Here is a 144179-nt window from a genome sequence, read left to right as displayed (position 1 = left end):
AGCTTACCCCGTGTGTGATGAGTTTGAACGTGCAAATTTTGGTCTAAATTTCCCTGGTTACAGTGGTCATCCACATCATTGCATAATTTGGGTAAACAAAAGAGACTACAATACACCCACACTTCTTAATCGAGCAAATTCAGCAATTAAACAAAGCTAGCTGACCTAAAAACTACTCTAACAAATTAATGACCAGCGCTCTAAATTAAACAAAGAGTACTACTCCGACTGGAGCTCATTGATCTCCAACGCCTCCTCCATCTCCAGCTAGGGCTCGACGATCTCCTAGGGAAGGGGCTCCATGGCATATGATAACCCACAAGTATATGGGATTGCAATAGTTTTTTAGGGTAGAGTATTCAACACAAATTTATAGATTCGACACAAGGGGAGACAAAGAATATTTGCACGTATTAGCAGCTCAGTTGTCAATTCAAACACACTTAGGGATTTAGTATGTGCAGCACAGTAATCAGTAGCAGAGTAATATGATCGTTTTGATAGCAGTGGTAACAGTAGCAGCAGTAATGGTAACAGTGATAGAAGTTTTGTAGTAGTTGTAACATCAGTAGCAACAGTAGAAACTTAGCAAGAACAATATGTGGAAAACTCGTAGGCACTCGATCGGTCATATTGCTGGATGATATTCATCATGTATCAGTCATAACATAGGGCAACACAGAACTAGCTCTCGTTCGTCATTATACTGTAGGCATGTATTCCGTAAGTAGTCATACGAGCTTATGGAAAAGAACTTGCATGACATCTTTTGTCCTACCCTCCCATGGTAACGGGGTCCATAAGGAAACTAAGGGATATTAAGGCCTCAATTTAATAGAGAACCGTAATAAAGCATTAACACATAGAGAATGCATGAACTCCTCATACTACGGTAATCACCGGAAAGAATCCCAATTATTGTCACTTTGGGGTATGCGGATCCTAACAGGTAGTACGTGCACATGACTTGCAAGATCAGATCAAGAACATAGATATGATGGTGAAAACATAAATGGTTCAAATCTGAAATCATGGCACTCGAGCCCTAGTGATAAGCATTAAGCATGGAAAAGTCATAACAACATCAATCTCCGAACATAGTGGATACTAGGGATCAAGCCCTAACAAAACTAACTCGATTACAAAATGAATATCATCCAGCTCCTCACCGGCTAGCAAGCCTGTGAAGTGATTACTCACTACCGGTCGAGAGCACATGGAATTGTGATGAAGGAGGGTTAGTGATGATCAAGACCGAAGATTCCCCTCCCCAGAGCACGAAACGGATTCCATATTTGGCCTCCCAATGAAGAACACGAGGTGGCAGCGGCTCTGTATTATGAAACGCGATGAAACTTCCTCCCGTGTTTTTCCTCCGAAAATAGGATTTTATAGTGCTGGAATTACGGTGAGTGGAGCCCCGAGGGCCCCATTACCCACCAGGCCGCACCAGGGGGTGGTGCACCCTGGCGCCTAGTGAACGCCTCGGGCCCCCTCTCTAGTGCGTCTTGGTTCCGGTATTTTTCTTTTATTCCACAAAATATCTTGAGAGAGTTTTGTCGAATTCCATGGTAGTTCTGCTGAAAATAGCGTCAGTTCAGGTTAGTTTCATTTAATCATGCAAATTAGAGTCCAAAACAAGAGCAAAAGCACTAGGAAAAGTAGATACGATGGAGACGTATCAACTCCCCCAAGCTTAACCCATTGCTTGTCCTTAAGCAATCCAGCTGACAAAGTGAAAGAGAAAAAGAAAAACTTGTACGAACTCTTTTGTTCTTTTTTACATATACATGCTTAGAGAGCACCCAGGTTTTCAGCATAAATCATGACTAATCATATCGCCAATAAACCTTAGAAACTATGTTAGCTCATATCAATGGCATAATCAACTAGCAAGCAATAATAAGTTAACTCAAATGCCAACATTTTGTCAAAACAATCATGATATAATATGACAATACTGGTATCTCGCTAGCCCTTTCTGAGAACTTAAAACATAAATGCAGGGCACCTCCAAAGTTCAAGCAATGACTAGACATTGTAATTCATGGTAGAGGAGACCCAGTCATGCTACAAACAATGTTTAACTAGACACAAAACATGAGGATGACAATAGTGCTCTCAGGTTTTGTACTTATCTTAGAAGGTGATGACTTGAAGTAACAAATAAAATAACATGAAAGTAAATAGGAAGTCCCTTCGCAGAGGGGATCGGGGATTTGAAGTGGTGCCGGAGCTCATAGCCAAAATCAGAGATAAATTATTTTTGGAGGTAAACCCTTCCTGCCAATGTTACGACAAAGAGTTATTGGTATCTTCCATGATTAATAAATTAGTTGTGGTTCCCAAGTGGTAAAAGTAAAGGTTTACTCCACCAACAAACACACTCCTTCGCTAGCCGAATCCATGGGTGTTGTCCATAACAACAACAATCGAGGGGGAGGTTTGTTTAATTATTTCTGATTTATGATTTCAAGATTGGGAGTCCCTTTTTACCAGCCCCTGTCATGCAAGGATGAATGAATAAACACTCATCATGAGAATAACCCGCTTAGCATGGAAGGTACTGACCTCCCCTTGTCGCTCCATGAGCGGTCGAGGCACACAAAACAGAAGTTCATTCGAAGTTTTAGAGGTGGCACTTACAAATTTACATGGAACGGCGGAGTAATACTTCATATAGGTAGATATAGTGGACTCATATGGAATAACTTTGTTTCAAGGAATTTTATGCACAAGCAGTACTCCCGCTTAGTACAGGCGAAAGCTAACAAGTAGTGTGGGAAGTAACCAACTAGAGAGTGAAGACGGCCATGAACATGCTTATGAACAATTGTCGTTGCATACTAGCATGAATAGGATATAAACACCATGAACATAAATATCGTCGAGGCTATGTTGGTTTTGATTGAACTACATGCATGAACATGTGCCAAGTCAAGCCACTCGAACATTAAAAGGAGGATACTATATCATCATACTACATCACAACCATTTTAATGCATGTTGACATCCAAGATAAATCATTACCACTCCTAGCTACTTTAGCATGGCATGAACAACTATAATCTCTAATTTTGATTGCAAACATGTTTGGTCATAATATGCTAAATCATGGATACTGGTCTAAACATATTTACAAAAAAAACAAGTTGAGTTCATACCCGCTTCTCTCTGCCACAGTCACTTCATCCAATATCGTCATTATTGCCTTTCACTTGCATGACCGAATGATACGAAAATAATAATAGTGCAAGAGTGTCGTGGACTAAGTTCGAATCTGCACCATTTTATTCAAGAGGATAATACAAAGTAATATGGTCTCTTTATTAGATCAATAAAATGCATATGAGAGCCAATCAACATTTTCATCGTAGTCGTCCCCTTGGGTACAAGTCAATAAAGGGAAAAGAAATTCATAGAAACACACTAAAATATTTTTGAAGTTTTTAGTTTTTCTAGAAGAAAGCTAATTAAAGAATGGAAAATTGAAATGAGTAAAAGTATTTACACGGGAAATCTCCCAACGAGCAAAAGAAGAAAAGAGAAACCTTTTTGGGTTTTCTTTTAATACCTCAACAAAATTACGCTGGAAACAAAAACTAAAAAGAAGTGAGAAATAATTTTGGAGTTTATCTAAGTTTTTCAAACACACAAGAAGAAGGTAAGAAAAATATATTTAACATGGATAATTCAATGCAAGAGTGTGAACACCAACAACTAGAATATGCGACCATGAATGTAAAGTCGGTGGAAACACATACTCCCCCAAGCTTAGGTTTTTGGTCTAGCTTGGTAATCACCACCCGTAGTAGTCGTCCGGCCTCATGTCGAAGTGTTTGGGTGGAGGCACTAGAGAGTCACACTCTTGGGGATCCTGCTCAACATTGTCTCGTGTTTCGATAAGCAATAATGTCCAAGGCATGATCCTGTATCCATTCCTGGCAGTAAAATCAAACAAGGCAGGTCATGCAATGGAATAATATCATGGGTAACCTCACTAATAACCAAGTTATAACCCATGTTATCCGAGGAATCAACACTGTCAATAAAGTGGTGATCCACCATAGACTTATGGTCTAGATAAACTCACGGTAAAAGATAATCATGATGATGAAATGGGATGTTAAAGCGTTTCGCTAAGCGAGTGGCATAAATACCACCGTGGATTTACCCTTAGATATGTTAGTGTGTAAACGGCAAGCAATGATAGCTCCCAAATTAAAGGTGTGATCATTATGGCATGATCCGCGTACAATGGCAAGGTCAGGTGCGCTGACTATACTACCCTGCTCCCTAGCAGTTAAACACTTCATGACAAATAAAGCAAAGTAATGCACCGAAAGAAACTGTAGGCCAGTGGCAGTGGCTTTTGACATGACTCTACCCTCGTCTACTGTTAAAGTGAGCAGGAAATCCTCAAACTCTACGGGCTTGGCTTCCCTTAACTCCCCGTTAGAGGGAATTAAACATATCTCACAGAATTAAGTAAGAGGCATTTTATGTGTTTCAACATATAAATTAAACCGTACTCAAGGTGGATCATGCCTATTCACAAAATAAAAATTTTGCATGAAAGAATTAGTGAGGGTATGGTATTGGTCACACTCATCTGCGATGACGTTGGTTAGCCCAGCATTCGCCACAAATTGTGCGAACTCGTGGTAAAATCTGGCTTGTTCCACAAAGGGAATGTGTGTCCATTCGCATGGGCGGACCTCCATCAATCACGGGGTGACGAGTCCAGCAGCAGATGATTTACCAACAACCCCCTTGGCATTCTTATTGGATGAATTCCTCCTGAAGAGGTTCATTTTTCAAAGAAAAAATTTCTAAAACAAATTTTAGTCACAACATAAAGTTAACAAAACTTCACAAGAATGATAGAAACAACTCATAAGGATGCCTAGAGCCTAAAACAAGCATTCAAACTACTTGGAATGTCAAGAATTCAACATGCGATCTCATCTATAGCAGCACCTAGAGTAGATTATTGCTTATAAGATAAACCACTAAATAAAAAACTAATTGGAGGAGTGAGGGTGTTACATACCAAGGAGCAATCCCCCAAATCAGTTTCGAAAACGGAGTTTCGAGCAAAGATATCGAAATCTACGGGTTTGAGAGCAAGAACACGAGAGAGAAGACAATGGTGAATTTTTTCAGGAGGTAGGCGGTGACATGGGCTAAAGAGATAAGTGCGGGGACCCCCTAGGGGGCCACTATCCACCAGGGCACGCCTGGTGGTGATATTTTCAATGCCACATATTCTCAACTATTCAAAAAAATGTGTGAAAATTTCAGGTCATTTGAAGAACTTTTATTTTTGGGCACTTTTTATTGCACGGAGAATTCAAAAAACAGGATAATCATTGCATTTATTGTATTTATCTAAAGATAACAGGAAAAATAAAGTGGGTAGAGATGGTTGTGCCTACTGAATTCATCGACCTCATGCCTCTTGAAAATGATTAATTAAAAAGGTTGATCAAGTATTATTAAGAACCACTTCTAATTAGCACAATCCCGAAGAATTTTCGTAAAACACTATGTAACCTCAACGGGGATGTGCACATGCCAAACAGTAAATATTTCTCATTTATTTTTGGCAGTACGTAGAGGTAGTTGAAAACTTCCATTGGTGATAGTCGGAGATTTTTCAATAACATTAACACCATTCACTTGTAGTTGTTTCCTCGGAAAATGCACCGTATGTTCTTTACCATTGACATGAAAAGTGACTTTGCTTTTATTGCAATGAATAACAGCCCTTGTTGTATTTAAGAAAGTACTACCAAGGATTATCCAAATGTTGTCATCCTCGGGCATATCAACTATAACAAAGTCTGTCAAAATAGTAACATTTTCACCAACAATGAGTACATCCTCATAAATACTGATAGGTATGGCAGTTGATTTCCCAGCCATTTGCAATGAAATTTCAGGCAAGTCTTTTGTATAAAGGTAAAGGCATAACACTAACACCAGCTCCTAGATCACTTAAAGCAGTGTTCACATAGTTTCTTTTGATGCAACATGGTATAGCTGGTATTCCTGGATCTCCTAATTGTTTAGGTACCCCATCCTTAAAAGAATAATTAGCAAGCACGGTGGATATTTCATCTTCGGGTACTTTTCTTTTATTAGTGATGATATCTTTCATATACTTAGCATAAGGGACCATCTTTAAAAGATCACTTAAACGAGTATGTGAAAAGACTGGCCTAAGCATTTCAACAAAGCATTCAAATTCCTCATCATATTTTTTCTTAGTTTATTTGGGTGGATAAGGCATGGGTTTTTGAACCCATAGTTTCCTTTCTTTGCCATGCTTTCTAGCAACAAAATATTTTTTATCATAGTGTTTATTCTTAGGTTGTGGGATATCAAGATCAACAACACGTTCTATCTCAACATCATTATCTGGTTCTGTATCATTATCAGGTTGAGCATCTACATCAGCATCATCATTATCATTTTGATTATCAATAGGTGGACTCACACTACCAGACTGAGTTTTAGCATCAGAGATAGAGATATCATTAGAATTAGCAAAATCTTTTTCTACTTCGGGTTCACAAGAGGTATGCAAGTTCCTATCATTTTTATTTTTATTTTTCTTCTTAGAAGGACTAAGTGCATCAACATTAATTGTTTGTGAATCTTGTTCAGTTCTTTTAGGATGACCTTCTGGATATAGTGGATCTTGACCATTGTTCCTCCTATATTTATTACTCTAACAGCATGATCATTCATATTATTATTCATTTCATAAAGTAACTCACTTTGAGTTATAGTAACTTCTTCTAGTTTGGTATGCACCATATAAGCATGTTTTCCTACACCTCTTACATCATAGGTGATTCGAAATAACAAGTCACTTAAGCGAGCAATCATAACAGAGTTTTGTTTCAATTTTTTCATAACATAGGAGTTGAAATGATCTTGCTTTATAATGTAATTATCAAACTCATATAAGCATTGACTAGGATTTTTATTCTAATGGATGTCACCTTCATCAAACTTTAAAAGATAATTTACCTCCACCACGTGTGATGGTGTGTGGAAACCATGTATTTCTTTGATAGGTGGTAAATTCTTAACATCTTCAGCTTTAATGCATTTTTCTTTCATACATTTCGTTGCCTCTTGCATAGTTTCAGGACCAAGGAATAATATACCCCTCTTCTTTGCCATGGGCTTAGGCGGTGGTTCTCGAAGTGTCGATTCATCATGATTCTTCAATATATTATTCAATAACTCCTGAGCTTGTTTGACAGCTCGTTCCCTAAAAACACAACCAACACAACTATCTAGGTGGTCCCTAGAAGCATCGGTTAGTCCATTATAAAATATATCAAGTATTTCATTCTTCTTTATAGCATGATTAAGCAAAGCATTAAGTAATTGGAGAAGCCTCCCCCAAGCTTGTGGGAGACTCTCTTATTCAATTTGCACAAAGTTAAATATTTCCTGTAAGGCATCTTGTTTCTTATGAGGAGGAAAATATTTTTGAAAGAAGTGAGAAATCATATCCTGGGGACTATGCAGACAACCTTGAGTAAGAGTATTGTATGAAATCTTGGCATCATCCTTTAATCAGAATGGAAATAATTTGAGAATATAGTAGTAGCGAATTTTCTCATCATGAGTGAATAGGGTGTCTATATCGTTTAACTTAGTGAGATGCGCCACAATATTTTCATTTTCATAGCCATGAAAAGGATCAGAATCAACCAAAGTAATTATCTCTGGGTCGACAAAGGATTCATAATCCTTATCGGTAACATAGATAGGTGACGTAGGAAACTTAGGATCATATTTCATTCTAGCATTCAAAGATTTTTTTTTCAACTTGCATAATAGTTTCTTATGATCTTCTCTATCCGCACAAGAAATAAAGTCTCTACCTATTTCTTCATCGATAACGTAACCCTCAGGTATTTCGAGCATTTCAATTCTAGAATAGTCATGTATAAAAGGTGTTTCAATATTTTCAGTTTCATAGATTTCATCAGTTTCAGCATGCTCAATTTCTTTAGCTCTAGCAAGTTGTTCGTCGAGAAATTCATCTAGTGGCACATTATCATCAAGCAAGGTACTAGCATCATCATTAGCATCCCTCATAGCATAGGTAGCATCATCAATAACTTGTGACATATCAGAATTGATAGCATGTGGTGGTGGTGTTGCAAGCCTATTCAAAACAGAGGGATGGATCAAGTGCAGAGCTAGATGGTAGTTCCTTACCTACCCTCGTCTTAGAGGGAACGATCTTGGCTCTTGTATCTTTCATATTATTCATAGTGATCAATAAATAGATATCCCAAGTGACTCATCAAATATAGCTATGGTCCCCGGCAACGGTGCCAGAAAACGTTTTTGATAACCCACAAATATATGGGATCACAATAGTTTTTGTGGGTAGAGTATTCAACCCAAATTTACAGATTCGACACAAGGGGAGCCAAAGAATATTTGCAAGGTATTAGCAAATGAGTTGTTAATTCAACCACACTTGGGGATTTAGTATCTACATCACGGTGATCAGTAGCATGGTAATATGATAGTTTTAATAGCAGTGGTAACAGTAGCATCAATAACAGTAACAACGATAGTAGCTTTGTAGGAGTTGTAAGAGCAGTAGCAATAGTAGTAACTTAGAAAGAACAATATGTGGAAAACTTGTAGGCACTGGATCGATGATATTGCTGGATGGTATTCATTCTGTATCAGTTATAACATAGGGCGACACATATTTAGCTAATGTTCATCGATATATTGTAGGCATGTACTCCATAAATAGTCATACGCGCTTATAGAAAAGAACTTGCATGACATCTTTTGTCCTACCCACCTGTGGCAGCAGGGTCCATAAGGAAACTAAGAGAAATTAAGGCCTCCTTTTAATAGAGAACCGGAGCAAAGCATTAACACATAGTGAATACATGAACTCCTCATTCTACGGTAATCACCGGAAAGAACCTCAATTATTGTCACTTTGGGGTATGCAGATCCTAACACGTAATAGGTGCATATGACTTGCAAGATCAGATCAAGAACATAGATATAATGGTGAAAACATAAACGGTTCAGATCTGAAATCATGGCACTTGCGCCCTAGTGACAAGCATTAAGCATGGCAAAGTGAGAGCAACATCAATCTCCCAACATAGTAGATACTAGGGATCAAGCCCTAACAAAACTAACTCGATTACATGATGAATGTCATCCAGCTCCTCACCAACCAGCAAGCCTACAAAGGGATTACTCACTCCCGGTGGAGAACATCATGGAATTGGCAATGCACGAAGGTAGGTGATGACGAAGACCGTAGATTCCCCTCTCCGGAGCCCAAAACGGACTCTAGATTTGACCTCCTGATGATGAACATGAGGCGACGACAACTCTGTATCATGAAACGCGATGAAATTTCCTCCCCTATTTTTTCTCGAAAAATAGGATTTTATAGTGCTGGAGTTAGGGTCGGTGGAGCCCCGAGGGCCCCACTACCCTCCAGGCTGTGCCAGCGGGGGTGGCGTGCCCTGGTGCCTAGTGGGCGCCTGGAGGCCCCTCATGAGTGGGTCTTGGTTTGAGTATTTTTATTTTATTCCACAAAAGTTGTCCACAAAGTTTCGTCCAATTCCGAGAACTTTTATTTCTGCACAAAAACAACACCATGGTAGTTCTGCTGAATAGAGCGTCAGTCCGGGTTAGTTTCATTCAGATCATGCAAATTAGAGTCCAAAACAAGAGCAACAGCGTTAGGAAAAGTAGATACGATGGAGATGTATCAGCATCCACTGCACCATACTAGGCAAGCATCTCGCCATCCATGTGTGTTGTCTCTTTGGAAAAGGCCGCCATGAGCTAGGCGTGAGCGGTCGCAATCTGGGCTTGGACGGGCTTCGTCGTGGCAAGGTATGCCGCGAAGGAACGGACGGCTGCTCGAACACTCTCGGTGATTGCCAACTCTTCGGCCATGGGTAGTTGACCATTTTCGGAGAAGCTTCGTTCGATTTGTGCGGTGACCGCCAAGAGCTGGGTGTTGGCGGCCTCGACATGGTCGTGGGCGGTCTCTATCAGGGCTAAGGCCACCGCTGCGGAACGGACAGCTGTTGTGCCACTCTCGCGAGTTGTTATCTCGGTCGGAGATGTTGCTGCCACCACCTGAGCAGCAACATCGGCCATTTGGGATGCCTCTGCCACCCGGTCACAGATTGCGGCCTGCTCACGTAGCTTGTTAGCACGCGCATGGCGGCTGCGGGCACGCTCTCGCCAGAGTGGGTCGCCGAAGTTGCCCTAATTACACAGGTCCACGTCCGCATCTTTCACCAGCGACGACTGAACAATGAAATGATATTTGGGGAGTGAGCTAATGTGCTTGGCGCACCGACTGTGGGTTGTAGCCAGCGCATCCTCTCGCATAAGCCATATACGTACTACTCCGACGGTATGGTGCTCCAAGATATTATGTACTGGATCTCACACGGTTGGTGATAATACACTGTGTCTGATCTACTTCATTTTTCATCTTGATTTGGAATACATAACGGGGTCACAGCGGGAAAGGATGGTGTTTGAATTACTAGAACTTTTATCTGCAGTGAACATGCAACTATAGGTGTGTCATAAAAATTGGAATTGTTCAGGGTTCGTTTGGACATTTTAATACATTAGCTTGGCATTCTAGGCATTTCAGGTGCACAATTCAAAATTAAACTGCATGCACATGCTCCGGTGCACCAAAATGTGTTCTAAAATCGTGTATATGTCCGTGGGTTAATGCTTATTTCCTATGCAAGAAATGGGGATGAATTTCCAACACCTCGGCATCGTGGCTTGCCAGCAAACGTTGAGATACTTGGCTTTGAAATTCTAGTAAATCGAAAACTTGTCTGAAATTCATGAACCTTGGCATGCTATAATGGAATGGCATCAACATGTTGTAGTAGAAAAGTTTTCCCATTTGGGGTAGGTTTTGGTATAAGCTTCTCACAAATCACACCTTCTCACAAGAAGCTTCATGGTTCCGGTAGGGAACATGTCACCTCTATGGACGAAATGATATTTGTTGCCTCTTCTTGCTTTCAAATTATTCTTGTGTCAACATAGAACTACATGATTGTCATGTTAAATTTTGGAATTTTTGGGTTCATTTCGACATTTTTATACATTAACTAAGTTTCTAGTCATTTATGTGCATAATTCAAATTTGAACTATAGTCACATGCTCATGTGCATAAAAATGGGTCAAAAAATCAAACACCTCGACAATGTCACTTGGCTGCAAACATTGAGATACACGGTTTTAAAATTCAAGTAAACCGAAAACTCGTGTGAAATTCATGAAACTTGGCATGCTATCATGGAATAGCATCAACATCCTATGGTAAAGAAATTGTCCCATTTGGGCAGATTTGGGTATAAGCTTCCCACAAACCAAAGTTGCTCACAATAAGCCTCGTGGTTCTCATAGGGAACGTGTCAGCTTTGTGGACGAAATGATATTCTTTGCCTCTTCTTGATTTCAATTTTTTTCTAGTGTCAACATAAAACAACAGGAGTGTTGTGACAAATTTTGGAATTTTGGGGGTTCATTTGGACATTTTTTATACATTAACTAATTTTTCTATGCATTTATGTGCCTAATTCGAATATGTACTACATGCACATGCTCTAGTGCATATAAATGGGTTGAAAAATAAAATGTGTGTCCTTGGTTGGATGCTTATTAGGTCCCATGCAAGAAATGGGAATGAATGTCTGATGTCTACGCACGCTTCTATTCTTGTAGACTATGTTGGGCCTCCAAGCGCAGAGGTTTGTAGGACACCAGCAATTTCCCTCAAGTGGATGACCTAAGGTTTATCGAACTCAGGGAAGTAGAGGTTGAAGATGGTATCTCTCAAGCAACCCTGCAATTAAGATACAAGAAGTCTCTTGTGTCCCCAACACACCTAATAAAATTGTTAGTTGTCTAGGTGCACTAGTTCGGCGAAGAGATGTTAAAAGACAAGTGATATGGATGGTAAAACAAGGTACCCTTCTCTCGCGGCTGGTTATGGCCTGCATGGGGGGTTCCACGTTGGATCTGGATTTCTCGCATGGATTGGCTTTCTCTCATGAGGTTTATCGCCACTCGGGTTTTACGGTGCATCCTATGAAGCATCGTCGCCCCTTCATTATGGTGATCTCTTTTGGTCGTCACGTGTTCCGGCTATCGCCTCACACAGTGGCTGCAGCTCTGGAATCGGTGTTTGGTGGTTCGGCTATCGAGTTTCGGGTTTCTCAAATCAAAGATTCGGTTTTCTCTTTCAAGGTCTCATGCATGCAAGTTGGTTTCCATATTCTGGAATTGAGTTCTTTCAAGTGCTCAAATTTTAAGTGCTTCTTCCATCTTTGGGGACATGGAGGTCCTAATTGGCGTCGGGAATTTGCTCTCTGGAAGAAGCAATGTGATGCCGAGTGGATTATTGTGAGCCCCTCCAAGCGGAGGGCTTCTCTAGGTCTGATGGCCATGCATTCCAGACCACTTAAGTCTTCTCTCAAATCTATATCTTCTGTTCGTAAGAAGCTATCTTTTGCATCCCTTCAACAATATGAGGTTTGCAAGGGCTATAGGTACCCTGTTTCCCATGATGAGCTAGTCACTCTTGAGCAAGCAGGTTATTCGGTGCCTACCCCTGAACGTGTCATCATCTCTGCACCACCGCCGGCGGAACTCCGGTGGACGGTAGCCACGCCGCACATCACGTTTGGCACAGTTCCTTGCCAAGTTTCACCCCCCGGTTCTCCCGGAAAAAAAATTCAAACTTCCAAAATTTTCGGAACTTCCCACGTGCAGCAAAAGGATACAGCTAATCCAGCCGAGATTCAGGGCTCTTTCAATAGTGGGAATCAATCGTCGGGGGCAAGCCTGGATTCTGGACAAATCTCCTCTCTTATTAATGAGCCTGCTAAGGATTTTTCATACTCTGGGCCTGATACTCACTCCATGATGGATATTCCTTCTTCTCAGGAGGCCCATACGGCCTTTGACAAGCTTATTAATAGTATGGTCGAGGTTAACTTTTCTTGCTCTATTTGCAACGCTCGGGGCCATCTAGCCGCAAACTGTACGGCTTCGCCTACCTACTCTGACAGCATGGTGGGCCACGCACGATCTAGAGGAGCCTCTTTTATGCGTAATAATTGTCTTACTTGGAACTGTAAGAGACCCATCACCTCCCCTGTCGCTAATATCTCGAGAACTGCTGATACCCTTGGCGAAACAGCAACCCCTGCGAAGCAGTTCCATCCTGTCTCATCGCCGTCGCCTCCTCGAACTCCCTCGGCGACACCACCGGTCACTCCGCCACCGCCACCAGCAATGGCAAACTTCGAGCTTGATCCAGAGTTCTTCCTCCCGTCTGGTCACAACATCATTGATGGAGGGGTTGACCGGCTGCCGCGGACTTTCACCATGCCGGCACTACCCATCACCAGGCGCCACGAGCGCTTCGTCATTGCCATAGTTCATCCAGCGCCGCCTGCTGACGAGGTGATTCAGGTACGACAAGAAGTCGCTGCCCTTCTCCTGCATCAAGGATTCCATGTCCGGTCTGCTCAGCCCTGGATTGAGGGAGTGGGTTTGTTTGAGCTCCGGGATGCGGCGGAGAGTTATGCTACAGTCCACATGGTACCGCAGCCTCTAGCAAACTCGGTGGTGCGCTTCATACCTCATGATCATGGTCTCGGCTTCCGCGGCCAAGAGGGTTTTCGTCAGGGCTGCCTCATGCTTTTGGGGGTGCCATTGGATTTCCGCAACACCGAAGATCTCAGGGCGGCTGTTAACACCTTTGGGGAGTTTCATCATTGGGTCCATGACGACCCATATTTGGTTCGTTCTATTGTTTTTGCTGCCTTCCCGGAAGACCGGCTAGTACCTCGCAGTATTAGTTTCTCAGAATATTCTGCCTGGGGTGGCGCAAAGGTGTCCTGGTCTGCTCCTGTTTACATTTTGGGTACGGCGGCTGCAGAGATTCTCCCCAATGATGAGGATCCGATGCCTCTCAATGGCAACCCTCATCCACTCCCCGGGCAGCTTGTTCATGACAATCTGCAATTTGCTTTGCCCCCATATCCTGCACTAGGATGGAATGCGGTGCCACTCGCTCCTGGAGATCCTGGGCCTGCCGCTGCGGATGCTGAAGACGGTGGCTGGGGCCCGCCGCCTGTCGATCTTGAGGCAGGAGGCTGGGGTCAACCGCCTGCTGATGGAGGAGGCTGGGAACAGGCTGCGGCACCTGTTGCGCCCGCCGATGCACCTGTTGTTGATCCAGTTCAAGACCAGGAATCAATGGTGATTCATCAGTCGAGTCCCTCCTCCTCGGACTCGGTGCACGAATTGGTGGACCTTGATCCACAGCAGGGTCAGAGGGCGGAGGAACCGGTCGTTCCTGAGGCCGCCAATGTTGCTATTGATGATGCTGATGCTGCTGCTCTCGCTAATGCCCCGGACAATGCTGCTGTGCCGGAGCCTGGTGCTGCTGGTCCTGATGCTGGTCGGGACAATGGGGCTGAGCTGGAGGAAGAAGAGCCTGGGCTGGAGGAGGTGCACGATACAAACCCTCTGGCGATGGTTCTCTACAATGCCCCTCCACCCGATCAGTCCAACCTCCTTGTCGGGGTGCCTAGGGTTTTATATGGGCCACCCTTGCCCCCAGTGATGTCCTGGGCACGCACTTTTGATAATCTGATGGGCCCTGCTGCTGCTATGCATATACCTCATCAGTTCCAGCTGCCAATCCTTGAGCCCATCCTGATCCCCAAGCGATCCTGGGACGTGGCTTTTGATGCTGATACTCCAGGACCTTCACTGTCGGAACCTGCTTCTGCCTTGCTCTCACTACAGGAGGTAACCCCTATCAGCCCAGCTTCTTCTTCAGAGGACTTATCCTTCCGCTCTCCTGCTCCATCCAAGAAGGGGTCTCGCAAGAAGGCCACCCCGGTGGTGGAATCCTCGGTCAGGCGGTGTACTCGCGGCTCAATCAAGCGCGACGGCTTCAAGCCAACTCTGCAAGAGCTACCTGCACACATCCCCAAGAAGAGGAAGCCGAAAGCCAAGCCTAGGCCCTCAAAGTCACAGGAGTCTGAAGATGTACCTCCGGCCACTCCTATCCCAGTGCTCCAAGAGGTAGGGCAGTCATTGGGCATAGCCCCGGAGAAGCTCACGGTGGATCGACTTATGGAAGATCCTGCTGACTCTGCGCCCACATCTTCTGATGTTTAATTCGCCCATGTTAAGCTGTTACTGTACTGGTTTTAAGTATTGTCGAACTTCTGCTGTCATTTGGTGCTTGAAACTTCGGTTGCAGTGGCTATTACATAGCCTTTCTTTTGCTATATCTCTAATTTGCAATGGATAGTCGTTCCACGAGGAGTTGGCGTGTGTTGTGCTGGAATGTGCGTGGCCTCAATTCGGATCATAGACAACGGGCAGTCCGTAACAAAATCGATGAGAGCCTTGCTGCGGTGGTCTGCTTGCAGGAAACAAAGATGCAGTCTATCGAGTTTCGAGCAGTTAAAGGTTTCTGCCCCAAACGTTTTGATCAATTTGCTTACTCCCCTAGCAGGGGTGCATCAGGAGGGCTCATCACCCTTTACAACTCCTCCATTCTCACTGGTCACTTGGTACAGTGCACCCCATATGGCTTGATCACCTCCTTTACCTCAAATCACACTGGTGAATCATGGACTTTGGTTAATGTCTACGGACCATGTCAAGGGGAGGCCCGTGATCTTTTTGTGAGCTGGCTTTACAATCTTCATATCCCCACTGGGGCTAACTGGCTACTCCTTGGGGACTTTAATTTCATTAGATCTCCTGACAACAGAAACCCTCCTGGGGCTGATGTAAATGACATGTTCATCTTCAATGAAATTATTGGGCATTTGGGATTATTGGAGCTTCCCATCAAAGGTAGATCCTACACTTGGTCCAATATGCAGGACACTCCTCTTCTGGAGCAGCTGGATTGGTTCTTTACATCCACCAACTGGATCTCTTCTTACCCTCTCACCCAAGTGCTCCCTCTGGCAAAGACTGCATCTGATCATGTGCCTTGTGTGGTCACTGTTAACACCTCCATCCCCAAATGCAACTTATTTCGTTTTGAGAACTACTGGGTTGAAATGGAGGGCTTCATCGAATGTGTGCAGCAATCATGGCTCATTCCTTCACGAAAGACTCACATATCTGCTATTATCATGGATAAGATGAAGCATCTTAGGCAGGCTCTGAAGAAATGGCAGACGTCTCTGTCTCAGTTAAAACACCTTATTTCCAGATGCAATCAAGTGGTGCTATGATTGGATGAGCTTGAAGAGCTGAGGTACTTATTCAGGCCGGAAGCTAATTTCAGGAAACTTGTCAAATTGCATTTGGAACATCTGCTACACCTTCAGTGTTTATACTGGAAGAAGAGGGCCACTATTCGATTTGTTAAAGTTGGTGAGGAAAATACTAAGTTCTTTCATGCTATGGCCACTGAAAGGTATAGGAAGAATTCCATTGCCTCTCTCAAGTTAAATGATGGGTCTATTATCTCTGATCATGATCAAATTGCTGCATGCTTCTGGGCATCCTTCAAAGATCGAATGGGAACTTCTCTTGGCATTAATATGGCATTTGACTTAGACTCCCTACTGGATGAAGTTCAGGGACTCGACATTCTCACAGAACCTTTTTCCAAGTCTGAGATGGATAAAACTGTGCATGATATGCCTACTGACAAAGCTCCAGGGCCTGATGGTTTCAATGGGCTTTTTTTCAAGAAATGCTGGCACATTATCTCCCCTGAGTTTTATTAGCTTGCTGCTGAATTTCATGCTGGCCATGCCCAGCTGGTAAACATGAATTCTTCCTATATTACACTCATTCTCAAAAATAGGTCACCTGAACATGTGGGAGATTACAGACCAATATCTCTTACTGGAATGGGACTTAAATTTTTGTCAAAAATGCTTGCCAATCGGCTACAATTGCAGATTGTTAAATGTCTTCACAAGAATCAGTACGGTTTTATCAAATCTAGGACTATTCAGGATTGTGTGGGCTGGACTCTTGAGTATCTACACCAATGTCATCAATCCAAGAAGCCTATAGTTATCCTTAAGTTGGATTTTGAAAAGGCATTTGATTCTGTGGAGCATGAATTCATCTTCCAGATTCTTAAAGCCAAGGGCTTCAATGATCGATGGATCCTTTGGGTTAGGCAGCTTCTAGCCTGTGGATCTTCTTCAGTACTAATCAATGGTGTGCCTGGGAAGAAGTTCATGTGTAAAAAAGGTGTCAGACAGGGAGACCCTTTGCCCCCATTGCTGTTTGCCATTGCTGCTGACTTTCTACAAACTCTGGTGAATCAACTGCTAGTGGATGGACTGATCCAGTTGCCTATACCTACCCATGATAAAGATTACCCTATAGTGCAATATGCCGATGATACTCTAATCATCCTACCAGCTGAAAAATCACAGTTGTTGCAGCTTAAGAAAATGCTTTTGCTTTTCTCTCAGTCCAGTGGATTACAGGTGAATTATCACAAATCTGCACTCCTACCTCTCAACACTCCTTCTCAGCATCTGCAGGACCTGGCACACTCCATTGGTTGTAAAGTGGGATCTCTACCCTTCACATAACTGGGACTGCCTATTGGAACAACTAAACCTCGAATCATTGATCTCATGCCTCTGGTGGATAAAATGGAAAGAAGGCTCAGTGCTAGTTCCTCATTTCTTGCTCAGGGGGGCAGACTGCAATATGTAAACTCAGCACTGTCTGCTGTTCCCCTTTTCTTCCTATGCAGCCTGGATCTACCACCAGGTATACTGAAGCAATTGGAGCGGATTCAACGGCAATGTCTATGGAGAAGAAATGGGAATGATCATGCACCCTCTCTTGCTACTTGACCCCTAGTGTGCAGGCCTAAAAATAAAGGGGGGTTAGGGATTGTGAATTTAGCCGTTCAGAATGAAGCTCTCATGCTCAAACATGCTGATAAATTCCTTAATCATGCTGATATCCCTTGGGTTCATCTGATTTGGAACACTTACTATCATCACACTGTACCGCAGGGTACTGCACTTTGTGGCTCCTTTTGGTGGAAAGACATATGCAAACGTCTTGACCAATTCAGATCTGTTACCTATGTTTTTCCTAAAAAGGGTGATTCCTTCTTGTTTTGGTCTGATTCCTGGTTACTTGGCAAATCCACTATGCCATTGGCAGCTAGATTCCAACGATTGTTCTCCTTTGTGGCTGACCCTATCTGCACAGCTCAAGAAGTCTTTGCTGCTTTTTCTGAGGACCGTCTGCTATCTATGTTTCACCTCCCACTGTCTGCTCAAGCTTATCAGGAACTGACTGCTGTCCAATCTTTACTTCTGGACCTGGACCTTGATCATCAGGCCTTTGACATATGGGTATGGCGTAAGGATGCTAAGGCCTACACACCTAAGGCCTACTATGCTCATGTTCATAGCAGTATTGTACCTAACCCTCTGCTTAACTGGATCTGGAAAAGCTGTTGTACCATGAAAGTTAAGATGTTTGCCTGGATGCTCATCATGGATAGGCTGAACACACAGGACATGCTGGAAAGGCGTCACTGGAAGGTTTCTGATTCTAATCTCTGTGTGTTGTGCCATGCCCGAGTCAAGGAAGACAGAGACCATTTATTCTTCACATGTCTGTTCAGGACCAGGGTTTGGAACTACCTACAGATCACTTGGCAGGGGTCATCTATGTGGACTATTACTGCTGCAGCTAGAAAGAACTTCCCTCATCCATTCTTTGCTGAGGTGGTTTTCACTGCCTGTTGGAACATCTGGACCACCAGAAATGCAAAAGTCTTCAACCAGGAACAGCCAAAGTTCAGGAAATGGAGAGTTGTATCCCTCTGCTCCTCCCCCCTCTGTACATTCTACAACCTCTCTTGTACATACAGTTTTCATAGTTGCAATACAGAAAATGGCTGTGGGGGGTTTTCCCTACAGTAGCCGGTCAAAAAAAGGTATTGTAAATCTGAAATAAAAATGGCAGCAAGGTAGCAAGTGACAAAAGTGAGCATAAACGGTGTAACAATGGTGAGAACAAGGCCGAGGCTTCATACTTTCACTAGTGGCAACTCCTAACAACATTAACATAGTCTAATCACATGATATTTCCACTAAAACATGCAATGGAGACGTACTCGGAGGTCATTCCTTTGTGATCAAGAGAGGACGAGAATTATGTAGGGCTACAAAAGCACACCTCAGAGTTCATAGTTTTCTTCTATGGATTTCCCAATGTCACCGCGGCCATCCAAAGAGAGTACGACAATCACCACAACATATCTCAAGGATAGTCAAATACAAGCACCAAGAGACTCTCAATCTTCAATCAATTCACAAAAGAGGAAATCACTCATGAAAGTATTCTTCTAATCCATGTCCTATAGACCGCTGTCACCATGGTCTCGGGGATAATACTAGATAAGATCAAGTGAGTACATAAATCCAATACCTAGAAGAAGGGGAACATCATGAGATCACCCTAGATTAACATAGTCTATGATCACAATCAAGATCACATCATGGGAGAGAGAATTAACCACATAGGTAGTGTAGAAGACGTCAGCCCGAGGAGGAACTACTCTCGCTTCATGGAGGGAGGAAGCAACGTCGATGGAGATGAATCTCGGGGCACTTCCCTGTCCCGGCAGGATGCCAACATAGGAACTCTAGTCCCCCGAAACTTGTTGGCGATGGCGGCGGAGATCGGAATTGTTTCTCGAGAAAAGAATTCCCGAATCAGCATTTCCTCCACGGGGGTAAAAATAGGAGCCAAGGTAGGGGATCAGAGGAGGTGGGCCCCACCCAGGTGACCTGTGGGCGCGGCCAGGGGCCAGGTCGTGTAGGGAGGCCGCATGGGCGACGCCTAGCTCCCGTCTGGCCCACCTTGGGTGCTCTGGAAGCTTCCTTCACACAGATTTTTATATATTTTTCTCGGGATTTTTGAGGCTGTGAAAATTTGGGTAGAAGTCCATGCAAAAAAGACATCAGCACACAGAAACTGGCACTGGGTGCACTGAGTTTCTCAGTTAGTCCAAATATGTGTAAAAAGATATAAAAGTGTAGCAAAACATATAACAATCTCACCCAACAGATCATGGAACAAGCATAAATTATAGATACGTTTGGGACGTATCAACATCCCCAAGCTTAATTCCCGCTCGTCCTCGAGTAGGTAAATGATAACACAATTAATTTATGTGGTGACATGCTAACACACATATAAGAACTCCAAAGTAAAGCAAGTAAGATATGCAATTCAAGTCAAGACAATAACAAGGAAGAGTCCATATTTAGTATTGAAAATAGCAAAGTAAGAACATAAAGGTGCAAGAGCTCTCACTGTCCGTGACTCGAATGTCTCCAAATGGTGTTTGCGTGCAAGAAGTGGGAGATGGGTTGAGATCATAAAAATAATTTAATTGAGAACTCAATCTACTAAAATTTCACACTTGGTCTCCTTCGGAATCTTATTTTGATTCATCCCCACACCAATAGTCATGCACAATCCAAATGATCATCTCCCTTTCGACTTTGACCACTCATGCCATGGATGAGCGCAAGCAAGATCTGTTGGCACTTAGGATGGCAAAGAGAATAATGATGGGGAAGGAAGACAAAAAAGTGTCAAAGGCTCACATCAATGAGGACAATCATAGGCGAGAGAAAGCCAAATGATAGATATGATGTGAGGAGTAGGGATTGCCATGCAACGGATGCACATATGAGCTAAGGTAAGCTCTCCAATAGAACTAGTGGGGGTGCATCCAACTTTCTTGCTCATGAAGACCTGGCGCTCATTTGAGGAGGCTCATCAGTGGAATATATAAGCCAAATTCTATAGTGTAAGGGTCCCCACATAGTTATGCATGAATGATAATCTCTATGGAGTACAAATATAATGATGGAGTACGAGTGTCGATCTTTCAAAAGCAATAGTAGTGTTGCCCCCTTCTCTCTTTTTATTTCTCTTTCTTTCTTTTTCTTTTTTTATTTTTGTGTGGCCTCTTTGGCTCTTTCTATTTATCTCTCATTTGTCCTCTTTGGGATATTTTAATTTGTCCTCTTTGGGATCTTTTAATTTGTCCTCTTTGGGATCTTTTCCTCACTTGGGGGCAACACTATATGTTTTACAAGAGTAAAAAGAAGATCTTCACTCTATATAAGAAGTACTCACATAAACATAAATGAAAACTATCATGATGTATGCAAATGTATGCCTCTGCCAGTGTACAGGATATGCAATGAAACTAGCGCGTCATGTAGGGCAAAGGACAACTAGCATGCGGCTCCTCGATCAATCAAAAGCATGTACGACATGAAGATCAAGTCATGAAATGGTGGATGTAGCATGGCAATGTATCTCGTAAAGGCTTTGGAAATGCCTTAATAGGTAGGTATGGTGGTTGTTTTGAGAAAGATATAATGAAGCTTATGATGACACAGCGTATCATGCCAAGGGTTTGGATGCACCAGCGAAGTTTGTACCAACTCTCAAGATGAGAAAGGGCAATGCACGGTACCGAAGAGGCTAGCAAAATATGGATGGTGTAAGTGCCAACAATAGAATATTCGCATTAGTCCGAATAGCTCGTGCATTTATTATCGATAACTCTCTATCTAGTCAGGAGATTCACATAGAGACAAGTACCCCAAGGAGGAGTGTTTGGGGGTTTGGTTATCCTTGCGCATCCTCGACCCATGGTAACGTGAGGGTACTCTATATATTCCAACCCCTCGAGAGGTTAGCGATCAATTTAGTAGCTAGAGTTTTCAATTATTATTTTTAGTTTTTGAAGAACACACGGATTTCCCAAAATACGACACCTATCACTAATAGGCTCAAGCTCTTGGCACCAATAGTCCAAACATTACTCAAATCGATACCTCAAAACTATTGCAAATTACTACTATACTTATATAACAACCTCAATTACCTACTCATGCAAGACACACAACTCAGTGCAACAAGACAACTCTCTAAACAAGATAAGCATGATTACTCAAGAGAGTTCCAAAGGCAACCTAAATAAAAGCTCTTAAAAATATAAAGCATGAAAACTAAGAGCTTAGCATGACAGCAGCTCTGAAAAGATAGAGAACACACAAAAAACATAAGCATGAAAACCTATGTTGTGTTCTAGGGTGGAGTGGAGCGTGTTTATCTCCCAAACAAAGAAGTCTAGGTTCCGACTTGTTGTGAACATCAAGCAAAAATAAAACAAACTAAAAAGTAAAGGGCGGGACGCTCCATTCATAGCACATAACATATGAAGTGATAAAAATGTAGCATGGAGATGGACGAATTGAGGATTGTTGATAGAGAAGGGGATGCATGGGGGCATACCCAAGCTTAGAACCTTGAGTCTCCTTGAATATTTCTTGGGGGTGCATGGGGGCATTCCCAAGCTTGAGCGCTTGACACGCTTGGATCTTGTTTCATCATCTTCCATCGCATACTTGACAACTCCCTTCATACGAAACTCATCATAAGCTGATTAGTGTTGTTAGTACCCATAATAAAATATATTTTTCTCCACTAGAAATGAAGATTTTCATGAAGAGCTACTATTTCTAAATATTGCCAAAAAAATTGCAAAGAAAAAGAAAGCTTAAGATTTGCAAAACAATGAAAACGCATAACATGGCAGAATCTATGAAAAACAGACCAGCAGGTAGTAAATAAATTTTTCAGGGCACTTCTGCAACTCAAATCAAAAAACTCATAACAAAAGCAAGAAAGCCAATTGTATAGAGCATACTGTCAAAACAATTCAGATAAAAAAGATGATCTGGTGATTTTTTTTTCAATTTTTTCGTCAAGTAGACAGAATCTGTTTCTAGACAACAAGTCACAACTTTTGAACTTTCTTGTAATCGGAGGTTAAAACTTGACCCAAAGCTTTAAAAAAGATATAATGAGGTTGCTACACTAGTAACACACATCAAGACCACTAAAAACTGAAAGTAAAAACTCAAAGTAAAGATAACAAGGGTTGTCTCCCTAGAGCTCTTTCTTTATAGCCATGAAGATAGGCTTAAGATTTTAATGATGCTCTTGTAGGAATAAAAGTTGTAGAACAAAACAGAGCATCAAGAAGCAAATACCAAACACATTTAATTCTAACATGCTTCCTATGCATAGGAATATTGCAATAGAATAATTCATTGAAGCACAAAGCAATAAGAATAGGAAGGCAAAACAAGTATAGCTTCAAAACCTTCAACATAAAGAGAGGGAACTTGATATTACTGAAATATCTATAAGCATATGTTCCCTTCTCATAATAATTTTCAGTGGGATCATGAATAAACTCAACAGTATAAGTATCACATAACGCATTGTTACCATGATCCACATGCAAAACGGTACTCTTACTCTCCACATAAGCATAATCTTTGGGGAGCCCATGGTTAGGACATTTGAGCATTAGGGACTTCAATCTCCCCCAAGCTTGAGCGATGCTTTCTCCATCATGAGACCAAAAGTTATAAATATAGTTCCTGTCTTGATGTATTTCATGAAGAGGATAAAATTTTGCATAAAAGAGAGGTATAAGATATTGCAAATTTAGCAAATGAGAGTTATCAAGAAGCCTATACCAATCCAAATCCTTATCTTTTAATGATAGAGAGAATGGCTTTCTCATAACAAAATCCATCGATATACCTGCAAGCTCAAATAAGGAACATAGTTGTGAAAGATATAGCAAGTGTTCGCCTGGATGTCTATCTCCTGCATATCGATTAACCAAGACACAATCAATAATACCAGTTGGTATTTTAAAGGGCACAATTTCTGTAGGTGGGGGAGGCTTCTCCACAACAATAGCGGTGGAGCGGTTCCCCACAAGCAACAAACCAAGAGGAGAGTTGTCCATAAGCCTAACTAGTGAAAATAAAAACAAGAAACGAAAAGATTTAAGTTCAAGATCTAAAGATATACCTTCAAGCACTCACTTCCCTGGCAACGGCGCCAGAAATAGCTTGATGTATGCGCACGGTTCTATTCTTGTAGACTATGTTGGGCCTCCAGAAGCAGAGGTTTGTAGGACATCAGCAATTTCCCTCAAGTGGATGACCTAAGGTTTATCGAACTCAGGGAAGTAGAGGTTGAAGATGGTCTCTCTCAAGAAACCCTGCAATTAAGATACAATAAGTCTCTTGTGTCCCCAACACACCTAATACAATTGTCAGATGTATAGGTGCACTAGTTCAGTGAAGAGATGTTAAAAGACAAGTGATATGGATGGTAAAACAAGGTATTGTAAATCTGAAATAAAAATGGCAGCAAGGTAGCAAGTGACAAAAGTGAGCATAAACGGTGTAACAATGGTGAGAAACAAGGCCGAGGCTTCATACTTTCACTAGTGGCAACTCCTAACAACATTAACATAGTCTAATCACATGATATTTCCACTAAAACATGCAATGGAGACGTACTCGGAGGTCATTCCATTGTGATCAAGAGGGGACGAGAATTATGTAGGGCTACAAAAGCACACCTCAGAGTTCGTAGTTCTCTTCTATGGATTTCCCAATGTCACCGCGGCCATCCAAAGAGAGTACCACAATCACCACAACATATCTCAAGGATAGTCAAAGACAGGCACCAAGAGACTCTCAATCTTCAATCAATTCACAAAATAAGATAAGATCAAGTGAGTACATCAATCCAATACATAGAAGAAGGAGAAACATCATGGGATCACCCTAGATTAACATAGCCTATGATCACAATCAAGATCACATCATGGGAGAGACAATTAACCACATAGGTACTGTAGAAGACCTCGACAAGAGGAGGAACTACTCTCGCTTCATGGAGGGAGGAAGCAACGTCGATGGAGATGAATTTGGGAGCACTTCCCCGTCCCGGCAGGGTGCCGGCACAGGAATTCTGGTCCCCTGAAACTTGTTGGCGATGGCGGCGGAGATCGGAATTGCTTCTCGAGAAAAGGGTTCCACAATCAGCGTTTCCTCGATGGGGGTAAAAATAGGAGCCAAGGTAGAGGAGGTGGGCCCCACCCAGGCGACCTGTGGGTACGGCCAGGGGCCAGGCCGCGTAGGGAGGCCGCCTGGGCGACGCCTGGCTCCCCTCTGGCCAACCTTGGGTGCTCTGGAAGCTTCCGTGACGCTGATTTTTATATATTTTTCACAGGATTTTTGGGGCTTTGGAAATTTTGGTAAAAGTCCCTGCAAAAAAGACATCAGTAGACAGAAACTAGCACTGGGTGCACTGAGTTAGTAGGTTAGTCCAAATTTGTGTAAAAATATATAAAAGTGTAGCAAAACATATAACAATGTCACCCAAAAGATAATGGAACAAGCAGAAATTATAGATATGTTTGGGACGTATCGATGTCCAACAGCTCGGCACCGTCACTTGGCCACAAAAATTGAGATACATGGTTTTAAAACTCTAGTAAATCCAAAACTCATCTGAAATTCATGAAACTTGGCATGCTATCATGAAACTTGGCATGCCATCATGCTGTGCTAAAAATTGTGTCTCGTTTGGGGCAGGTTTGGTTATAAGCTCCTCACAAACCAGAGCTTCTCACAGCATGCCTCATGGTTCCGGTAGGGAATGTGTCTCCTTTTTCGATGAAACGATATTCACTGCCTCTTTTTGCTTTCATTTTTTTCTTAGTGGTAACATAGAGCAACTTGAGTGTCTTGTTAAAATTTGGAATTTTGGGGGGGTTGTTTCGACATTTTTATACATTAATTGAATTTTCTAGGCATTTTATGTGCATAATTCAAATTTGAACTATAGGCACATGCTCTAGTGCAGAACAATGGGTGACAAAACAAATGTGTGTCCTTGTGTGCATGCTTAGGTCCCATGCAAGAAATTGGAATGAAGTTCAAAAACCTCAGCATCATGCCATGGCCGCAAACATTGAGATACTTGGTTTTAAATTCTAGTAAATCCAAAACTCGTCCGAAATTCAAGAAACTTGGCATGATATCATTGAACGGTATCAACATGATGTGGTAAAAAGTTTGTCCCATTTGGGGCAGGTTTGGGTATAAGCTTCTCACAGTAAGTCGCATGGTTCCCGTAGGGAATGTGCCCCCTTCGAGTATGAAACTATATTCGTTGCCTCTTCTTGCTTTCAAACTTTTTCCTAGTGGCAACATAGAGCAACATGACTGTCTTGTTAAAATTTGGAATTTTTAGGGTTCGTTTGGACATTTTTTATATATTAACTCAATTTTCTAGCCATTTTATGTGCATAATTCATATTTGAACTACATACACATGCTCTAGTGCATATAAATAGGTTGAAAAATAAAATGTGTGTCCTTCGGTGCATGATACGTCCAAAACGTATCTATAATTTTTGATGGTTTCATGCTACTTTTATGCTTTTGATGATTGTTTTTATATTAAGTTTATGATTTATTTGGACTAACCTATTAATAGTTGCAAAAGTGCTCAATGTTCTTGTTTTACACTTTTTTGTGTAGGAACTATCAAAAATAGAAGAGGAAACCTTTTTTGAGTCGAATTGGGACTTTCCTGAAATCTATCTGAAAACTCTTTTTAACGATTGCCACGATACGGGTCGAAGACTGCCTCAAACGGAAATCTCAAAGAAGAAAAAAGTGTGGGGAATTTTATGCAGATAATTCTAGACATACAATTCGGTCCATTTGGAGTTCGAACACTCCAGGATAGCCCGTTTTACTGGAGAACAAATATATGATTACGGGATTACGTGAATCGTTGACGTGATTGAGTCCAACTCTTACCATATTTGATGGGTTCAGCCAAGCCACGACATTGGGACCTCATTAGGGCTGAGAGGGGTCCCTAGGAAGGTTCTAGAGGTGCCCAAGAACCCTTGTATCAAAGGGGCATCCATCGGAGGGCCAAGGATGATCGTCCGAGCTCATACAAGGAGAGGAAACCCTGATTTCTGGGCAGCCACCAAAAACCATGAATTTTGCCTCCTCCATGGCCTCATCTCCATGGGGGAGGGCTCATATACAGCACCAAGAAGCCATGGAGTAATGGGACTAAGGGGCGGCGCTCCCCCATGATGGTCGGCCGGCGCAGGAGGAGCCCCCTGCGCCGCCCTGCACCTCACGTGCTGCCCCTTCTCCATCCTCTCCACCATGATGCCTCCTTCACCAACACCTCCATCATCATCTCCTCCGTAACTACAACGGTCCACTCTCCAACAAACCTCTGTAATCCGCTATGTAAACATGGTGTTTGATGTTATAAATTATTTGCAAATGATCTATTGCATCTATGTCATGTTTGTGCAGTTCCCTTCTTGTCATATGATTGATTGTTGAATCTTCATGGATGGTTTGAGCTATATATTGAATTTTTTACAGTCCTATGGTGCCCATCATATGTTTATGCGTGCATGGATCACATAATAGGGTTTGTAGTATGTGGAGAAAGCTAAAGGGTGGGCTCCTTGAGTGAAAAAACATGAGCCACAATCTAGTGATCAAAGCATATGGGATAAAGAGGACCTTTTGATCTTAATGCTATGGTTGGGTATTTTGTCCTTAATGTATCTTCTAGTATTTACGGATGTTTGCTAGAGTTCCAGTCATAAGTACTTGCAATCATTGGATGGTGAGAGCTTGTTAGCTTTGCCTCTCCCACATAAAAGAGGAATATCTACCTTGTATTGGACTATTTGATCATGGACAATTCCACCACAATTACCACCACTTTTCCGCACTCATGGTACTATTAGTTTATGGTTACTTAGTATATTTTATCGTTGCAGCACTAACATTTACTTACTTGTATTTATTATCTTGCAAAGCTTTCTCTCATACCCGTATTGTCACTCTAGTTTTATCTCCTAGATATTGCAAAACGTTTAGTGTGCGTAGAGTTGTGTCAATGGTTGGTAGAACTTGACAGAATATTTATCCCAACTTTAGCTCCTCGTTGGGTCTGACACTCTTACTTATCGAAAATGCTACACATGATCCCCTATACTTGTGGGATATCAAGACCTTTTCTGACGCCGTTGCCGGGGAGCAACAGCGTGGGGTGAATGTTCTTGTGTGCACTTGTTTGCTTTGTCTCTAAGTAGTTTTACTTTCAGTTTTAAGTTATTCTCTATCTTTATATGGGTAGGGAATGCGAATTACAAAAAAATAGTTGTACTTGTTATCTAAAACCGTTTTCAAAAAGGAAAGTGATTGGAAAGATGAGTAATGGTTAAGTGGGAGTCGACCTTGAACACTTGTGTTCATGCCTATGAAACCAAAACAATTCTTTCCATGGAAGCTTTTCAGTTAAAAACTTGTATATATTGTGTATATATTGTACATATTCCTATATACCATAAAACCAAAATCTATAGATAACTTCTAGTTTGTTTATGATGCAAGATTGCCACTTTGCTGCCTAGAAACAGATTTTTGTGCTCCACCGTAGAAAATTTTAAAAATCACCAGAACATGATCTTGATCTCAAATTTCTTGCGTGCAAAGTACTGTTTATTACGTAACTTCCATTAGTTTTGACTTTTTTTATTTGAGGTGCCTAGATAGGTCTAATAATTCGATCTTTGCCAACAGTTCTGTTTAAACAGATTTCCTGTGCTTCACTGCAAAAAATCATGATAAATCTTAGAATAGTATTTTGATCTGAATTGTTTTGTGCATAAACCTGATATTATGATCAGTTTTCATTAGTTTTGAGTTTTTCTATTTGAGCTACCTAACTATCTCGTTGAGTGTCATCTTTAGAGACTGTTTAGTTCTAACAGATTTCTTAGTTTATTCAATATTGTACTTGGTGTTATTAGTTTCATTAGTTTTTTTACGGACAACGGAAATCATGAACACCTTAGTATATATTGTTTCTAATGTTGATATTATGAAACTTGTCAATGCTTAAGATGCTTGAATTTCTTCAACCCTGGCATTTTCTTCTCGCAGTTGTGCGGAGGAGCTGGGTTGAGTAATTTGTGGTTGTGTTGGAGCTGCAACCCTGGTGTTGTAATTGGTGATGGCTTTGGTTGCCATGTTGACGACTGTATTCTTCACTGAGGTTTTTGCACATTTCCAGTCCGCATGATATAACCTTTGCACATTTCCAGTCCGCATGATAGCAACTGTATTCTTCACTGAGGTTTTTCATCTCAGTTTGTGCAGAGATGAGCTGCTCAGGAGTCAAGGAGAGGAGGTTGTTCTTCATAAACCTCTCCTTCTGATATTGTTCTTTTCTAGCCCTTTTTGCCTTTTTATCCTTCCATTTTTCTTCAGAAATGAAAGTCATGAGCACATGGCTCGGTCCAGGTGGGAGCTTCAAATCATCAATCGGAGTTTGAGTATTTTGATACCAGGTGTCAATTAAGTCTAGCACCACCTTGGGGTCCAACATGAGGGGAATATTTGTGCCTTTGGCCTGAGCAACCATCTCTTGCTTGTTTCTCATGATTGCGACAAGTTCTTCATCATCAGCCTCATCATCCTTAGATCCATAGGGAACATTGAAGACCACTTTGTGAGGACTTGGTCTTTTGCCTTGTCCAGGAGTCATCTTTTTCTTCATGGTAACACTTCAAGAAGTGAGTGCATAGCTTGATGCAATTGTTCCTGATGGAGTTTTGAACCCCTCAGTGTGTTGACACGTGGCAAGATGCACAGGTGTTGATGATTTCTGTGGAAAATTTAGAAGAAGTGGCCACCACAGTAGGAGATTGTTGAGGAATATGTTGTGAGGATTTTGAAGTTGAAGACTTTGACTTCACAGCAAATTTCTTCATTTGAGCTCACTTTGGAGTTGTTTGTGTGCCAGAAGCTTCAGCGGCAGAGGAGGAGGCAGCAGCAGCTGTAGCAGCAGTTTCCAAGTTGTATCTCCTCATAGCATCTTTTGCAGTCTTCTGCAATTTTTCCTAATGCTTAGCCCATTCGGCAGGAAGGTCCTCACCGGTGACAAGACTAGTGGGATTAGCAACTTTTCCATCAACAAGAGGAAGTCTTGGGCATGGAGGTTTCAGAGCAAATTTGTTCATGTACTTGGGAGCCACATATTTGTACCCCATCCGCTCTTTGTCCCATGTCCTTTTGATTTTCTCTATGCGCGTCTTGCGCTTTTCCTTTGTTTCCTTCCCATGTATTGCTTCATCTAGCATGCAATATTCATCATATAATTATTTAGGGATTTCAAATGAAGTGTTGGTCTATGGCTTGTTTACACACTTCTGTTGTCTCTTCCCTTCAGCCTTTTTCTTCACCTCAGGAATTTTAACTTTTGAGGAATTTGATGAAGTGTGCAAACCTTGGTCTTCAAGAAATGCTTCAAATGAGTTTAATTGATGAGAACCTACAGATCTTTTAGCAGATATTTCGTACCTGTGAACAGAGTATAGGTGCGAAGAATTTGAAGAGGTCATATATGTTCTCAGAAGATTTTCAAAAGTAAATCAAGTTGAGGAATTTGACCAAATGTGTCTTGAGGAATATTGCTAAGTGTTCTTGTCTTAGGTTCCAGAGTTGTGTAGATCCGAAAATTCACACAATTGAGGAACCGTTTGAAGAATAACAAAGTTTGGAGAAATTTATCAAGTGATCTAAGCATAGGAAGTGTTCATATGATGAATTTGTTGAGGAATAAACATTTTTTGAAGATTTTGTGGAAACACAAAGATCTACAAGGGCAGTAAAATCAGATTTCAATTACCCTTGCCGAAGAACTGGACGAACACAAGGAACTGGGGAAGAAGTTCGTCAGGTTGGATCTTCAGCGCCCTAACTCGGCGGCAGAAGATGGCTACGGTGGTGGCGGCGGAGGGAGGATATCCACAGCCGACATGAATACGACGAGGAGGAGATCGAGGCAGCGAAGCTCTTCCTTTGTGACGATGATGATTTTTAGCGGTGGCGCTACATTTGAGATTCATGCGATGAAAATTGAGATCGAGAGGAAGAAAGAGTAACTTAGGTGAGTGAAGGGGTATTTATAGCCGAGGTGAAAATTGGTCTGGTCCGAAGATTTTGGTCCCAACTGCCCCTGACTCTTCCTCCCCGCTCGACACATGTCACCCATGTATTAAGAGGTGGAGTTAGTGGGAGATCATGGTTATCCAGACGTGGGTAGTGGGAGCAGTTTCAACGGCAACGGCCGAAAATTTTGATAAGACTTTTGAAGATTTTGTTCACAAATTCTTCAGCTCACAAGGACTCGATGAAGACTTTGAACGGGTCTGAAATAGAAAGCATGCGAAGAATTTGAGAACAGACTGGGTTGCGCTTAGCATAGAGGGGGAACGGGTCCGATCACATTCACTTAGAAGAAAAACTAACTTGAGGACTTAGAAATAAGTGAATGTTGTTGAGGACTTGGAAAGCTCAAATATAAGTATATGTGTATATAGTCAATGAAGAATACATTTTAAAAAGTGTGAAGAATTCGAACTTTTGAGGAATTTGGAAACTTGAGGAATTTGAAAATTTTCAAGAATTTGAAGATTTGAATAACTTGCAAAAGTCTCAACTTTGAAGAATTTTAACTTGGGTTGGTGGTATAACCCACCGTATAACAATGATGATTTCACACACCGCGTACAATTGTCGTAGGGTCCTCAGAATCAAATTCTTCATTAATTTCTTCACACTTAGCGTGTGATTATTCATTGATTGAAAAAAAGTTACTTCGTGTGTTGCACATCTAAGTCGTCAATTTTTCATAAGTGTTAGGATGTTTGTCCTTTCATAGAACATTCGAAGATTCTAAGATATTTAGCTCACACCACAACTTGCAAAATCTCTTTTCACCCAAGGGCTTTGTGAAGATATCTGCTAGTTGTCCTTAAGTCTTCACGTGGTCGAGGAACATTTTGCCCTTGAGTACATAATCACGAAGAAAATGTTGACTAATCTAGATGTGCTTGGTCTTCGAGTGTTGTAACACCACAAAAAATTTACCATGATTTTATTAATAAAATTATTTTTTTCAGCAATATTAATATTTACTTTTTGGATCTTCTCTTGGTTTGAGAACCAATATTTTCCCTTCATCTTAAAATCTTTCCCCCTCTAATAATTTTTTTGAAAAATATGGTTGGACTTGAATGTTTGACTTAAGATCTTCCTTTTCACTTTTAATATTTGAGTGAGAAATATTTTCATAATTAAACTTGCCTCACTTAATTCCTTTAAATGCATGTTTTATTATTTAAGGACCTCTATTGCACTACAAGTCTTTTAAATATTCTTTTAAAAATTCTGTAAAAATTTGGAGATGTCCTGTGATGCATAGGGATCACTTTTATACAAAAATCCATCTTGGTCTTTTGAAAATTTTAAGCACACCATCCTCATTTCTATTCTAGCCCAGTTTAGCACTTTGAACTACAACCCTATTTTATTTTGCCAGAAAGCCCATGGGATTTTTACTGCTTGAAGTAGAACCTATCAAACCCTTAAGTCCAAGAGTTTAGACCCATTGGAATATTTGTAGCACATGCATTAATGCCCTATAGTTTCTGTCCAAATAAGTTTTTCTCGAAAATTTGTACTAACAAGTTTATGTTTTTTCCAAACTCTTGACCATCACACCCGCACCTAAAGAGACCCCAATCTATAGATTTTGGCCACCAGCAAAACCCTTATATGGCCATAGCATTTTGTCAAGCACATGGTGTGCATGGAAAGAATTGGCATGATGATTGCTTTGTTCTGTGAAGTTGCTTGCAGGGCCAAACCAGCATGTCCACTAGACCTCTCCCAACCACCCAAGTTGTCTTGTTAATTTCGAGCCCCAGCTAAGTCGTGTAGCATGCTCTCGCACTGTGTCCACCACCTGGCGTGCGTGCCCCAGGCGCATCCAGAGCGCGCCTATTGCATGCGTTTGAAACCGAGACGTCGTTCCCACCTACCCCTGCGCCCATGACTTTCCGTGGTGACTAGCTATGCAGCCTTTCCCCTGCTAGCATTGCTACCCCCTCCCCCCACCCCCCACCCCACGTGCCAGAGCCACTGATGTAGCCGCCCTTGGCAGCTAGCCGCTAGCAGTGTCCACCCCTGTCGTAGCAGAGTCGTCCCAGCTCCCGCAGCCCGCCACCTCGCCCCCTAGAGCAGTGATCCCTTCGTCCACGAGCTTCTGCATCGATCACGAGCATCGCCATGTCATCCCTAGCAACAGAACGGCTGTGTCGATGATCTAATCCATGGGAGACCTCAGAACCAACGTCCCCCTCATTCCCTTGAGGCAAGCACCCTTCCTCCATTCCTTTGAGGCAACTAGTGAGACTCGATTTAGCCAGAGGCCCAGAGCCCCTTTCTTCCCCACCTCTGTGAGAACTGCCGCCACAGCCCCTCGGCTAAATTCGCCACAACCACCCAACCACTCCTTGAGCTGTCGGAGCTAGGAACCACCAGAGCCACCTAGATCCCTCCCCGCATCCCAATCCTCCAGAGGGAAGTCACTAGCGATGGTGCCATTTTGGCCGACGTCGGTGTCCGCTGTGGAGCTCATCGTTAGAAGCTTCGACCACTTCAACACGCGTGGCATACCGCCACAGGATCGTCGTAACGCGTGTACCCCGTCCCATGCCCAGAGACCAAGGAGACACCCTCGTTCACCGGTGAGGAATGCCGAAGCTCCGTTGTAGTTCGGCCGTGGGAGAGAGGAGGTGTCTAACTGGTCAAACCTGACCAGTGAGCCCGAGGGTCCGACCATCAGTGACACCTGCCCTCCTGAGGTGTTTAAGTGGAAACGTATTCCTGCGTAATATGCTTTCATCAAGAGAATACGTAAGGTCTACCGAACTATTTTCTTTTATGTAATTTATTTAAAAACCAATCTTTGACCCCAACTTTGATCAGCCCTATCTTTTTAACCAAAGCTCCAAATGAGTTGACTCTTTTCCCGGCTGCTTCAAATTTCCTCTAGTTTATTTTAGAATTTATTTGAAAAAATTCAAAATAACTTTTTGGTACTGTTTTGGAATGGTGTGCTGAACTCAATATTTTCAAAATAGGAAATGGAGGGAAGATTAAACGTTCAAAAGTTTTGGAGTCAGCCCCTACCTTATTAATACTCAAGGCAAGCATCTTGAACACCAATATGATTTGGTTGATCGGTAAATTTTGGTGGTGCTTGAATTCACGGTTGTGGTGATGAAGTGAGAATATTTACAAGGTGATATTTGATGTATTTTGTTTGTGATGAAAACCCCATTTCTGTTCAACATGGTGTGCATGTGACAGTAGTCACTTCTTCATGCCACACATGCCGATGCTAACTGGATGAAATTTGGAGGAAGGTCACATCTCGGGTAGACACGACCGTGGGACGGGTATCCCATTGTGATGGGGATGATCCACAGAGGCGTGGTGGGGCATGATAGGAGCGACTCTATTAGATAAACTGTTAAGAAAATCCTGGTGTGCTAACCTTGGAGGGAATACATAAGCCTCCTGAGCCGACCATGGATTGAGTCTTGTTCTAGTAACCTCCCATACTTGTTTCATCAGATTTTCTACCATGGATTTACTACCACTTGTCCCTACCATTGGTAGGGTACGGTTCAGTAAATCTTCAACCGCTTTCTTGACACACACCATACACAGAGGACACAGTGGAATATACTAGTGATGCATCTCGTAGGCAAGCCCCTTGGTTTGGGGGCATCGGTGTTTCCGGCCTAGGTCCGAGAGGGGGGAACCCCTTAGTAGCGCGGTGAATAAATTTGATCCCATGCTAGTGGATATTGTAATCTACCCCTTAGAGTTTTACTTAACAAGTGTTGTGGGTGATCCTAGGCATCGGGAAGTTATACTGTTATGTGTGGATCAGGTGTGTTTTCAACTCAAAGACCGTAATCGGAATTATTTGACATTTCTGTTTGACTAAAGAAATCCGTTACACATGGGTAAAGGGTATAACCTCTGCAGAGTTTTGTAATTATTAGGATAGCCGTGTCCGCGGTTAAGGACTATAGTGTGGGATAGGTCAAGTGTCGGTCTGAGAGTCGGTCTTCGGAGGAAATTAATTTAACTATGAGGTTAGCTATTACTCATGGTGGATGACCATATCTCTATTATTGTGCACTGATCTCTTTTTGTATATGAATCTGGAATATCCCAGGGATGGTTCTACCTCCTGGATATTCAGAGTTGTGACTATGTTACAATCCCTATATGCGGTGTCGCTCAAACGCCCGACTGTGCAAGCCGTTATTATTTCATACAATCCCTATATGCGGTGTCGCTCCGATGCTGAACTGCGGCACTCATTTTATTATTTCATATAAGCCCTATATGTGGTGTCGCTCAGACGCCCGACTGTGACATGCACTTTATTATTTCATATAAGCCGTGTATGCGGCGTAGCTCAGACGCCCGACTATGGCACGCATTTTATTATTCATATTAGCCATTTATGCGGTGTCGCTGAGAAGCCCAACTAAGGCATGCTTTATATCTTTATCCTTTCGAGGCGTCGCTTCAGACACCTGGTCGGAATATTTTATGTTCTTGGAAATTTTGGGAGGATTACCGCCCGATGTTCCATTTTTATTTTTATTCATTGATTGCTTATTTAATTCTCAGTATAGATAAATTACCTTATTGCTTGCATTTATGAGTTTACCTCATGACTGACTGAATACCGTTCAATAATCTTTCAGTGAATAATAATCAATTGTTATTTTATGACTGTTTTCGTGATATTTGCGAGTACATTCAAAGTACTCACTAGCTTGTCCCTGGATATTGTCTTGGCCATATTGCATATTTGGAGAGGAGCATCCTGACGACAGACCTGAAACCTAGACACCAAGGATAGAAGTTGTGCGAGATAGGAATTAACCAGGTCAGTTGTCCCTATGGGAAATGGAGTCCCATAGACGTTGGTGATCCGCAAACCGCATCCGCCATCAACCACTAGAGACCTTTGTTGTACTCCATAGACCATCATGGTCTTGTACTCCAAAAATATGTATTTGCTTGGATAATTGTATCAAGGAAATGTGTACCATCTAACAACATTCCTAGGGTTGGTATGGACAAGGGTCATTTGATGGTAATTTAATATCCTGGAAAATTACCCCCTTACAACGTTGGTATCAGATCCATGATGGCCATTGGCTAATCCTATCTTATCCAGGTCAATAAAACACTAGGTAACCACCCAAAACCCATTGTCCAACCCACACACAAGCCTGTCCTAACCAATAGCATGAATATTGTCAACCGACACCTTACACTAGTCGGTGCCCAACCTATTAGACCAGCCCTGTGGTCACACGCCCGTGACCGACACCCCGAGTTCTCCTATTCTCAAGCGTGCGAGGGAAGACTCTGTTTCCTTTTCTACAAAGGGAATGATTGCCCTAGCCTAGCACACCACAACCACAATCACCTCCCAAGATGCTAGGCCCCGTTGCTCACAACGAGACCACTATAGTTGAGCAAGGAGGTTTTGTAACCATCCTTGCCAACCTCACCCGTCACGCCTTTGCAAAGAAAGAGCCCCAGAGTATGTTGTGTACCAACATCACACGAGTGATGCCATCTGTCACTTCTGGGCCACAATGCACATCCATGGCAAGGGTATCTCCACAGAGCGCCCCTAACGGTTTAGCAGAAGGTCAACTTCCTACGAGCCACAAGCCATCCAGCTAGCAGCTCGCTATAGTTTAACTTAAGAACAATTCGCCGAGGGTTAACTGTCGCTCGTTCTACTACTACCCTAGCCGTGATGGTTATGGTAGGCCACCCCAAGTCGAGAACGGAGACCATGAGATGGACCTCGGCCTGTTGCATCTTGTGCGCTACATAAGAGCGCAATAGGCACTGTAGGAGCAGGTCACCCTCGACCTGATTACACCTCACGGAGAGCTGGCTCGTCCGACCCCAAGGAGGAGAGAAGCGGAGCCCAATTCCACAAACCCAGTAGTGATGTTTGGAAGACCAATTGAGCCCTTGAGGTCTACCCCTCCTGCTGATCCAAATCATGCACTTGTGTCCCCTGAGGAGCTTTCCCGCATCTTGGGTATTTTCTCCAATGGGATGGTAACCATAGCACCCCGCAATGGACATCACCGCTACCTCAGCCTTGTATCCCCGTCTCCTTCCCCAAGCAACCCCGACGATGCAATACTAGGAGCCTAGACTCTGCAAGACCCGCTCACCTGGACGTCAACGAAGTAGACTAAGCCATAACACAACCTTAGAATTCCTATGCCATGTAATATTATGAGTTGGTATTGTCATGAATAAATGGGCACACTGTTTGTGTGCCATTATTTTAATAGTAACACTCGTGGCCATGTGTATGCCATTTGGCCATATTGTAAAATTTGAGCATAACCACCAGGAGCTAATCCCAACCGACCACCATGCTACCTCTTGAGCTTGGGTTGGTTTTCCCTTGAAGAGGAAAGGGTGATGCAGCGAAGTAGATAAGTATTTCCCTTAGTTTTTTTAGAACCAAGGTATCAATCCAGTATGAGGAACAAGTGAGACTCCAATAGTAGTACCTCCACAAATAATCAAACACTTGCACCCAATGCTATACAGGGGTTGTCAATCCCCTCAAAGTTATTTGCAAGGATGAGATCTGATAGAGATAGATATAAAATATTGATAGATCTGAAAGTAAAACTAAAGTAAATAAATTGCAGCAAAGTATTTTTGGTATTTTTGGTTTATAGATCTGAAAATATGATATGGAAAATAGACCCGGGGGCCATATGCTTCACTAGAGGGTTCTCTCATAAAGGAAAATAATATGATGGGTGAACAGATTACTATCGAGCAATTGATAGAAAAGAAAATAATTATGAAGATATCCAAGGCAATGATTATTCATATAGGCATCACGTCTGTGTCAAGTAGACCAAAACGATTCTTTATCTACTACTATTACTCCACACATCGACCGACTCCTTCCTGCATCTAAAGTATTAAGTTCATGAAGAACAGAGTAACGCATTAATTAAGATGACATGATGTAGAGGGATAAACTCAAGCAATATGGTGAAAACCCCATCTTTTTACCCTTGTTGGCAACAATACAATACGTGTATCGCTACCCCTACTGTCACCGGGAGGACATCGCAAGATGGAACCCAAAACTAAGCACTTCCCCCATTGCAAGAATTACCAATCTAGTTGGCCAAGCCAAACAAATATTTCGAAGAGACTTGCAAAGATAAGAAATCATGCATATAAGAATTTAGAACAGACTCAAATAATATGCATGGATAATTTAAACATAAACTCACAATTCATCGGATCTCGACAAACACACCGCAAAAGAGTATTACATCGGATAGATCTTCATGAAGATCATGAAGAACATGGTATTGAAGATCAAAGAGACAGGAGAAGCCATCTAGCTACTAGCTATGGACTCGTAGGTCTGTGGTGAACTACTCACACATCATCGTAGGGGCTATGGAGTTTATATAGATGCCCTCCGTGATCAATTCCCTCTCCGGTGGATTACCGGAAAAGGCTCCCAGGTTGGGTCTCTCGGGAACAGTGGCTCCCGACAGAGTAAAAGTATTCTCGTGGCTCCTTTTGGCGTTACTGGAATATTTGGGATTTTATAGGCCCAGAATTAGGGTTAGGAGACCTGCAGGGGTGCCACAAGCCAGGGGGCGCGACCCCCCCCCCCCCAGGGCACGCCACGCAGACTTGTGGCCTCCTGGCAACTGCCTTGCCCCCTACTCCAAGTTTGTTGCGTGTCTTCTAGTCCAATAAAAAACTTTCCGAAGATTCTATTTTTTGGACTCCGTTTAATATTCGTTATCTGCAATATTCAAAAACGTGTAAAAAAATAGAAACTGGCACTAGGCTCTAGATTAATAGGTTAGTCCCAAAAATAATATAAAACAACATATAAATGCATATAAAACATCCAAAGCATATACTATAATAGAATGGAACAATCAAAAATTATAGATACGTTGGAGACGTATCAGCATCCCCAAGCTTAATTCTTGCTCGCCTAATAAGGTAATTGCTTCCTTTCGAAATAGCATGGTCTTAGAAAGTTATCCATACAAAATCATTTGGTCTGGCTATGCTCCATTATCACCACACAAAGTATCTAAATCATGCACAACTCCCGTGAAAATCAAGCAATTGCTTCACACTTTTTATGTTCTCAAACCTTTTCAACTCTCATGCAATACATGAGTGTGAGCCATGGATATAGCACTATAGGTGGAATAGAATGTGGTGGAGGTTGCAAAAAGAAAGGAAGAAGATAGTCTCACATCAACTAGGCATATCAACGGGCTATGGAGATGCCCATCAATAGATATTAATGTGAGTGAGTAGGGATTGCCATGCAATAAATGCGCTAGAGCTATAAGTGTACGAAAGCTCAAAAAGAAAACTAAGTGGTTGTGCAAAAGATGTGTACCACTAGTTATATAAAAGTGACAACATACGAGACTCTCTATGAAGAACATGGTGCTACTTTGAATCACAAGTGTGGAAAAAGATAGTAGCATTGTCCCTTCTCTCTTTTTCTCATTTTTTTCTTTTTCCCCTTTTTTCTCTTTTTTTCTTCTTTTTTGGATGGGCTTCTATCGCCTCTTTTATTTTTTTTATGGACTTCGCTAGCCTCTTTTATATTGTTTTTTGTAAAGTCCGGAGACTCATCCCAACTTGTGAGGAATCATAGCTTCCATCATCCTTTTTTATCACACGGGACAATGCTCTAATAATGCAAAATCATCACACTTTTATGTACTTAGAACTCAAAAGATTACAACTCGATAGCTAGAACAAAGTATGACAAGCAATATGGAAGTGATGGTGCGTGTCATAAAAACGGGACGGTAGTGTTGCATGGCAATATATCTTGGGATGGCTATGAAAATGCCATAATAGGTAGATATGGTGGCTGTTTTGAGGGAAATATATGGTGGATGTTTTGTGGAAGGTGGGTTTAATGTACAGGCGGAAGTTGCGCGGTACTAGAGAGGCTAGCAAAGGTGGAAGGGTGAGAGTGCGTATAATCCATGAACTCAACATTAGTCATAAACAACTCACATACTTACTGCAAAAGCCTATTAGTTATTGAAGCAAAGTATTAGACACATGCTCCTAGGAGAAGGGTTGGTAGGAGTTAACCATCGCGCGATCCTGACCTCCACACAAAGGTTGACAATCATTAAACAAGTCATGCTCTGACTTCATCACACAACGGTTCACCATACATGCATGCTGCGGGAATCACAAGCTTCAACACAAGTATTTTTTCTAAGTCACAATTACTTACTAGCATGACTCTCATATCACCATCCTCACATCTCAAAACTATATGCAAGGAATCAAACTTCTCATCATATTCAATGCACTTAATATGAAAGTTTTTATTATATACCTCTTGGATGCCTATTATATTAGGACTAAATTCATTACCTATATCAATTACCATGCTGTTTGAAGAACTCTCAAAATAATTTAAGTGAAGTACGAGAGTTTAATAATTCCACAACACCGCCGAGCTCTAAGAGATATAAGAGAAGTACTAGAGCAACATTGCCTAGCTCAAAAGATATAAGTGAAGCATAAAGAGTATTCTAATACATTCACGATTCAGTGTGTATCTCTCTCTCAAAAGATGTGTACAGCAAGGATGATTGTGGCAAACTAAAAATTAAAGACTCATATCATACAAGACGCTCCAAGCAAAACACATATCATGTGGTGAATAAAAATATAGCCTCATGTAAATTTACCGATGGATTGAAGACGAGAGAGGGGATGACTTTCGGGGCATCCCCAAGCTTAGGCTCTTTAGAATCCTTGAATATGGCTTGCGGTGCCTTGGGAATCCCCAAGCTTAGGCTGTTGCCACTCCTTATTCCATAGTCAATCAAATCTTTACGCAAAACTTGAAAACTTCACAACACAAAACTCAACAGAAAACTAATGAGATCCGTTAGTATAAGAAAGATAAATCACCACTTAGGTACTGTTGTGAACTCATTACTTATTTATATTGATGTAATATTTACTGTATTATAACTTATACATGGTTCATACCCCCCGGTACAACCCATGGATTTATCAAAATAAGCAAACAACACAAAGAAAACAGAATCTGTCAAAAACAGAACTGTGTGTAGCAATCTGTTAACTTCAAATAATTCCGTAACTCCAAAAATTATGAGAACTTAGGAAGATCTGAGAAATTTGAAAACCAATCTTGTGTAAAAAAATCAGATCAAAATCACATTCCAGTTAATTTATAAAATTCCTGGACTTACAGAAAAAGTTTTTGTTTTTCAGCAAAATCAACTTGCAAGCACCATAGACCATCCCAAAGGTCTTACTTCGCTAAAACACTAATTAAAACAAGAAAACATATTTATTACAGGGGTACTAATATGTGCAGCACACAAAAACGGAAACAAAAACAAAAGCAAAACAAATAAAATTGGGTTCCCTTTCAACAAGCGCTTTTGTTTAACGCCCCTAGCTAGGCATAATGCAATAGATCTAGGTATTATCATAATAGTAAGGGATATTATCAATCCTCTTCTCATAATCCCTTCTTTCAGCAGCAAGTTTCCTTTGTGACAATCAAAAGTAATCAAAATGGCTAAATTTAATAGGATAAGGATCATTAAGATCAAGTGCAGGAGGAATAGGTTCCTCCTTCGGCCCTCTATAGTGTATGATCAATTCATCATTGTAGGCTTTCCTTTGGTGAAAGCTCATAAGTTTATCTCTTAGTATGAACTCTAATCCATTATTTTGTATAGCAAAAATCATCATTCAGTTCCGAAATCCTATCAACCAAAACCTCAATGGGAACCCTTTTTCTCAAATTTTCATTATAAGCCACATAATCGGGAGATTGCAATCTCATTATTTCTTCTTGATTAAAAAGGATCTCCTCAATTGGGGGACATCCACCATTAATTTTATAATGAGCAAAAATTTCATTAGCCTTTTCATATTGAATCTAAACTCATGGGCTAGAAATATAGTGGTGGTACGCTTAACGGAAGCAAGCTGAATATTAGAGAACTCAAGGAAAATACTTTGTATGCAAGGATGCATATGAATAAATTGTCTCTCAAGTTCAAGTATTAGAAGTGCTATGGAGTTGACAAGAGTATTAGTTTTATTGAGGATAGACCCTCCTAAAGTAGGTAGCGTACTAGCACAAGTAAAGAAATCCTGAATAAGACCTTTTCCAATGATATTGTCACTACCTACGCGGAGTTTTTTTGTATGGATAATAGTAGGTTCTCTATGGGAATCATTATTCTCTTCAAGATTATTACTATCCTTTTCAATGAAAACCTCCCCATATTCACACATGGCAGTAGCAGATAGATCTAGCACACAAGTAAGCAAACAAAACGACAAACGGAAAAAGGGCGAATAAAAAGGCAAATCTTCATGTATTTTCTGAAAATCTTTTTAGAAGTGGGGGAGAGGAAGATGAGAGGCAAATGGAAAATAAAGTAAATGCAAGAGATGAGTTTGTGATGGGTACTTGGTGATCTTGCTATGTATCCTCCCCGGCAACGGCGCCAAAAATCCTTCTTGCTACCTCTTGAGCCTGCGTTGGTTTTCCCTTGAAGAGGAAAGAGTGATGCAGCGAAGTAGATAAGTATTTCCCTCAGTTTGTTGAGAACCAAGGTATCAATCCAGTAGGAGGAACAAGCGAGACACCAAAAGTAGTAATTACACAAATAATCAAACACTTGCACCCAACGCTGTAAAGGGGTTGTCAATCCCTTCAGAGTTATTCGCAAGGATGAGATCTGAGAGAGAGATATATAAAATATTGATAGATCTGAAAGTAAAACTAAAGTGAATAAATTGCAGCAAAGTATTTTTGGTATTTTTGGTTTATAGATCTGAAAATATGATATGGAAAATAGAGTCGGGGGCATAGGTTTCACTAGAGGCTTGTCTCATAAAGGAAAATAATACGGTGGGTGAGCAAATTACTGTCGAGCAATTGATAGAAAAGCAAATAATTATTAAGATATCCAAGGCAATAATTATGCATATAGGCATCACATCCGTATCAAGTAGACCGAAAGGATTCTGCATCTACTACTATTACTCCACACATCGACCGACTCATGTCTGCATCTAGAGTATTAAGTTCATGAAGAACAGAGTAACGCATTAAGTAAGATGACATGATGTAGAGGGATAAACTCAAGCAATTTGATGAAAACCCCATCTTTTTAGCCTTGATGGCAACAATAAAATACGTGCCTCGCTACCCCTATTGTCACTGGGTGAGGACACCGCAAGAGTAAACTCAAACTAAGCACTTCTCCCAATGCAAGAATTACCAATCTAGTTGGCCAAACCTAACAAATAATTCTAAGAGACTTGCAAAGATATGTAATCAAGCACATAAGAATTCAGAAGAGACTCAAATAATATTCATGGATAATTTGAACATAAACTCGTAATTCATCGGATCTCAACAAACACACCGCAAAAGAGTTTTACATCGGATAGATCTTCATGAATATCATGAAGAAGATGGTATTGAAGATCAAAGAGAGAGAAGAAGACATATAGCTACTAGCTATGGACCTGTAGGTCTGTGTTGAACTACTCACACATCATCGGAGTGGCAATGGAGTTGATGTAGATGCCCTCCATGATCAATTCCCTCTCCGGTGGATTACCGAAAAAGCCTCCGAGATTGGATCTCTTGGGAACAGAGGCTCGAGGTGGCGTAAAAGTATTTTTGTGGCTCCTTTTTGTGTTACTAGAATATTTGGGATTTTATAGCCCAAGAATTAGGGTTAGGAGACCTGTAGGGGGCCCACAAGCCAGGGGGCATGGCCACCCCCCAAGGCGTGCCCTGCAGGCTTGTGGCGTCCCGGCAACTGCCATTGCCCCCTACTCAAAGTCTGTTGCGTGTCTTCTGGTCCAAGAAAAATATTTCCGGAGATTTTATTCTGTTTGGACTCCATTTAATATTCCTTATCTACTATACTCAAAAACATGGAAAAAACAGAAACTGACATTAGGCTTTAGATTAATAGGTTACTCCCAAAAATAATATAAAACAACATATAAATGCATATAAAACATCCAAAACATATAATATAATAGCATGGAACAATCAAAAATTATAGATACGTTGGAGACGTATCACACCACTGTAATATGTCAGATTTTGTGGACTTTGATGTCTGACTTTGATCCGACCACGTAAGAGCAGGACCGACCACAAAGATCCACCCAACCTGGAGCATGTGCCCTAACCCAACCCTATATAAGGAGTCACCAAGTGAGTATCCCCAACATCCCACACCTTGTGCACTGCCTTCACAACCATTTTTACCATGCCACCCCAAGGGAGTTACGTGAGAACCCCGGACGCAACTCCGAGCAATTTTGTTAAGATATTGTGGAATTTTACTCGCATTACCATGGGTTCTCCCCGCCTACCCCAAAACGAGTTATTCAAATAAAGGATCACTCCAACCACCTCGAAATATTAGGCAGTTGTGCACATTCACCCAGTAAACCGCAACCAAGACCCACCCACCCACCCCACCACCCCCCCCCCCGGAAATTTGTTTTAGTGGGAAATCTATGCCTACCCGGGAAAAGGCCATAGATTTTGGTCCCAATGAAGCGATTACCCGCCTTCGATTTGCAATATTGTATGCTAGTGAGCGGGGGTATTGTTATTTTCTGAACCGTGCAGCACCCGAAGAAGCACGTTTTTTCCATGCACCCGCACACAGATAGTCCCCGTGTTAATCAAGCTTGTGCAGTATGTCATCGCTCAAGAGTGTTTGACCTAGAAATTGATGAAATTTCTCGAGACTCTTGCTCTTATGAATCCTCAGATCACCATTGGCGGACCTCTAAGGCCACACCAGGGTAGATGCATTTTGCGAGTCCTCCAACCGCTCTCCCCTAGCAACGATGGATATATTCTGCTGCCGGGAATATTTCCCCAAGACCTTTAGATTTTTGCTTGTTCCATTGATGCCATGATTGTAATCGTTAGCCTAGTGTTTGATTGTCTGATGTAATATATGTGCCTTGTTTTATTATTTATCGTATGCATGTGTTATGTTATGATTGCAGTTGTTTTGTTGTTGTGATTTATAAATGGATTGTTTTCTTTGTAACAAATCCTCCGAGTGAGATTTTCTTAATGTTACACTGCGACAAAAAAATCCAACATAAATAAACTTGCATGCCATCATGCCATCCGGCTCACGACCACAACCACACTGCTACATGCACTAAGTGTAGACCACGCACACATTTTGCACCTAGCTAACCGCCTCGCTGGTACACCAAACGTTTCAGACTTGTGTTTCATTAAGTAAATATACCCATATCTACTTAAGTCATCAGTGAAGGTGAGAAAATAACGATATCCACCGCGCCTCAATGCTCATCGGACCGAACACATTAGTATGTATGATTGCCAATAAGTCACTTGCCAGCTCCATTATTTTGAAAAACGGGGTCTTAGTCATTTTGCCCATGAGGCATGGTTCAGATGTGTCAAGTGATTCAAAATCAAGTGACTCCAAAAGTCCATCGGCATGGAGTTTCTTCATGCGTTTTACACCAATATGACCTAAGCGGCAGTTCCACAAGAACGTGGAACTATCATTATTAACTTTACATCTTTTGGCATCAATGTTATGAACATGTGTGCTATCACTATCGAGATACAATAAGAATAAACCCCTCACATAGGGTGCATGACCATAAACCATATTACTCATATAAATAGAACAACCATTATTATCCGGTTTGAATGAGTAACCGTTTCGCAATAAACAAGATTGAGCTATAATGTTCATACACAACGCACGCACTAAATAACAAGTATTCAGGTTCATCACTAATCCTAATGGTAATCGAAGAGCGGGCGTGCCGACGGTGATCACATCAACCTTGGAACCATTTCCCACGCGCATCGTCACTTTGTCCTTCGCAAACCTCTGTCTATTCCGTAGTTCTTGCTTTGAGTTGCAAATGTGAGCAACTGAACTAGTGTGAAATACCAAGGCACTACAAAGAGAGTTGGTAAGGTAATCATCAATAACATGTATATCATATATATATATATATATACCTTGTTTGGTGTTGGCCGCCTTCTTGTCGGCCAGGTACTTGGGGCAGTTCCGCTTCTAGTGGCTAGTCCCCTTGGAAAGAAAGCACTCAGTTTCTGGCTTGGGTCCAGCCTTGGGTTTATTCGTAGGAGGGGCAACTGCTTTGCCACTCTTCTTGAGTTACCCTTCTTGCCCTTGCCATTTTTATTTAAACTAGTGGTTTTATTGACCATCAACACTTGATGCTCCTTCTGAATTTTGACTCAGCGACTTTCAGCATCACAAACAGCTCGACGACTCATTTTTTTTCATCCCATGCATGTTATAGTTCAACACAAAGCCTTTGTAGCTAGGTCGGAGTGATTGAAGAACTCTACTAGTGATTGCCTCTAGCGGGAGAACAATTCCCAACTCAGCCAGATGGTTGGAATACCCAGACATTTTGAGTATGTGCTCACTAACAAACCAGTTCTCCTCCATATTGCAAGCATAGAACTTATCAGAGGTCTCATAACTCTCGATCCGGGCTTTGTTTTAAAAGATAAACTTCAATTCCTGGAACATCTCATAAGCTCCCTGACAATCAAAACGTCTTTGAAGTCCCGGTTCTAAGCCATACAAGATTGCACAATGAACTATTGAGTAGTACTCAGAACGCGTGTGCCAAATGTTCATAATATCTTTAGTCACCGAGACGGGGTGCATCACCAAGTGGTGCATCAAGGACATAAGCCTTTTGGGAAACCGTGAGGATAATTGTCAAATTACGAGCCCAGTCTACAAAGTCAATTCCATCACCTTTCAACTTGGCTTACTCTAGGAACGCATTAAAATTCAGCGGTGCTACTGCACGAGCCATTGATCTACAACATATATTTGCAAAGATTACTTGGACTATTGTTCAAGGTAATGAGTTTAGTTAATCATATTACTAAAAATCCCACTTTAATTGACATCCCTCTAGTGATTCGAATGATACATGATCCAAAATCACCAACCCAAGTCCGATCATCACGTGAGATGAGGTGGTTTCAATGGTGAACATCTTCATGTTGATCATATGTACAATATGACTCATGTTCGACCTTTCGGTCTCTTGCGTGGTCCAAGGGCATATCTCTACATGCTAGGCTCGTCAAGTTCAACCCGAGTGTTCCGCATGTGCAATACTGTCTTGCACCCGTTGTATGCGAACGTAGAGTATATCACACCCGATAATCACGTGGTGCTTCAAAACGACAAACTTTCACAATGGTGCACACTCAGGGAGAACACAATTTTATCTTGAAAATTTAGTGAGGGATCAACTTATAATGCTACCATCGTCCTAAGCAAAACAAGGTGCATAAAATGATTAGCATCACATGCAAATCATAAGTGACATGATATGGCCATGATCTTGTGCTTTTGATCTCCATCTCCAAAGAACCCACATGATCTCCATCATCACCAGCACAACACCATGAACTCCATCATCGTGTTGCCATGGAGGTTGTCGTGTCAACCATGCTTCTACTACTATTGCTACCATTTAGCGATAAAGTAAAGCATTACATAGCGCTTTATGATTGGCATGCAGGTCATACAATAATTAAAGACAACCATATGGCTCCTTCCAGTTGTAGTAGCATCGACATGCAAGTCGATATTAAATATTACAACATGATCATCTCATACATTAAATATATATTATCATGTCTTTGGCCATATCATATCACAACATACCCTGCAAAAATAAGTTAGACATCCTCTAATTTGTTGTTTTATGTTTTACATGGTTGTTATGGGTATCTAGGAAGAACGCTTCTTACTCACGCGAAACCGCAACGGTGATATGCAAGTTGCTATTTAACCTTCTAAAAGGACTGCCCTTGTCAAATCCGGTTCAACTAAGGTGGGAGAGACACACACCCGCCAGCCATCTTATGCAACAAAGTTACATGTCAGTCCATGGAACAGGTCTATCGTACGAGGACGAGTAAAGTTGGTTCGGTCTACTACTGGAAATATGCCCCAGAGGCAATAATAAATTAGTTATTATTAGATTTCCTTGTTCATGATAATCATTTATTATCCATGCTAGAATTGTATTGATTGGAAACTCAAATACATGTGTGGATACATAGACAACACACTGCCCCTAGTGAGCCTCTAGTTGACTAGCTCGTTGATCAAAGATGGTCAAGGTTCCCTGGCCATAGACATGAGATGTCATTTGATAACGGGATCACATCATTAGGAGAATGATCTGATGTACAAGACCCAAACTATGAACATAGCATATGATCGTGTCAGTTTATTGCTATTTTTTCTGCATATAAATGTATGTGTTCCTATGACCATGAGGTCATGCAACTCCTGGACACCGGAGGAATACCTCATGTGTATCAAACGTCGCAACATAACTGGGTGACTATAAAGGTACTCTACAGGTATCTCCAAAGGTGTGTGTTGGGTTGGCATGGATCAAGACTAGGATTTGTCACTCCGTGTGAGGAGAGGTATCTCGGGGCCCACCCGGTAATAAAACATCAAAATAATCCTTGCAAGCAATGTGACTAAGGATTTAGTCACGGGATCTTGTATTAAGGAACGAGTAAAGAGACTTGCCGGTAACGAGATTGAACTAGGTATAGAGATACCGACGATCAAATCTCAGGAAAGTAACATATCGAAGGACAAAGGGAATAACATACGGGATTAACTGAATCCTTGACATAGAGGTTCAACCGATAAAGATCTTCATAGAATATGTAGGAGTCAATATGGGAATCCAGGTCCCGCTATTGGTTATTGAGCGAAGAGTGTCTCACATCATGTCTACATAATTCTCGAACCCGCGGGGTCTGCACACTTAAGGTTCGATGACGTTTCGGTATTATTGAATTATGTATGCTGGTGACCGAAAGTTGTTCGGAGTCCCGGATGAGATCCGGACGTCACGAGGAGCTCCGGAATGGTCCGGAGGTAAAGATTTATATATAGGAAAGTTGCATTTGGCTTCCAAAAAGTTTTAGGGCATTATCTGTAAAGTATCGGGAGTGACGAATGGGTTCCGGGGTTTTACCAGGAGGGGCCACCCACTCGGGAAAGAACCTAATAAGCCTAAAGGTGGCGCACCAGCTCTTAGTGAGGTGTTGCGTCCTGCCCAAGAGGGCACGTTTCGGCCAAGGAGCAAAAAAGGGGGGAAAGGGAAAAAGGAAGGAGGAGACCAAGTGGAATCCTACTTGGAGTATGGTTGGGGTGGACTCCTCCACCTCCTCTCCACTTCGGCCGAACCTAAGAGGTTTGGGGCGGCATCCTCCCCTCCCTCCATACTATATATAGTAGTAGATTTTGACGGCAGCCCTAACCCTAATTAGCCACGTGCTGCCCTCTCTCTCTAGGTCGTTTTCTCCTCTAGATTAGTTTAGCAGAGCTTGGCGAAGACCTGCTGGATTAGTTCACCACCACCACCACGTCGCTGAGCTAGAGAACTCATTTACCTCTCCGCCCCTCTTGCTGGATCAAGAAGGCGGAGATCGTCATCGAGCTGTACATGTGCTGAATGTGGAGGTGACATCCGTTCTGCACTAGATCGGGAAGGATCGTGATGAGATCGCGGGACCAATCGTGATGACATCGCGGGACGGATCATGATCGGATTTCGGGTTGGATCATGATTGAATCACGAAGCTGTTTTACTACATCAACTGCGTTATATTCGCTTCCACTTAGCAATCTACAAGGGTATGTAGATGCACTCTCCCCTCTCGTAGATGGTCAGCACCATGGATAGGTCTTGCGTGCGCATAGGAAAATTTTTGTTTCGCATGCAACGTTCCCCAACAGTGGCATCATGAGCTAGGTCTATGGGTAGATCAGATCTCAAGTAGAACACAAAGGAGTTTGTGGGCGTTGATATTCAGATTGTTGTTCTCCTTAGTCTTTTCTTGATCCGGCGGTATTGTTGGATGAAGCGGCCCGGACCAACATTACTCGTGCGCTTACGAAAGATCGGTTTCATCGACTAACATGCAACTTGTTGCAGAAAGATGACTGGCGGGTGTCTGTTTCTCCAACTTTAGTTGAATCGGATTTGACCGAGGTGGTCCTCCGAGAAGGTTAAATGGAAACTTGCATATCACCATTGTAGTTTTGCGTAAGTAAGATGTGATCATACTAGATACCCATAGAAGCCACGTAAAACATGCAACAACAAATTAGAGGACGTCTAACTTCTTTTTGGAGGGTATGTTGTGATGTGGTATGGCCAAAGACATGATATGATATATTTGATGTATGAGATGATCATGTTGTAATAGTTAAATATTGACTTGCATGTCAATGCTACGCCAACCGGCACGGGCCATAGGGTTGTCTTTAATTATTTTTGCACCTGGTGATGCTTTACTTTATCGCTAGTTCACTAAGTAGTAACAGTGTAGGTGGCACAGCAACCTCGATGGCAACACAATGATGGAGATCATGATGATGTAGATCATGGTGTGGCGCGGGTGACGATGGAGATCATGCCGGTGCTTTGGTGATGGGGGTCAAGAAGCACAAGTTCATGGCCATATTATGTCACTTATGATTTGCTTGTGACTTTAATCCTTTTTGCACCTTATTTTGCTTAGGACGACGGTAGCATTATAAGGTGAACCCTCACTAAAATTTCAAGATAAAATTGTGTTCTCCCCGAGTGTGCAACGTTGCGATAGTTGTCGTTTTGAGACACCACATGATGATCGGGTGTGATAGACTCTACGTTCACATACAATGAGTGCAAAACAGTTGCACACGCGGAACACTCGGGTTAAACTTGACGAGCCTAGCATGTACAGATATGGCCTCGGAACACAAGAGACCGAAAGGTCAAACATTTATCATATAGTAGATATAATCAACATAGAGATGCTCACCATTGAAGACAACTCAACTCACGTGATGATCGGACTTGAGGTGGTGAATTTGGATCATGTATCACTCGAATGACTAGAGGGGTGTCATTTTGAGTGGGAGTTCTTAAGTAATATGATTAATTGAACTCATTGTCATGAACATAGTCTAAATGTCTTTGCAAATTATGTTGTAGATAATTAGCTTGTGATGTAGCTCTCCTGTTTTTATATGTTCCTAGAGAAAACTAAGTTGAAAGATGATAGTAGAAATTATGCGGACAGGGTCCGTAAACTGAGGATTGTCCTCATTGCTGCACAGAAGGCTTATGTCCTGAATGCACCGCTCGGTGTGCTGAACCCCGAGTGTCATCTGTGGATGTTGTGAACATCTGACATACAAGTTTTTAATGACTACATGATAGTTCAGTGTGTAATGCTTAACGGCTTAGAATTGAGGCGCGAAACACGTTTTGAACATCACGGAACTTGTGAGATGTTCCAAGAGCTGAAATTGGGATTTGAGGCTCGTGCCCAGATTGAGAGGTATAAGACCTCCAACAAGATTCTTGGCCTGCAAAGTAAGGGAGAAAAGCTCAATCGTTGAGCATGTGCTGAGATTGTCTGAGTACTATAATCGCTTGAATCGAGTGCGAGTCGATCTTCGAGATCAGATAGGGATTGGCATAGTTCTCCAAAGTCACTGCCCAAGCTACTGAGCATGATGATGAACTATAACATGTTAGGGATATATATGACGATCATGAGTTATTCGTGATGTTTGACACCTCGAAAGTAGAAATCAAGTAGGAGCATCAATTGTTGATGGTTAGTGAAACCACTAGTTTCAAGAAGGGCAAGGGCAAGAAGGGATACTTCATGAATGGCAAACCAGTTGCTGCTCTAGTAAAGAAACCCAAGGTTGAACCCAAACCCGAGACTAAGTGCTTCTTTTATGAGGGGAATAGTCACCGATGTGGAACTACCCTAGATACTTTGTAACATCCCAAAATTATAAATTTCAGAATGTTAATATAATTATTAGATTGATTGTTTGTTTGTTTGAGTGATTGAAACTTGAGTGGAATTTCAAACTTCTCAAAAAAAATGAGAGGGAATAAAATGACTTTCCCAAAATTTTCTATTTTGAATCCCTTTTCAATTTTGAGCTTGAATATTTTCAAAACCCTTTGATAAAAAAATCAAACGAGAGGAGGAAAATGACCCTCCAAAATCAGAGACTATGTCTTGATTCAAATTTTAAGTATTTGCAATTTATTTGAAATTCAAATTCCTTTTCATTTTAAAGTTATTGCAAAAAAAATATTTTTTTTAAAAAGTATTTTTTTGGTTTTGAAAATATGTTCATGTTTTAGAAAATTTTATTCTAAAATTTTTGATATATAATATGTCTATATAAAATGTTCTCTCAATTTTCGTTTTTTACGTTTTCTTCACTTTTTTTCAAAGAAAAAACATTGTTCAAAAAAAGGCACGGCTCGCATGAATCGCCTCTTGCGGCCGGCCGAACCTTTACTTGGCCCATGAGAGCCTTTGTTTCTTTTATCTCCACGTTACGTATATGTTTAGTCCCACATTGCCTATCTATGGACCATTAGACCTCCCTTCCACCTATAAGTATAGACCCATAGGAGCATCCAAAAATCATCTATTTCGGGTTAAATCAATCTTTTGGTTTAACTAGATTTATTAAATAAAAATATTGTTTTCTTCACTTCGGCGGGATTTCTGGAAGTCGTCTCCTCATTGGAATTAATTCTTACTCGGCATTCTAAAGGTATTTTTCTTCGTATTTTTTTTCTCCAGTAGTTTATTATTTCTAGACTAGTATTCCTACACTAGTATACGGTAGAGTAATTAGATATATTAATTAGTCTTCGTATTTACACATTAGTACTAGAATTCTTTTAGACATAGCACTTTTCTTCCGTAAAACAGCTTGGCCCTGATTTTTCAAATAGCCATAACTTTGTACTCGTTTATCCGAATTAGATGAAACCAACGCCTAGAGTTTTGCCTTGATCCCACCTATCCTGTGAACCTATCATATCAACTTTTTAAAATTTTCAAATTTCGAAATTTGTTCATATTCATATTCAAACTTCTTTTGATCATATCTTTTTATCCGTAGCTTCGTTTTAGATGAATCCAATTGCGTCGGATTCGTATCAAAGTAATCTTCCCGTTTGTATCATTAGTTTTAACTTTTCAACTTATAATTTTGATCAAATCAGATTTATCTATTAGTGCCCAAAAGTGTTCACATCGTTCTAAGCCGATTAAATGTTATATTGAAGTATTTGTATCTCTTGATCCGCTATTTCAAATCTAGTAATTCTTTTTTCTACACGCTCATATTGATCTACTATATCCAATAGCATCATTAGTTTCGACCTTTGAACCTTACAAATTTGAGCGATTCAAATTTGTTTTCGAACATTCATTTGATCTTATCTTGCAAATCGTACCACCTTTTCAATTGATTCATTTCACCCCAAAACACTCATGTCATATATTTTTGTACATAACCATCGTACTTCAGTTCAACTTCTCTTGACCTTTTTAATGCAAATTTAATTCATACTTCAATTCTCTATAACTTGCGTTGTAGTGCTCCATTTTAAGAAATTCTTTCTACTAATAAATTCTTATGCCTTATACTATTTGTCAAACAACATTCATGTTGTTCTCCCAATATTTTTGATCATCTCCCATAGTGTATGCAAGTCGATCTTATATAGCGATAGTTGATCAATCTTTGACTCTTTTGAGTTGACCCCTTTCATCGTACCTTTTACAACACCATAAGGCCCTATTTTTTTTATTAAACCTTAGTACGTTGTTATTTTGTACCAAGACATGCTTTGTTCTTATGTTTTCTTGGTTCTTCCTTTTTGGCATGAATGTTTATTGAATGCTATCTGTTTACGATAGATTGCTCGGAGTGTGGCGAGTAGAATTATCAGGATTTTGAGAGCGACTATCTTCATCAAGTAATATCAGGCAAGTCACTTTGATCATACTATCACCTATGTTTTATGCATCGTAGTTCTACCATCCTATGCCCAATTGCATGCTGCTTAGGTACTTGGACATTGTAGTATAGATTGTAGTATCATGTGGTAGGCACACAACAACCCCGATACTTGGCCCCGGGACGACAAATTTCATATTGCTATGCTTGAGTAGACGGGATTTCGGTTGAGTGCATAACACGAGTGATGCGAGGTTGATTAAATAATCAAGACCGGTTAAGACAAGATTTTCAAGACCTCGGACGCAATGCAACTCTGGGTGAAGGACGGTTGATCGGCTCCCTGGAGAACCCAGTGGATGACCAGGGATGCTGAAGAGGCCATGACATGTTGCGGAAAGCTTCACCCAGGCTCAAAGAGACGGACGGATATTTTCAAGACCCAAGGCTTACCTGCACAACCACAAGTCATTATGGGCTCTGGCTTGGTTGGACAACGCGGCGACTCTGGACAGGCGGTGCTAGCAGATGTAGAAGAACGGTAGGAATGGATGGGCACCGACAGGGATTCAGAGGGACCCGTTGAAAGACCATGTTTTCATCATCCGGTCTTCAAACACCCTGAAGTGCGAGGACATACTCGGAGGCGATCAAATCTTTTGGGGAACGTGTGTAAAACTCTGCAGAGTATTCAAACCTAATCGATTAGCCGTGTCCACGGTCATGGACAACTTGAGCCAAAGGAACTGAAGTTATCTAGATTTCTCAACACCATCAAAATATATTTGATGAGGGTAATTATTGACAACTCGGGTATGAGAACTGGTTGGCGGAACCATCTCATTAACAACCAACTACGTAGTAATATTTTGCTTTTAGCCCCTCTCTTGATGTAGGAGAAAACTTGCTTTTCGCTAAAAACTTATAGCCCCACCCGCCATATATTCATATAGTATAGATGATTACTTTTCACCCCTCTCTTATGTGACTTGCCGGCATATTCAATATGCTGACCTACACGGCTGCAACGTCTTATGTTGCAGATATTTTTCTTCGACGAGTAAGAGTACGATTCAGGGTTACGGTCTACAATCAACTTGCCGTTGGTGTTTATTGGGATTCCACTCCCTTGACTGCTTCCGCTGAAATATTTAAGGTATATATCAGTTTTACGCTATTTACATGTGATTGCACTTTGACATATACATTGATGTACTGTGTGTGCCAGCATACTGATCCAGGGATGTCACAGAAACACAGAGGCTTGACTCGTCTTGAGTCGGGTCGCTACAGAAATGGTATCAGAGCACATGTTGACTGTAGGACGTGACCCTAGAAACTGGAAATTTCTTAGGAAAGGATCTCTCAAAATTTTTATTTTCAACAACTCCTTTTACTTCCCATCTCTTCTAATTTCATCAAATGTTCCCCCTCACCTCAAATGGTTATACAATCCCCTTACCCCTTTGACCTGATGAAGAATCAACGGAGTCCCACTTCAAAGTAAAGAGGATTTCACCACGCGTTTGAAGAATTGAAGCTACACCAACAGTAGACTCCCAAGACCCGAAGAACTCGAAGACCCTGAAGTGTTCGAATATTTATATGACCATTAGAAGTCCAAACCCCTGTTATATACCCACGTTAGTTACGATGATTTGTGAGCCGTCATTGTCGTGTGTTTTTCCGACGGCCACAAATAAAACCTATTCTCAAAAATATTGCTTGTATTGTGTGTATCTCCCTCCCTCTCTTCCCGTCTCATCCCCAAAACCTCAACCCTACCAGATGGAGTATGAAGCTGGACTTGTAGTATCTGAACCAATGACCCACCTGGAAGCTGAGATATGGATTCAGAAACATGGAGAACCACTTCGGGAGCAACTTGATCTCAAGGAAGTATGAAGTGGAACACGCTCTTCAGTACTTTACACAAAGTGCTGCAATCTGGTGGAAAATGCATCATGCCATACAAGGATTTAGTGGAGCAGAAACCTGGGACGAATTCAAGAAGACTCTGTTAAGATCCCGTCTTATTCAGAAGTGCTATGATAATCCGAAGAAGAAGACTTGTGCATCCAAGATCTGTGGAGAAATAGGACACACCCAGGAGGAACACAAGGATGGATGCACTCATTGTGAAGAAAATCACCCAGCTGAGGAATGCCCAACTAGTCAGGTGACTTGTTTCTTGTGTGAAGGAACCACCCACTACCCAGCGGTGTGTCACATTTACCCCAAGTATGCCTGAAACCCACAGACCCCGGGACTAACAAGGATCAAGTACTATCTTTTTGGAGAAGGAAACTTGTATCAGCAAACGTTTTCTTAGGAGCATACGACAACTTGAGAGTGGTGAAGAAACGATAGATGTTTTGTTCAGCTTGCAGAACCAATGATTTATCCGAACTTCGTTCGTGGACAAGAGAAACTCTGCAATGCTTGTGAGGATGTCCAAGTGTTAGAATACGAGATTCACTAAGCCTTATACAAGGTAATGATTTCAGTGCGACATGGCTTGGCCACCATGATGACTTACTGTTGTCATTCTCTTGCTATTTGGAATGGTAAATCTAAGAGACTTACCCATAGTGAGAGACGACGTCCTTTGAAGCTTTTGTTTGAGCCTTAGAATGGTATAATGAAAGCCCATGTACATCGCACTTGTTGTCACGCGTAGGAAATTTTACGGTGAGGATGAAGCCAAGACCCTTCTCTCTGCAGGATAACCACAAATGGTAGACCACCATTAGAATCATCGATAGGTTATTTAGAATGGTCACGAGACTTGTCAGTTAAGAAGACCCAGTGACGGAAGAATCTTATATCAACAGAAGAACCCTCGATTTTGATGGAAACATTATGAATATAATGGAAGAACTTCACCAAAGAAGTTACCATGAAGAATGTGACGAGCGAGATGTCAAGACCCCAGAGGATTGATAAAAATTTGAGCGACGAGTAACTCTCATTTTAAGTGTGGTAGCACCCCACTTTGCAGGAGACTATATTTGTTAGAAGACCCCCCCAAACCATAACCTTTTCTTTCTAGCCTCTTCGAATCTCGAAGACGAGATTCATTTTAAGTGTGGTAGTTTGTAGCATCCCAAAATTATAAATTTTGGAATGTTAATATAATTATTAGATTGATTGTTTGAGTGATTGAAACTTGAGTGGAATTTTAAACTTCTCAAAAAAAATGAGAGGGAATAAAATGACTTTCCCAAAATTTTCTATTTTGAATCCCTTTTCAATTTTGAGTTTGAATATTTTCAAAACACTTTGATAAAAAAAAATCAAACGAGAGGAGGAAAATGACCCTCCAAAATCAGAGACTATGTCTTGATCCAAATTTTAAGTATTTGCAATTTATTTGAAATTCAAATTCCTTTTCATTTTGAAGTTATTGCAAAAAAATAATTTTTTTTAAAAAATTATTTTTTTGGTTTTGAAAATATGTTCATCTTTTAGAAAATTTTATTCTGAAAATTTTGATATATAATACGCCTATATAAAATGTTCTCTCTATTTTCGTTTTTTACGTTTTCTTCACTTTTTTTAAAAAAAGAAAAAAACATTGTTAAAAAAAAAAGGCACGGCTCGCATGAATCGCCTCTTGCGGCCGGCCGAACCTTTACCTGGCCCATGAGAGGCTTTATTTCTTTTCTCTCCACGTTACGTATATGTTTAGTCCCACATTGTCTATCTATGGACCATTAGACCTCCCGTCCACCTATAAGTATAGACCCATAGGAGCATCCAAAAATCATCTATTTCGGGTTAAATCAATCTTTTGGTTTAACTAGATTTATTAAATAAAAATATTTTTTCCTTCTCTTCGGCGGGATTTCTGGAAGTCGTCTCCTCATTGGAATTAATTCTTAGTCTGCATTCTAAAGGTATTTTTCTTCATATTTTTTTCTCCCGTAGTTTATTATTTCTAGACTAGTATTCCTACACTAGTATACGGTAGACTAATTAGATATATTAATTAGTCTTCGTATTTACACATTAGTACTAGAATTCTTTTAGACATAGCACTTTTCTTCCGTAAAACAGCTTGGCCCTGATTTTTCAAATAGCCATAACTTTTTACTCGTTTATCCGAATTAGATGAAACCAACGCCTAGAGTTTCATCTTGATCCCACCTATCCTGTGAACCTATCATATCAACTTTTTGAAATTTTCAAATTTCGAAATTTGTTCATATTCATATTCAAACTTCTTTTGATCATATCTTTTTATCCGTAGCTCCGTTTTAGATGAATCCAATTGCGTTGGATTCGTTTCAAAGTAATCTTCCCGTTTGTATCATTAGTTTTAACTTTTGAACTTATAATTTTGGTCAAATCAGATTTATCTATTAGTGTCCAAAAGTGTTCACATCGTTCTAAGTCCATTAAATGTTATATTGAAGTATTTGTATCTTTTGATCCGCTATTTCAAATCTAGTAATTCTTTTTTCTACACGCTCATATTGATCTACTATATCCAATAGCATCATTAGTTTCCACCTTTGAACCTTACAAATTTGAGCGATTCAAATTTGTATTCGAACATTCATTTGATCTTATCTTGCAAATCGTACCACCTTTTCAATTGATTCATTTCACCCCTAAACACTCATGTCATATATTTCTGTACATAACCATCGTACTTCAGTTCAACTTCTCTTGACCTTTTTAATGCAAATTTAATTCATACTTCAATTCGCTATAACTTGCGTTGTAGTGCTCCATTTCAAGAAATTCTTTCTACAAATAAATTCTTATGCCTTATACTATTTGTCAAACAACATTCATGTTGTTCCCCCAATATTTTTGATCATCTCCCATAGTGTATGCAAGTCGAGCTTATATAGCGATAGTTGATCATCCTTTGACTCTTTTGAGTTGACCCCTTTGATCGTACCTTTTACAACACCATAAGGCCCTTTTTTTATTAAACCTTAGTACGTTGTTATTTTGTACCAAGACATGCTTTGTTCTTATGTTTTCTTGGTTCTTCCTTTTTGGCATGAATTTTTATTGAATGCTATTTGTTTACGATAGATTGCTCGGAGTGTGGCGAGTCGAATTATCAGGATTTTGAGAGCGACTATCTTCATCAAGTAATACCAGGCAAGTCACTTTGATCATACTATCACCTATGTTTTATGCATCGTAGTTCTACCAAACTATGCCCAATTGCATGCTGCTTAGGTACTTGGACATTGTAGTATAGATTGTAGTATCATCTGGTAGGCACACAACAACCCCGATACTTGGCCCCGGGACGACAAATTTCATATTGCTATGCTTGAGTAGACGGGATTTCGGTTGAGTGCATAACACGAGTGATGCGAGGTTGATTAAATAATCAAGACCGGTTAAGACAAGATTTTCAAGACCTCGGACGCAATGCAACTCTGGGTGAAGGACGGTTGATCGGCTCCCTGGAGAATCCAGTGGATGACCCGGGATGCTGGAGAGGCCATGACATCATGCGGAAAGCTTCACCCAGACTCAAAGAGACGGACGGATATTTTCAAGACCCAAGGCTTACCTGCACAGCCACAAGTCATTATGGGCTCTGGCTTGGTTGGACAACGCGGCGACTCTGGACAGGCGGTTCTAGCAGATGTAGAAGAACGGTAGGAATGGATGGGCACCGACAGGGATTCAGAGGGACCCGTTGAAAGACCATGTTTTGATCATCCGGTCTTCAAACACCCTGAAGTGCGAGGACATACTCGGAGGCGATCAAATCTTGTGGGGAACGTGTGCAAAACTCTGTAGAGTATTCAAACCTAATCGATTAGCCGTGTCCACGGTCAGGGACAACTTGAGCCAAAGGAACTGAAGTTATCTGGATTTCTCAACACCATTAAATATATTTGATGAGGGTAATTATTGACAACTCGGGTACACTTTAAGTAGGGCACCCTTTAATTATTCACTTTAAATAGGGCACCACATAATTCCGTTGAGATGACAACGTATCAACTATGGCTTGGAGAAACCTAAGTTGTTGTTTCTCAAAAGTTTGGGGCTGCGACGCTTATGTGAAAAAGTTTCAGCCTGATAAGCTCGAACCCAAAGCGGATAAATGCATCTTCATAGGACACCCAAAACAGTTGGGTATACCTCCTATCTCAGATCCAGAAGCACAGTGTTTTTTTCTAGAAACGGGTCCTTTCTCGAGAAAAGTTTCTCTTGAAAGAATTGAGTGGGAGGATGGTGGAAACTTCATGAGGTTATTGAACCGTCACTTCAACCAATGAGTAGCACGGTGATGACGAGATGATGTATATACTTCTCGCTCCTCGTTGGTTACACCAAATGGAACGTTGAGATGTAGACAGCGGCAAGTTTTCCCTTACACGGAGACTATAAGGTTTATCGAACCAAGAGGACTCCTACGATCAACAAGTAGGTGCCTCCCACCCTGGCGCTAGCAGAAGACGTGGACCTACACACACACAAATAACTTTGCTCCCAACGAGTAGAGAGAGGTTGTCAATCTTTCTGGCCTTGTAGTTTGCAAAGGATCAAAGCACAAGCGGGAATAGTAATAGTGATTGCAACGGAAAAGTAAATGAAATGGGTAAATGATGGAGGTGTAAACAATGGTGGTGATATGGACCGGAGTCACATGATGTTCACTAGTGATGTCTCTCTCCCAAAAGACGATAAACAACTATGCTTGGGGAACAAATTACAGCTGGGCAATTGACAGAATTATAAATGCACCGCAATGCTAATTATGCTACTTGAAAGTTAGATGCTCAGTAGTAATGGGCAGTACGCCAAGACGAGTAGACTGTTTATTCATCAGCATCTACTTACTAATCATCCACCTTGAGATATCTATCCAGAACATCTTGCTGGTATTAAGTTGCGAGCCCCACCCAAAGTGTAAACTCAAAGCAATGGACAACTGCATTAACGAACTATGCGTAAGGTAAACAATCCTTGCAACCGTGGTCACAACCACCATTGTTTTCTCCCTGGTGGCAACATCACATCCCCTAGTCTCATGTTTTTGTCACTCAAGCTAGACATCGATGGGCATGAACCCACAATCATGCATAACGCTCCCTCTTGGAGTTACAATCTACTACTCGGCCAAAGCAATAAATAGCAACAGAGAACATGCATGAATCAGTAAGGAACATAATATAAAAGGATAATCAAATATATAACTCATAACAATCTGAACATAATCTCATAATCCATCGGATCCCAACAAACCGAGCATAGCAATAGCAAGAGAATTACATAGATGTCTTGATCATGTAGGGCAGCTCACAAGGGCTAATCATGGAAGCACAAGATTGGAGAGGAGACATCACATAGCTACTGGTCTTGGACTCATGGTTCTAGGAGGACTACTCACGACACATCCGGGAAGTGTCCATGGCAGTGGAGAAGCTCCTGGAGGTCAATCCTCCCTCCGGCAGTGTAACATCCCAATTTTTGGAATGTTAATATAATTATTAGATAGTTTGTTTGTTTGCTTGAGTGATTGAAACTTGAGTGAAATTAGAAACTTTTCAAAAACTTTCGAATGAGAGGGAATAAAACGACTTTCCCCATCTTCGATAAATTCAAAATCATCCAATTAAAAGCAATGAGAGAAGATGACATGACTTCTTCAACTATAAAGAACTTGAACGGAGTTTTGCATTTGAATTCTTTCAAACTTTTTACCTTGCTTCTTTATTTTTCTTCCCCGAGAAAATACACCGACAAAATTCTTGCACGCAAGAAAGAGCGGAGGAAAATGACCCTCCAAAATGTGAGGCATTTGTAAATTATTTTGAGCCAAGAAGACCCAAGTTTTATGGAGAAAGCATTTTGCCAAAAGAAAATAAAGCCTTAGGGGATTTTCTGAAAAACATTTTTTTAACATTTTTCATTTTGCTCGTGGAAAAAATGCCCATCTTTTTGGATTTGTTTTTCTGAAAATTTTAATATATATTACCCTATATTCCAAGGAATATTCCTTTTCCTTTTAATTGTTTTAATTCCCGTTTTAATAAAAATGGAAAGTGATCTTTTATTTAGGAAGGTCACTGGGCCACTTTAGGAAACGCATCAGGGCCAATCTCACCGTATTCTTCCTCCTCTCGTCACTTGCCTTCTCTAGCCATGGCAGAAGCCTCCTGGAAGTTTCCCCTCCGGGATTCGCGAGCTATACCCCCTCCCGGCGCCTCCCGTCACCACTATAAGAACGCCCCGTCTCTACTCTTTCCATTCCCCTAGAGAAATCCTCGTTTCCCTGCCCGTAGCCATCTCGCCACCATCTCCACCTTCCTTGCCAAATCCGAGCTCTGCACGAGCTACACCCCGTCGCCCCCCCTGCAGGTCCCTGCCCTCCCTGCCGAGCCTTCCCTACCTCGCCGCCACCTCCCGACCACCGCTCCTCCCCAACCCCTCGCCATGCAGCCTCGCCGGAGCTGTGACCTGCTCCGCCGAGCCCCCCTGCCAGGAGAGCCTCGCCCCCCAGGGACTCCTTCGCCCCTCCTAGGAGCGCCCCCCCCTTCCCCAAGCGCACCCCCTCCTCCACCGACCCCTCCCCACGGTGAAGCCGCCCTCCCCACCTCACCGGCGTAGTCCCCCTCGCCGGAGTGCATCCTCCTCGCCACTGCTCCTCGCTGCCATCGTGCACGAGGTAACTCCCTCTCCTTTCTTTTTTTTTTCTTTTTTCTTTTCTTTTGTTTTACTTCCTACGTTAGATCTTTAAGCAACGTGCTAGATTAGATCTAGAATACCCCTTCGGTTCTTTTAAAAGAACCGGCGGTTGTTTTTATTAGTAACTTTAGCCGAAGAGGTTTTAGATAGTTTTCGGCCGTTTGTTAGATTCCCTCGCAGCAAACACCCATCATCCAATCAGAAGCCGCCACGTGGATTCCCTGTTTGTTTTATTTTTCAGTTTTAGTTCAAAAACAGAGACAGATTCAATTTTATTTTGATCATAACTTTTGATCCACAACTCCAATGACGTTGATTCTTTTTCCAGTAGATGACAATTTTTCTGTAATTTTTAAAAACATATAATTTTGTCTATGTTTTAAATTTTCAACTTTCAATTAGATCATATTTAGTTTAAACCTTGTTTTGCTTATTCCAGGAGTTTAAAAACAGCTTTTAATTTGATTCTTTTTGCTACTGATCACTAGTGATCTTAGTTATCAGTGGTAAAAATTTCAGAATTAGTTGAGTAATTTAGCTCAGTGTTTCTTGTGAAACAATTTCTGTTTCACCTCTTTTAGGATTATGGCTATTTTCTTTTCTATAATTGTTTTTAAATTATTTTCTTTTATATTTCAGAAAGATTATGTTTTGTTTCTGTTAGTTAACAGTAGGTTTGCAACAAGTTTTGATTTTATTTTTATATGTTATCATGAAATCAATTCTAGTTCTCTAATAACTTGCAATTGGTTTCTCCACTGTTTCAAATCCCGTTTGGAAATACTTTCAAAAAGTTTTGTGAAAAATACTTCATTTTAACTTAGTTAAATTTATATCTTAGTTCCCTGTTATTATTTTCCGTTGGACAAAAACTATTTAGTGTTTGATGTAGTAGAAGACTCCCTAGTCTTATTTGAAGTTTCCTTCGGATTCCTATTCGCTCTCTCTTTTGTTTTGATTGCTAGGATGATTGCTAGTATGAATGCTTATGTGAATGATATGTTTGTTATATAGATTTCATCGGAGAGTGACGAGTAGTCTATCAAGTTATTTCTCGAGAAATTCTTCTTCGTCAACATCGCCAGGCAAGTAATTTGATCATGTATCACCTATGTTTTATGCATCGTAGTTCTACCATCCTATGTCCAATTGCATGAGCACTAGGTACTTGGAAATTATGGTTACATATTGTAGTATCATGCGGTAGGCACCCAACAACCCCGTTACTTGGCCCGGGACGACAAATTTCATATTGCTATGCTTGAGTAGACGGGATTCTGGTTGAGAGTTTACCATGAGTGATGCGAGAATAATTTAATAACCAAGACCGGTTAAGCCAAGACTTTTCAAGACCTCGTGATGCAATGCAACTCTGGGTGAAGGACGGTTGATCGGCTCCCTGGAGAAACCAGTGGATGACCCGGGATGCTGGAGACGGCCATGACATCCTGCGGAAAGCTTCACCCAGGCTCAAAGAGACAGACGGATATTTTCAAGAACCAAGGCTTACCTGCACAGCCACAAGTCATTATGGGCTCTGGCTTGGTTGGACAACGCGGCGATTCTGGACAGGCGGTGCTAGCAGATGTAGAAGAACGGTGGGATTGGATGGGCACCGACGGGGATTTAGAGGGACCCGTTGAAATACCATGTTTTGATCATCCGGTTTTCAAACACCCTGAAGTGCGAGGACATACTCGGAGGCGATCAAATCTTGTGGGGAACGTGTGCAAAACTCTGCAGAGTACTCAGACCTAATCGATTAGCCGTGTCCACGGTCATGGACAACTTGAACCAAAGGAACTGAACTTATCTGAAATTCTCAACACAAATAATAATATTGATGTGGGGATTATTGACAACTCGGGTACGAGAATTGGTTGGCGGAACCATCTCGTTAACAACAAACAACGTAGTAACATTTTGCTTTTTAATCCTCTCTTGATGTAGGAGAAAACTTGCTTTACGCTAAAAACTTATAGCCCCACCTGCCATATATGCATATAGTATAGATGATTACTTTTCACCCCTCTTTTATGTGACTTGCCGGCATATTCAATATGCTGACCTACACGGCTGCAACGTCTTATGTTGCAGATATTTTCTTCGACGAGTAAGAGTACGATTCATGGTTACGGTCTACACTCAACTTGCCGTTCGTGTTTATTGGGACTCCACTCCCTTGACTTCTTCCGCTGAGATATTTAAGGTATATATATCAGTTTTACGCTATTTACATGTGATTGCACTTTGATATATACATTGATGTACTGTGTGTGCCAGCATACTGATCCAGGGATGGCACAGATACAGAGAGGCTTGACTCGTTTTGAGTCGGGTCGCTACAAAAATGGTATCAGAGCACATGCTGACTGTAGGGCGTGACCCTAGAAACTGGAAATTTCTTAGGAAAGGATCTCTCAAAAAATTTATTTTCAACAACACCTTTTACTTCTCATCTCTTCTGATTTCATCGAATGTTCTCTCTCACCTCAAATAGTTAGACAATACCCTTACCCCTTTGACCTCATGAAGAATCAACGGAGTTCTACTTCAAAGTAATGAGGATTTCATCATGCAATTGAAGCTACACCAATTGAAGACTCTCAAGACCCAAAGAACTCGAAGACACCGAAACGTTCGTATATTTATATGACCATTAGAAGTCCAAACCCGTGTTATATACCCACGTTAGTTACGGTGATTTGTGAGCCGTCATTGGTGTGTGTTTTCCGACGGCCACAAATAAAACCTATTCTCAAAAATATTGTTTGTATTGTGTGTATCTCTCTCCCTCTCTTACCCGTCTCATCCCCAAAACCTCAACCCTACCAGATGGAGTATGAAGCTGGACTTGTAGTCTCTGGACCAATGACCCTGCTGGAGGCCGACATATGGATTCAAAACATGGAGAACCACTTCGGGAGCAACTTGATCTCAAGGAAGTATGAAGTGGAACACACTCTTCTGTACTTTACACAAAGTGCTGCAATCTGGTGGAAAATGCACCATGCCATACAAGGATTTAGTGGAGCAGAAACTTGGGACGAATTCAAGAACACCCTGTTAAGATCCCTTCTTATTCAGAAGTGCTATGATAATCCGAAGGAGAAGACCTGTGCATGCAAGATCTATGGAGAAATAGGACACACCCAGGAAGAACACAAGGATGGATGCACTCATTGTGAAGAAAATCACCCAGCTGAGGAGTGCCCAAGTAGTCAGGTGACTTGTTTCCTTTGTGAAGGAACCACCCACTACCCAGCTCAGTGTCACATTTACCCCAAGGTGCAACAAGTTGTCAAGCAGAAGAAAGATGCAGTGAAGGAAACACTCAAGAAGAAGATTCTAGAAGAACCGGTGATGAACGAAAATATTGAAGACCCTGATGGACTAGGTCTGACCAGATTTTTCTCCAATGCATGCTACTCATGTGGAGAAGAAGGACATTATTCACAGGATTGCACGAAGGGAGGCCAAGAGTATCTGGGAAACATCCCGGCGGAAAAAGTGGAGATTGATCCACTTGAAATAGAAGAACTAGCCAAAATAAAGGAGTCCGGAAAGAAGAAAAAGTACCCTCGGAAGAGCCAAATCTCTGTAGATATAGACCTGAGTCATGTCAGATATTACAAGTGTATGGAATTTGGCCACCACAAATACATGTGCTCAGGAAGGAAGCCGGAAACCCAAGGAGCAAAAGCAAACACTAAGATGCCTCGAGACTTGTCAGAACTCATTTGCTTTCGTTGCAAGGAAGCAGGACATTTTGCTAGCGATTGGCCACAAAGGAAGAAAGCTAAAAAGGAGTAGTTAAGTTTTGACCACGGCAATTAGTGTAATCTGAAGAACTCTTGTTTTTCATGAGATCATGGAGTGAAATTTTTTGTAACAGAAGTCCCTGAGATTGTAATAACATCATGAATAAATGGAATTTATTGTCTCATGATTGCCTATGTTGAAACTGTATGCGTTGTTTCTCTTCGAACAAAGATCTCTGAACAATTATGAGGATATGAGAAAATATGGTCTATGCAGGCATGAGTATATTTCATTTTGTGTGGTAGTAATCGGTAAACTCACATGATCCACTGAGTAGGAATGTACCATGATTACCAAGGAGACACATACATTCCTCTGAGTACCTATTTACTGACACCTGCAGATGACAACTCTCTACGAGTCATTCCTCAAGGGCCCAAAAACGATCATGACCCTGACCAGTGATCATGATTACCCGAAAATCCTGAAGGACATGATGAAGCACATTCACCTTGAAGGAGATGCAGTCTACAAAGGCTACCCATTCATGGAAAATGGAGTGGAACTTTGGTACGTGGAAGTACACCTCCACCATGTGAAAGGAGTTTGTCCAAAGACTATGGGGCAATACTTTTACATTTCACGTGTACCACGAGCAACCTTCTTTGATGCTGTTCGTGAAGCTGCCATGGAAGCCATACGTCAGATTGGAGAAATACTTGAAGCAAGACTCCGTCATACCCAGGAATACCTGAGTGAGGTACGTGCGGAGATGATGGAGATGAAGCTCATGACCACCATGATGAAGCAAAAGATGGATGATTTCAAGGAGCACCTCGGAAAGTTTGAGTGGAACTGAAGTACCTCCAAGAGAGATAGATGAATAAAGTTGGCAGAAATGCTTGACCATACCGAACAATGTGGATGGCAGCATTTGTAATAAATTACTTTTGAGTTAGAATTTTGAAGAAAGCAAGGATGTAATAAAGGATTGATTATGAAATGAATATGATTTATGGAAGAAGCTATGATGGAACAGCAAACGTTTTCTTAGGAACATACGAAAGCCAGAGAGTTGTGAAGATATGATAGATGTTTTGTTCAGCTTGCAGAACCAATGGATTATCCGAACTTCGTTCGTGTACAAGAGAAATTCTGCAACGCTTGTGAGGATGCCCAAGTGTTAGAATACGAGATTCACTAAGCCTTATACAAGGTAATGATTTCAGTGCGACATGGCTTGGCCACCATGACGACTTACTATTATCATTCTCTTGCTATTCAGAATGGTAAATCTGAGAGACTTACCCATAGTGAGAGACGACGTTCTTTGAAGCTTTTGTTTAAGCCTTAGAATGGTACGATGAAAGCCCCATGTACATGGCATTTGTGTCATACGTAAGAAATTTTACGGTGAGGATGAAACCAAGACCCCTCTCTCTGCAGGATAACCACAAATGGCAGACCACCATGAGGACCATCGATATGTTATTTAGAATTGGCCACGAGACTGTTAGTTAAGAAGACCCAGTAACGGAAGAACCTTATATCAACGGAAGAGCACTCGATTTTGATGGAAAACGTTATGAATATAACGGGAGAGCATCACCAAAGGATTTAGTATGAAGACTGTGGGATGTCAGTTGCCAAAACCCCAGAGGATTGTTAAAATCTTAAGGGACCAGTATCTCTCATTTTAAGTGTGGTAGCATCCCACCTTGCCGGTGATTGGATTGTTAGAAGACCCCCAAACCCTAACCTTTTCTCTCTAGCCCTTTCGAATCTCGAGGACGAGATTCATTTTAAGTGTGGTAGGTTTGTAACATCCCAAATTTTGGAATGTTAATATAATTATTAGATTGTTTGTTTGTTTGCTTGAGTGATTGAAACTTGAGTGAAATTAGAAACTTTTCAAAAACTTTCGAATGAGAGGGAATAAAATGACTTTCCCCATCTCCGATCAATTCAAATTCATCCAATTAAAAGCAATGAGAGAAGATGACATGACTTCTTCAACTATAAAGAATTTTAACGGAGTTTTGCATTTGAATTCTTTCAAACTTTTGACCTTGCTTCTTTATTTTTCTTCCCCGAGAAAATGCACCGACAAAATTCTTGCACGCAAGAAAGAGCGGAGGAATATGACCCTCCAAAATGTGAGGCATTTCTGAATTACTTTGAGCCAAGAAGACCCAAGTTTTATGGAGAAAGTATTTTGCCAAAAGAAAATAAAGCCTTAGGGGATTTTCTGAAAAACAATTTTTTTTAAGTTTTTCATTTTGCTCGTGGAAAAATGCCCATCTTTTTGGATTTGTTTTTCTGAAAATTTTAATATATATTACCCTATATTCCGAGGAATATTCCTTTTCCTTTTAATTGTTTTAATTCCCGTTTTAATAAAAATGGAAAGTGATATTTTATTTAGGAAGGTCACTGGGCCATTTTAGGAAACGCATCAGGCCCAATCTCACCGTCTTCTTCCTCCTCTCGTCACTTGCCTTCTCTAGCCTTGGCAGAAGCCTCCTGGAAGTTTCCCCTTCGGGATTCGCGAGCTATACCCCCTCCCGGCGCCTCCCGTCACCACTATAAGAACGCCCCGTCTCTACTATTTCCATTCCCCTAGAGAAATCCTCGTTTCCCTGCCCATAGCCATCTCGCCACCATCTGCACCTTCCCTGCCATAACCGAGCTCTGCAGGAGCTACACCCCGTCGCCCCCCTGCAGGTCCCTCCCCTCCCTGCCGAGCCTTCCCTACCTCGCCGCCTCCTCCCCACCACCGCTCCTCCCCAACCCCTCGCCCTGCAGCCTTGCCGGAGCTGCGGCCTCCTCCGCCGAGCCCCCTGCCAGGAGAGCCTCGCCCCCCAGGGACTCCCTCGCCCCTCCCAGGAGCACCCCCCCTTCCCCAAGCGCCCCCTCCTCCACCGACCCCTCCCCACGCCGAAGCCGCCCTCCCCACCTCGCCGGCGTAGTCCCCCTCGCCGGAGTGCCTCCTCCTCGCCACTGCTCCTCCCTGCCATCGTGCACGAGGTAACTCCCTCTCCTTTCTTTTTTTTCTTTTTTCTTTTCTTTTGTTTTACTTCCTACCGTTAGATCTTTAAGCAACGTGCTAGATTAGATCTGGAATACCCCTTCGGTTCTTTTAAAAGAACCGGTGGTTGTTTTTATTAGTAACTTTAGCCGAAGAGGTTTTAGATAGTTTTCGGCCGTTTGTTAGATTCCCTCGCAGCAAACACCCATCAGCCAATCAGAAGCCGCCACGTGGATTCCCTGTTTGTTTTATTTTTCAGTTTTAGTTCAAAAACATAGACAGATTCAATTTTCTTTTGATCATAACTTTTGATCCACAACTCCAATGAGGTTGATTCTTTTTCCAGTAGATCAAAAAATTTCTGTAGTTTTTAAAAACATATAATTTGTCTATGTTTTAAATTTTCAAATTTGAATTAGATCATATTTAGTTTAAACCTTGTTTTGCTTATTCCAGGAGTTTAAAAATAGCTTTTAATTTGATTCTTTTTGCTACTGATCACTAGTGATCTTAGTTATTAGTGGTAAAAATTACAGAATTATTTGAGTAATTTAGCTCATTGTTTCTTGTGAAACAATTTCTATTTCACCTCTTTTAGGATTATGGCTATTTCCTTTTCTATAATTGTTTTTAAATTATTTTCTTTTTTATTTCAGAAAGATTATGTTTTGTTTATGTTAGTTAACAGTAGGTTTGCAACAAGTTTTGATTTTATTTTTATATGTTATCATGAAATCAATTCTAGTTCTCTAATAACTTGCAATTAGTTTCTCCACTGTTTCAAATCCCCTTTGGAAATACTTTCAAAAAGTTTTGTGAAAAATACTTTATTTTATCTTAGTTAAATTTATATCTTAGTTCCCTGTTATCTTTTTCCGTTGGACAAAAACAATTTAGTGTTTGATGTAGTAGAAGACTCCCTAGTCTTATTTGAAGTTTCCTTCGGATTCCTATTCGCTCTCTCTTTTGTTTTGATTGCTAGGATGATTGTTAGTATGAGTGCTTATGTGAATGATATGTTTGTTATATAGATTTCATCGGAGAGTGACGAGTAGTCTATCAAGTTATTTCTCGAGAAATTCTTCTTCGTCAACATCGCCAGGCAAGTCATTTGATCATGTATCACCTATGTTTTATGCATCGTAGTTCTACCATCCTATGCCCAATTGCATGCTCACTAGGTACTTGGAAATTATGGTTACATATTGTAGTATCATGCGGTAGGCACCCAACAACCCCGTTACTTGGCCCGGGACGACAAATTTCATATTGCTATGCTTGAGTAAACGGGATTCTGGTTGAGAGTTTACCACGAGTGATGCGAGAATAATTTAATAACCAAGACCGGTTAAGCCAATACTTTTCAAGACCTCGTGATGCAATGCAACTCTGGGTGAAGGACGGTTGATCGGCTCCCTGGAGAAACTAGTGGATGACCCAGGATGGTGGACACGGCTATGACATCCTGTGGAAAGCTTCACCCAGGCTCAAAGAGACGGACGGATATTTTCAAGACCCAAGGCTTACCTGCACAGCCACAAGTCATTATGGGCCCTGGCTTGGTTGGACAACGCGGCGACTCTGGACAGGCGGTGCTAGCAGATGCAGAAGAATGGTAGGATTGGATGGGCACCGACAGGGATTCAGAGGGACCCGTTGAAAGACCATGTTTTGATCATCCGGTTTTCAAACACCCTGAAGTGCGAGGACATACTCGGAGGCGATCAAATCTTGTGGGGAACGTGTGCAAAACTCTGCAGAGTACTCAAACCTAATCGATTAGCCGTGTCCACGGTCATGGACAACTTGAGCCAAAGGAACTGAACTTATCTGAAATTCTCAACACAAATAATAATATTGATGTGGGGATTATTGACAACTCGGGTACGAGAATTGGTTGGCGGAACCATCTCGTTAACAACAAACAACGTAGTAACATTTTGCTTTTTAAGCCTCTCTTGATGTAGGAGAAAACTTGCTTTACGTTAAAAACTTATAGCCCCACCTGCCATATATGCATATAGTATAGATGATTACTTTTCACCCCTCTCTTATGTGACTTGCCGGCATATTCAATATGCTGACCTACACGGCTGCAACGTCTTATGTTGCAGATATTTTCTTCGACGAGTAAGAGTACGATTCAGGGTTACGGTCTACACTCAACTTGCCGTTGGTGTTTACTAGGACTCCACTCCCTTGACTACTTCCGCTGAGATATTTAAGGTATATATCAGTTTTACGCTATTTACATGTGATTGCACTTTGATATATACATTGATGTACTGTGCGTGCCAGCATACTGATCCAGGGATGGCACAGATAAACAGAGGCTTGAATCGTTTTGAGTCAGGTCGCTACAGGCAGTGTGCCGGGAAGAGGTCTCCTAACGCTCCCGATCTCGGAAGCACTGCGACGGCGGAAGGATGGAGAAATTCGCGATTCTGGATCCCGTATAGGTTTTTCCTCGTCAAGGGGTAAATATAGTAGAAAGGAGGGCACCGGAGGAAGTGGGACCCACCTAGGCGGCTTCCCGGCACGGACTGGGGTGGGCCGCGTCCACAGGTCGCCTGGGTGGCCCCTGCCCCCTCTCTGGCCCCCTTTCGTGCTTCGTGAAGCTTCTGGTGCGCTGATTTTCTCGAGATTTTTGGGTGCTCCAGAAAATTGGGTAAAAGCCCCTGCAAAAAATACATCAGCAGACAGAAACTGGCACTGGGTGCACTGAGTTAGTATGTTAGTACAAATATGTGTAAAAAGATATAAAAGTGTAGCAAAACATATAACAATGTCACCCAAAAGATCATGGAACACGCAGAAATTATAGATACGTTTGGGACGTATCACATGGCACTGGAAGATGTTCATGTGGCACCTACACTAGTTGAAGTAGAAAGCTGATGATGGTGATCATCAAGCTTCGGTTCAAGTTACTACCGAACCTCGTAGGTCGACGAGGAAACATACTGCTCCAGAGTGATACGGTAATCTTGTCTTGGAGGTCATGTTGCTGGACAACAATGAACCTACGAGCTATGGAGAAGCAATGGTGGGCCTGGATTCCGACGAGTGTGTGGACGCCATGAAATCCGGGGTAGGATCCATGTATGAAAGCAAAGTGTAGACTTTGGAAGAACTACTTGATGGTCGTAAGGCTATTAGCTACAGATGGATCTTTAAAAGGAAGATGGGCGATGATGGTAAATGTCACCATTAAGAAAGCTTGACTTGTCACAAAGTTGTTACTGACAAGTTCAAAGAGTTGACTATGATGAGACTTTCTCACTCGTAGCGATGGTAATAGTCTATTGGAATTATGTTAGCAGTTGCTGCATTATTTATGAAATCTTGCAAATAGGATGTCAAAACATTGTTTCCTCGGTGGTTTCCTTGAGGAAAGGTTGTATGTGATACAACCAGAAGGTTTTGTCTATCCAAAGGATGCTAGCAAGTATGCAAGCTTGAGCGATCCTTCTATGGAATGGAGCAAGCATCTCGGAGTTGGAATATACGCTTTGATGAGATGATCAAAGATTTTGGATTTATACAAAGTTTATGAGAAACTTGTATTTCCAAGAAAGTGAGTGGGAGAACTATAGAATTTCTAATGAGTATATGTGGTTGACATATTGTTGATCAGAAATAATGTAGGATTTCTAGAAAACATAAAGGGTTGTTTGAAATGAGTTTTTCAAAGGAATCCTAGATTGAGCTACTTGAACATTGAGCATCAAGATCTATAGAGATAGATCAAGACTCTTGATAAAACATTCAATGAATACATACCTTGATATGTTTTTGAAGGAGTTCAAAATGGATCAGTCAAAGAAGGAGTTCTTGACTATATTGTAAGGTGTGAATTTGAGTTAGACTCAAAGCCCGACCACGGCCGAAGAAATATATCAGAAGAAGGTCGTCCCCTATGCCTTAGTCGTAGGCTCTATAGTATGCTATGTTCTGTACCGCACCTAACGTGTGCCTTGCCATGAATCTGTCGAGGGGTACAAAAGTGATCTAGGAATGGATTACTGGACAGCGGCCAAAAGTAATCCTTAGTAACTAATGGACTAAGGAAATTTTTCGATTATGGAGGTGACAAAAGAGTTCATCGTAAAGGGTTATGTCGATGCAAGCTTGGACACTGATCCGGATGACTCTGAGTAGTAAACCGGATTCGTATAGTGGGGAAGTCATTTGGAATTGTTCCAAGTGAAGCATTGTAGAAGCATCTAAAGTATGACGTAAAGATTTGTAAAGTACACACGGATCTGAATATTTCAGACCCGTTGACTAAAAACCTCCCTCACAAGCAAGACATGATAAAATCCCAGAACTGTATGGGTGTTAGATTCATTACAATCACATAGTGATGTGAAGTAGATTATTGATTCTAGTGCAAGTGGGAGACTGTTGGAAATATGCCCTAGAGGCGATAATAAATTAGTTATTATTAGATTACCTTGTTCATGATAATCGTTTATTATCCATGCTAGAATTGAATAGATTGGAAACTCAAATACATGTGTGGATACATAGACAACACACTGCCCCTAGTGAGCCTCTAGTTGACTAGCTCGTTGACCAAAGATGGTCAAGGTTTCCTGGCCATAGACATGAGATGTCATTTGATAATGGGATCACATCATTAGGAGAATGATGTGATGGGCAAGGCCTAAACTATGAACATAGCATATGATCGTGTCAGTTTATTGCTATTGTTTTCTTCATGTCAATGTATCTGTTCCTATGACCATGAGATCAGGCAACTCCCAGACACTGGAGGAATACCTTGTGTGTATCAAACGTCGCAACGTAACTGGGTGACTATAAAGGTACTCTACAGGTATCTATGAAGGTGTCTGTTGGGTTGGCATGGATCAAGACTGGGATTTGTCACTCCGTGTGACGGAGAGGTATCTCGGGGCCCACTCGGTAATACAACATCACAATAAGCCTTGCAAGCAATGTGACTAAGGATTTAGTCATGAGATCTTGTATTAAGGAACGAATAAAGAGACTTGCCGGTAACGAGATTGAACTAGGTATAGAGATACTGACGATCGAATCTTGGGCTAGTAAAATACCGAAGGACAAAGGGAACAACATACGGGATTAACTGAATCCTTGACATAGAGGTTAAATCGATAAAGATGTTCGTAGAATATGTAGGAGCCAATATGGGCACCAAGGTCCCGCTATTGGTTATTGACCGAAGAGTGTCTCAGGTCATGTCTACATAGTTCTCGAACCCGCAGGGTCAGCACACTTAAGGTTAGGTGACGTTTCGGTATTATTGAGTTATGTATGTTGGTGACCGAAAGTTTTTCGGAGTCCCGAATGAGATCCCCGGATGTCATGAGGAGCTCTGGAATGGTCCGGAGGTAAAGACTCATATATAGGAAAGTTGCATTTGGTTTCTTGAAAGTTTTCAGGCATTACCCGTAAAGTACCGGGAGTGACGAATGGGTTCCGAGGTTTTACCTCGAGCGGCCACCCACCCGGAAGAGAACCTAATAGGACTAAAGGTGGTGCACCAGCTCTTAGTGAGCAGGTGTGGCCAATCCAAGAGGACCGACAGTGATGGGATCGCAAGACAGATCGTGATTGGATCACTAAGACATTCGACTACATTAATCGCGTTATATACGCTTCCGCTTAGCGATCTACAAGGGTATGTTGATGCACTCTGTTGGGGAACGTTGCATGGGAAACAAAAAATTTCCTACGCACACGAAAACCTATCATGGTGATAATCATCTACGAGAGGGAGATCGGATCTACATACCCTTGTAGATCGCTAAACGGGAAGCGTTAAGAAACGCGGTTAATATAATGGAACATCTTCGTGATTCAAATCACCGCCGTCCCACGATCCATGCCGATCTAGTAACAAACGGACGGCACCTCCGCGTTCAGCACACGTATAGCTTGATGACGATCTCCGCCTTCTTGATCCAGCAAGAGATACGGGGAAGTAGATGAGTTCTCCAGCAGCGTGACGGCGCGCCGGTGGTGGTGGTGATCTATTCCTGCAGGGCTTCGCCTAAGCACCGCAGAAATCCGATCTAGAGGAAGAACTACGAACTAGAGGACAGGGTTGCACGTGGCTGAAATTGTGTCCCAAAAACCCTCAAAGCCTTTAGTATATTTAGGAGGAAGGAGGGTCTAGCTAGCCTTGGGCACCAAGGAGAGCCTCCTTGGCTCAGCTGAACTAGAGGAGGGAAGAGTCCTCCTCCAATCCCACTTGGATTAGGACTCCTTCCTAAATTGTCCACCTCTTTTGGATTTTCCACCTTTTTCCACTTGGGATTTCTTTCGTTGAATAGACAGACCACTAAGAGCTATTGTGCCACCATCAAGTCCATGTGGCCCTCTTGGGGAGTGGTGGGCCTACCTAGTGGGGCCCCGGTACCCATTCGTCACTCCCGATACACTATCGGCAATGCCCGAAATTCTTCCAGAATCCAAATACCAACTTCCTATATATCAGTCTTTGTTTTCGTACCATTCCGGAAACTCTCGTGACGTCCGGGATCTCATCTGGGACTCCGAACAAAACTTTGGTCACCAGGACCTATAACTCAACTATACCGACACGTCACTGAACCTTAAGTGTGCAGACCCTGCGGGTTCGAGAACTATGCAGACATGACCTGAGACACTCCCTGGTTAATATCGGGACCTGGATGTCCATATTGTATCCTACATATTCTACGAATATCTTATCGGTTGAACCTCTATGCCAAGGATTCATATAATCTCGTATACCATTCCCTGTCCTTCGGTATGTAACTTGCCCGAGATTTGATCGTCGGTATCTCTACACCTATTACAATCTCGTTACCGGCATGTCCCTTTACTCGTTCTATAATACAAGATCCCGTGACTAACTCTTTAGTCACATTGCTTGCAAGGCTTATATGTGATGTTGTATTACCGGGTGGTCCCCGAGATACCTTTCCGTCACGCGGAGTGACAAATCTCAATCTTGATCTATGCTCACTCAACGGACACCTTCGGAGATACCTGTAGAGCACCTTTATAGTCACCCAGTAACGTTGTGACGTTTGATACACATAATGCATTCCGCCGATATCAGTGAGTTACATGATCTCATGTTCATAGGAATGAATCCTTGACATGCAGAAAACAATAGCAACAAAATGACACGATCACATGCTACGTTCATAGTTTGGGTCTTGTCCATCACATGATTGTCCTAATGATGTGATCCCGTCATCAAGTGACAACACTTGTCTATGGCTAGGAAACCTTAACCATCCTTGATCAACAGGCCAGTCAACTAGAGACTCACAAGGGACATAGTTTTGTCTATATATCCACACATGCATTTATGTTTCCATTCAATACACTTAAAACATGGATAATAAACGATTATCTTGAAACAGGAAATATAATAATAACTTATTTTATTATTGCCTCTAGGCCATATTTCCAGTAGTCTCCCACTTGCACTAGAGTCAATAATCTATTCTCACATCTTCATGTGATTTACAACGTAATGAATCTAACACCCATACAGTTCTGGTGTTGTTCATGCTTCACTCGTGGTAGAGGTTTAGTCAGCGGATCTACGACATTCAAATCTGTGTGCACGTTGCAAATATTTACGTCCTCTCCTCTGACATAGTCGCAGATGAGGTTGAAGTGTCCTTTGATGCGTCTGGTCCTCTTGTGAAACCTTGGTTCCTTGGCCAGAGCATGGCACCAGTGTTGTCACAGAACAGAGTTATTCGATTTAGTGCGCTCGGCACAACTCCAAGATCTGTCATGAAGTGCTTCATCCAGACACCCTACTTAGCCGCCTCCCAGGCTGCTATGTACTCCGCTTCGCATGTAGAATCATCTACGACGGTTTGCTTGGAACTACACCAGCATACCACACCCCCATTAAGAACATATACGTATCCGGTTTGTGACTTAGAGTCATCCGGATCGGTGTCAAAGCTTGCATCGACGTAACCATTTATGACGAGCTCTTCGTCACCCCCATAAACGAGAAACAGTTCCTTAGTAATTTGTAGGTACTTCAGAATATTCTTGACCGCCGCCCACTGTTCCACTCGTGGATCACTTTGAAACATGTCTGCCATACTTATGGCTAGGCTGACATCCGGTCTTGTGCACAGCCTTGCATGCATGATAGACCCTATGGCTGAAGCACACGCGACGACACCCATATTTTCTCTATCTTCTGCAGTTACTGGACACTGAGTCTTACTCAACTTTATACCTTGTAACACAGGCAAGAACCCCTTCTTGGATTGTTCCATTTTGAACTTCTTCAAAGCTTTATCAAGGTATGTGCTTTGTGAAGGTCCTATTAGGCGCATCGATCTATCTCTATAGATCTTAATGCCTAATATGTAAGCAGCTTCTCCTAGGTCTTTCATTGAAAAACTTTTGTTCAAGTAATTCTTTACGCTCTCCAAAAACTCTACATTGTTTCCAATCAGCAATATGTCATCCACATATAACATTATAAATGCAACAGAGCTCCCACTCACTTTCTTGTAAATACAAGCTTCTCCTACAACTTGTATAAACCCAAACGCCCTGATCACCTCATCAAAACGATTATTCCAACTCCGAGATGCTTGCACCAGTCCATAAATGGACCGTTGGATCTTGCATACTTTATCAGCATTCTCTGGATCGACAAAACCCTCGGGTTGTATCATATACAACTCTTCCTTAAGAAACCTTTTAAGGAACGTCGTTTTGACATCCATGTGCCATATTTCATAATTGAAAAATGCAGCTATTGCTAACATAATTCGGATGGACTTAAGCATCGCTACGGGTGAGAATGTCTCATTGTAGTCAACTCCTTGAACTTTATAAACGGTCACATTACCGTCTGCGTCTGTCTTCATCTTAAAGATCCATTTGTTCTGAATAGCCTTGCGACCTTCAGGTAATACTTCCAAAGTCCACACTTTGTTTTCATACATAGATCCTATCTCGTATTTCATGGCCTCTAACCGTTTGTTGGAATCAGGGCCGACCATTGCTTCTCCATAACTTGCAGGCTCATTGTTGTCTAACAACATGATAGCCAAGACTGGATTCCCGTACCACTCGGGAGCAGTACGCGCTCTTGTCGACCTGCGAGATCCGACAGTAACTTGATCTGAAGCTTCATGATCATTATCATTAGCTTCCTCTTCAACTGGTGCTGCCTTGACAGAAATTTCATTCTGCCATGCGCCACCATCTTGTTGAAGCAGAGGTTCTGTAACCTCATCAAGTTCTATCTTCCTCCCACTCAATTCTTTCGAGAGAAACTCTTTCTCAAGAAAAGCTTCGTTCTTAGTGACAAACACTTTGCCCTCGGATCTGAGATAGAAGGTGTACCCAACTATCTCTTTTGGGTAACCTATGAAGACGCACTTTTCCGCTTTGGGTTCCAGCTTTTCAGGCTGAAGCTTTTTGACATAAGCATCGCATCCCCAAACTTTAAGAAATGACCTGTTGGGGAAAGTTGCATGGGAAACAAAATATTTCCTACGCACACGAAGACCTATCATGGTGATGATCATCTAGGAGAGGGAGATCGGGTCTACATACCCTTGTAGATCGCTAAGCGGGAAGCATTAAGAAACGTTGTTGATGTAGTAGAACGTCTTCGTGATTCAAATCACCGTCGTCCCACGATCCGTACCGATCTAGTACTGAACGGACGGCACCTCCGCGTTCAGCACACGTACAGCTCGATGTCAATCTCTGCCTTCTCGATGATGATCCTAAAAACCTCTAGTATATATATGAGGAAGAAGGGGCTAGCCTTGGGCACCAAGGAGAGCCTCCTTCGCTCGGCCCAACTAGAGGTGGGAGGAGTCCTCCTCCAATCCCACTTGCATTAGGACTCGTTCCTAAATTGTCCACCTCTTTTGGATTTTCCACCTTTTTCCACTTGGGATTTCTTTGGTTGACTAGGCAGCCCACTAAGAGCTATTGCGCCACCATCAAGTCCACGTGGCCCTCTTGGGGAGTGGTGGGCCAACCTGGTGGGCCCTGATACGTCTCCAACGTATCTATAATTTTTTATGGTTCCATGCTATTATCTTGTCAACTTTGGATGTTTTGTATGCATTTTATATCTTTTGGGGGACTAACCTATTAACTCAGTGCCAAGTGTCAGTTCCTGTTTTTTCCGTGTTTTTGACCTTTTTCAGAGGACCATTTTAAACGGAGTCCAAACGAAAAAAAATCTTCGGAATGATTTTTTCTGGAACAGAAGATACGCAGGGAGCTTGGGAACCAAGGCAAAGAGTCCCGGGGGAGGCCACAAGCCCCCTAGCTGCGGCCTGGGGGCCGCGCCTAGCAGGCTTCCACCTATAAATTCCCTAAAAATCTGAAACCACGGGAGAGAGCCACGAAAATACTTTTCTGTCGCCGCAAGCTTCTGTCTCTGCAAGATCCCATCTGGGACCGTTCTGGTGCCCTGCCAGAGGGGAGATTCGGACACGGAGGGCTTCCTCATCAACACCATTGCCTCTCCAATGATGCATGAGTAGTTCACCATAGACCTTCGGGTCCATAGCTAGTAGCTACATGGCTTCTTCTCTCTCTTGGATCTTCAATACAAAGTTCTCCATCATCTTCATGGAGATCTATACGATGTAATCTTCTTTTACGGTGTGTTTGTCGAGATCCAATGAATTGTGGATTTATGATCAGATTATCTATGATTGTTATTTGAGTCTCCTCTGATCTCTTATATGCATTATTTCGTATCCTTGTAATTCTCTTCGAGTTGTGGGTTTCGTGTGGCGAACTTGATCTATAACTCTTGCAATGGGAGAAGTGCTTAGTTTTGGGTTCATACCGTGCGGTGACCTCACCCAGTGATAGAAGGGGTAGAGAGGCACGCATCATGTTGTTGCCATCAAGGGTAAAAAGATGGGGTTCATATCTATTGCATGAATTTATCCCTCTACATCATGTCATCTTGATTAAGGCGTTAGTCCGTTTGTCATGAACTTAATGCACTAGATGCATGCTGGATAGCGGTCGATGTGTGGAGTAATAGTAGTAGATGCGGATAGTATCGGTCTATTTGTCTTGGACGTGATGCATATGTGTATGTTCATTGCCTTAGATATCTTCATGACTTTGCGCGGTTCTATCAATTGCTCAACAGTAATTCGTTCACCCACCGTACTACTTGATATCATGAGAGAAGCCTCTAGTGAACACTATGGCCCCCGGGTCTACTTCACATCATATTTTCATCTCTACACTTTTACTTTGTTGCACTTTCTGCCTTCAGATCTCACTTTGCAATCAATCGTAAAGGGATTGACAACCCCTTTTAGCGTTGGGTGCAAGTTTGTTGTTTTTTCACAGGTACTTTGGAGACTTGCCTTGATACTCCTACTGGATTGATACCTTGGTTCTCAAACTGAGGGAAATACTTACTGCTATTGTGCTCCATCACCCTTCCCTCTTCAAGGGAAAAACCAACGCAAGCTCAACAGGTAGCAAGAAGAATTTATGGCGCCGTTGCCGGGGAGTATCAAGTCAAGAATAGTCTTCCATCAACGTGTCAATTTCTGGCACCGGGGACTATTCTAAGTGAACCTTATCCAAGTAACTGTCGCAAACTCATCTCTTGCATTTACTTTTTTTGCCTCTCGTTTGCTCTCCCCCACTTCTGAAAAACAAAAATTACAAAAAATATTTGCCTTTTTCGTTCGCCCTTTTCTTTCGCTTGCTTTCTGTTCGCTTGTGTGCTTGTCTGCTTGCTGAAGTCACCATGACTGAAAACACCGAACTTTGTGACTTCTCGAATACTAATAATAATGATTTTATTACTACTCCGATTTCTCCCGCCACTAGTGCGGAATCATACGAAATCAATGCTGCTTTGCTGAATCTTGTTATGAAAGAGCAATTCTCCGGCCTTCCTAGTGAAGATGCCGCATCCCATCTTAATACCTTCATTGAGTTATGCAATATGCAAAAGAACAAAGATGTGGGTAATGATGTGATTAAATTGAAGATATTTCCATTCTCATTGCGAGTTCGAGCAAAAACTTGGTTTTCATCTTTGCCCAAAAATAGTATTGATTCTTGGAACAAGTGCAAAGATGCTTATATATCCAATTATTTTCCACCGGCTAAGATTATCTCCCTCCGTAACGATATCATGAATTTTAAGCAACTAGATCATGAACATGTTGCACAATCTTGGGAGAGAATGAAATTGATGATTAGAAATTGTCCCGTTCATGGCTTGAGTCTTTGGATAATTATACAAATCTTCTATGCTGGTTTGAATTTTGCTTCTAGAAATATCTTGGATTCCGCCTCCGGTGGAACTTTCATGGAAATCACGTTAGGAGAAGCTACAAAACTCCTAGACAATATCATGACAAACTATTCTCAATGGCACACTGAAAGGTCACCTACTAGTAAAAAAGTGCATGCTATAGAAGAAATTAACTCTCTGAGTGCTAAGATGGATGAGTTAATGAAATTGTTTGCTAGTAAAGGTTCTCCTTTAGATCCAAATGATATGCCCTTGTCTTCCTTGATTGAGAGTAGCAATGAGAGCTTGGATGATAATTTTGTTGGTAGGAATAATTTTGGCAACAACAATGCTTTTAGAGGAAACTATATTCCTAGGCCTTTTCCTAGCAATCCCTCTAATAACTTTAGCAATTCCTACAACAATCCTCATGCAAATTACAATAGATTACCCTCTAACCTAGAGAGTAATATTAAAGACTTTATCAACTCGCAAAAGATTTTCAATGCATCCATAGAAGAAAAACTTCTCAAAATTGATGACTTGGCTAGGTGTGTTGATAGAATGTCTCTTTGATATTGATGCTTTTAAATTGAGATGTGCTCCTCCCAAGATCAATATGGATGAAACTTTGAAAGCTATGCGTGTTTCCATGAATGAGAGTAAAGAAAGAACCGCCCAAATTCGTGCTAGACATGAATGGCTTAAAAAGGGGTGTTCTCGTGATGAGAATCACGAAGATCTTAAAGTGCTTGGTGTGACTTCCATTGAATCCTTGTTTTCTAATGTCAAACCTAATGATGATGGGGCTGGATATGAATCCACCTTGGTTGACAAACGCCCCAATGATTCGGAGTCTATCTATCTTGATGCTAAAAGCATTGAAAGTGGAGTAGAGGATATCAAAACTTTGAGTAGTAATGAAATTACTACTTTGGATTTCAAGGAATTCAATTATGATAGTTGCTCTTTGATTGAATGTATTTCCTTGATGCAATCCATGCTAAACTCTCCACACGCTTATAGCCAAAACAAAGCCTTTACCAATCATATCATCGATGCTATGATGAAATCTCTTGAAGAGAAACTTGAGTTGGTAGTTTCTATTCCTAGAAAACTTCATGATGAGTGGGAACCTACTATCAAAATCAAGATCAAAAACTATGATTGCAATGCTTTGTGTGATTTGGGTGCTAGTGTTTCCGTTATTCCAAAGTATTTATTTGATGTTCTAGGCTTCAATGAGATTGATGAGTGCTCTCTTAATTGGCATCTTGCAGATTCTACTGTTAAGAAACCTATGGGAAGGATCAATGATGTTCTTATTATTGCAAATAGGAACTATGTACCCGTAGATTTCATTGTGCTTGATATTGATTGCAATCCAACATGTCCTATCATTCTTGCTAGACCTTTCCTAAGGACTATTGGTGTTGTCATCGATATGAAGGAAGGGAATATTAGATTTCAATTTCCATTAAAGAAGGGCATGGAACATTTTCCTAGAAAGAAAATAAGATTGCCTTATGAATCCATGATGAGGGATACTTATGGTTTGAGCACCAAAGACAACGATACTTGATGCTATCGCCTTATGCCTAGCTAAGGGCGTAAACAATAGCGCTTGTTGGGAGGCAACCCAATGAATTTATCTTTGCTTTTTGCTTTCTGTATTTTTGTGTCCACACCATCATAATTCTGTTATGATTGTGTTTCTTGTGTTTCTTTCTGTGTTTGTGCCAAGAAAAACCTTTATGACTAGTTTTGGTGATGGTTGTTTGATCTTGCTGAAAAAGACAGAAACTTTACGCTCACGAAATTATTTTAAATTCCTATCCAGAAAGAGCTTTTGAGTTTATTCTTTTATCTGCTGGTTGATATGCCAATTGCCGTAATTTTCATAATTTTTCAGAATTTTTGAGATAACAGAAGTATACGAAGTATACAGATTGCTACAGACTGGTCTGTTTTTGATAGATTTTGTTTTTGTTGTGTTGATTGCTTATTTTGATGAAACTATGGATAGTATCGGGGGTACTAGCCATGAAAAGGTGAGAATACAGTAACATAACACCAATATAAATAGAAATCATGTTTTCTACAGTACCTAAAGAGGTGGTGGTTTGTTTTCTTATGCTAATGATATCACGAGTCTCTCTTTAAGGTTTGTGTTGTGATGTTTTCAAGGTTTGGGTGATGTTCTCATGGACAATGGGATAAAGAGTGGAAAGAGCTCAAGCTTGGGTATGCCCAAGGCATCCCAAGCCAAATTCAAGGACTCCAAAAAGCCTAAGCTTGCGTATGCCCCGGGAAGGCATCCCCTCTTTCGTCTTCAATCCATTGGTAACGTTCCTTGGAGCTATATTTTTATTCACCACATGATATGTGTTTTGCTTGGAGCGTCGTGTATCATAGGAGTCTTTTATTTTTGTTGTGTCACAATCATCCTTTCTGCACACCTTTTTGAGAGAGACACGAACTCATCGTGAATTTTCTAGAATACTCTTTGAGCTTCGCTTATATCTTTTGAGTTAGGCAATTTAGCTCACATGTGCTTCACTTATATCTTTTCAACTAGATAACTTTCCTCTGGTGCTTCACTTAGATCTTTTTAAAGCACGGCGGTGTCATATTTTGGAGAAATAAGAACTCTCGATCTTCACTTATATCTTATTGAGAGTGCTCTCTCTGACTAACTTGGTTGTTTTCTTGTGCTATGAAAGTAGTCCTAAAGTTCATAGGCATCCAAAGAGAATACAATAAAAACTTCCATATTCATGTGCATTGATTAGTAAGAGAAGTTTGATTCCTCTCAATTAGTTTTGAGACATGGATTTGGTAATATTAGAGTTATGTTAGTAGGGTGTCGTGAATCTAGAAATACTTGTGTTGAAGTTAGTGATTCCCGTAGCATGCACGTATTGTCAACCGCTATGTTAGGAAGTCGGAGCATAATTGACTTATTGATTGTCATCCTTTGTGTGGCGGTCGGGATCGCGCGATGGTTAACACCTACCAACCCTTCCCCTAGGAGTATGCGTTTAGCACTTTGTTTCGATTACTAATACAACTTTCGCAATAAGTATATGAGTTCTTCATGACTAATGTGAGTCCATGGTATAGATGCACTTTCACCTTCCACCATTGCTAGCTTCTCTAGTGTCGCGCAACTTTCGCCGGTGCACAAACCCACCATATACCTTCCTCAAAACAGCCACCATACCTACCTATTATGGTGTTTTCATAGCCATTCCGAGATACATTGCCATGCAACGACCACCGTTCCGTCTCATGACTTGTGTCTTCACTTTCATATTGCCATTGCATGATCATAAGATAGCTAGCGAGATGTCTCAACGGCATACGCCATGCTAGATCGTTGCACATCCCGGTACACTGCCAGAGGCATTTCCTATAGAGTCATCATTGCTCTAAGTGTTGAGTTGTGAGTAAATAAAAGTGTGATGATCATCATTATTAGAGCATTGTCGCATGTGAGGAAAATTGAAAAGAGGCCAAAAGTTGCCCACATAAAAAAAGAGAAAATGAAAAGAGGCCAAAGAGCCCAAACAAAAAAGGAAGAGAAAAAGAGAGAAGGGACAATGCTACTCTCTTTTTCCACACTTGTGCTTCCTAATAGCACCATGATCTTCATGATTGAGAGTCTCTTGTTTTTATACTTCCATATACTAGTGCGAATCTTCATTATATAACTTGGCTTGTATATTCCAATAATGGGCTTCCTCAAAATTGCCCTAGGTCTTCATGAGCAAGCAAGTTGGATGCACACCCACTAGTTCTCCTTTTGAGCTTTCACATACTTATAGCTCTAAGTGCATCCGTTGCATGGTAATCCCTACTCATTCACATTGATATCTATTGATGGGCATCTCCATAGCCAACTGATACGTCGAGTCGATGTGACCATCTCCTCCTTTTTGCCTCACAACCTCCACCACACTATATTTCACCTATAGTGTTATATACATGGCTCACGCTCATGTATTGCTTGAGAGTTGAAAAGGGTTTGAGAAAGTAAGAGTGCGAAAACAATTACTTGGCCAATACCGGGGTTGTGCATGATTTAAATTCGTTCTATGGGGATGATGGAGCATAGCGAGACTATATGATTTCGTAGGGATAACTTTCTTTGGCTTGGTTATTTCAAAAGTTCATGATCACCTTGCTAGTTTGCTTGAAGTATTATTGTTTTCATGTCAATAGCAAACTATTGTTTTGAATCTTATGGATCTGAACATTCATGTCGCATGAAAGAAGTTGCAAAGGACAAATATGTTAGGTAGCATTCCACATCACAAATTCAGTCTTTATCAATTCCCTACTCGAGGACGAGCAGGAGTTAAGCTTGGGGATGCTTGATACGTCTCCAACGTATCTATAATTTTTTATGGTTCCATGATATTATCTTGTCAACTTTGGATGTTTTTTATGCATTTTATATCTTTTTTGGGACTAACCTATTAACTCAGTGCCAAGTGCCACTTCCTGTTTTTCCGTGTTTTTGACCTTTTGCAGAGGAGAATTTTAAACGGAGTCTAAACGGAAAAAAAATCTTCGGAATGATTTTTTCCGGAACAGAAGATATGCAGGGACCTTGGGAACCAATGCAAAGAGTCCCAGGGGAGGCCACAAGCCCCCTAGCCACAGCCTGGGGGCCGCACCTAGCAGGCTTGTGGGCCCCCCGTGGCTCCTTTGCCCTACCTCTTCCGCCTATAAATTCCCTAAAAATCTGAAACCACAGGAGAGAGCCACGAAAATACTTTTCTGCCGCCGCAAGCTTCTGTCTCCGCAAGATCCCATCTGGGGACCGTTCTGGTGCCCTGTCGGAGGGGAGATTCGGACACGGAGGGCTTCCTCATCAACACCATTGCCTCTCCGATGATACGTGAGTAGTTCACCATAGACCTTCGGGTCCATAGCTAGTAGCTAGATGGCTTCTTCTCTCTCTTGGATCTTCAATACAAAGTTCTCCATGATCTTCATGGAGATCTATCCGATGTAATCTTCTTTTGCGGTGTGTTTGTCGAGATCCGATGAATTGTGGATTTATGATCAGATTATCTATGATTGTTATCTGAGTCTCCTCTGATCTCTTATATGTATGATTTCGTATCCTTGTGATTCTCTTCGAGATGTGGGTTTCGTTTGGCCAACTTGATCTATAACTCTTGCAATGGGAGAAGTTCTTGGCTTTGGGTTCATACCGTGCGATGACCTCACCCATTGACAGAAGGGGTAGCGAGGCACGCATCGTGTTGTTGCCATCAAGGGTAAAAAGATGGAGTTTATATCTATTGCATGAATTTATCCCTCTACATCATGTCATCTTGCTTAAGGCGTTACTCTGTTTGTCACAAACTTAATACACTAGATGCATGTTGGATAGCGGTCCATGTGTGGAGTAATAGTAGTAGATGCAGACAGTATTGGTCTACTTGTCTCGGACGTGATGCATATATGTATGATCATTGCCTTAGATATCGTCATGACTTTGCGCGGTTCTATCAATTGCTAGACAGTAATTCGTTCACCCACTGTAATACTTGCTATCATGAGAGAAGCCTCTAGTGAACACTATGGCCCCCCGAGTCTACTTTACATCATATTTTCAGCTCTACACTTTTACTTTGTTGCACTTTCCGCCTTCATGTCTCACTTTGCAATCAATCATAAAGGGATTGACAACCCCTTTTAGCGTTCGGTGCAAGTTTGTTGTTTTTGCGCAGGTACTTTGGATACTTGCCTTGATACTCCTACTGGATTGATACCTTGGTTCTCAAACTGAGGGAAATACCTACTGCTACTATGCTTCATCACCCTTTCCTCTTCAAGGGAAAAACCAACGCTCAAGAGGTAGCAGGCCCCCGGTACCCATTCGTCACTCCTGGTACACTGCCGGCAATGCCAGAAATTCTTCTCGAATCCAAATACCAACTTCCTATATGTCAATCTTGGTTTCCGAACCATTCCGGAAACCCTCGTGACGTCCGGGATCTCATCCGGGGCTCCGAACAAAACTTCGGTCACCAGCACCTATAACTCAACTATACTGAAACGTCACTGAACCTTAAGTCTGCAGACCTTGCGGGTTCAAGAACTATGCAGACATGACCTGAGACACTCCCTGGTCAATATCCAATAGCGGGACCTAGATGTCCATATTGGGTCCTACATATTCTACGAAGATCTTATCGGTTGAACCTCTATGCCAAGGATTCATATAATCTCGTATACCGTTCCCTTTGTCCTTCGGTATGTTACTTGCCCGACATTTGATCGTCGGTATCTCTATACCTATTTCAATCTCGTTACCGGCAAGTCTCTTTACTCATTCCGTAATACAAGATTAGGTAACGAAATCTTTAGTCACATTTCTTGCAAGGCTTATATGTGATGTTGTATTACCGAGTGGTCCCCGAGATACCTTTCCGTCACACGGAGTGACAAATCCCGGTCTTGATCCATGCTAAATCAACGGACACCTTCGGAGATACCTTTAGAGCACCTTTATAGTTACCCAGTAACATTGCGACATTTGATACACACAAGGCATTCCTCCGGTGTCAGTGAGTTACATGATCTCATGGTCATAGGAAAGAATACTTGACATGTAGAAAACAATAACAACAAAATGACACGATCACATGCTATATTCATAGTTTGGGTCTTGTCCATCACATAATTCTCCTAATGATGTGATCCCGTCATCAAGTGACAACACTTGTCTATGGCTAGGAAACCTTAGCCATCATTGATCAACAGGCTAGTCAACTAGAGACTCACTAGGGACATAGTTTTGTCTATATATCCACACATGCATTTATGTTTCCATTCAATAGATTTATAGCATGGATAATAAACAATTATCTTGAAACAGAAAATATAATAATAACTTATTTTATTATTGCCTCTAGGGCATATTTCCAACACACTCTCCCCTCTTGTAGATGTTCATCTCCATGGATAGGTCTTGCGTGTGCGTAGCAAAATTTTTGTTTCCCATGCAATGTTCCCCAAGAGCCACTTCATCCCACAATACCTCTGAATCAAGAAAATACTAAGGACGGAAGCAATATGAATATCAACACCCACAAACTCCTTTGTGTTCTACTCGTGATGTCATCTACGCATAGACCTAGCTCATGATGCCACTGCTAGGGAACGTTGCATGGGAAATAAAAACAATCCTACGCTCACCAAGATCAATCTAGGAGATGCACATATACTAGAGGGGAGATTCAATCTACATACTCTTGTACATCGCTAAGCGAAAGCATTAAAGAACGCGGTTGATGTATTGGTACGTCTTTGCGATCCAATCACGATCCGTCCCACGAACTCCTGATCAAGCGTCGAACGGACGACACCTCCACATTCAACACACGTACGTCTTGATGACGCCTTCACCTCCTCAATCCAGGGAGCGATGGTGAAGTAGCACGGGCAGCACGACAACGTGGGGAGGTGGTGGTGGTGACAGCTTAGCAGGGCTTCACCGCACGATGTTTGGAGGAGAAGAACTATGAGGGAGAGGAGGAGGAGCGTCGTAGCACGTTGTGGTGCAGCTTCCCTCTCTATCCCTATCTATATATATGAGGAAGGGAGGAGGGGAGGGCGCCCTTGGGTTTCCCCTAGGGGTCGGCAGCCAAAGGTGGGGGCGGCGACCAGGGTGGGCCTTCCAACCTAGGCGCCTTACCACCCAAGTTGGGTTGGCCGGCTGCCCTAGGGGGTGAGGCCCTCCCTTGGTTGAAGTGGGCTGGGGTGTGGGTGGTGCCCAACCCCTTGTGGGATGGTGTGCCACCTCTCCTTGGCCCATGAGGCCCGCCAACACTTGTTGGGGCCCCTCAAAACCCCTTCTGGCACTTCGTCGTTTCCCCGATATGCCCCGGAAAACTTCCGGACTCCGATACCCTTCATTCTATATATCAATCTTCACCTCCGGACCATTCCGGAGTTCCTCATCACATCAATGATCTCATCCGGGACTCCGAACAACCTCTGATCACCAACACAATGACTAGAATATGCTTATATCGTCACCAAACATTAAGTGTGTAGACCCTGCGGGTTCGAGAACTATGCACACTTGACCGAGGCACCCTTTGTTCCATAACAAATAGCGGAACCTAGATGACCATATTGGTTCCTACATATTCTATGAAGATCTATATTGGTCGAACCTCGATGTCAGGGATTTAATCAATCCCGTATACAATTCTCTTTGTCCATCGGTATGCTACTTGCCCGAGATTCGATCGTCGGTATCTCCATACCTAGCTCAATCTCGTTACCGACAAGTCTCTTTACTCATTCCGTAATATAAGATCCCGTATCTAACCCTTTAGTAACATTTCTTGCAAGCTTGTTGTGATGTTGTATTACCAAGTGGGCCCTAAGATAGCTCTCCGTCGCACGGAGTGACAAATCCCAATCTTGATCCATGCCAACTCAACAGATACATGTAGAGCATCTTTATAGTCACCCTGTTACATTGCGACACTTGATACACACAAGGTACTCCTCCGGTGGCAGTGATTTACACGATCTCATGGTCATAGGAACACATACTTGACATGCAGAAAACAATAGCAAGAAACTCATACGATCATATGCTACATTCATAGTTTAGGTCTTGTCCAGCACATCATTCTCCTAATATGATGTGATCCTGTCATCAAATGACAACTCATGTCTATGGCCAGGAAACCTTGACCATCTTTGATAAACGAGCTAGTCCATTAGATGCTCACTACGGACAGAGTGTTGTCTACGTATCCACACATGTATTTGAGTTTCCAATCAATACAATTTTAGCATGGATAATAAACGATTATCATGAACAAGTAAATATAATAATAACTACTTTATTATTGCCTCTAGATCATATTACCAACAAGTATAATAATAGTAATTAAGGATTTGAACAAAAAATCTTTCACGAAGTAAACTAACAAGCATCAACTACGAGATGTAATCAACACTATTAGTAACCCATAGGTACCAATCTAACGTTTTGAGAGAAGGATTTAATACAAGAGATGAACTAGGGTTTGGTTTGAGATGGTGTTCGTGAATATGTTGGTGAAGATTGGTCCTCCCACGAAGGAGGAAACGTTGGTGATGATGATGGCTTCGCTTTCCCCCTCCCGGAGGGAAGTTTCCCCGACAGAATCTCTCCGCTTGAGAGAAAAAGGGCATATGTCTAGGTTTCTTCCTAGAGATAGCGGCGCTTCATCTCGAAAGTACACTTATGACTTTTCTATGTCAAAACACACCATATAGAAGAAGAGGGGGGTCGGGACACCTGTTGTGGCCCCAAGGCAACAGGGCGCACCCTATTGGCTTCTGGCCAGCAGGTGGCCCCCATTGGTATATTTTTGGCCCAATCATTCATAAATATTCCATAAAAATTATCCTTGAAGTTTCAGGTCATTTGGAGTCCAGTGATTATTAAGCCTTTTTCTTGGTTTTCAAGTCAAAATTCCAGTTTCCTGTAATTTCCCTCTTTGTGGTGTACCTTAAATATTCAGAAAGAAATGGCATAAGATATGCATCCTGATGAGGAATAGTGGACAAGAATATCATAAATATCAATAAGAATTCACGATGCAAAATGGACGCATCATTCAACCATATCTATAGTTAGATGAAGTGAACAAAATGGCCCCTAAATACTACTATGGAGGGGCTTTGTACAACTTCCACCAGCTTCTCCTCTAATGTGCGTGACCTCTAAGAGGCGGAGGAGGAGGAGCCTACCGACGAGCTAGAGGAGTCGAATTTATTGCACCACTACTGCCCTCCGCCGCTCCCGATGCGCCTCCTCAAAGCGGAAGGACTCGGCATAGATATCCTCATTCCACGCCATATCTACATCATCTTCTGTGGCCATGGTGGCGGTGAGCCTCTTTGCATTCTCTATTTAGCGCTCCTCCTCCTCATGTAGGAAGTTGATATAGCGCGCAAGGCCGCTGACATAAAAGTCGAGCGGCTGGGCTTCGGTGGCGGCCTCCTCCACCCGCCTTCGGGACGCGGTGGCGGAGTGGGTGATGGCCTTGGCGGCTAATGGTGGGGTGGTGGCCAAGGAGGACGATGCTATGGCGGCGACCAAGGCAGTCATTGGTGGGGTGGCGACAATGGCGGTCGGCGATGGGGTGGCAGCCACGATTATCGCGTGCAGAAGCTGCCTTCCGGCAAAGGTGGCGGAGCATGTGGTGGGTGGCGTGTGCACACCTAACAAGGAGCGAGATGCACTACACACTTCCGAAGACTGTGTCGCCGACATGGTGGATCCTCCCAGCTAGAGTTGTCCTCTCGCGGAGTGGCAGAGCGACGACGACGGACAGGTGCCATTGGCGATTGAGGGAGAAGCAAACTAGAGAATCTACGAGCAGGGAGGGGATGGATGCGATGTGGAATCGCCGGCTGTGAGGGTTTATAAAGCAGGCGGCCAAGCATTAGGGGTTTTGAGTATTTCGGCGAGCCGAGCGTGAAGCTTGCGTGGGAACATGCACGGTTGCGCGGTAATGAGAAGGCCAAAAGAAACACATGCACGATCCTAAAGCCTACACTTGAGTCCTCGGGTGGAAACGCGATGAGAAGTCGGGACGGAGGAGGGAGAAATGACAAGTACACAAGTTGTTAATAATCAAAAAGCGTTTGTGTTTTATTACATAACAAACGGTCGTTTTGTATGCACCGTCATGAACTGCTCTATGCATGAGGCGTTTGATGGAGCCATGGCACGCTCTGCTTGCGTCCGTGTGCACGTTCTCTGCTGGTGTTCCTCCAAGCATGAACGACCGTGTATGTTTGGTGCGCCATATGCATGTAGTTGCACCACACCCGACATGACCATGCAGTTATACGTGTGCCACCATGCAGTTAAGCGCTGCAAAAACTGTCATGCGGATGGGCCAAAATTACAGGCCATCCGGCACCCACACATTTATACCTGTGAGTATTTACCTTCATCTCTTCCACCTTCCGATCACACAACACAAAACAACAAGCACACCCACGATGACAAATAGAGAGATGATGCACATCTCTTCATCGCTTTAACCTTCCCACACGAATTCAATGGCGGTTGTCGGCGCCAAGCGGAAGTTCACCATTATTGTCAAAGTGAACACCCACATCAGGAAGACGGACCCGTCAGTAGTGTACACCAATGACCCGGTCGTGTTGGAGAACACCATCAACGCTATGAAGCAGCTGCTTGTTGATGATGACCAGTACAAAGTGGTTGGCTTCGACCTCGAGTACACCAGCGGCCGTGTCGAGTATGATCAGAAGCTTGCCGTCACCCAGTCGTGCGTGCGCCATTATGTGATCGTCTACCATTATTGCCTATCTACAAGGCCTTGCGAGTGTTTCACCAACCCCGACTACTAGTTCGCAATGATGGACACCACCAACGGCCTAAAGGTTCTCAAGACTTCACGCTTGTCTATTAGAAGCTTGTCAACATCCATGGTTAGTACAGGTTTTGAGGCGGCGAGAAGAAGAAGCAGGACTCCATGGTTGACATTATCATGGCCATCATCGACTCCTACTACAAAGACAAGAAGGTTGAGTGCGACAAGGACAAGTCTATCTGGCACAAGGCCTGGGTGAACGAACTGGATGAAGAACACATCGAGTATGCAGCCAATGACAGGTATAGAAGCTACGAGATGTATAGGAGGATCATTAACATGACGAAGTGCCTCCTTCGTGCAGACGGCGAGGGGTAGCCACAAGGAGAGCACTCTTGGCAACCATCATCAGAAGAACAATATGATTTAATGATCGTCTACTTCTTGTAAATTTATATTGAGGAGTGTACATGTGTTGTCTAGTAAATTAATTGGATGCCATGCATCAATGTTGGTGTTCTGTAGACAGAGCATAGATGTTATGCAAATAGAGAAAATCACATCTCATACAATTCTTTAGCAGCAAGCGTCTAGCCACAACACACAGAGCTTGTCAAGATGAATCGTTTGGGTTATTATTGGTCTTCCCACACAATTCCGATTAATTAACTACTTGTCAAGTATCACACACACCTTCTTATGCTAATTCGTTTGTGTTTTGGTGGATCGGTGCAGACAATTTATCCGAGTGAATTGTATGTCGTACTTCGCACATATATGTATTTTCTTGTCCGTTTGTGTTATCTTTGCTAATCACGAATAATTCATAAGAACCAACTATATGTCATGCATCACACACGCAAGTCTCATTTGAATTGTATTTGATGGATCCACCATCCCACACAACTTGTTGCATTGGAGACGAAGCTAGAACTATACAGTTTTCAATTGATGGATCACACACAGTTTGGTCGAAGGATCTCTGATTGATGTGTCATCTTAGTACTGTCATGCAGTAGTGTCACATTCATCATGTTGAGTTAATTCGTGCTCGTTACTTTGATAATTTGATATGTGGGTGAACCGGTGCTTGGATGTTGTTCTTACTTGAACAATACCCACTTATGATTACCCCCTCTCGCAAACATCCGCAACTACAAAATAAAAACTAAGATAAATATAATCATAGCATGAAACATGTGGAATGAAATCAGCCCCTTACGAAATAACTCATAAAGCAGGGTTTAAGCTTCTATCACTCTAGCAACCCATCATCTAGTTACTACTCCACAATGCCTTCCCTTAGGCCCAAGTATGGTCAAGTGTCATGTAGTTGACATTCACATGACACCAGTAAAGAAAGCAACAACATACATGTCATTAAAATATCGAACGAATACCAACTTCACATGATTACTTATAACAAGACTTCTCCCGTGTCCTTGAGAATACAACTACTCACTAATCATCATCATGTTCAATATCAGAGGTATAATGAATATAATAAAGGATCTGAACATATTATCTTCCACCAAGTAAACCAACAAGCATCAACTACAAGATGTAATCAACACTGCTAGCAACCCACAGGTACCAATCTGAGGTTTTGAGACAAAGGCTGAATACATGAGATAACTAGGGTTTGAGATGAAATGGTACTGGTTTAGATGTTGATGAAGATTGGTCTTCCCACAAAGGAGGGAACATTGGTGATGACGATGGCTTCAATTTCTCTCTCCCGGAGGGAAGTTTCCGCGACATAATCGCTCTGTCGGAGAGCGAAAGGGCTCCTTCCCAGGTTTCCCCATCGAGATGGCGGTGCTTCTCTCGAAAGTATCCTTCTTCTTTTTCTAGGTCAAAACCTTTCACATAGCAAAAGAGGGGCACCGAAGGTTGTCTGTGGGCCTCCCACGGCATCAGGGTGCGCCCTAGGGGGTGGGCGTGCCCTGTTGCCTTGGGAGAAACAGGTGGGGCCCCTCCGATGGTTCTTCTCTCTAATAATTCTTATATATTCCAAGAAACGTCTCCGGGAAGTTTCAAGTCATTTGGAGTCCAAACAATTTCTAGCTTTTTTCCATGGCCTTTAGGTCTAGGATTCCTTTTTCCGGCAATTTAATGACCAAAAGAAATATTAATATCAATACAAAATTATGATGCAAAATGGACGTTTCAAGAGGGCATTTGGTGTGCTTCAAGCTCGTTGGGGAATTGTTTGTGAGGCTGCAATGATGTGGGAATCAAAAACATTATGGCAGTTCATGACATGTTGTGTTATTTTGCACAATATGATTGTCAAGGATGAAGGTGATAGTGTAGTTCAAACCAATGATTTTGAAGCACATGGAGAGCAAGTTGAAATCCCAAAAGATCAAGATGCAGCTCAACTTATGAATTTTATGCATATTCATTAGAATCTTTGAGATCATCACGTGTCCATGCAGCTATTCAATGATCTTGTGGATCATATGTAGACCCATAATGAAAACCAAAGAAATGATGTTTGATTGTGCACTTAAATAGATTGTATGTAAACACTATTTATGTTCGATATCAATATTTGTTATTCACGTGCGATAATGGATTGTGTGATCGACGTGCATGTATTTACATAGATATGAGAGTTCAAATTTGATATACGTGGAGGCCGGGAACGAAATATGAGGGACCGTCCAGATGCGTCTGCGGACATTGATGGGGTTATAGCCCTAGGGTAGGGTCATAGGCCTGACTTATAAGTCCTACCCAAGGGCACCTCATTATTAGCTTCAGGATCAGAAGATACTTACCGACTGGATTAAGACGGCCTCTGATCCACTAGGTAAAGAACCACTCTAAGTGTTATCTAATACTCGATGACTGGATTCCACTCGGTGAAGATCAGAAGCCAGTCGACATAGAAGGACAGAAGCCACTCCAGCGAAGCTAACGGTCAGACGTCAGACTACTGTAGTTAATGACATTTATGGCATACGTTACCCGTAGCGTATGCATTCAATCTCACTTATAGCACCCTTGAAGGCCGGACACTTATGAGGGATAGCGCACTCTATATAAGCCACCCCTCCCCTCTGGCACAAGGGTTCGCATTCTGTAACATTCATATTCCACTCGACACTAAAGCTCCAGAGCACTGAGACGTAGGGCTGTTACCTCCACCGCAGAGGGGCCTGAACTCATACAACCTTGCTGCCCTCTACTTTCGTACCCTACACATCTATTGTGAGGCTTATACCCATGACAGTTAGCGCCCACCGTGGGGCAGGCGTCTAGGCGACTTCCGGCAAGTTTGCATTTTTTTCTCCTTCACCATGTCTTCCGGCGGTAATTTGGGCCTTGGTCACGAGATTGTGTTCGGCACACTCGTCTTCGTCACCGACGATTCGGCATGGCTTCGGGAGGCGCCTCTCGATGTCGAGGCGCTTCCAGTTCACGGGACGACGTTCTTCCGCGCTAGTTCGTGCGGAGTTCTTCTTCGCTAATCGTCGACTCCGTCATCGACTGTGCTACCCATCGCACATCGCAACAAGCTATCCGGTCGCTCACGGCTCTAGCACTGGGTGCGTCATGCACTCGCGCGTCAAGTGTCTTCGCCGCAGGTGGCGGTGCAAGCACTGAAATTATCTGTAACAGATAGTTGTGTGATAAGATAATTCGTAGCGAGTAGCAAGTAACAATAGTAACAAAGGTGCAGCAAGATGGCCCAATCCCTTTTGTAGCAAGGCACAAGCCTGGACGAACTCTTATAAGAGGTAAAGCGCTCCGGAGGACACATGGGGATTTCTGTCAAGCTAGTTTCATCAAGTTCATATGATTCAAGTTCGCTACTTTGATAGTTTGATATGTGGGTGGACCGGTGCTTGGGTGCTGCCCTTACTTGGACAAACATCCCACTTATGATTAACCCCTCTTGCAAGCATCCGCAACCACGAAAGAAGAATTAAGACTAAGTCTAACCATAGCATTAAACTAGTGGATCCAAATCAGCCCCTTACGAAGCAACGCATAAACTACGGTTTAAGCTTCTGTCACTCTAGCAACCCATCATCTACTTATTACTTCCCAATGCCTTCCTCTAGGCCCAAATAATGGTGAAGTGTTATGTAGTCGACGTTCACATAACACCACTAGAGGAAAAACAACATACAACGCATCAAAATATCGAACGAATACCGAATTCACAAGACTATTTATAGCAAGACTTATCCCATGTCCTCAGGAACAAAAGTGACTACTCACAAAGCATAATTATGTTCATGACCAGAGAGGTAATGAATAGCATCAAGTATCTGAACATATAATCTTCCACCGAGTAATCTGTTGGGGAACGTCGCATGGGAAACAAAAAATTTCCTACGCGCACGAAGACCTATCATGGTGATGTCCATCTACGAGAGGGGATTTCCGATCTACGTACCCTTGTAGATCGCACATCAGAAGCGTTAGTGAACGCGGTTGATGTAGTGGAACGTCCTCACGTCCATCGATCCACCCCGCGAACCGTCCCACGAACCGTCCCGCGATCCGTCCCACGATCCGCTCCGATCTAGTGCCGAACGGACGACACCTCCGCGTTCAGCACACGTATAGCTCGACGATGATCTCGGACTTCTTGATCCAGCACGAGAGACGGAGAGGTAGATGAGTTCTCCGGCAGCGTGACGGCGCTCCAGAGGTTGGTGGTGATCTAATCTCAGCAGGGCTCCGCCCGAGCTCCGCAGAAACACGATCTAGAGGAAAAACCATGGAGGTATGTGGTCGGGCTGCCGTGGCAAAGTTGTCTCAAATCATCCCTAATACCTCAGTATATATAGGAGGGAGGGGGAGGGAAGAGGCAGCCTCAAACCCTCAAGGTTTGGCCGAAATTGGAGGTGGAGGAGTCCTACTCCAATCCTACTTGGAGTAGGATTCCACCTTCCCACTTGGAAACTCTTTCCACCTTGTGTTTTTTCCTTCTCAAACCTTATGGGCCTTAGTGGGAACTTATTCCAGCCCACTAGGGGCTGGTTTATCTCTTCCCATAGACCATGAGACCCCTTGGGGCGTGACACCCCTCCTGATGGTCCCCGGCACCCCTCCCGGCACTCCCAGTACACTACCGATGAGCCCGAAACTTTTCCGGTGACCAAAACAGGACTTCCTATATATCAATCTTTACCTCCGGACCATTCCGGAGCTCCTCGTGACGTCCTGGATCTCATCCGGGACTCCGAACAACATTCGGTAACCAACCATATAACTCAAATACGCATAAAACAACGTCGAACCTTAAATGTGCAGACCCTGCGGGTTCAAGAACTATGTAGACATGACCCGAGTGACTCCTTGGTCAATATCCAATAGAGGGACCTGGATGCCCATATTGGACCCTACATATTCTCCGAAGATCTTATCCTTTGAACCTCAGTGCCAAGGATTCATATAATCCCGTATGTCATTCCCTTTGTCCTTCGGTATGTTACTTGCCTGAGATTCGATCGTCAGTATCCGCATACCTATTTCAATCTCATTTACCGGCAAGTCTCTTTACTCGTTTCGTAATACAAGATCCCGCAACTTACACTAAGTCACATTGCTTGCAAGGCTTCTGTGTGATGTTGTATTACCGAGTGGGCCCCGAGATACCTCTCCGTCACACGGAGTGACAAATCCCAGTCTCGATCCATAGTAACTCAACGAACACCTTGGGAGATACCTGTAGAGCATATTTATAGTCACTCAGTTACGTTGCGACGTTTGATACACACAAAGCATTCCTCCGGTGTCAGTGAGTTATATGATCTCATGGTCATAGGAACAAATACTTGACACGCAAAAAACAGTAGCAACAAAATGACACGATCAACATGCTACGTCTATTAGTTTGGGTCTAGTCCATCACATGATTCTGCTAATGATGTGATCCCGTTATCAAGTGACAACACTTGCCTATGGTCAGGAAACCTTGACCATCTTTGATCAACGAGCTAGTCAACTAGAGACCAACTAGGGACAGTGTTTTGTCTATGTATCCACACATGCACTGTGTTTCCAATCAATACAATTATAGCATGGATAATAAACGATTATCATGAACAAAGAAATATAATAATAACTAATTTATTATTGCCTCTAGGGCATATTTCCAACATAATCCAACTAGCATCAACTACAAAGAGTAATTAACACTACTAGCAACCTTACAAGTACCAATCGGAGTCGCGAGACGGAGATTGGTTACAAGAGATGAACTAGGGTTTGGAGATGAGATGGTGTTGATGAAGATGTTGATGGACATGAGTCCCCTCCGATGAGAGGAGTGTTGGTGATGACGATGGCGATGATTTCCCCCTCCGGGAGGGAAATTTCCCCGGCAGGACGGCCATGTCGGAGCCCTAGATTGGTTCTGCTCAAGTTCCGCCTCGTGGCGGCGGCGATTCCTCCCGAAAGCCTCCTTATGATTTTTTCTGGAACGAAGCCCTCCATATAGCAAAAGATGTGCGCCGAAGGGGCAACAGGGGGCCCACAAGCCACCCAGGCCCGGCCAGGGGGTAGGCCGGGCCTGGCAAGCTTGTGGCCTCCTGGTGGCTCCCCTCTGGTACTTCTTTCGCCCAGTATTTTTTATAAAATCCAAAATAATTCCCCATTAATTTTCAAGGCTTTTGGAGTTGCTCCCTTTTCAGACCAGAATTCCAGCTGTCGGCATTCTCCCTCTTCTGGTAAACCTTATAAAATAAGAAAGAAAAGGCATAAGTATTGTACCGTAAAGTGTAATAACATCCCATAAAGCGATAAATAACAACATAAAAGCATGATGCAAAATGGACGTATGAACTCCCCCAAGCTTAGACCTCGCTTGTCCTCAAGCGGAAGCCGAGATCAACAAATATGCCCACATGTTTAGAGATAGAGGTGTCAAAAAAACAAAATACGGACATGCAGGCATCATGATCATATTTAGAACAGAAATATCTTCATATAACCTCTTATGCTAAAGTGACAATTCCTTCACAAAGTAAAGTATGGATCAAGAACCTTATTGAGAATTAACAACCAATAGCCTTTAATCATTGAAGCAATTGCAATTTATCATAACATCGGAAAGAATAAAATGAGAGCTTGTAAAGCAAATCCACATACTCAATCATCCTTTCGTCTTCTACAATTGCTAAAACTCACGTGGTACTCATGAGATCAAAGTTTCGGTTGGACACAGAGAAGGATAGGGGCTTATAATTTTGCCTCCCAACTACTTACCTCAAGAGTAATGTCAACAATAATAATTCATGAGTAGTTACTTCCAAGTTGACATATGAATATAGATCTTTCCATAGCATATGACGTTAGCCAAGATAAAGGCGAAATAAGGAATTGGTGTCGATCACCATGACTCTTTTAAGGATAAAAAGTAAACATACAAGATAGGCCCTTCGCAGAGGGAAGTAGAGGTTGTCACGCGCTTTTGAGGTTTGGATGTGTGATCTCTTACTGTGGAGGAATGTCACTTTATATTGCCTCCTGTGATAAAAAACTTTATTATGCAGTCTGTCGCTTTTATGTCTTCCTCATCACAGGTTCTTACAAAGCTTATTTTCCACAGACTAATAGATCCTACATATTTAGGGAGAAATTTTTATTGCTTGCACCGATGACAACTTACTTAAGGGATCTTATTCAATCCATAGGTAGGTATGGTGTACTCTCATGGCAAAACTGGGTTGAAGGTTTATGGATGCACAAGTAGTATCTCTACTTAGTGTGGAAGTTTTGGCTGATATGAGGTGGAAGCAAGCGTCACATGCTATGGGATCTCTAGTCATATAACATTGTTCAGAACCAAGCAAACATAATTCATTATGTGTCTTCCTTTCCAACATCTACTTCTAAACATGTAATAGTTTAATGAGTGTTCACAATCATAGATGGTGCCCAAGATGATATAGTTATATGTGAACCTCTCTTTCTTTATTACTTCCTATTAATTGCAACCATGACCAAGGTCTACGTTTGTCCATCCGCAACAAGTTTCAATCAGCATTCTTTTTATATGTGAAGTCATCACGTCCCATAAGATCATTACATGATCTTTCATGTTATTGTTCTTTTATTATTCTTTTCTTTAGATCATGGCATGAAGCAAGGCCCTTAACTAAAACACTCTTTATTATATGACTCACGAACTCAATTACATTGGGGGTGACACAAAGCAAAACTCAAGCCTAGAACATACTAAAATTTTTATTCTACTATAAAAAGATAAAACCAAAAAGGATCGAACTAAGAAAAAGGTAAAGGCAAAAGATGTGATGGTGATATGATACCGGGGCAACTCCCCCAAGCTTGGCACAAGCCAAGGGGAGTGCCCATACTCGTGCTTAATTGTCTTCCTTCGAAGGTGATGGTGGTGGAGTTGTTGCAATATGGGGTTGATTCTCCGTCTTCTAAGGCATTGGTGCTCCATCATGGAAAGATGATCGAGTCTCCAGAATCCTCAAATCTGCAGCCAACCGTATTGATTTAAATCTATACTCATACTCATAGTTTTGGTTCTGCAGGTCGTAGATCTGGGCTTGGAGGTGATCAATTCTGTCATAGAGCCTGGAGAGGTGCTTCCCGATGTCATTGGCATCGATCTTATGCTTGTTGGTGAACTCCGTGATCATCATGTGGTTGGCGTTGAGTTCGCGTTCCACCATCCCTTGGCACTTGAAGACTTGCTACTCCATTGCTTCGAGCCTCTCCTCCATGCTTCCTGTCTCCTTGGGCCCCTCAACATCACGGATGTGCAGCACCCCCTCATGCATCTCGATAGATTGAGGGTGTTGCAGCACTCCCGCGAGGTAGGGATAGATGACCTTCTCGAAGAACTTGTCCTTTGGAACTTTTGGGGACGCCATAGCGATCTAGACCTGTTTGTACAGCAGCTCAAAACAAAAACAGAGGAAATTTGCGTGATACGAGGGTCAGACCTTTCGGGAGAATATATATTGATTTTTTCCCGGCCAAAAGGAGTACTCCGCAAGAAAACGGAGTCCGGGAGGCACACGAGGTGCCCACAAGCCACCCAGGCCCGGCCAGGGGGGTAGGCCGGGCCTGGCAGGCTTGTCGCCTCCTCGTGCACTTTCCGGACTACTTTAATTTTTTCTATTTTTCTAAAAAATCCAAAACAGAGAAAATTGCTACTGGAAAAGTTTTTGAGTCGGTTTACTTACCGAATCACATACCTCTTCGTTTTCGGAGTCTGAAACAGGCTTGTAAATATCCCTTATGTACTCCTCCAGAGTTATGGTATTAATAATATTACTTTCAACATTTACGGGAGTACCTGAGATATAATGCTTGATTCTTTGCCCATTTACAACTCTCAAAAAATTACCTTCCGTGTTGTTGATCTTTATGGCACACGAACGATATACTTCCTCAATAATGTAAGGACCTTCCCATTTAGAGAGAAGCTTGCGTGCAAAAATTCTTAAACGAGAATTGTATATCAAGACATAATCACCTACATTGAATTCACGTTTATGTATCCTTTTATCATGCTGTGACGCCCTGGTAATTAACCTACAGTAATCTCACGCTAATGGTGCCATGTCATCATGATTAAATAAGCCAAATCGATACTTGTTAAAAATCAAAACCAATTTCAAATGAAAAAAAAAGTCAAATTATTGTTCTTCAAACATGAAAACAAAAATGTTCCTAATGTCGCAAATAATCCTTAGTTAATTATGGTGTAGAAAGGAACATTTTATAAATTGTATAACTGCACAAAATAATTAAAATAAGGGACCAAAACATTATTCAAAATGTCCTTTCTAAATAATAAAATTCTAACAAATTCAAATGTCTTCCAATTTATTTTGTGGCAATACTAAATATTGCAAAGTGTTTGTGTGGCTAAGTCCAATATTTTTACACAGATCATTTGTAGGCTAAATAAAATACAAAACTGATATTGAAAAGAAAACAGAAAAATAAAGAAAAGAAACTACACTCCACAGCCCGGCCTAGCATCACCAGCTCTCCTTCAACCTTGTGTTACACGAGCGTGAGGAGGGGCGTGGCTCGCATCTGGCCGCCATGGTCATGCCCTGGCCGCGTGCCGGCCATCCCGCGGCCCTGTGATGGATAAGAGCATCCCCACAACACACTTGGACAAACCCTAGCTATCATATCCCCTCGCTATCTCTCTCTTTCTCATTTTCGCTCGTGCACCAAGCTGTGGTCGCCATGGCCGTCGTCGTAACCGTGGCCACCATGCGACTCGTCGCCTGAGAGGACGTCTAGGAGGTCCGTCGCAGACGGATCCGTCCGTTTCGGGGACCAACTCAAGCCGGGACGGCCCGTACGCTCGGCGTCGAGCCGGTTTTCCAACACGGCATTCACACTTCATCGTCGAGCTCGTCACGTCCGGTAGCCCCCGCGCTTCCTAACCATGTCCACGAGCTTTGTGGTGAGTTCCTCGCCCGATTCCCCTTACTTGCCGGCTTGATTCGTCGCCGTAGCTGCCTTCTCCGAGCCCGTCCAAACGTACGCGTATGTACGTGCCTCCGTGCGTGTCCGCGTGTGGCCTTGCCGTCGCCCATCGCTGTAGCCGCCCGCACGCTGCTCCGTGGCCGCCCCCAGGCGCTCGCTCACTGTTCCCGTGCTGGCCGCTGCCGTTGCTTGGCACGCGCCTCTGCTAGCTGCTCTGTCCTCCTGCTCCTGATGATGCACTGCTACTTCCGTTGCTGCTCCTTGCTGCTGCTGCTCCTCGTTGCTCGCCATCACTACTACTGATGTGCTGCTAGTCGCTGCGCTGCTGCTTTTGCCTGCTCCCGTCGCCTGCTGCCGTCGCCTGTGTTTGCTGCCCGCAGCTAGTGCTGGTAGTGTGCTTGAGCGTGTGTTGTGTGTTGTGTGCTTGAGCGCGTCAGTGCGTGAGTGTGTGTGCTCTCTGTGTGCGTGAGAGTGTGTGGCCGGCCTTATACATGTGATTAGTGGGTTAGTTAGTACGTACTAGTTACTAGTTAGTTTAACTACTAGCCTATGTTAAATGGACTCCAAATTAATTTATTTATTTAACTAGCATAGTTTAGTTGCAGTCCTATGACATGTGGGCCACACCCACCCCATTTGACTAGTCAAGTTGACTTGGTCAAACTCGTTTTAAACAAATTTAGAAAATCGAACAAACTTCAGAAAATCATAACTAATTCATACAAACTCAAATGAAAATAATTTATATATGAAAAATGTTCAGAAAAATCTAACGAATCCAAATATGCTATCCACGTAGCTGTCACATGCCCCTAACATGATGCACATCAACATTTTGCATCACGATCGTTTGTCCGAAAAATACCTAGAGCCGGGAAAATATTGCCGGATATTTTCCCTCTTCTTTTAAAATGCTTAAGGATGCATTAGAGCATGTCACCCACACATCCGCAGTGCCATTGCATTTGTGTTGCCTTTAATTGATGTGTTATTTATTGTGTTTCCCCTCCATTACTTCCTTTCCGGTAGACCCCGAGACCGATGATGATCCGGTGATCGACTACTCCCAGGTCGAGGATCAGTTTTGTGTGCAGAGCAACAAGGCAAGCAAACCCCCTTGATCATTCCTATATCGCCTATGTCTTTCTTCCTACTGCTTGCATTAGTATTTTGCTACTCTTGTAGTTAGCTCCTATATCTGATGCATAGCCTAATTTTGATGAACTGCTACTTTCAGTATTGTACCTTTAAATCTGCTTAGTATAGGTGGAGCAGTCATCCCCTCTGACCCCGTAGTCCAGTTGCCCCGCTTGTTTTCAAATCTCGATCCCTGATCGACGAGCTAGACCCGACACAACACATACACCCCTCCTTAGTTGTACGACGCTACAGAGATACTATCGGGTACCGAGGGTGACACCTCGTTAAGTACTCCTGATGATATCTCTGTAGTATAGCTAGTCGGTCGTGGTTATCGAGGGTGATTCCTCTTTCACCATTCCCGACGATGCCTCTGTCGTGCAATTCTCAAGTGTGGGACTCCCGAGGGTGATTCCTCTAAGCCCACCTTGACGGATACATCGTTCGGAATCCAATTCGGTTGATACCTCGGATTCCCCCCGATGTTACAACCACACAGTTACTCGACCATGTAGCTGGGATCATTGGTGATTAGATGTTAGTCGGGTGTATTCCCGCGAGATTGTGTTGATGTCCTAATTAAAATGTTAATGGATTTGGGTATTTGATCTGGGTTGGTCAGAGACCTTTTCGCACTAACCGTCTGCGTGGGTAGAATTATGGGTACTCGATGTCGCGGTATGAGCCGAAGCTCTTCAGACGTCAGCGATGTACCGGCGCGCGCCCGAGTGGTCCCGAGATGCATCGCGCTTGTGATTAAGGGGTGCAAGGACTGACGTCGGCCGCCCTCGCATCGTGCAGGAGCGCGGAGGGGAAGTGGGCCCATGAACCCTTTACGCTTAGGATTTAGACCGGCGGGCTGGCCTCTCTGCTGAGCTTAGGTGGGGCTGCGACGTGTCGATATTCCGAGGCCGGGCAGGACCCAGAAAAGTGTGTCTGGCCAGAGTGTTATCGAGCGCGTCGGGCCATGTGGTGCACCCCTGCAGGGATGAAAATTAACTATTCGAATAGCCGTGTCCACGGTTACACGACAACTTGGAGTTGTGCCATCATCTTATACAACTACAATTGTTACTTAACTGGAATTAGTTGCCTCGGGATTGCTTCCTCGCAGGGAGTCGAGGGAGGATCTCTGGGCGTGACCTCATGTTAATAATTGCTGCAACAATATGACTATTAATTGTGTTACCATGCTCTACTCTCGTCTATTGTTGCAAGACCCCTGAAGATGCTAGTCTCCGATAGGACTAGGCCTTCTCTCTCTATTCTCGCATTACTGCAGTCAGTCCACATATAAACCCCTTCTTTGATACCGATGCATACTTAGCATAGTTCTGATGTAAGTCTTGTGAGTACTTTGGATGAGTACTCACCGTTGCTTTGCTCCCCCTTTGCTCCTTGATCCGTTGCTGCGACTAGATGATGGAGCCCAGAAGATGGAGTTTCCTGCCGATGTCTGCCCCCCGATGGTGTCTTATTCGTGGAGGCTGCTGATGACCAGGAGTATTTTAGGAGGTTCCCAGGCAGGAGGCCTCGCCTCGTTCGATCATTGTATCTTTTGTGCTAGCCTTGTCTAAGGCACCCCATGTTTTATGTCTGTACTCAGATATTATTGCTTCCGCTAACTCGTGTGTTTATCGAGCTTCTGTATTCTAGCCCTCGAGGCCCCTGGCTTGTAATATGAAGCTTGTATTATTTTATTTGTGTCTAGAGTTGTGTTGTGATATCTTCCCGTGAGTCCTTGGGTTTGATCGTACGCATTTGCGTGTATGATTAGCGCACGATTAAACCAAGGGCGTCACAAGTTGGTATCAGAGCCGACTGCCTGTAGGTAGCCCCCTTTGCAACTCATTGGCCGAAGTTGAGTCTAGTGTTTGAAAAACTTTACTAACACTGATGTTGTGGCTTAGGGGCCTCATCTCAATTGGGTGGTATTAGTATCTTTTACTCCTTTCCTATACTCTCGGCTCTACTCTCTCTTCTCTTTCGGGTTAAAGATTTTACTAATTCTAACTATAGGTTCTCGGAAATACCTCCTCCCGAAGAGCCCCATATTCCAAGCGATGGCTTTATCCGTCAGAAGAACTGCAGATACTCTCCGATGTCCTGTCGAGAGCTGATGCTCATCGCTTCAGCGATTTTCCTTCCTCCGTCTACCACTGTGGATGACTACATACAAATGTCGTCCATACTTTCTTTTCCAGTTGCTCTTGTTTTACAAGATGCAACGAATTATCATATTGGGGATTCGTCCATCATCAGTTGTCATGGGTTTCGGAAGTTCTTCGAATTATTATTCGATCTTTCGGAATCCCCAATAGCCTATTGCTTTTGACCTTTCTCACCTGCTTGTGTTATGGTTAAATCCATATGTCTAGCAGCATTCGCTAAAATCCTTTGTGATTTTCCTGTGATCTTATTGATTCTACCTTTGTGTGAATGCACACAATCATCTGTTGATACTCATAAATTATTTTCCGGCTTAGACGTCCTTTCAAACAGAGCCGGTTCTCAACAAATCAGCTTTGGTTGGTTGTCCAACTAAGTCCATTCAACTTACTTGTATTTGATCGGAGCATCTGATTATGATACACCAACCTAGAAATCCAAATTCCTTTGGTAATTAAGTATCAGTATTTTTCAGATGTTCTATAATCCGATGCCTTGCGTTTTACCCCCTCTGATTGAGTCCCGATACTCACATCAGTTCTTTTGTGGATTGCCAGACTCATTCTGGGTTATTACCTGACGACATCCTTTGCTTTCGAAAATTCTTGTGATTGCTTCCCCTGACACATGATGCCATTGGTAAATTGTGCCTTCTCCTTGTGATAAGTTGTACCCTACGCTTTTGCCAGCCATGCTCTTCGAGCATGTGTTATTTACTCTTGAAGTTGTGGTATTTGTTCCTAAGATGCCCCGACGGGTTGAACCTAAGCCTTCCTAAATCAATATGACTCGTAATGTTTTCACGAGTCTTGCTCTTCTGGTGTTTTGCCGAATGTTCTTTCAAAGCTACAACTTGATCAAAGGCGAGGAGTAAATGGAAGGTGATGCATTTTTGAAGTGGGAGTCGACCTTGAACTTTGTGTTCATGCCCATGGAAACAACGTTGATCCTACCATAGAAACTTCTCGTATCAATAATCATTCATTCTCTGGTTTAATCCGGTATCTGTGCTCTTGTCCTTTGCAATCGTGGTTCCGCCATGTTGTCCTACCTTGATTTCATTCTTAGACGAGTTAAAGTACTTGTCTTCTTTAGATCAATACATCGGTCCTAGCCTTAATGTTGATCGACCTCTGAGTAATATCCCTTGTAGCTCGAGGATATCACGGTGCTATATAACTTCTTGTGAGCTCCTCATCAACTATGATATTTTCACTAATTCCAGTTTCCTCGTGTTTGAGTTGTTGGACACGCGATTACATCAATAACTGGATCGAGTATGCATTGCGATTCAACAACTTATAATAATCTTCTTTGCTTACGAGTTTGTACTCGATCATGTCATTCCAAACTATTAAGCTACATCATCATAGTCATGTTGGAGCTCGACCATGCTAACTATACCGTTCATCCCTCGAACACATTTCCAACTATGCATTAAGCTCACGTCGAGTTTTCCACATCATGTTGGTTGTCCTGAAAGGCAATCTCAATTCTAAGCTAAAAGTCTTATCTATGATTCCGACAATGTGACATCCCCGGATTATGCTACAGTAATCATTATAATTAGTCTACAATGATGGCCAAGATTAAGATAATCCATTTTGCTAATCCAAGTGTTGATCACCGTTGGAATCAAGTTCCAACCCAATTTTCTTGCAATTCAAATTCATTTGAAAAGTGGAATTAAAAGTTTTGCAAACTTTGAAATAAAAATCATATTCAGGTTACAAATATTCACATGGTATTTATAAAATTAGAATCAGCATTTTATAAAAGCATTTTAGTGCTTCGAAATAATTGTAATAGAGGCCAAAAACAATTAATTAAATGCCTTTTTAATTATAGAAAATAAAAACATTTTACAATTCCTGCCAAACTTTTACTACCGATGATGAATAATGCATTAGAATTATTGGACCAGATCCCGTATTTTTCTAAGAGTCAACTAATGACTAATTGAAATAAAGACTACTGAAATAGAAGAAAGCAGATTTAAACATACACACAAAAAAAGAGAAAAAAAATGAAAGAGGAGGGAGGCCCAAGTTAGACTGAGCTATGCCCAGCCCACTTCCATCTCTTCCTCCACCTCGCTACAGGAGGCAGAGCCATGGCGTGGCAGCCATCCAGGGCACCATGGCCATGGATGTTGTCGTGGGTATAAGTCTGACAGTAGATGTGTAGGGTACGAAAGGATGGGCAGAGCCTTAGCTACGACGAGGTTGTATGAGTTCAGGCCCCTCTACGGTGGAGGTAAAAGCCCTACGTCTTAGTGCTCTTGGGAGCTTGATGTCGAGTGGAATATGGATTACAGTGAAATGCTAACCCCTGCACCAGTGGGTAAGGGCGGCTTATATAGAGTGTGTTGCCCTTCACAACGGTTCCGTGCACAAGGGTGGTGTAGTGGCGAATAAATGCCTATGTTACAGGTAATGTATGCCTTAAATGCTAATAATGGTACATGAAAACGTATGACCGTTGCCCTCCAGGGGAGGGGTTACGATATACAGAGTGGAATCCAGTCGGTAAGTTTGATACTCTCCGAATGCTCATGTCCGACTGGATGATGGAGGAATCGTCACCGACTGGATGATGGGAAGTCCTTAATTCAGTCGGAGCTGACTAAGGGCCTTGTCCTTTATGAAGGGTAGTCCTTGGGTAGGACCTATAGGGCAGGCCTATGACCCTATCCAGGGACTATAACCCCATCATTAGTCCCCGAATGGATCGGGGTTGGAACGACGAAGCGATGCTTGGAGTACGGATCCGACTGGTATGGATGCGACTTTGGCGTTGCTTGCCTCGATCCATTTTATCCTCTTGACCAGTGATACGAGTGGATTCGTCTATGAAACGAACCGTCAGAGACCGAGTGCTTCTGCGGAATCTTTTGACGTGACCGGTCAACTGACAGTGGCGGATTTTCTGGGATCCTCAAATTTCGTTTGCCGCGCACTCAGCGGGGGTGACGACATCGTCATCGAGTAGTTTCCGCCACCTCGATTACCGCGCCTTCATCTCCTCCACTAATATCGCAGCAGCCGGTCGGGGGATAAGATTTTGGGGCCACCTGCTAGTGACCCAGTCGGGACCTTATTTAAACCTCCCCAGTGAGGGTTTCTCGTTGCGCTCGCCTGATAACTCGCACTCGCCCCGCTTCTCCCATGGCTTCCTGCACACCCCAAGCTTCTTCCTTCCTCTCCTCCCCTGCGGATCTGCAGCCTCCGCCATGACGAAGGGGCAGACGAGCAAGCTCGAGTCGCAGAAGAAGAAGAAGAAGAAGGCGGCTCCTGCTCAGCGGCGACAGCGTGCTCTGCCGGCGGGTTGGATCCAGGGGGATTTCCTCCCATCCACGGTGACGAAGGATGACGTGCTGGAGCTGGTGGAGCAAGGTATGATCGAAAACAAGTCGTGGAGGCTGCCGGCGGAGGGCGAGACGGAGTCGGCGCCCCAGGAGGGGGAGCGCGTCTTGCTGCTCAGTCATGTGTACCGAGGTTTCTCTCTGCCTCCTCATCCCTTCCTCAGAGGTATCATGAATCACTTCGGGGCGCAGCTCCACCATTTTCCCCCCAACGCAATAGCTCATCTTTCTGCCTTCATCGTGCCTTGCGAGTGCTTTATCACTTGTCCTCCCCATTGGGGGCTTTTTAAGTACATCTTCTCCGCTAGATCCCAGACTGTCAAAAAGCTTAGCCAGTCGGATGATAAAACGAAGAGTAGCTACCCCCCCCCCCCTCTCGAGTTGTCCGAGTCAGTTAGGAATTGGCAGTCAACCTGGTTCTACTGCCAGGACATAGATTGTCCGAATGCTGCGACTGGGTTGCCGCCCTTTAGTCTAGACCGACCGGCTCCGCCCAGGCAGCTTGCGCTCACGAAGATGGAAAAGATCCAGATCCAACCTGTGGTCGAAGCGCTGATAGATGTCGTCCACAAGGGAGTCACCGGCACGGATCTGCTCGAGACTTTTCTGGGTCGGCGCATCCAGCCTCTGCAAGCTTGACACCACGCCATGTGGCACTACGCGGGGCCTGGGGACTCCACTCGGACTCATCCCGAATGCGTGACCGGGGAGGTTGTGACGGCGTGGGTCCGCGGCATCACAGGTGCCAGCGATAACCCCAGAGGAGCCCGGCGAGTGAAGCCCTTCCGCGCTGACAACCCTCCTCCGAATGAGGTGAGCATATCTTGTCGAGCGCTTACAATTCCCTTAGATTTGCCGCTTTTTCTTGCATCACCGTCTGACGTCTGATGTTGTCAACTGTATCTTGTGCAGGCGTGGACCAACTGGTATTCTCCCGTCTCGAACGGGAATCTGGCTGAGGAAGAGGAAGGCAGCCAGGAGGGCAGCGTGGACAGCATCGAGTACGTCTCCGACAGTGGGGAGACGGAGGAGGAGACCGAAGAGGAGGAGGGTGAAGTTGGGGAGCAGAGCTCGCCACCCCCACCACCAGAGCCTAGAACCAAGCGCCGTCACGAACCCGTGACTCCGTCGGCTCCTCCAGCGGCCCCAAGTGCCTCGCCAGTTCCTCCCGTGGTTCCGAGTGCCTTGCTAGCTACTCCCGTGGCTCCGAGTGCTCGGAGCACAAAGAGGACCAGGGACGCTGCTGCCGAACCCACGGACCAACCTTCCAAGGTGGCCAAACAGAGCGGATCCAAGCCTCGAAAAGCTTTGCCTTGGATGAGGATCGCTGTTCCCGTTGCTTCAGCGTAAGTGTCTTGTTCTCCTATGTTCTTTCAGTATTTGACTGAACTCATGCTTATCGGTCGAGTAGATTTTACTCGACCGAGCTGCTACCTCCGCCACCTCACTGCCACACCAGGAAGACGATCCCATGGATACGGACAATGTTCCCACATCCCAGCAAGGTACGTCGTGACGACTCCGAGAGCTTACATTATTGTTTCGCGAATTCAGTCTTTGATCTTGCCCTTTTTTCTGTGGTCTCACGTCATTCAGTCGGGCTTCCTTCAGAGGTGATTCATCTGGAGGAGGACAACCAGAAGAGGTCCGAGCAAGCTTCAGTGCATGTCCTTGAGGTTGTTCCATCTGCTACCGCTCCCGCCATGGACGCGCCGCCAACCGAGACAATGTCGTCGACTGAAACGGTGCTCATCGCGGCTGAACCTACTGGAGCAGGACTTGGGATGCCCAAGGAGTCTCTTGTCATGCCAGGTCCGTCGACCGTACAGTACGACGTGCAACGTCTCCCGGAAGACCAAGTGGGAGCTGCCAAGGAGGCCATGGTGCAGGTGGAGTTGATGGAGGGTGATGCCAAGAGTGCGTACGACTCCATCGCATCTTTGTACAAGCGAAGCTTGGAACTCCGTGACGATATCCGAGTAAGTGCGCTAGTAAGTATTTGCTTTCCTCTTGTAACCCAGTGGGTGTTTAAGCGATATACTCGGATACAGTACGATTATTTTGAAGTGGGTTCACTCTGAGTGAACCCAGTGGGTTTAGTCCTCGAGACTTCTGTCGAGTGCTTGCACCGACAGCTGTCTTTATATACATTTTCTTTAACTTGATCGGATCAAAACTAATATGTCTGAATGGTACCGGTGGGATCACTCCAAGTGCACCTTTTGGAAGTAGTCCCCGAGGGTAATTTTACTCAGGTCGGGTAGTAGTAGCCTCGTAGGCTTGTTTTTGTTATGCAGCTCAATAGGGCGGACCTGTTCGAGCTTCATGCCAGTGGGGTCACTCTTAGTAAACCCACTGGGTGTAGTCCCCGAGACCGCTGTCGACTGCTTGCGTCGGCAGGGGTGTGAAGAACTTTGGGTTGTTATTGTTTTCCTTGTTGAATGTGTCTGATCTTCTCTTCGCGCTGATTTCAGAAGACTTGCGAGATGGGATCAGCGTACAATGCTCTGAAGGCTGAAAAGATTCAGCTTGCTGCGGAACTGGAGGCAGTTGTGCATGACTTAGCTGGTGTGAAGGGTGCTCTTGCTGAACGAGAGAAGTCGTTGGAGGAGTCCCGTGAAGCAAACAAGGCATTGGTGGCCGAAATTGAGAAAATGGGGAAGCAAAGAACTGAGCTGATGGCTCAGATGAAGGTGATGAACAGTCGATGCATATCGCAGGAGAAGTACGTCAGTGACTGGGCTAGGAAGATGATTGCGCTACTCGGTGGTAAATTTATTCCGAGTGCTTGTTGACTTTGTATTTCATTCCGCGCTTACTTTCTGCTCGTCTTGTCTTTGCAGATTTTTGTATGGACGCTGAGGCTGAAGCAGCTGATGTTGAGCGGTCGGTTATTCCGAACGTTCCACTCGGCGACGAAACCAATCGAGACATGCTCCGAGCGCACATTCGCCTTGGCAAAGTGGGACCTTTCATCGGTCGCCTGAGAGAGGTCGTCGGCCGAATCGACAAGGAGTTGTGGCCCGAAGACGAGTCCCGGTGGGAGATAGAAGGTTTGATGACTCGGCTGGAGGACGTCCTGAACCGAGTGCAGGCGTGGAAGAAGTCTGCTGCTCGCTGTGGTGCAGACGTGGCGCTGTCGCTGGTCCGAGTGCACTGCAAGGAAGCTCGGGAAGAGAAGCTGAAGGCGTTGCAGGTCGCCAACACCAAGAAGCTTCGATTCGAAGATTTCATGGAGACCTTCCTTGAGAGCGCCACTCGCATCGCAGACGGGGTCAACCTCGACACTTTCGTGGAGCCTGCCAGTCCCAGTGCCAGTCCTGACAACGCTTGAAAAACATAACCTCGGTATGCCGAGTGGTATTTGTATCAAACTTTGGCCACTGCTGTTGGCCGTCACATTCGTGGTTCGGTGTGGATAAGCTTGATCTACACCGAATCGACTATCGTTGAACCAACTTTGAATTCGAATCGAATATTTTGCTCTTCCTTCGCCAAAAAATTCTTGACACGAGTTTCTGTTTGGCGTTTCTTGGTGAAGCCAGTGGCAAACATGCAGAGCATGTAGTTGTCAGTTGTCTTGACATCTGCATGAGCCTCAATGAGGGTCTGCTAAGCCTCCGAGTGGATCTCTAGGATACACTCGAAGGGAGTTCTTTACTTAGGCGATTCATGATCGCAGCTAAGTCTTCGAGCGCGACTGTAAGGTCGCACTCGGAGCGAGTTGCTACTCATGTAATTGTCAGTTGTCTTGACATCTATATGAGCCTCAATGAGAGTAGTTGCTACTCATGTAATTGTCAGTTGTCTTGACATCTACATGAGCCTCAATGAGGGTCTCCTGTGGATCTCTAAGATACACTCGAAGGAAGCTTTTTACTTAGGCGATTCTTGATCGCAGCCAAGTCTCCGAGTGCGACGTTTAGAGCACACTCGGAGAAAATTACTTCTTAGGCAATTCTGGATCGCAGCTAAGTCCCTGAGTGCGACGTTTAGTGCACACTCGGAGAAAGTTTGTACTTAGGCGATTCTGGATCGCAGCTAAGTCCCCGAGTGCGACGTTTAGTGCACACTCGGAGAAAGTTTCTACTTAGGCGATTCTGGATCGCAGCTAAGTCCCCGAGTGCGACGTTTAGTGTACACTCGGAGAAATTTTGTACTTAGGTGATTCTGGATCGCAGCTAAGTCCCCGAGTGCGACGTTTAGTGCACACTTGGAGAAAGTTTGTACTTAGACGATTCTGGATCGCAGCTAAGTCCCCGAGTGCGACGTGTAGTGCACACTCGTAGAAAGTTTATACTTAGGCGATTCTGGATCGCAGCTAAGTCCCCGAGTGCGACGTGTAGTGCACACTCGTAGAAAGTTTGTACTTAGGCGATTCTGGATCGCAGCTAAGTCCCCGAGTGCGACGTTTAGTGCACACTCAGAGAAAATTTGTACTTAGGCGATTCTGGATCGCAGCTAAGTCTCCGAGTGCGAAGTTTAGTGCACACTCGGAGAAAGTTTGTACTTAGGCAATTATGGATCGCAGCTAAGTCCCCGAGTGCGACGTTTAGTGCACACTCGGAGAAAATTTGTACTTAGGCGATTCTGGATCGCAGCTAAGTCCCCGAATGCGACGTTTAGTGCACACTCGGAGAAAATTTGTACTTAGGCGATTCTGGATCACACCTAAGTCCCCGAGTGCGACGTTTAGTGCACACTCGGAGAAAAATTGTACTTAGGCGATTCTGGATCGCAGCTAAGTCCCCGAGTGCGACGTTTAGTGCACACTCGGAGAAAGTTTGTACTTAGGCGATTCTGGATCGCAGCTAAGTCCCCGAGTGCGACGTTTAGTGCACACTCGGAGAAAGTTTGTACTTAGGCGATTCTGGATCGCAGCTAAGTCCCCGAGTGCGACGTTTAGTGCACACTCGGAGAAAAATTGTACTTAGGCGATTCTGGATCGCAGCTAAGTCCCCGAGTGCGACGTTTAGTGCACACTCGGAGAAAATTTGTACTTAGGCGATTCTGGATCGCAGCTAAGTCCCCGAGTGCGACGTTTAGTGCACACTCGGAGAAAGTTTGTACTTAGGCGATTCTGTATCGCAGCTAAGTCCCCGAGTGCGACGTTTAGTGCACACTCGGAGAATGTTTTTTTATGAGACCGGAGTTTGCCAACGCGGAAGAATTTTGAATCTGCAAAAAATCAATTTTCTTTGTATTACTTCAATGATACTTGTTCTTCACATTGCTCCAGTCGGCGGTCACGTGTAGAAGCGCTTCAGGAGATCTCCATTCCATTCTCGCGGCTCATCTGTTTCCCTATCGAGGTTGTAGAGTCGATATGCTCCGTTGTCCAGTACCTTGGAGATCATGAAGGGACCTTCCCATGCGGGAGCCAACTTGTGAGGTCTCTGCTGATCCACTCGGAGCACCAGGTCGCCTGCTTGGAATGTACGACTCCTGACGTGCCGCGCGTGAAATCGCCGCAGATCTTGTTGATAAATGGTTGAGCGAGTCAGTGCCATCTCGCGCTCCTCTTCTAGAAGATCCACTCCGTCTTGCCTGGCTTGCCCTGCTTCGGTATCGGAGAAGAGTTCGACTCGTGGAGCGTTGTGAAGCAAGTCACTCAGAAGGACTGCCTCTGCTCCGTAAACGAGGAAGAACGGGGATCGCCCTGTAGATCTGTTTGGAGTTGTGCGGAGGCCCCACAGCACCGAAGGCAGCTCGGTGACCCATGCGCCGGCAGCATGTCCAACTCCTCGCAGGAGTCGAGGCTTCAACCCTTGAAGAATAAGTCCATTGCCCGCTCTGCTTGTCCGTTTGTTTGGGGATGCGCCATAGATACAAAATCCACTCGGATACCTTGACCTGTACAGAAACCTTTGAATCTGTCCGAGTCGAAGTTTGTGCCATTGTCAGTGATTATGTTGTGCGGTACTCCGAATCTGGAAATGATGTCCCTGACAAATTTGATGGTCGTAAGGGCCTCGAACTTCTTGATGGGCTTGGCTTGAATCCACTTTGTGAACTTGTCGACTGCCACCAACAGATGTGTGAATCCCCCTTGGCCTGTCCTGAATGGACCGACTCTATCCAATCCCCATACTGCAAACGGCCAGACAAGAGGGATTGTCTTCAGCGCGGATGTTGGCTTGTGAGACTTGTTCGAGTAGAATTAAAAGCCTTCGCATCGCTCGACCATTTCCTTCGCCATTTCATTCGCCTGCAACCAGAAGAAACCAGCTCTGAATGCTTTGGCAACGATTGCTCTTGAGGAAGCATGATGACCACAGGTTCCCGAGTGAATTTCTTCCAGGATTAACTGCCCCTCCTCAGGGGAGATGCATCGTTGAAGGACGCCTGAAACACTTTCTTTGTACAACTGGCCATCAATGACGGTGAACGACTTCGACCTGCGGACGATCTGCCTGGCTTGGACTTCATCTTCTGGTAATTCTTGCCTTAGGATGTACGCAATGAGCGGCACAGTCCACTCGGGGATGACATCGAGAATCTCCATGATCAGATCAACCACAGCGGGGACCTCGACTTCAGTCGGATCTCTCGAGCTCTTTGGTTGTACTGGTTCCTCTGTGAAGGGATCTTCTTTAACTGAGGGAAGGTGTAGGTGCTCAAGGCAGACATCACTCGGGACTGGTCTCCGAGTGGATCCAAGTTTCGCCAATTCATCAGCTGCTTGGTTTTTCAGTCGCGGAATGGTGGAGTTCCAGACCTTCAAACTTTTTCTCGAGCTTCCTCACCGCGTTGCAGTATGTAGTCATGGTGGGGTTCCTTACGTCCCACTCCTTCATCACTTGATTAACCACCAAATCTGAATCGCCATAGACCATCAGGCGACGGACGCCGAGTGCGATGGCCATGCGCAATCCATAAAGGAGAGCTTCATACTCTGCCTTGTTGTTGGAGGAATGGAAATGTATCTGCAACACATACTTGAGCTTGTCACCCTTTGGCGATATGATCACAACGCCAGCGCCAGAGCCATTCAACATCTTGGACCCATCAAAGAACATTGTCCAATGAGCCGAGTAGATGTGAGTCGGTTGCTGTTGTTCTACCCATTCTGCTATGAAGTCAGCCAGAGCTTGAGACTTTATAGCTTTCTTGGCCTCGAACTTGATGTCGCAGTATAACATCTCCATTGCCCACTTCGCCACTCGGCCCGATGCGTCCCGAATGTGGAGGATTTCCGACAACGGAGCATCAGAAATGACAGACACCGAGTGGTCTTGGAAATAATGAGCCACCTTCTTCGCAGTCATGTAAATCCCGTAAATAAGTTTTTGATAGTGGGGATACCTCTGCTTGGAAGGAGTCAGGATTTCGGAGACATAATACTCTGGCCGCTGAACCTTGTATGATTTGCCTTCTTCTTCGCGTTCGACTGTGAGAACAGTGATGACGACTTGATTTGTAGACGCGATGTACAGAAGAAGGGGTTCTTTACTGAGCGGAGCAGTAAGAACCGGCTGGGTGGAAAGTAGGACTTTGAGGTCGTCGAATGTGGTTTGGGCTTCGTCTGTCCACTCAAAAGTATCTGATTTCTTCATGAGTCGGTACAGAGGTAGTGCCTTCTCGCCGACTCGACTGATAAACCTGCTCAAAGCCGCTAGGCAACCTGTGAGCCTTTGAACATCGTGTATTCTGACCGGCCGCTCCATTCGGACGATGGTCCTGATCTTTTCGGGGTTGACATCGATCCCTCGTTCGGAAATGAAGAAACTGGGTAACTTTCCGCTGGGAACACCGAATGAACACTTGGCTGGGTTGAGCTTGATATCGTACCTTCGAAGGTTGGCGAATGTTTCTGCCAAGTCAGTCAGCAGGTCGGAACCTTTGCGTGACTTGACTACGATATCATCCATGTACGCCTCCACATTTCGACCTATCTGGTCAAGGAGGCATTTTTGGATCATGCGCATAAAAGTTGCTCCTGCATTCTTCAAACCGAATGGCATAGTGATGTAGCAGAAGCACCCGAATGGGGTGATGAAGGCTGTTTTTAATTCATCGGGGCCATACGGACGGATCTGATGATAGCCCGAGTAGGCACCAAGAAATGACAAACGCTCGCAACCCGAAGTCGAATCGACAATTTGATCAATGCGGGGGAGCGGGAAATGGTCTTTCGGGCAGAACTTATTGAGATGCTTGAAGTCGATGCACATTGGCGAGCCACTCGGAGTGATTTACCTCACGAATGAAGTTGGCTGCCAAAAGCTTAGCCACCTCTTCTCCGATTGCCTTCCTCTTGTGCGCGGCAGACCGACGCAGGCGTTCTCGGACAGGCCGAGTAGCAGGATCCACATGCAGTCGGTGCTCAGCCAACTCCCTGGGTACACCTGCCATGTCAGCGGGCTTCCATGTGAAAATGTCCCAGTTCTCACGGAGGAATTGGATGAGCTCGGCTTCCTATTTTGGATCGAGGGTGGTGGAGATGTTCATCGGGGCAGCGGTATCGTCCGTCGGATGGATGCTGACCTTCTTCGTTTCTCCTGCCGACTGGAATGCGGACTCCGAAGCTGGCTTCTTCGAACACATCAAGTCAGCGGGGTCGGCTGTCTTCTTGTACTCGTCGAGCTCGAGGACAGCCATCTGCTGATCGGCGATCCTCGACCCCTGCTGTAGACACTCCTTGGCCCGTTGCCGATTGCCTGTGACAGTGATCACAACTTTGGGACCTGGCATCTTCAGCTTCAGGTACACGTAACATGGACGGGCCATGAAACGCGCATACGCCGGACGGCCCAGAATCGTGTGGTATGCACTCTGGAAGTCCACCACCTCGAACATTAGCTTTTCCTTGCGGAAGTTCTTGTCGGAGCCGAAAATGACGTCCAACGCGATCTGGCCGAGTGACTTGGCCTTTCGTCCTGGGACGACTCCGTGGAACTGCATGCTGCTCTCGCTAAGTTTGGACATCGGAGTGCCCATCCCCTTGAGAGTGTCGGCGTACATGATGTTCAAGCCGATGCCGCCGTCCATGAGGACTTTCCGCAGTCGGACTCCTTCCACCACCGGGTCGACGACCAGAGCCTGCCTCCCTGGGTGGGTACGTGTGCTGGATGATCCGACTGGTCAAAGGTGATCGCAGTCTAAGACCATTTGAGGAACGTGGGGTTGGTTGGGGTGGCCATGTTCACCTCCCTGTTCACCAGCTTCAGTCGACTCTTGCTTTCCACGTCAGCAAAAATCATCAGTGTTGCATGGACTTGGGGGAACGGATCCTCCTTGTCCTCCTCATCCTGTTCATTGTCCTTTTCACTCGGCTGCCCTTCGCCGAACCCCTGGATTAGGAGGCGACATTGCCGAGTGGTATGCTTCAGAAATATGGCGTTGCCTTCTTCATCCATCTTCCTGTGGATTGGACATGGCTGGTCCAGGATGTGGTTTCCGAACTGCTTCTTCTTGGGGGTGAACTGAGCCTTCCCCTTGCCCTCGAACTTGGCATTAGTAACGGCTGCGGCCTCTGCCTGCGGAGTGGACGGTGCTTTCTGCTTCTGCTTCCGAGTGATGTTCCCATCTCCATCGGCGACTGCTTTATGCTTGCCGCTACGAATGTGATCCTCTTCTTCGCCATTGGCATAGCATGCTGCTATCTCCATCATCTTGCTCATGGAGATGTCGCCTGTCCGACCGAACTTCAGGTACAGATCCGTGTACCGCACGCCTGCCTTGAAAGCGCAGACTGCTTGGTGCTCTGTGACGTTCTCCACCGTGTGGTAGAGGGTTGTCCAATGCTGGATAAAGTCGCGCAGGGGCTCATTCTGCTTCTGGACACAGTGCTGGAGCTCCATGAGACTAGCAAGGCGTTTGCACGTCCCTTTGAAGGTCCTGATGAAGACTCGGGCCAGATCTGCCCAGCTGTAGATGCTTGAAGGGGCTAACTGGTTCAGCCACGCCCGTGCCGAGCCGTCGAGCATCAGGGGGAGATGTTTCATGGCGACCTGGTCATCTCCGCCATCGATCTGGACTGCCACTCGGTAGTCGTCCAGCCACGTTTCTGGCTTGGATTCTCCTATAAACTTGCTGATTCCCGTCGCCAATCGGAAGTTGGGAGGGATGTCAGCCGAACGGATGGCCCGACTGAAACACTCGGGACCAGAGACGATGGTCCTGCTTCCACTCAGACGGTCTCTATCGTGACCATCACGGTGGGCTCGGCTCCTGTCGACCTTCCTCTGGGCGATGTATCCTCTTGCGCCGGGCCTTGGATCATAAGTGTCACCGACCGAACGCCGATCATCATGATATCGGGGCCCGTAGGGCCCACCCCGCGGAGGGTTGCATGAACGGTGACGATCTTCGGGATTCATGGAACGGCTGCCTCCTCTGTGTCGGTGATGAGAATCGGGGCTGAAAACTGACCGATGCGTGTTCGCGTGAACAGAACTGTTGTGGATCCTGTTGTGCGACTGTGAGACCGCCGAATTCTGCTGCTGCGCCGTGTGCAACAGGGCACGAATCTGCTCGATCCCTCTGCCAACCTCTGAATCAGTTGGCTGGAGGGAATTGGCTATCTTGGCGGCGGCAGCCAAGTTGAGGACGGATGTGCAGAACACCTCCACGTTGCTCTGACGAGTGCGTCGACTGGCAGAACGGCGGGGCTGACGGTGAGCGCCTGATGTTTCGCCGACCTCGTGCTCGTTTCGATCGCTTTGGCGGGGACTTTCATGGGAATTGGCCATGTGCACTTCGGCTGCAGGCCCGCGACCCAAGTACTCGAAAGGCAACTCAGTCGGAATAGAGTCGGAGTGCTGGGACGGCGGCGCAACTACAACCGACTCGAGGACCGCCACTTGTGAAGACGCGTTCTGGCGCACCTGGGCGTGTTGCACCCAACGGTGGAGTCGTGGACGGCGAGACCGCTTGTTGCAGCGCGTGACGGGGGCGTAGATCGACGTCGGAGCCGACTGCTGGAGAAGAAGGATGCCGCGGGGGCCGACACGGAATTGCGTAGCCCCGCGATTGGGGAGCGCCTCGACGTTGAGAGGGGCATCCCGAAGCCATGCCGAATCGTCGACGATGAAGGAGAGAGCGCCGAAGAGGATGTCATGACCCATGCACAAATCTCCACCGGATGACATGATGAAAAGATGTAGTCGCAAACTCGCCGGAAGTTGCTTAGACGCCTGCCCCAAGGTGGGCGCCAACTGTCGTGGGTATAAGTCTGACAGTAGATGTGTAGGGTACGAAAGGATGGGCAAAGCCTTAGCTACGGCGAGGTTGTATGAGTTCAGACCCCTCTACGGTGGAGGCAAAATCCCTACGTCTCAGTGCTCTTGGGAGCTTGATGTCGAGTGGAATATGGATTACAGTGAAATGCTAACCCGTGCACTAGTGGGAAAGGGCGGCGTATATAGAGTGCGCTGCCCTTCACAACGGTTTCGTGCACAAGGGTGGTGTAGTGGCGAATAAATGCCTACGTTACAGGTAACGTATGCCTTAAATGCTAATCATGGTACATGAAAACGTATGACCGTTTCCCTCCAGGGGAGGGGTTACGATATACAGAGTGGAATCCAGTCGGTAAGTTTGATAATCTCCGAATGCTCATGTTCGACTGGATGATGGAGGAATCGTCACCGACTGGATGATGGGAAGTCCTTAATTCAGTCGGAGCTGACTAAGGGCCTTGTCCTTTATGAAGGGTAGTCCTTGGGTAGGACCTATAGGGCAGGCTTTTGACCCTACCCTGGGACTATAACCCCATTAGATGCCCACCACGTCGCCTCCATCGACCTACAAATATGCCCTCCGAAAACCCTAGCTCGCACTCGTCCAGTTCCCCTTCTTTCCCCCCATCGTTCCCTTCCTCTTCTTCGCGAATTCGAGCTTGGGAGCTCCACGGCGACCGCTGCCGCACCACCATTGTCGTGGCCACCGTGTGCCTCGTCGCCTGTGAGGATGTCCAAGGGGTCCGTCGTGGCTGACTTCGTCCGTCCCGAGGACCAGCTCGAGTCGGGGTGCCGTCGAGCTTCGGGATCGAGCCGTCTTACTCACCACGGCCGCCGCCCCTCGTCGTCGTGTTCATCGTGTCCGGCCACCCCCGCGCCCCCTAATCTCGTCCACGAGATCCGGGGTGAGATTCTCCTTCGATTTCCCCCTTTTCCCCCTTCGATTTGTACGCCGTAGGATGCCATCACCGTCGTGCCCGAACTCTCGCGTACGCGTACGCGTGCGTTTGCTCCTGATGCGTTGTTTTCTGCCGCTGGCTGCTGTTCTTTGCTACAGCTACTGGTTGTTGCTTCCCCGTGTCGTGAGCGTCCGCCTCGTCGCTGTCCATGCTCCATGCGTCGCTGGCCGTCGTTGCGCCTGTGTTGCGGCCCTCGAGCCACTGCTGCTCCTGGGCGCTAGCTGCTGCTGCTCTCTGCTCTGCTCCGTCGCTATTTGTTGTTGCTGCTGCTGGCTACTGCTCACGTGTTGGTGCTTTGCCACTGCTACCTTGCTCTGCTGCCGATGCTGGTGCTCATTGCGTTTCTGCTGGCTGCTCCTGCTACTTGCCGCTAGCGCCATCGCTGCTGACTGCCTACTGCTACTCCTGCTAAACTGTTGCTCGTGCTAAGCTGCAGCTTGTGCCCAAAGCTATTGCTGGGTTGTTATGCTGCTGCTTGTGGGTGACCATGGCCAAGGCCATGGCCATGTGTGCGTGTGTGTTGTGTGGTGTGCGTGAGAGAGTGAGTGAGTGCCCCGGCCGTCCCACTCCAAGTTGTGTGGCCGGCCTTTTTTTAAGATTAGGTGTTGATCCTTAATTAAAGCAACCCCTCATGATTAGACTATTTTATGTTTAGGTTTAGTATAGTTAGGATTATTTTAGTGCAAATTTAGCAAGTAGAAGATGACACGTGGGCCCCCAATTAAATAAGTTAGATATATTTATTTGTTTAGGTATAATATATGACATATGGGCCAACCCCTCTCCTTTTGACTAGTCAAATTGACTTGGTCAACCTACATTAAAACAAAAATCAAAAATTCATAAAAACAGTAGAACTTAGAATAATTCATGTAAAATAATCTATAATCCGGATGGAAATATTTTGTACATGAAATTTGTTCAGAAAAATCCCAAAATCCGAATACGGTGTCCGTTCATCTGTCACATGCTCGAAGCATGTTGAATATGGACATTTTGCATTAGGTTTATCTGCTCGGTAATAATCAAAGACCCGGGATATATCGTTAGATATTTCCCCGCTTCGTGTATAACGTTTAATACCGCGTTAGCTCATGCCTAACGCTGCCTTTAGCCATGTCTTGCTTCGTGATGCGCTTGATTGCTCTGTTATTTATTGTGTTTCCACCTCTGTTACTTCGTTTCCGATAGACCCCGAGACCGATGATGATCCGGTGGTCGACTACTTCAACGTTGAGGATCTGTATCTGTGTGCAGAGCAACAAGGCAAGCAAACCCCCCTTGATCATTCCTATATCGCCTATGTCTTTCTTCCTACTGCTTGCATTAGTATTTTGCTACTGTTGTAGTTAACTCCTATATTTGATGCATAGCCTATTTTTGATGAACTGCTACTTTCAGTCATGTACTTTAAATCTGCTTAGGATAGGTGGAGCAGTCATCCCCTCTGACCCCGTAGTCCAGTTGCCCCGCTTGTTTTCAAATCTCGATCTCTGATCGACGAGCCAGACCCGACACAACACATACACCCCCTTTGTTGTACGACGCTAGAGAGATACTATCGGGTACCGAGGTGACACCTCGCTAAGTACTCCTGATGATATCTGTGTAGTATAGCTAGTCGGTCGTGGTTATCGAGGGTGATTCCTCTTTCACCATTCCCGATGACGCCTCTGTCGTGCAACCCCTCAAGTGTGGGACCCCCGAGGGTGATTCCTCTAAGCCCGCCTTGACGGGTACATCGTTCGGAATCCAACGAGGGTGATACCTCGGATTCCCCCCGATGTTACAACCACACAGTTACTCGACCATGTTACTGGGATCTTTGGTGATTAGTTGTAAGACGGGTGGATTCCGTGAGACTGTGTTGTTGGCCTAATTAAAATGTTAATGGATTTGGGTATTTGATCTGGGTTGGTCGGAGACCTTTTCGCACTAACCGGCTACGCGGGAAGAATTGGGGTACTCGGCGTCGCGGTATCAGCCGAAGCTTTTCAGATGTCAGTAATCGTAGTGGCGCGCGCCCGAGTGGTCCCGAGATGCATTGCGCTTGTGATTAAGGGATGCTAGGACTGACGTCGGCCGCCCTCGCATCGTGCAGGAGCGCGGAGGGGAACTAGGCCCATGAACCCTTTGCGCTTAGGATTTAGACCGGCGGGCTGACCTCTCTGATTTGTCTTAGGTGGGGCTGCGACGTGTCAATATTCCGAGGCCGGGCGGGACCTAGAAAAGTATGTCCGACCAGAGTGTTATCGAGCGTGACGGGACATGTGGTGCACCCCTGCAGGGATGAAAATTAACTATTCGGATAGCCATGTCCACGGTTACAGGACGACTTGGAATTGTGCCCCGATCTTATACAACTACAATTGTTACTTAACTGGAATTAGTTTGCCTCGGGATTGCTTCCTCGCAGGGAGTCGAGGGAGGATCTTTAGGCGTGACCTCACTTTAATGTTGCTGCAACAATATGACTATTATTGTTTTACCCCTGTTCTACTCTCGTCTATTACTGCAAGACCCTGAAGATGCTAGTCTTCGATAGGACTAGGCCTTCTCTCTATTCTTGCATTGCTGCAGTCAGTCCACATATAAACCCCTTCTTTGATACTGGTGCATATTTAGCATAGTTCTGATGTAAGTCTTGCGAGTACTTTGGATGAGTACTCACCGCTGCTTTGCTCCCCCCTTTGTCCCCTTGATCCGTTGCTGCGACCAGATGATGGAGCCCAGGAGTGGAGTTTCCTGCTGACGCCTGCCGCACCGATGGTGTCATCTTCGTGGAGTTCGCTGAAGCCCAGGAGTAGTTAGGAGGTTCCCAGGCAGGAGGCCTCGCCTCGTTCGATAGTTGTATCTTTTGTGCTAGCCTTCTCTAAGGCACCCCCATGTTTTATGTCTCTACTCAGATATTGTTGCTTCCGCTAACTCTTGTGTTTATCGAGCTTCTGTATTCTAGCCCTAGAGGCACCTGGCTTGTAATATGAAGCTTGTTTTATTTTATTTGTGTCTAGAGTTTTGTTGTGATATCTTCCCGTGAGTCCTTGGGTTTGATCGTACGCATTTGCGTGTATGATTAGCATACGATTAAACCGAGGGCGTCACAGACAACCTCTTGCTTCATCATTCCCTTGCTTGATGTCGACGCTGAACGAATACATCTTTGTGAAGCTTCTCAAGAAATGTGTCGTTATCACCATCAGCATTCTGAGCTCTTGTTGGGTATCAATCGAATGCATGTTGAGGAATATCCTCCTTACGCCTCGATGATTTGTGAAATCATCGTCAACCTTATTGCCTTCCCTCCAACACAAACTTGTTCATGTTTTGTGTTGCCCCTTAAGTTCCTTGATATCCATCTTATGTTGTCTTCTACCTTGGAGTATTACTATCTTTTATGTCAAGAATGTCGTGAGAATTGCACACGTCTTAAAAATTCTTGATATAGTAATACTTCTCGCCATCACCATCCATTTCTTGGTCCCGTGTTGTTTCTAACCAGTGTACCGACAGGGGAACTCTGGTGTGTAATTCCAATACTTCTGTCAACCCTATTGCCTTGAGGTTAACAACTGATTGTTCCATTCTTGGTGTGTTGGGTGTTGACTCATCGTTTTAGCATTGGTTGTGCTACTCAATCCGTATTTCTGAGTGCACCATTCGACCAATGTTTAATTGTTGATGTTCGCTCGAGGATACGACATTATACCATTTGATTTGACAAATGCTATCTCCTTGATATTATAATTTTGGAAATTGATCCCTGTCAAAATCTTGAGGGATTGTTGCTGAGTCCATCAGCCACACCCTCAACTTCTCCATGTTCCACAATGAAGCTCTTGAAAACATTATCCGTGTGCCTAGCTCATGAAGAATTATGTTTGGTATAAGAAGTGTTTTCCCAAAGTTCACGTGCACTCTTGCCGCCGTGAGTATTTGAAAGTTTTGTTCTGCTTCCTCTAGGATCTTCCCAAGTCATTCACGCATGTGCGAAGTGTTATATGTTTTGAAGATTTGTTACCTTCACTTCATATAAGTTCTCTTAGCACGCCAAGCCACTGACTGATTTGATCAAGGGAAAAGAAGTTCCTTCATAAGAGCTAATCCAGACTTACACATGGAGCCTTGTTATCCTCGATGATGGTTCCCAAATGAGAACTCAGTTGCATGTTGACATAAGAATTCCACGTGGGCACGAATGTCTTGACATGGTGTTCATGTGTCTTACAATCCAACTCGTGGTCCAAGGATTGCTTGTGTACTTCATGTCCTGAGAATCCCACATCATCATCTTTTCTTCTCAGGCATCTTCAGTCTGAGGTATCCTAACACCAACCAGATCGGAATCTCGGGCAGGTATGATGGTTGGAACATTTTCCCAATAATTATAACTTTGGTCTTTATGTAACCGGTACGGTGATGTCTTGTCTGGCACACCAGGCCGAAGGACCTATTGATATAAATTCTTCCATGCGTAAGGTTAGCCATTCTACCATGTGGAAAACTATATGACTTATTTCATAAGTTGTTCCTCATGGAAACTCTCTGTGTACCCATTGGTCCGACCTTTATCTGGTGACCATGTCGATGTTACCCCGAAGCGCGGATGTGGTACTTCAAATTTCAACAAGAACATTGGAAGCGCAATGCTAAATTGTTCCTGATCAATTATCCAGACCACGAGGTATGGGTAAACATCTTGATTCTTCTTGCCTCTTTATCAAAATGGTTATGTACTTAATGACCTATCATGTATGCCATACTCTATGTTTTCCTCGAGAATGGTATACTCAATGTGTGAACACATTTTCCTTCCCATTGGTCTGTTTGACTTTTTCTTGTGACATAACTTATCTAAGCAGTGTTAATTCCCTGCTTAGGTACAAATCTCGGTATGCAACTCTGTCAGCAAGACCCCGTTAGTATTGTGCATAACATTTCGGTAACCGCCGGTGGACGAGAACCTTGCCTATTGGTCCGCCCCGTTCCAACGAGCAGGAAAATGGTTCTAGTCGTCCCCCGCCCTTGGTACCGACGTTGCTGCCAACATAATTGACAGGTTATCACCTGACATGTCTTGCTACCAAGACCGTATAATATGTCACCCCTCTGCCTACTCTCGGCCCACATGGTGGACCCATAACCCAAAGTTCCACAAGATCGAAACCTGACTCCTCTTTACATCCTTGACTCCAAAGTATCCTTTGCAATTGGCTTCATATGAAATTCCCGAGCCACCGTCCAATGGGGCGATCTATTCTGTATCAGGAACAATATTTATATTCGTTGCTCAAAAAACCCCTCTCATATCTGTTTCGGCATCAAACGATTGCCTAATCATTTGAAACCTTTGTACCATCATGTACTATTCCAGATGAATTTCGTGAATAACAACTTGAGGAATAAATCATGTCTCCTTTCGTGAGTTCGCTGTCAGATGCCCTACTTTGTGTAGCTACATTCTCCCAAAGTTTTTCGTGGTAATCGCATTCGTAGGACGATGGAGATCCCTAAGGAAGGATGACGAATTCATCAGGATGACCTAAATCAGAGGAATGAAGACTTCAACCAAAAGGATAAATTTCTTCGGGAAGAGCAACCAAGACAAGAAGGCTCGTTAGAATTTCATAACCAAATGTTTTCCCTTACCCCTACCTCTTAATCCTCGGGACGAAAATTTCTTTTATGGTGGAGAGTTGTGACGCCCTGGTAATTAACCTACAGTAATCTCACGCTAACGGTGCCATGTCATCATGATTAAATAAGCCAAATCAATACTTGTTAAAAGTCAAAACCAATTTCAAATGAAAAAAAAGTCAAATTATTGTTCTTCAAACATGAAAACAAAAATGTTCCTAATGTCGCAAATAATCCATAGTTAATTATGGTGGAGAAAGAAACATTTTATAAATTGTATAGCTGCACAAAATAATTAAAATAACGGACCAAAACATTATTTAAAATGTCCTTTCTAAATAATAAAATTTTAACAAATTCAAATGTCTTCCAATTTATTTTATGGCAATACTAAATATTGCAAAGTGTTTGTGTGGCTAAGTCTAATATTTTTACACAGATCATTTGTAGGCTAAATAAAATACAAAACTAATATTGAAAAAGAAAAACGGAAAAATAAAGAAAAGAAACTACATTGTGCACTTGTAGCCTACTCCTACGGTGCACAGCCCGGCCCAGCATCACCAGCTCTCCTTCAACCTTGTGTTACACGAGCGTGAGGAGGGGCGTGGCTCTCATCTGGCCGCCATGGCCATGCCCAGGCCACGTGCCGGACATCCCGCGGCCCGTGATGGATAAGAGCATCCCCAAAACACACTTGGACAAACCTAGCTATCATATCCCCTCGCTCGCTCTCTCTTTCTTATTTTTGCTCGTGCCCCAAGCTGTGGTTGCCATGGCCGTCGTCGTAGCCGCGGCCACCATGCGCCTCGTCGCCTGAGAGGACGTCTAGGAGGTCCGCCGCAGCCGGATCCGTCCGTTTCGGGGACCAACTCAAGCCGAGACGGCCCGTACGCTCGTCATCGAGTGGGTTTTCCGACACGGCATTCGCACTTCATCGTCGAGCTCGTCACGTGCGGTCCCCCCACGCTTCCTAACCATGTCCACGAGCTTCATGGTGAGTTCCTCGCCCGATTCCCCTTACTTCCCTGCTCGATTCGTCGCCATAGCTGCCTTCTCCGAGCCTGTCCGAACGTACGCGTATGTACGTGCCTCCGTGCGTGTCCGCGTGTGGCCTTGCCATCGCCCATCGCTGTAGCCGCCCGCACGCTGCTCCGTGGCCGCGCCCTGGCGCTTGCTCACTGTCCCCGTGCTGGCTGCTGCCGCTGCTTGGCACGCGCCTCTGCTAGCTGCTCTATCCTCCTGCTGCTGATGATGCACTGCTACTGCCGTTGCTGCTCCTTGGTGCTGCTGCTGCTCGTTGCTCGCCGTCACTACTACTGTTGTGCTGCTAGTCGCTGCGCTGCTGCTTTTGCCTGCTCCCGTCGCCTTCTCCCGTCGCCTGCGGTTGGGAGTGTGTTGCTGCCCGCAGCTAGTGCTAGTAGTGTGCTTGAGCGTGTGTTGTGTGTTGTGTGCTTGAGCGCGTCCGTGCGTGAGTGGGTGTGCTCTCTGTGTGCGTGAGAGTGTGTGGCCGACCTTATAGATTAGTGGGTTAGTTAGTACGTACTAGTTACTACTCCCTCCTTTCCGGATTATAGGGCTTATATCTGAAATCTCATCAACCAAGGTACATCTCTATTGGTCGGGATAAATTAAGCTTGTTTAACTACTATGACATGTGGGCCACACCCACCCCATTTGACTACTAGCCTATGTTAAATGGACTCCAAATTAATTTATTTATTTAACTAGCATAGTTTAGTTGCTGTCCTATGACACGTGGGCCACACCCACCCCATTTGACTAGTCAAGTTGACTTGGTCAAACTCGTTTTAAACAAATTTAGAAAAGCGAATAAACTTTAGAAAATCATAACTAATTCATACAAACTCAAATGAAAATAATTTATATATGAAAAATGTTCAGAAAAATCTAACGAATCCAAATATGCTATCCACATAGCTGTCATATGTCCTTAACATGATGCACATCAACATTTTGCATCACGATCATTTGTCCGAAAAATACCTAGAGCCGGGAAAATATTGCCGGATATTTTCCCTCTTCTTTTAAAATGCTTAAGGATGCATTAGAGCATGTCACCCACACATCCGCCGTGCCATTGCATTTGTGTTGCCTTTAATTGATGTGTTATTTATTGTGTTTCCCCTCCATTACTTCCTTTCGGGTAACCCCAAGACCGATGATGATCCGGTGATCGACTACTTCCCGGTCGAGGATCAGTTTTGTCTGCACAGCAACAAGGCAGGCAAACCCCCTTGATCATTCCTATATCGCCTATGTCTTTCTTCCTACTGGTTGCATTAGTATTTTGATATATTGTAGTTAGCTCCTATATCTAATGCATAGCCTAATTTTGATGAACTGCTACTTTCAGTATTGTACCTTTAAATCTGCTTAGTATAGGTGGATCAGTCATCCCCTCTGACCCCGTAGTCCAGTTGCCCCGCTTGTTTTCAAATCTCGATCCCTGATCGACGAGCTAGACTCGACACAACACATACACCCCTTCTTAGTTGTACGACGCTACATAGATACTATCGGGTACCGAGGGTGACACCTCCTTAAGTACTCCTGATGATATCTTTGTAGTATAGCTAGTCGGTCGTGGTTATCGAGGGTGATTCCTCTTTCACCATTCCCGACGATGCCTCTGTCGTGCAACACCTCAAGTGTGGGACCCCCGAGGGTGATTCCTCTAAGCCCACCTTGACGGATACATCATTCGGAATCCAGTTAGGGTGATACCTCGGACTCCCCCCGATGTTACAACCACACAGTTACTCGACCATGTTGCTAGGATCATTGGTGATTAGATGTTAGTCGGGTGTATTCCCGCGAGATTGTGTTGATGTCCTAATTAAACTATTAATGGATTTGGGTATTTGATCTGGGTTGGTCGGAGACCTTTTCACACTAACCATCTGCGTGGGAAGAATTATGGGTACTCGACGTCGCGGTATCAGCCGAAGCTCTTCAGACATCGGCGATGTAGCGGTGGGCGCCCGAGTGGTCCCGGGATGCATCGCTCTTGTGGTTAAGCGGTGCTAGGACTGACGTCGGCTGCCCTCGCATCGTGAAGGAGCGCGGAGGGGAAGTTGGCCCATGAACCCTTTGCGCTTAGGATTTAGACCGGCGGGCTGGCCTCTCTGCTGAGCTTAGGTGGGGCTGCGACGTGTCGATATTTCGAGGCCGGGCAGGACCCAGAAAAGTGTGTCCGGCCAGAGTGTTATCGAGCGCGTCGATACATGTGGTGCATCCCTGCAGGGATGAAAATTAACTATTCGAATAGCCGTGTCCACGGTTACAGGACGACTTGGAGTTGTGCCCTGATCTTATACAACTACAATTGTTACTTAACTGGAATTAGTTGCCTCGGGATTGCTTCCTCGCAGGGAGTCGAGGGAGGATCTCTGGGTGTGACCTCATGTTAATAATTGCTGCAACAATATGACTATTAATTGTGTTACCTTGCTCTACTCTCGTCTATTGCTGCAAGACCCCTGAAGATGCTAGTCTTCGATAGGACTAGGCCTTCACTCTCTATTATCGCATTGCTGCAGTCAGTCCACATATAAACCCCTTCTTTGAAATCGATGCATACTTAGCATAGTTCTGATGTAAGTCTTGCGAGTACTTTGGATGAGTACTCACTGTTGCTTTGCTCCCCCTTTTCTCCTTGATCCGTTGCTGCGACCAGATGATGGAGCCCAGAAGATGGGGTTTCCTGCCGACGTCTGCCCCCCGATGGTGTCTTCTTCGTGGAGGCTGCTAATGACCAGGAGTAGTTTAGGAGGTTCCCAGGCAGGAGACCTCGCCTGTTTCGATCGTTGCATCTTTTGTGCTATCCTTATCTAAGGCACCCCATGTTTTATGTCCGTACTCAGATATTGTTGCTTCCGCTGACTCGTGTGTTTATCGAGCTTTTTTATTCTAGACCTCGAGGCCCCTGGCTTGTAATATGAAGCTTGTATTATTTTATTTGTGTCTAGAGTTGTGTTGTGATATCTTTCCATGAGTCCTTGGGTTTGATCGTATGCATTTGCGTGTATGATTAGCGCACGATTAAACCGAGGGCGTCACACATGCCACCTCTTAACTTTTTCTTTGAACAAGTTGGCATTTTCATATGCCTGAGTTCTCCATTCATCAAGTGAGCTAATGTCAAATAACCTCTTCTCACCAGCAAGTTTGAAATCAAAGTTGAGCTCTTTGATTACCCAATAAGCCTTATGCTCTAGCTCAAGAGGTAAATGACATGCTTTACCGTAAATCATTTTGTACGGAGACATGCCCATGGGATTCTTATAAGCAGTTTTATAAGCCCACACTGCATCATCAAGCTTCTTAGACTAATTCTTTCTAGACCTATTAACAGTCTTTTGCAGAATTAGTTTAATCTCTCTATTGCTTAGCTCTACTTGACCACTGGACTGAGGATGATAGGGTGATGCAATTCTATGGTTAACATCATACTTAGCAAGCGTTTTACGGAAAGCACCATGAATAACATGTGAACCACCATCAGTCATTAGATACCTAGGGACTCCAAATCTAGGGAAAATAACTTATTTAAGCATCCTAATAGAGGTGTTATGATCACCACTACTAGTTGGGATAGCTTCTACCCACGTAGTAAAGTAATCAACAGCAACTAGGTTATGAGTATATCCGTTGGACTTTGGAAAAGGTCCCATATAATCAAAACCCCAAACATCAAATGGTTCAATGACAAGTGAATAATTCATGGGCATTTCCTAACGTTTACTGATATTATCTATTCTTTGACATTCATCACAAGACAAGACAAACTTACGAGCATCCTTGAAGAGGGTAGGCCAATAGAAACCGGATTGCAATACCTTGTGTGCAGTTCTATCTCCCGCATGGTATCCTCCGTAAGCCTCGGAGTGACACTTCTGTAGGATCTGTCCCTGTTCATGCTCAGGTACACAATTTCTAATAACACCATCTAATCCTTCTTTATAAAGGTGAGGATCATCCCAAAAGTAATGTCTCAAATCAAAGAAGAATTTCTTCTTTTGTTGGTATGTGAAACTAGGTGGTATATATTTGGCAACAATATAATTTGCATAACCAGCATACCACGGTGTACTACGTGAAGCATTGATGTCATTCAGTTGCTCATCAGGAAAGCTATCATCAATAGGTTGTGCGTCATCAAGAAAATTCTCCAACCTAGACAAGTTATCTGCTATGGGGTTCTCAGCACCCTTCCTGTCAACAACATGCAAATCAAATTCTTGTAGCAAGAGAACCCATCTGATAAGTCTAGGTTTAGCATCTTTCTTTTCCATGAGATACTTAATAACAGCATGATCAGTGTGAATAGTAACCTTGGAATCAACAATCTAAGATCTGAACTTTTCACATGCAAACACGACTGCTAAAAATTCATTTTCAGTAGTAACATAGTTTCTTTGGGCACCGTCTAGAGTTTTACTAGCATAATGAATAACATTCAATTTCTTATCAACTCTTTGTCCTAGAACAACACCAACAGCATAATCACTAGCATCACACATAATTTCAAAAGGTAAGTTCCAATCAGGTGGTTGAACAATAGGTGCAGTTATCAAGGCCTTCTTAAGTATTTCAAAGGCTTCCTCACAATCATCGTCAAAAACAAAAGGAATATCCTTTTGCAAGAGATTGGTAAGAGGCCTAGAAATATTAGAAAAGTCCTTAATGAACCTTCTATGGAAACCAGCAAGACCAAGGAAACTTCTTATACCTTTAATGTCTGTAGGGCATGGCATTTTCTCGATCGCATCAACCTTAGCCTTATCGACTTCAATACCTCTTTCAGAAATTTTATGTCCTAAGACAATGCCCTCATTAACCATAAAGTGGCACTTCTCCCAATTCAAGACAAGGTTGGTATCTTTACATCTCTGCAAAACTCGATCAAGGTTGCTGAGGCAATCATCAAAAGAAGACCCATAAACGGAAAAGTCATCCATGAAAACCTCAACAATCTTTTCACAAAAGTCAAAGAATATAACCATCATACATCTTTGAAAGGTAGCAGGTGCATTACATAAGCCAAAAGGCATACATCTGTAAGCAAACGTACCGAAAGGGCAGGTAAAAGTGGCTTTCTCCTGATCAGATTGCGCAACAGGTATTTGGGAGAAACCAGAATAACCATCTAGAAAGCAGAAGTGTGTGTGTTTAGACAATCTTTCTAGCATTTGGTCAATAAAAGGCAAAGGGTAATGATCTTACCTAGTGGCTTTATTCAATTTCCTAAAATCAATTACCATCCTATAGCTGATACGTCTCAAACGTATCTATATTTTTTTATGTTTTCACGCTGTTATCTTGTCAACTTTGGATGTTTTGTTTACCTTTTATATCTTTTTTGGGACTAACTTATTAACTCGGTGCCAAGTGCCAGTTCCTGTTTTTTCTGTGTTTTTGACTCTTTTCATATCTGATTTTGGAACGGAGTCCAAACGGAATAAAATCCCCAAAATGATTTTTTCCAGAACGGAAGAAGATCGGGAGGCTTGAGGGCCAAGCAAGTGGGCCCACAGGGAGCCCACAAGCCCTGTTGCCGCGGCCAGGGGGGAGCCCGCGGCAACCAAGCTTGTGGCCACTCTGGCGCCCCCTGCCCTAGGTCTTTGGCCTATATATTCCCTAAAAATCCAGAAAAAATCAGGGCGTCCACAAAAACACTTTTCCGCTGCCGCAAGCTTCCGTTTCCGCGAGATCTCATCTGGAGACCCTTCCCGGTGCCCTGCCGGAGGGGACTTTGGAGTTGGAGGGCTTCTTCATCAACATCATCGCCCCTCCAATGACTCGTGACTAGTTCACTTCAGACCTACGGGTTCGTAGTTAGTAGCTAGATGGCTTCTTCTCTCTCTTGGATCTTCAATACAAAGTTCTCCATGATCTTCATGGAGATCTATCCGATGTAATTCTCTTTGGCGGTGTGTTTGTCGAGATCCGATGAATTGTGGATTTGTGATCAAATTATCTATGATATATATTTGAGTCTTTGTTGATTTCTTATATGCATGATTTGATATCCTTGTAAGTCTCTCCGAGTCTTGGGTTTTGTTTGGCCAACTAGATCTATGATTCTTGCAATGGGAGAAGTGCTTGGTTTTGGGTTCTTACCGTGTGGTGACCTTTCCCAGTGACGGTAGGGGCAGCAAGGCACACATCGTGTAGTTGCCATCAAGGGTAACAAGATGGGCTTTGTCGTAGATATGAGATTGGCCATCCTACATCATGTCATCTTGCTTAAGGCGTTACTCTGTTCTTTTGGACTTAATACACTAGATGCATGCCGGATAGCGGTCCACGTGTGGAGTAATAGTAGTAGATGCAGAAAATATCGGTCTACTTGTTTTGGATGTGATGCCTATAGATATAATCATTGCCATAGATATCGTCACGACTTTGCGCGGTTCTATCAATTGCTCGACAGTAATTCGTTCACCCACTGTCTACTAGCTTTCATGAGAGAAGCCACTAGTGAACACTACGGCCCCGGGGTCTATTCACACCTATCGTTTCCACTTTTGCTTTTACTTTTCTTTGTAACTTTGTTGCTTTCAGTTCTCACTTGGCAAACAATCTATAAGGGATTGACAACCCCTTCATAGCGTTGGGAGCAAGCTCTTTGTGTTTGTGCAGGTACTTGTAATACTCCTTCACTGGATCGATACCTTGGTTCTCAAAACTGAGGGAAATACTTACCACCGCTGCGCTACATCACCCTTTTCGCTTCGAGGGAACACCAATGCAAGGCTCCAAGGCCGCAGGGAAATCCTTTGCATATTTGCCTAGGAAGTCCCTAAAGGCGTAGCCGTAGCAGAAGGATTCATGGTGTCGTTGCTGAGGAGTAAAGAACATTCTCCCGTCAGCACTGTTTCTGGCGCCGTTGGAAGGTCTTTTGTTGACGTAGCAAGAAGAATTTTTGGCGTCGTTGCCGGGGTAGGAGAGATCTATCCAACTAGGTCTCACAAACACATCTCTTGCATTTACTTTTTTTGCGAGTTGCCTCTCGTTTTCCTCTCCCCCGCTTCACATTTGCCGTTTTCATTCGCCTTTCTCCTTTGCCTTTCTCTTTTGCCTTTTTGCCTTTCTCTCCTGCCGTTTTTCTTTTGCCCGTTTCACTCTCCCCCTTCCTGATCATTTATGTGTGAGATATTCCATCAATGGATAGACCTACCACTCCAAACGATACCCCTGAGAATGAAGTTCTCAATTTCAGGAAGAATGAGGAAGAAAATTTAAAGGACGCTTGGTACAGGATTTGCAATGCTCAAAGTAGATCTACTCGTAAGCAATCCACTACCGTTCTTCTTCACAGCTTCTATGTTGGAATTTCTCCTTGGAATAGGTATATCCTTGATACCATTGTAGGCGGGATTTTTTTGGCGAGCCATACTACCGTTCTTCTTCGCAGCTTCTATGTTGGAATTTCTCCTTGGAATAGGTATATCCTTGATACCATTGTAGGCGGGATTTTTTTGGGGAGCCATACTGTTGACTCCTATGTAGCTATCATGAATTTGGTAGGCTCACCCCCGCTCATGGTTAATGGAACTACCTTAACCTTGGAACACGTGATGCAAAGGCTTGACGCTATTGAAAACAAAATTTCCATAGTTGAACTTATTGAGTGTTTGGATAGAAAGATCCACAATCAAATTACTCAGTACGGATCCAAAGTGGGAAATTTTTTGAAAACTTTAAGGGAGAAGGAACTTACAGTTAATGATTCTTCTAGAACTCGCAAACTAGAAGATGTCATAACCAACTTGGGTTCCGCTTTTGTCGCTGTGCAAAATACTCCAAATCGCACTCTCAAAAAGATCGTCAAGTCTGTTTTTGTTCCTAAAGCTAGTGGTGAGTAATCCAATAAAGATGAAGATCTTAAGATGATAAATGATCACACTACTTATGGTTTGAGCACCAAAGATGACTATACGTGATTCCATCACCTTTTGCCTAGCTAAGGGCGTTAAACAATAGCGCTTGTTGGGAGGCAACCCAACGAATCTATCCTTTTTCTTTCTGTTTTGTGTTTTCCACACTTTCATAATTCTGTTATGATTGTGTTTTTCTGTTTCTTTTTGCGTTTGTGCCAAGTAAAACCATTATGATTAGTCTTGGGGATGATCGTTTGGTCATGCTGGAAAAGACAGAAACTTTCTGCTCACGAAAAGAATTTTCATTTTTTTATGTAAGAGCTTTTGAGTTGATTCTTTTTTGCTTCTGATTGCTACGCAAATTCTTCAGACTGTCGTAATTTTTCAGAATTTTTGAAGTACCAGAAGTATACGAAGTATACAGATTGCTACAGACTGGTCTAGTGTTAACAGATTCTGTTTTTGTTGTGTTGGTTGCCTATTTTGACGAAACTATGGATAGTATCGGGGGGTATTAGCCATGGAAGATTGAAAATACAGTAACCCAACATCAACATAAGTAGAATTTAAGTTTGCTATAGTACCTAAGAAAGTGGTGGTTTGCTTTCTTATACTAATGTTATCACGAGTTTCTGTTTAAGTTTCGTGTTGTGAAGTTTTCAAGTTTTGGGTGAAGTTCTTATGGACAAAAAGATAAAGAGTGGCAAGAGCTCAAGCTTGGGGATGCCAAAGGCACCCCAAGATGATTCAAGGATGTCGTAAAAGCCTAAGCTTGGGGATGCCCCGGGAAGGCATCCCCTCTTTCGTCTTCAATCCATCGGTAACGTTACTTGGGGCTATATTTCTATTCACCACATGTTATGTATCTTTCTTGGAGCGTCTTGTATCGTAGGAGTCTTTTATTTTTTTTGTTGTGTCACAATCATCCTTGCTGCACACCTAGAGAGAGAGACATGCACTCACCATGATTTTGTCGAGCTTCACTTATATCCTTTGGTTAGACAATTCAGCTCACATGTGCTTCACTTATATCTTTTGAGCTAGATGCTTTTGCTCTATGTGCTTCACTTATATCTTTTAGGGCACGGTGGTGCGTGGCTTGGTAGTTGATCTATGATTTGAAAGTAGTCTCAAAAGGGGTATTTATCCAAAGGGCTACGAAAACTTCCACCTTCATGTGCATTGAATAGTTAGAGAAGTTTGATTCATCTCAACTAGTTTTGAGTTGTGGTTATGGTAATATTGAAGTTATGCTAGTAAGGTGTTGTGGATCTAGAAATACTTGTGTTGAAGTTAGTGATTCCCGTAGCATGCACGTATGGTGAACCTCTATGTGAGGAAGTCTGAGCATGATTAGTCTATTGATTGTCATCCTTTGTGTGGCGGTCGGGATCGCGCGATGGTTTATACCTACCAACCCTTCCCCTAGGAGTATGCGTTGAATGCTTTGTTTCGATTACTAATAAAACTTTTGCAACAAGTATATGAGTTCTTCATGACTAATGTTGAGTCCATGGTTTAGATGCGCTTTCACCTTCCACCATCACTATCTTCTTTAGTGTCGTGCAACTTTCGCCGGTGCACAAAACCCACCATTAGCCTCCCTCAAAACAGCCACCATACCTATCTACTATGGTTTTTTCAAAGTCATTCCGAGATATATTGCCATGCAACTACCACCATGATATGTGCCACCACGTCTACATTGCCATTGCATGATCGTAAGATAGCTAGCATGATGTTTCCATTATTGTCCATGCCATGCTAGATCATTATCACGGTACACTACCAAAGGCATTCCATATAGAGTCATCGTTGCTCTAAGTTTTGAGTTGCAAGTGTGATGATCATCATTGATGGAGCATTGTCCCATGTGAGGAAATAAAAGAGGCCAAATATGCCCACCAAAATAAAAAAAAAAGAGGCCAAAGAGCCCATCCAAAAAAAATGAGAGAAAAAGAGAGAAGGGACAATGCTACCACTTTTCCACACTTGTGCATATTAAGCACCATGATCTTCATGATTGAGAGTCTCTCGTTTTGTCACCACCATATAGCTAGTGGGAATTTTTCATTATATAACTTGGCTTGTATATTCCAATGATAGGCTTCCTCAAATTTTCCTTAGGTCTTCGTGAGCAAGCAAGTTGGATGCACACCCACTAGTTTTCTTTAAGAGCTTTCACATACTCTTAGCTCTAGTGCATCATTTGTATGGCAATCCCTACTCATTCACATTGATATCTACAGATGAGCATCTCCATAGCTCATTGATATGCCTAGTTAATGTGACCATCTTCTCCTTGTTTTTCTTGCAACCTCCACCACACTCCACACCACTTATAGTGCTAAAACCATGGCTCACGCTCATGTATTGCTTGAGAGTTGAAAAAGTTTGAGAAAGTAAAGGTGTGAAAACAATTACTTGGCCAATACCGGGGTTGTGCATGATTTAAATTCGTTGTGCAATGATGATAGAGCATAGCCAGACTATATGATTTTGTAGGGATAACTTTCTTTTGGCCTTGTTATTTTGAAAGTTCATGATTACTTTGCTAGTTTGCTTGAAGTATTATTGTCTCCCCATCAATAGCAAACTATTGTTTTGAATCTAATAGATCTGAACATTCACGTCACATAAGAGGAGTTACAAAGGACATCTATGCTAGGTAGCATGAAAGCATCAAAAATTCATTCTTTATCACTTCCCTACTCGCGGACGAGCAGGAGTTAAGCTTGGGGATGCTTGATACGTATCAAACGTATCTATAATTTTTGATGGTTTCACGTTGTTATCTTGTCAACTTTGGATGTTTTGTTTATCTTTTATATCTTTTTTTGGGACTAAATTATTAACTCAGTGCCAAGTGCCAGTTCCTGTTTTTTCTGTGTTTTTGACTCTTTTCAGATCTGATTTTGGAACGGAGTCCAAACGGAATAAAATCCCCAAAATGATTTTTTCTAGAACGGAAGAAGATCGGGAGGCTTGAGGGCCAAGCAAGTGGGCCCACAGGGAGCCCACAATCCCTATTGTCGCGCCCAGGGGGAGGCCGCGGCAACCAAGCTTGTGGCCTCCCTCGCGCCCACCTGCCCTAGGTCTTTGGCCTATATATTCCCTAAAAATTCAGAAAAAATCAGGGCGTCCACGAAAACACTTTTCCGCCGCCGCAAGCTTCCGTTTCTGCGAGATCTCATCTGGAGACCCTTCCCGGTGCCCTGCCGGAGGGGACTTTGGAGTTGGAGGGCTTCTTCATCAACATCATCGCCCCTCCAATGACTTGTGAGTAGTTCACTTCAGACCTACGGGTCCGTAGTTAGTAGCTAGATGGCTTCTTCTCTCTTTGGATCTTCAATACAAAGTTCTCCATGATCTTCATGGAGATCTATCCGATGTAATTCTCTTTGGCGGTGTGTTTGTCGAGATCCAATGAATTGTGGATTTGTGATCAAATTATCTATGATATATATTTGACTCTTTGCTGATTTCTTATATGCATTATTTGATATCCTTGTAAGTCTGTCCAAGTCTTGGGTTTTGTTTGGCCAACTAGATCTATGATTCTTGCAATGGGAGAAGTGCTTGGTTTTAGGTTCTTACCGTGTGGTGACCTTTCCCAGTGGTAGTAGGGGCAGCAAGGCACACATCGTGTAGTTGCCATCAAGGGTAACAAGATGGGCTTTGTCGTAGATATGAGATTGTCCATCTACATCATGTCATCTTGCTTAAGGCGTTACTCTGTTCTTTTGGACTTAATACACTAGATGCATGCTTGATAGCGGTCGACCTGTGGAGTAATAGTAGTAGATGCAGAAAGTATCGGTCTACTTGTTTTGGATGTGATGCCTATAGATATAATCATTGCCATAGATATCGTCACGACTTTGCATGGTTATATCAATTGCTCGACAGTAATTCATTCACCCACCGTCTACTTGCTTTCATGAGAGAAGCCACTGGTGAACACTACGGCCCTCGGGTCTATTCACACCTACCGTTTCCACTTTCGCTTTTACTTTGCTTTGTTACTTTGTTGCTTTCAATTCTCACTTGGCAAACTATCTATAAGGGATTGACAACCCCTTCATAGTGTTGGGAGCAAGCTCTTTGTGTTTGTGTAGGTACTTGTGATACTCCTTCACTGGATCGATACCTTGGTTCTCAAAACTGAGGGAAATACTTACCACCACTGCGCTACATCACCCTTTCCGCTTCGAGGGAACACCAACGCAAGGCTCCAAGGCCGCAGGGAAATCCTTTGCATATTTTCCTAGGAAGTCCATAAAGGCGTAGCCGTAGCACAAGGATTCCTGGTGTCGTTGCTGAGGAGTAAAGAACAGTCTCCCGTCAGCACTGTTTCTGGCGCCGTTGGAAGGTCTTTTGTTGCCGTAGCAATAGCCAGTAATAATTCTCTGTGGGATCAATTCATCTTTGTCATTAGGGACAACGGTAATACCTCCCTTCTTAGGGATGCAATGCACCGAACTTACCCAATCGCTATGAGCAACAGGATAGATAATACCTGCTTCCAGGAGCTTTAGTATTTCTTTTCTTACTACCTCCTTCATCTTAGGATTTAATCTCCGTTGATGATCATCAACTGGTTTGGAATCAGGATCAGTTTGAATTTTGTGCTGGCATAGAGTGGGACTAATGCCCTTAAGATAATCAAGAGTATATCCAATAGCAGCACGGTGCTTCCTCAAAGTTTTCAATAATTTCTTTTCTTCATGCTCTGAAAGGCTAGCACTAATAATAACAGGATATATCTCTTTTTCATCAAGATAAGCATACTTAAGAGTATCAGGTAACTAATTAAGCTCAAACACAGGATCACCCTTTGGTGGGGGTGGATCTCCAAGCAGTTCAATAGGCAAATTATTCTTAAGAATAGGATGTTGTTCAAAGATAACTCTATCTATCTCGTTCCTTTCTTCCATATGCATATCATTTTCATGCTCAAGCAAGTATTGCTCTAAAGGATCAGTAGGAGGCACAACAATAGAAGCTAGGGCAATAATTTCATCTTTACTAGACAATTCTTTTTCATGAGGTTGTCTACCAAACTTGGAGAAATTGAATTCGTGTGACACACCTTCAAAGCCAACAGTGATAGTTTGCTTCTCACAGTCAATATGAGCATTGACGGTATTGAGGAAAGGTCTGGCAAATATGATGGGACAAAAGCTATCTTGTGTGGTAGCAAGAACGAGAAAATCAGCAGGATACTTAGTTTTACCACACAAGACTTCAACATCTCTAACAATTCCCAAAGGGCATATAGTATCTCTATTGGCAAGCTGAATAGTAACACCAATAGGTTCCATCTCAACAGGTGCAATCTCGTCTTTAATTTCATCATATAAAGATTGAGGTACTACACTAACACTAGCACCCACGTCACATAAACCATGATAACAATGATCTCCTATCTTAACAGAAACAACAGGCATGCCAACAAGAGGCCTATGTTTGTCTCTAATATGAGGTTTAGCTATTCTAGCAGCATCTTCACAGAAGTGAATATCATGGCCATCAACATTGTCGGACAGGAGATCTTTGATAATAGTGATGCTAGGTTCAACTCTAATTTTCTCACGGGATGTAGGTGTTCTAATGTAGCCCCTACGTATCACAGTTGAAGCTTTAGAATGATCCTTTATTCTATCAGGGAAAGGTGGTTTCTCAATGTAAGCACTAGGAACAATAGGATCATTATAAGCAATGACTTTCTCTTCAACTGGATTGGGTTTAACTACATTGACTTCTATGGGAGGATGATATTTAAACCACTTCTCTTTAGGGAGATTAATATGAGCAGCAAATGATTCACATAATGAAGCTACTATCTCAGAGTCAAGTCCATGTTTAGCTCTAAAATCACAAAATGTATTTGTTTCAACGAAGGATTTAACGCAATCGAACTTAAGATTCATACCTAACTCCTTACCTTCATCAAACTCCCAATCTTCAGAGTTGCGTTTAATTCTTTCCAATAAATTCCATTTGAAGTCAATATCTCTCTTCATAAAAGAACCGGTACAAGAAGTGTCAAGCATGGTGCGATTGTCATGAGAAAGCCGAGCATAAAAGTTCTGAATAATAGTTTCTCACGAGAGCTCATGGTTGGGGCATGAATATAACATTGACTTAAGCCTCCCCCAAAATTGAGCGATATTTTCTCTGTCACGAGGCCAAAAATTATAAATATAATTCCGATCACGATGTACTAGATGCATAGGATAAAACTTTTGATGAAATTCCAATTTCAATCGGTTGTAGTTCCATGATCCAGTATCATCACATAGCCTATACCATGTCAATTCTTTATCCCTCAAAGATAAGGGAAAGACCTTATTCTTGACCTTATCCTCGGGCAAACCTCCAAGCTTAAATAAACCACAAACTTCATCTACATAGATTATATGCAAGTCGGGATGTGATGTTCCATCTCTTGTAAAAGGATTAGCCAACAGTTTCTCTAGCATACCCGAAGGAATTTCATAACAAATATTTTCAATAGGTGCAGTAGGTTGAGGAGAAACTCCTTGTGCTTCCGTTCGAGGTGAAGATACCCAGAACAAGCTCCTCAAAGGATTAGTTTCCATAGTGACAAGTGACAATAAATTTCAGCACACTATATAAATGTTTCCTTACCAAATTCCACTTACCAAAGGCGCTTCACTCCCCGGCAACGGCGCCAGAAAAGAATCTTGATGACCCACAAGTGTAGGGGAACTATCATAGTTCTTTCGATAAGTAAGAGTGTCGAACCCAACGAGGAGCAGAAGGAACTGACAAGTGGATTTCAGCAAGGTATTCTCTGCAAGCACTGAAATTATCGGTAACAGATAGTTGTGTGATAAGATAATTCGTAGCGAGTAGCAAGTAACAATAGTAACAAAGGTGCAGGAAGATGTCCCAATCCCTTTTGTAGCAAGGGACAAGCCTGGACGAACTCTTATAAGACGTAAAGCGCTCCCGAGGACACATGGGGATTTCTGTCAAGCTAGTTTTCATCAAGTTCATATGATTCGCCTTCGCTACTTTGATAGTTTGATATGTGGGTGGACCGGTGCTTGGGTGCTGCCCTTACTTGGACAAACATCCCACTTATGATTAACCCCTCTCGCAAGCATCCACAACTACGGAAGAAGAATTAATACTAAGTCTAACCATAGCATTAAACTAGTGGATCCAAATCAGCCCCTTACGAAGCAACGCAAAA

This window comes from Hordeum vulgare, chromosome 2H (genome assembly GCF_904849725.1).
Source record: "Hordeum vulgare subsp. vulgare chromosome 2H, MorexV3_pseudomolecules_assembly, whole genome shotgun sequence".
NCBI lineage: Eukaryota > Viridiplantae > Streptophyta > Magnoliopsida > Poales > Poaceae > Hordeum > Hordeum vulgare.
Note: the sequence above shows the minus strand (reverse complement) of the source record.